Raw genomic sequence first — 121,896 nt, forward strand, 5'->3', positions numbered from 1 at the left:
ACAATTATCCTTTATACCAATACTACCTCCATTGTCCTTACAAGTTTTCTGTCTGATATATATATTTCTGTATGATGTACAGTAGGCCAGTACAAACACTGATTGACATGTAGTGGGCATTTTCCTCAAGTTTCTGTGTTACTTGAAAGGTTCTTCTTAAATGCCTGGACAACTGTTTGTGTGGGATGCTAGAAAACATTCAGAACAAAAAAGACCTTTCTATGATGCAGCTGTCTGTATGGGTGTTGTCTCACAAAGTTTATTTCGACCTGAGCACAGAGTGTTGGATGAGATTGTGAAATCCTTTCTCAAACTTGACCTTGCGTCAAGCCTGAGTATGGGCAAGAGGTCTGCACAATGGTGGAGGAGCATGCCACATGCTTCACAGGCTTCTGATGCAGTTGTCGCCAACACAGAGTCAAGATCTCCATGCACCATGGACGTGATGCGATGAGTTGCGGCAAGGGTCATGTGATCGAAGGGATCTTCGTGTACCTGGCAGACGGTAGGAATTCCCAAATGTTTGAACTGCTAGTTTTGCGTTAAGCTCTCGTCCTGTTGAGTTTGTGGTTGTTCCAGCAGAGGGAGCCCTTGCTTGATGGTAGGCAGACCTGTCTCAAGTGCAGCTCTCAAGACAAATATATACCCTTGGGATATTGCTATTAAGAATCAGAGCACAACTTCGCGCAAACTTTGCTTTTCCAGCTTAGAAAGGATACAGATGATGATGAAATTGGTGTTTTTAGATTGCACCCTGTACAAGATTAGGAAAAGTTGCAATGTGAATTACAGATACTATACTTTGCAGCAGGTAAGTCTTTGTGTGAGTTGAATAGTGGTCGAAGTTGGATTGTCAAGGGTCTGTTGACAGAGGGTACACAGACATGATGGTGTTTTCAGAGACTAAGAATCTCAAACAAGCTCAACACAAGAATGCTGGACTATTGCCAATATAAGATTACTTCTCATTAAAGAGTGACACATCAAATGGATAACATGGTCACGTTCAGTCTGTGTCTAATGTGTTCTAATTGTCCTTGATTAGATGATTTTGGTCATATCTTCCTTGCAAACTTCTTATTTTATGATGTTTTCTGACAACATGACACAAGCGTGTTATGTTTTCTTTGAGGAGAAAACAATTTGAACAACAGGAATTTTACCTCAGAACAGCCTGACATTTAGTTAACCAAGATTTTCCAAGATTTTTTCAAGATGGAAACATGACTGAAAAAAGACCAAAAGGTTGTTATGATAGTCTTCATTGTTTGAATATATGAATTCAATATCTTTCTTTATACCCATAGATCAAAAGTAATCATGATATTTTTTACTTATTATCTCATTAAAATGAAAACTTTCACTTTTAAAGTTATATGTCATATCATTTTATATGTTTAAAGTTTTAAGTTTTTATACACTTACACTAACTTGTTAATTGTAAAATCAAAAGTAATCATGATCTTTTTTACTTATTATCTCATTAAAATGAAAACTTTCACTTTTAAAGTTATGTGTCATATCATTTTATATGTTTTAAGTTTTTATACACTTACACTAACTTGTTAATTGTAAAACACTGGCACTGAAAATTTAATGTATTTGGGACATAATGATAGAATATGCTACATGAAGTGTAACAGATCTGATGTTTGCAAGTGGAACAGACATGAATAACTGATGACAGAGTGACAGATGTGACCAATAGCAGGTGTCCTACACAGTGATGTGATGTGATCACTAGATAGCAGGGACTTAATAGTCTGGCTACAGCAGGCTTTCATTAGATATTGCTATACTGCTGTATGTATGTTACTGTTTGGCATGGAGGTGAACCAGTAGGGATAGACTTTGATACCAGCTGGGTCTTCCAGCTCCAAAGGTGTGTTGTGATGACAGTTGTGATGTTGTGCTTTGAGCTAGTGGATGGAGTTGTGCATCATTTTCATTGTATTTGGAGTGTAGTCAATATGTGGTGTGTACAGGAAAAGTCCAGCAAGGTTTGTTGTCCAGTTTGCTTTCAGGAAATATTCCATTAATTGTAAAATGATGCAATGAATTGAAATGAATTATTTTGGAGCAGATTCATGTATCATTTGCCTCAGTGAGAGAATGCTGCTACTGGTGTATGTATTCTACAGTGTCTCTTGATGCTTCCATGATTAAGTTCATGTCTGTATATTCACAATGTCAACAAGTACAGCTATGTACAACTTGAATGATGGTGGTCTTGATGTGAGCATTTCATTTTTTGAACAATGTGCATACAGAATGTATGTATCTTGGGAATGATATAGGATGCAGGCCTATCATATATCAGTGGGTCATTTTACAGGCATAATCACTATCTTGATTTAGATACCAATAGTGCTACATGAAGAATACAGTACTTAACAGGATTCAAAACAATAAACAAAATGGAGGGGAGAAATGAAAATCCCAAGTCTCCTGACTCATTGGAAACATTGCTGGCACCAGGTGGTTCAGCTGTGTGCATACTTAGTGCAGGAAGTTTGAGGTCACTAGAGATATGGCCCTAGAACAATTCATTTTTAATTATTGTTCCTACTTAATGCAGTGTTTGTAATTGTGCATGAAAGTCAAGCCATATTCAGGATAGTCCTAATCATGAAAGTTTTAAGATTCAGGGATTTCCTTAATTCAAATAGACAGCTCAAAGTTTACTGTGTATGACTACTTTAAAAGGTAATGCTTCAAACTTTGTGCATCTGTTCAAATAGCCAAAGACAAGATTGTGTCATGGCATGTTTAATGAACAAAAGTCAGTGTCTTTGCCAACTAACAACATATAACCAATAATCAGTCAGACTGGCTTAATGAGTGAGACTGCTCAAGGAGAAATGTAAAGAAAATCATGAAAACAGATTAATTGTCCTTGAAAATAATCCTGACTCGTGCATATGTGATCATGGTGATAACTATGATGCATTGATGGCCTGGTCAACTCATGCTGCCAGTAAGTGTGTTGAAGAGTTTTCCTCTCTTCAGTAAGAGAATTGCTGAGTTCCTGTGGAGTTACCAGGAAACAGGGCATCGTGAGTGGGCAATCTGCAACTCATTCCAAATGTTTTTGATATGTTTGATGTGTGTTGTCAAGGTTGGGCGCTTCATGGGGACAGAGGTCTCCTGGCATAAATGACCCTGACACATGCATTTAAGTCCATCAGATTGAAGTCCATTTAGTTTGTATACACACACAGTTTTTCGTGTACACCGTCAAATGGTATCACTGTCTTGCACACCTGTCATCATGTTATCTTTTGCAGTGTAGGACAGGAAGAGTGATTGTTCCATTGATTCCAAACTAAATTGTGTTTGAACTCCTTCCACAGCTGTGGAATTATGAAATATTTCTCCTTTTCAACACCATACTTTGGCATACTGAAGTTTGGGCAGGATCTCAAACATCAGTGAAAAGTACTGGAGCACAACCAGTGATAACTTTGGAGCTGCATAGAGGTTTTGAGTAGAAATGTAAATGCCACGGGGAGCAGGTCAAAAGGGCCGCATGACAAAAGGGCCCCAAAACAGAAAAATTCAAAAGGGCCGCAAGAAAGTCAAAAGAGCCGCAAACCCCTAGTCAAAAGGGCCGCATCAAAAGTCAAAAGGGCCTTAGACCCCTGGTCAAAAGGGCCCCATATAGAAAAATAATAATATCTTTATTTCTACTTGATGATGGGGCCAGAACAAGCCCTGCAATGTTGTACCAAACATTAAAAAGAAGATGAAACCCTGAAAATTCTCTATGTTCATCAAATAGCATCTTCAAAAATGCCAATCAAACAACTTTTGGTCATCAAACAAGGTCTTTGCGCTCAGAGGATAATGTGTAAAAATAATAATGTGTCCATCAGAATGCATTCACTTTCTGCAATCCTCAGTAGCAGATGTTGATGTTCTGAAATAATAGTATTCATTTGATATCATATTTGAAGTTGTTTTGAACACTGCAAAATACACCTAACAGTACCTTAATTGCATTTGTAACCAAACTTCCTGATTCCATCAGAATACATTCAAACACAGGTTGATGGCACACATAGCCATTAACATTTTCCAGTATAGATGAGTATGTGATGTTTTCTAATCTTGAAATGTGATACCATTTCTAGTGTTAGACATTAACATAATGAGTATTTTGTTGCTCAGGGATGTAGACAGATTTATCAAGGATATTAAATTAATTAGAGCAGGGAATTGGGAATTATTATTTTTATTAAAATGTCTTCTTTTTTTTTAAAGTCATTGGTTTCTAAAATTCAGAGTATTGTAAAGCTGTAAGAGTATTCACTGCAGCACTGGTAAATAATAATGAAAAGCTATGCATTAAAACCTCTTCCGGATGTTTCGGTCCTGTTATCAGTGAAAACCATAAAATGACTTAACAAAGTATTATGTATCTACATTAACATGAATTGGAAAATTTTTTTTACAAATCCATCCAATTTGAATAGATAGAAATGAGATTAACAGACGAACTAGGTAAGTTAACCTCTGTGATGACAAATTGTGTTTGACACTGAATGATCATGACACCTGCCCTCTAACATCTTCATGACAAGGCACTTGACAGGGATCAGACCATTTCATTTTGCAGCTGTCCAGGTGACAGACTGATTGATCATACATTCTTCGGGAAATAGATCGTTTCAGTTGTAACATTGCTAACATTTTTATTGATAAAGTGACTGTAATAGAATAAGAGGTCACATTGAAACATTTGGCCAGTTCAGGTGATTATATTGTCTGGTTATTTGTCAGGACCACTTTATTTGTGCCTTGTAGGAATATAGTCTCTGACTGCTCTTGATAATTAGGGAATAGAATATATACTGCTGCAGATGAAGAACATAGTTTTCAGGAAATCAAAGTTGACAAGGTGGCTTTTAAACCTGTTTAGCATGTTTTATGTTGAAGATACATTTTTCACAAATATCAAAGAATAACAATGAAGTGTATGTTCAATAGTTCATGTCTGCTCTTACTGAAGGATCTTCAGTCAGGCTTTGAATTCTTCAGATGGCTTTTTATGGGCAGATGTGTGTTGCAGTCTGTTTTACGTTGGCTTGTAATCAATCTTATACTATTCTTTTAATCAGTATGTTTGACATAACTAACATTGAACATTATATTATGTATATTATGTAAATTGGATTGGGATCTCGTCATGCATGTCACGTATGATGTTATAGCAATTAGTTCAGTAATTACCTGTATGGTTATGTGTCATTGTCACCAAGGTTATATGATTATATGGTCTGGTTATTTGTCAGGACCACTTTATTTGTGCCTTGTTGGAATATAGTCTCTGTCTGCTCTTGATAATTAGGGAATAGAAAAAATACTGCTGCAGATGAAGAACATAGTTTTCAGGAAATCAAAGTTGACAAGGTGGCTTTTAAACCTGTTTAGCATATTTTATGTTGAAGATACATTTTTCACAAATATCAAAGAATTACAATGAAGTGTATGTTCAATAGTTCATGTCTGCTCTTACTAAAGGACCTTCAGTCAGGCTTTGAATTCTTCAGATGGCTTTTTATGGGCAGATGTGTGTTGCAGTCTGTTTAAGTTGGCTTGTAATCAATCTTATACTATTCTTTTAATCAGTATGTTTGACATAACTAACACTGTACATTATATTATGTATATTATGTAAATTGGATTGGGATCTCGTCATGCATGTCACTTATGATGTTATAGCAATTAGTTCAGTAATTACATGTATGGTTATGTGTCATTGTCACCAAGACAAGCACTGGGTATGATGCTTGACACATGAAATTGCCAGTGCAAGTTTGATGCTTCTGTGATGATAAACAGATGGTTAAAGATGTACATGAGAGCATTTGAAAATGTCATGACAATCCCATTGATTTTCACCAGGTCAATGTCTCACATACACCATGATGCTAGACATTAAATACACAGTGTTCTGTAGGAAATGTCTGTAGGAAATGTCCTCAGCAAGCATTGTTGATTGTCTCCATTAGATATGGTATCTAAATAGCTAGTAAAACAAACATAAATCATTGACTTCAAGTCTTTGAGATTTTCATATGATTAATCAGAAATAATTTCTATTATCTGTCTTTCTTTCCCTACAGACTCACTTTCATGTTATGACCTCTTAAAGGATAATTTTAGAATGTTTAGATGACTTAATCCCATTGAAGGAATCTTGTATGTTCTCATCACAAGCATGATGGAGAGTTTAGATGGCATGAACTGACACATGGCATGTGAAGTGAATTACCATGATGTTACACTGACACTATAGGCCTTTCTTGTGCTCTACTTTGATGCTGCATCACAGCTACCGGTACATCATAGCCATCAGTCAGATGGTGCTGACCCCATCCATGTCAGGTGTTCAATCTCCTGACCGCTATCATCAACCATAACAATGTGAGCTTTACCTTCTGAACTGCCTGTTACTTCAGAATTGTTTAATGGTCTTAGGACCTTTGGGGTTTGATCCTGTGTATTATTTGAGTCTAAGTTCCCACTAGATATGCTTGATTCTGAACACAGTAAATGTTTTTAAAACCTTTTAAAACTTTGCAGCTTTCATCATTTTGGTAATACCTCTAGTAGTTGTACTTGCAGAGTTTATCTGGCATGCAGTAACAGACAGTAACACTCATATGTATTTCAATGTAGGATGGCTTTAGAAATGTAGATGAAACTCATAACCATGTCTCTGTTAGTATTCAACATATGTTTCATGTTAATGTGAAATATTTAATCAATATGTAACAAGAATCCCTGTTATCATCATTGCTGTGATCAGGAGTACAACAGTACTTGTGACATGACTAATGGGGACATCATATGATTTGAATACAACTTCACTAGAATGTAATTTTTACCAGAATATGTTATTTTCTGAATCTGCTAAACTGCCTTTTATTTAAGAAGCTGTGTTAAAACATAATGGTCCTAGGATCTTGGAGGTTTGATCCCACATGGTATTTTAGTGTAGGTACCCACCTAATGTTTAGCTTCTTTCAATAGGGTTATGACAAGGAACCTTGACATCTGTGCTCACGGGTGTTGGGGTAGACTAGTGGTTAAAGCATTTGCTCGTCACTCCGTAAGCCCAGGTGGATTCCACACATAGATTCAATGTGTGAAGTCAATTTCTGGTGTCCCCCGCCATGACATTGCTGGAATATTTCTAAAAGTGGCATCAAATCCAACTAACTCATTTACTCACTTTGTGCTCAGTTTCAAACACTGACAAGTATTAGTGTTTTCTAAGTTAGCAGTATGACATGTTGGTTTATGGTACAACTCATCCTTACACATGCAATAAGAGTGATCTTCACTTTATTTTGTTTGTTATGTATTGTATTTGATAAAAGTTTATGCCACTGCATGGCCAGTTCAGTGTTAGCAAGTAAGGATGGGATTGGATCTGTTTGGTTAAAGTAAGAAATGCAACTAATATGACAAGAAACAACTGTATTATTTATAAGATTATTTAATGTGTTGGCCTTCAATTACTTTTCATCATCAGGGAGAACAGGCATGTGTGCTTTGCATGTGTTTTTGATGGGTGCTACTAGTGGAAAAGATGTGCTCTTCTTTTATCATCACAATTTGGTACTATTTCACAACCTTTTGCATATACTGCTGGAATCATACATTGGACTCTACTTATAGCAAAGATTTTCTTATGGTTATAAGACAGTTTTTGTTCCCCTACTACATTATGTAAATGCATTTAACTACTGAGCTAAGTGTTGCTATAAGAACAGAAAAAGTAGATAAGACCATTCTTGATACCATCATTCAATATTACCGGTATGTCCATACAGATGTTTGTTTAGGTAAAATTTTCTATATATGTTACGTTACATATTCAACATGTTCATTATATTGATATCCTTGCAATTACCATGTATACAGCCTATTCTAGGTATTCTATATTAATCTTCACAAATCCCTGCGCTACATTTGGGCACCTTTGAATTGATGTTCAGGAAACATGAATAAATTAAACCTTTTATCTCACTTACCATCCATAGGAGGAATTGCAGAATAATTGATTACTTTTATGATGAATACATATACTCAATGTTAATTTCTGCCCTGTGCCACTTGTATTGAAAATATATACTGTACTTTAATCAGAACACCGAATCAGGTTTACTCTGAAGACATGTGTGCATGTAGGGCCTTGTGTAAATATCACAAGCGATTTCTCTAGTGCAGAGATTTATTGATATTTGAAATCTATCTGTGCCTCTATCAGTAAAGGCTGGTGTTTGATAGCCCTGTTATCTTCATATGATGATAAATGATAGTAAGTTGAAAGCCACTTGGTAGAGGATATGTTGGGAGATATTAGTGGCCAAACTTTGCTCTACCTCAAGCTACAACGATTTAGCTTCACATCAGGAAGAAGTTTCAGAATGTACAGGTATTCATGAAGCATTTTTGTAACACCAATTATATGCTCCTCAATCACTCACGAGTTGAGTAGTAGTTTGTGGAGAGTGATGTCTAACATAGTATATTGCAAAGCTTTATGGTGTTTTTGTCCTGGAGATACATTAGAGCAGTCTGATGGTTAGAGTGTCCCCTTGTCATGCTGGGTTGTAGGATGTAAGTTGTTGATGCCCATTACTTAATCCATGTAAAAGTGAGTGGTTTGTGTGCATGTATTTGTTTATAGACCTGTCCCATGATAAGCACCGTCATGTCAACCAGTAGTCATGTTTTCATGTACTGCTGTATGTGCTGTGCTATGTATACTATCATGTTCCCCAGATATACATGTTGTATTAGTTGCCTCATGCACAAGTGAGACATTGTACACAGGGTTATCATTACCTGCTAGACTGATATATGTGATACAATTTTATGTTTTAAAATGTGTCCAGGCAAGAGGCTTACAGAATTGCCAGTTGACCTTAGAGCCCAATTTCTATTGATTCTAAGTCAGTTCCATTTTCATTTTGTGATTTTTATTGGATTCATATATATTTTTCAGTCTTTAATCTGAAACAGCATTTGAAGGAAATTGTCTTTAAGAAGATTTCAGGGTGGAGCTTAATGTTATGAGGAATACTGCTGAAGCAAATGATTTTGATATTGCTTTGTACGATTTGATTAAATTGTGTTCTATTCCAAATAGAAAGTTCTTTCATTTAGTATCGTTACAGAAATCATTGTTGTTTATTTTGCTGTTGTCTGGAGCATGTATATACTGTAGGCATGCCCCATATAAAAACTTAAGTACATTTCAATGTATCCATACATGACACTTCCAATATTTCCAGTAAGCAGTAGCTGTAAATTCAAAGTGATAATGGTGATCTTTTGATTTTCTTAGTTATATAGCCAAACATTTCAACAGAATCAAGGTCTGGTTGAAAATAACTCATTATAAGGCACACAAAAATGTCCATTTCCGGTTACCTGACCGACCCTATCCTAACCCCCCGACCCTAAATCTTTTTTTAACCAAGTCAAAATCATGACTGTGCATTTCAACTCATCATTTCCATCCAAATCGAGTATGATATTTTCATGTTTTTCAGTGTACGTAGGGCTAAAATGGATTACATTGAATTGGCATAATTGTCACTGACAAACCTGCAAATAAATAACATGAATAATTATTTGATATAGAAATCTTCCAATGTTTCATCACAAGGCAATGTAACAACATGATATGGTATCCTTGAAGACCTTCTCAGGTGCCCACCTGGTGCTACTATAACATTTTAAAAATTTAAATAAAAAGAAGATAAAATCGACCCACCTACCGGTACCCTATTTTTAAAAAGCATGTAATAGGATATGGACATATATATAGTTTTGGGCCCAGTGCAGAGTAAATAGTTCTTTTTTAAACTGAATTATGTCATTGCATCCCTATGACATGGTTAAACTCTCTCAACTATTTGTTGTATGTTTTGTAGGCTGCCATGATTTAATGTTGATGTACTGGGTTTGAGACAGCAATCACACATTCAGTAAGAACACATTGATTAAATGTTCTTTCAGTAATTGTAGCAATGTTTGTCATGTCATGGTACGTCATGTGAGACATGGTAGGAAAGATGCAGTATTAGGTCAGATATGACGTTGAGTGTGTCACAGATCTAAGTAGTTTGTCAAATTGATATAAAGTCAAAAAGTAACAACACTTGATAGTATATGTAAATACTGGTTTGATTTATGATGCAAAGGTCAATTATACTAAATATTGAATGTAAATTTTCTTTTGGTTTACATCCTGGCTAGAAATATAAAAATTTCTTGCCAATAAATAACCTTTGTGATATTCACACTGATACCCAGTTCATGGTCTGTTCAAATTTAATTGCTCATAAACTGATCAAGATCCAACTGAAACAAAGACCTCTGATGCAGGATATATTAATATTTGACATCAGTTGAGAAATAATGTATACATTCAACACTCATACTATCCAGAGATACTTATATCTTGAAAAAATGTAGTTATTGTTATTTGTGATATTGCCGTATTAATTCAATGATTTTTTATAGCTTCATTGTTAAGCAATGCTCATTTGCTCACTTGTAGCTTATCTGTGCTAAAGACACATTTGGAGTGGAAATGAAGAAAGTACATTTAGGTTTGTTAGAATTCCTGTAACATATTTATTGCGTAATTTCTGGGCTCAAGTGAGGAAGATTACAACTTGAGAAGCTTTGAATAAATTTACTGAATTTAATTTTTGTCAATAGATTGGCATCTCATTCATCAACTGCTGACTTCATGTGTTGAAGCACTCTTAGTGAATTATTGATTTCAAAGTCCAATTGTGGATGAAGCTTTATTGTACATAATCAATGTGATTACCATGAAATTGTTGACTGATGAAATGAATAATATACTCCCATGAAGTACCTTTTTAGCATTATTTTTCACCGATTTATCGACTAAATAATGAAATAGGAGAATATAAATCAGTTGCAATACAGCAGCAGTATTAATAAACTACTGTGAGGTGGGTATGGCCGGGGATATATTAGGTAATGTGGACAAGTGATGTACATGACTGATTGATGTGTGTTGATGGGTCAGTGACGTGGGCTGGACTACAGTATGACAGTGTGGTCATTGTGGACAGCTCAGACTCTCTTCTCCACACACAGTTTGCTTGTTACCGCAAGCCTCACACTCTTTGTTGTGTGCAGCTATTGAGAAGAAGGATTATGTGTAGGTACCGAGGACTTTGTCTGCCACAGGCATGTTGTGCTGAGAGTTGTTGCTCCATGTATAGACATTGCAATTGCTGAAGTGGTGATAAGTAATATACACTGGATGGAGGAGTTGGCGCATAAAGTGGATTGTTTGGTGGAAAATATGGTGAGGTATGTTTGTGTATTGAGACAACTGCTTGTGTGTTTGTAAAGCCGCTGGTCTGAATATGGTGTCAGGTTCACAAAGGTGAAGTGGTGGCAACTGTTTGAACAGTCAAGCTCAAATTATCCATCTTTAGAGCAAGATGAGAAGTTAATCTGTTATGTTTCAAGTTCAGCTAACTGAGGTCTCTTTATTGAATTATATATTTTGTGTTTGACAACATGTAAATAATTCCAAGAGAGAAAATCAAGATTATGATGATTTAGTGAGATATCTTTACAACCCAGTAGAAGCCTTACTAGCATTATAGTCTGTCATAGGTGCCTTACCTTGAAACAAACATTTTGGTGGTCCCCAGAACTCGGTTGAGTACCTCTGTGACAGAGACAAGTGTCACAGAGGGAAGTTACCCCAGAAGTCAAAGGCAAGTGTTGAATGTTTCAGAGACTTCTTGTTCATCCTTTACAGGGAATGATAAAAATCAGCAGAATCTTTTTAGGCTGGATTTATCTTACGCTGAGATTGTTGTTGAACCTGCAAGACAGTGTTGGAGACCCCTTCCAGAGGAATAGGTGAAGGACATAAATGACAATTAATTAAGAATTGCATGTTTCATTATTTCAACACAATGCCCTATTAAGAGGGCAGAAAACTTAAGTCTTACAATTGGCAGTTGGTAACATTAGACTGCTAGTCTCTTGTTGTAAGGACAATACAAACTTCTTTTTCAGCAATTGTATCCTGGACCTCAAGTTGAAAATTCCATTTGTTAGGGCCTAAGTTGGCTGCCTCGAACTTTGCTATCTGGAAACTACTGGACTATAGTGATCCCTGAATCAGAACACATCGGAAAAGTGCATCACTGTAGATATCAAAGTGCTCGACAGAGATTATCTAGTACATCTGTCCAAGTTTCAAATGGAATTAGTCAAGAAACTAATAACCTCCAGCTTACTAAATTGAACCATATATCTAGATTTACAGGATGCATTCTTGCATATTATCAATCAGATATGCTGGCTTCATTTTCTGAGCTTTAAAGTTGTATAGAATCAGAAGTACGAGTTCCTGGTTCTTGTGTTCCCAATCTCAATCACACCTTGACTATTAGCAAGGATTACTCTCTTATTGGGTTTGCTCATCTTTGTCTTGACTCCACCATTACATAGATGATTTTTTTCAAGCAGATCATGAGAATAATAAGCTGAATATTACCAACAAAGGAGCAAGATTCCTACTTCACAGAGGCATTGTGGCTCTTCCACCCGACAGCTTCATCAAAGCAAAAGGCATGATTTTGTAGGCTCTAAATCTACCCAACAGATCCTGCAGGTGGGGATGCAGGATGCAGACTCTAATTATGCCCAGTACAGTCTTGGGTAAACACTACAAGATCTCTTAACTTTGAACCATTGATACAACTTCCAAGGGCATAGTGCCTGATAGGCATTCTCCTGCATGTCACTGGTGTAATTTTCTACATATGCATTCAATTTGGGATGGGGAGTTCACACATATGGCACGGCATTTCAGGGAGATTGTTCAGAGGAGAGCAAGACTCTTCACATATATTGCCAGCAAATGAAAGTAAGTTTTTCTACCTGCCAAGACATGGAGCCTAAGACTACAGCAGTCTTCAGTGTTAGTGGACAACACGAATGTTTCACATTGTTTTGAATTGGCAGACTTGATAAACTGCAGAAATGAAGCCTGTCACATCTTTAATAAATGCAGTATCTTGGCAAATTGACTTTCAGGTATGAACAAAAAGTTCTGACAGAAATTCTCCATGTGGAAGTGTTTGCCATCTGCCTAAACCACAAACTTCTCTTTCATGCCAGTCTGGTCATCAAGTTTATCCACAAGTTTTGCTTATTCTTTCCTTTGTGGATCTCTCCTAGAAAGAGTTATCAAGAAGAATGATTGTGTCATTGTTCTTGGCCAAAGAAAGCTTAGATTATATCCACTATTGGTGGAACAACCTCTCAAACTGCCTGTTTGTTTTTTGTGTGTTTTTTTCAATTTTCTGACTCGATGTTGCCAAAATCAAATATTCTTGCAATATCCTTCATTGTTATCTTTGCATGGCACTAATTGTAGGAAATTCTCCCAGTGGTGCACAGCAAGGAGATTGGATCATTTGAGGGTTATAAGCTGATTTCCTATTTTTCCCTGTTTCAAATCTTTGGTTTTTATAGCGAAAGGACAGCCATTAGACAGAAATAATGGCTATGGTGTAATAGAGGTAGTAGTCTTAGAATTATACAATACAATAAGTGTTGATTTTGGTGTGAGTGAATGTTATTTTGTGTTGCAATCAGCATCATCACTGGGTGTAAATGGCAATCTGAAAACATTTAAGTAGACTACCTCTTCAATCCTCACCTTGTAATAGTATTTGCACAGTAAAAGTGAAACAACCCACTTCCAAGGATATACTTGTTTGTAGGGCTGTGTATTGGCAAATAAATTGTATTGCAATATATTGCAATTCTGGTACCCTAATTCCAATATGTATTGTTTGACAGTGAGTAACATTGATTGTACATGCAGAGTCTATTTCCACCTACTAAAGGCCTAGATATGAATGGTATGGTTGTGATAACAGGAATATTGAATTTAGATTTGAGTTTGAGGGACGGTATTTTCTTTATAATTTGTTTATAAGCAAAGTTTGTTGATTTGTCAATTAATTTCAATGGAAAACTTCAGTGTGAATGGAAGTCTGTGTAGACTATCACAAAAACCATAGAGCTAATCACTTAACTTCAAATACCTTCATGACCCAACATACAGTGTTCATGTCATCCAGGATCAAATCCGTGCATGGAACAATGAGAGCAGTCTATTTGTTTGGCCATCAACGCCCTTCAGCATACCCCATTCCAAAAGCAGTGATGGGCCTTACTAGCCTACTGTAATTGTGACATAAAACTACACCAATTAACTCACTCATATGTGATGTGAAATTGGATTTCAGGGTTATCACAATTATGTAGCGATATGTTCTGTGTCTGATTGTCTGTGTTGCTGCTTGTACTGGTGCAGACTAATACAGTCTTAAAGTACCAGCCCACTGAGTTACTACTCTTTGGTTTAACACCCCACTCAGACATCTTATACTGATTCTGAGCCATCCAGTCCTTGTTTAATGCCCTTAATGGTGAGTGCCATGCAGACTAACAAGAAGTGAGAGCTTTAAATGTCTTTTGATGTGATGTAACCAGGAGACTGAACCACCGACCTTCAGATCTCTGGGCAGATGCTTACTATGTATGACAAATGCATAATACATTTAAAAAATAAATTGGGAGATCTTTGAAGTGGCATGTCTTTTGCTTACAATATTTACCAAACAATTTTATCTACTATGTCTTCTCAGGAGGACAAGTATGGATTTACTGTGACCTATCCTGTTTATCACTACTCTTCCTGCATTTATCAGGCTGATTAGCAGCTCTTCAATTTGTCTCTGTCTCTACTCCAGGAAATAGTCCCCACCAATACATTGATCTGCCCAGTAAGCAGTTGGTGATACATTAGTCTATGAAAGTTGATGGATCTGTGTTGATACAGGGATTACATACAGAAGTCAATTAATGAAACATGTATCTCCAAACTAATCGCAGAAAAATATTTGATCATTTGCACAAGTAGGTTAAAATTATATTTGTTTTTGTAATATCTCATTTGTACTTTCCTTTATAATGCTTCTGTTTAGGAAAGTTATGTGTTTAATAAATTGACTCCTCTGTGTCCTATCTGTATCAACACAGATCCACCAACTGTCAGATACTAATGCATTATATATACTAAGCAGCAAAACGGATACCTGTAAACTCATTTAATGTTTTGATTGTATATTTTTGACAATATCTCCGACTTTACCTGAGCAAGGACATTTCTTCCCAAACTCAGAATGGAACCCAGCAAATGGTCTCAAAAACGCAACCTGATCTCGGAGATGGTACGGTGTTCTCCTTGTTTTTCATGCAACTCATGCTGCACGTGCTGTTCACAAGGACCAGCCCTACAAAATGCACCCCCAAACCTGGTTGAAACAGTCACATTACAACGTCAGCAGGATGCCGTGACTCATGACTACTCAGAGGAACCAGGTGCTAGGAAGACTTGAAGCTGGCCACACTGCACAAGCCGTTGCCAGTCACTTCCAGGTCAACGATTGGACCATCTACAGGCTGCAGGAACGTTTCCGGGCGACCAACACCACAAATGATGCCCCCGTACTGGCAGACCAAGGGTGACCACAAGACGACAAGACCGCCATGTTGTGCGACAGCATGTACAGAATCCCTTCGTGCAGGCATCCGAAACAGCACGCCAGACAGTGGGAACACACGGAAGACCAATCAGTACTGATACAGTACGTCGACCTCTTAACAGCGGGAACCTCCATTGCCGTAGGCCTTACCGTGGACCTATCCTCATCCCTCGTCATCGGCGTGAATGTCTACAGTTTGCCCTACAACACCAAAACTGGCAATACAGGCAATTGAGAACTGTTCTGTTCACAGATGAGAGTCTGTACTGCTTATCAACTGCAGATGGCAGAACAAGAATATGGTGACGACGTGGCCAGTGTTACTCAGACCAATGTGTTATAGAAAGAGACTCATGGGGAGGTGCAAGCATCATGATATGGGGTGGAATAGGCCTGAACCAGAGAGTGGGTCCTGTGGTGTTCCAGAACCTTGGTCCAGGGAGAGGAGGCGGCATCACAGCAGTGCGCTACATCAACCAAGCTCTCAGACCCCACGTCATACCACATTTGGCACATCACCGGAACAAGATTTTCCAGCATGATAACGCCCGGGCCCATACTGCCAGAGCTACACGGGACTTCCTACAGCACAAAGGGCGGTGGGGTAGCCTGGGTTAAAGCGTTGGCTTGTCACGCTGAAGACCGGGTTCGAATCCCCACATGGGTACAATGAGTGAAGCCCATTTCTGGTGTCCCCCGCCGTGATGTTGCTGGAATATTGCTAAAAGCGGCGTAAAACCAAACTCAGTCAGTCAGTCAGTCCTACAGCACAACGGTTTCAACATTATGCAGTGGCTAGCCCTTAGTCCTGATTTAAACCCAATTGAACATCTTTGGGATGAAATTCAGAGGAGACTGAATAATGTCATACCAAGGCCGAACACAGCCGATTTATTGTGCCAGGCCTTTCTCAGAGTGTGGTTCCAGGTGCCTATAGCCTTCATCAATTGATTGGTGCACTCCATGCATAGACGCTGTGCTGCAGTTATTGCCACTCGTGGTGGTCACACTAGATACTGAAGTCAATACTGACGTTTTTTTTGCTGCTGAGTATATGTTGCAATATGACTGAAGTAATGCTGATGTGGCATAAAATCTCAACTCAACCACTTACTCACTAATGCATTATATGAGTGTTATTTATGAGTTCTGATCCTTTCATTAATGCTTAATTCTAAATGTAACATATGCGTAAGTAATGTTTTGTGCCTTATAATTATTTGATAGAATTGTTATATAATAATTTTTAAGATTGTAATCAAGGTTTGCCTTCAGTGTTAAAAGTGCATTGATGAGTATTGGCTTAATACTTGACATGATTAAGAAAAAACTATTTCTGTTATTTTAAAGTCATAATCCAATGTGGGATTCTGTAAAGATCAGAATCTAGGTAGATACAAGTTGTATCATGTGTGTAGACAATTTAGTGTTCAAGGTCATGTGAGATATACAGTTCATGCAGTGTATGTGTGTGCTGTTATTATGGTAATCACACATTGTTTTGGGACTTTCCAAACATACAATACTGTTTGAACAAACAGTGTGAAAAATATCCAGTGTGTGTCAGTTATTCAAAGGTATTCTCCCTGACCTGACATAAAGAAGAAAGATCGGCCTATTTGGACACTTGCCATGTACAGGGAGTCAGTTCAATCTCCACACTAATATTTATTACATGTTCATATGAGAAAAAGGGATATTATACAACTTATGCGACCTAATAGGAAATTTGAACATGTTTTGAGATGGCACAGAAATTCTTACACCTGTCACTTGAAAACTGTTGCTCAAGCTCTAAAGCTGTTAGAAGATTCTGAATGCATTGAATTCATATGCATGTTCTGCCTCAAAATCTATTCAAGGTATTATACCTGTTGTATGGCTGTACCACAGTGGTACTGCTACTTTAATTCAAATCATTATCATTTCCTCAATATTTCCTATACCAAGAAAACAAGGTAAACAATTAAGACCTGAATTTTTTCTGAGAAGTCACAAGTTACTGCATGAGATATAAACATTACAACTCTGATTGTGATTTTAAGACATTGTTGAAAGCTATATAATATTTGTATTTATCTTTTATTTGATAAGAAGATAACGAGCGAGATAGTGTTGTTTTGATAAAGTAAAAACTCCAGTAATCGGAACCCCAACTTTCCCTCTATCTAAAGGCTGGTCGTGACATTGCAGTCATGTTTGTTAACGCCTCTCATGCTACACAGTTAGTCATGGGTGACCAAGCCCTAATTAATTAATCATGCTTATGTTATCTGCTCTAAGGCACACATTATTGACCCTTTGATATCGGATTATGTTGGAAAGACTGTGGTTTGCTGGCGTTTTGTACTTCCGAACTCAATCCCAGAAATGGATATTTCAGCTTTTCAGAATGTGGTCAGTTGGAATTGATTTATCCAAGGTGAAACTAAGGTAGGGTAATAGTAACAGCATGTTAAGAAATCTGTTATTTTGATCACATCGTTCATCAACACTTATGTTTGTAACTTTATTTTGAAAATAAGAGTAATTGTTGCAGACGTTCATTATTTGTTTTGCTATGGCTAGTAGTTGTGTTTAAATATTCTTAGTCCATCAGAACTAAGTTTTGATGAAAATATTTACAAATCTTATACTATGTATTCAGGAATGTAAATGTGTCTAATTAGCTGCTATCTGTCAGAAGGAGATGTGTGCTAATGACCCAATTCATAGACATCTGGCTTAAATGCATCTCAGATATTTGCGCAGGATAAGACACATTATATATCATTCTCTTGTATGACACACCTGTGGAAATTTAAAGCATGAGATGTTCTATTTCTTCTAAGCCAGTATTTTCTATCATTTACCGTAATGCTGCTTAAGCAATGAATTGTTGAAAAGTTGATTTAGCTTCCTTTTTTCTCAATCATAGCAACACTTTTCCTCATAAGCAGGGCAGCTGTAGGATTGAGAATAATACATCTATTGTTATTGTTTTGTATGTGTTTAGCAACACATCAGCTTCAATATAAATCTCATTTCATAATGCTATTTTTGTAGGTGAATTCTTTATTTGAACACACCCAGTATTGATGAATAAGCTTTCAGCCTACAACTTGATGCTAAATGAATGCTAACACAAGCTCTCTAGAAATATGGTAGAATCGACAAGAAAAGCCTTCAGTAAATGAACAGATAAACATGTGCATGTCCCTCATTATTGGTATTGAAGAGGGATTCTTACTCATCTTACTAGGGATAACTCATAATGTATATTGGCTGTATAGGCTACCCTTTTGAGCTAGTAATCTAAGGTCTCAGCTGAAAATCGAGGGTCTGGGCTAGTAGCCATGTCTTTGAATAGCTGTATTGTCAAGTTGGGTTGAATGTTAATGGCACAGAATGTGTATGAAAGATACAGCTTTCACGGATATCATGTATATTGAAAATATATAACACTCTAAATATAATATAACACATTATAATTTCACTATTAATATACTAATCTGATTGGGGTCACCAAGCAGATTCATGTATATAGTAGAAATATAACAGTTGGATGAACACCTGGTGTCATTGTTTGATATTGATTAATAAACACATGCTCTGTCATCGTATCTCTTGGGGTCAGTCACTGGATTGTCTGGTCCAGACAGTTGTTTACAGACCGTGTTATACAGCTGTAACTGAATTCAGCTTCCAACAAGAACCTAATCAAGATCTAGTCAGGATTGTACAATCGACTCCGCTTTTAACAGAGATTTCTTATGGGTGTGGAAAGGGTTTTATTGAGGACAGTGTCTTGTTTGATGAAGTCTTTGCTAGAGTGATATTTGTAATTTTAATTTTGATGAAAGTTGTGTATGTTTGCTAGTTTGAGGATTCCTCTATAAGTAAACCAGCCTGTTGAAATATTTACTTCTTTAGTGAGTTCTTCATTAGGGTGGAAGGTCTGAAGTAATTTGAAGAAGTCTCTCTGATGTCTAGTTTGATGAATTCTCTGTTAGTGTTCTAGTATGAAGTACTTACTAGTTTTTGGAATTCTCTATGAGGAGACTGGTCTGATGAATTATGTACTACTTTGATGAATCCTCTGTTTGGGTACTAGTATGAAGTATTTTTTTTATTTTGAGGAAGTTCCTAATAGTATATTTTTTAAAAGAAATATTTACTACTTTATGAATTCTGAAGTACTAGTTTGGAATGTTTACTAGTTTGAGGAAGTCTGTATAAGTATATTGATCTAATGAAACATTTGATAGAGTATTCATGAATTGCTACTTATTTGATGTTGTATTTATAATCTCAGACTTGCAGACACAGACCTTTTCTGCCTAAATGTGTAACCTTGTCCACAGAGCTCTAGTTCAGCAGACTCATTCAGTGCATAGCTGGCTATATCCAGCAGCCTGTCCCACAGTGGGACGATCAGATTGAGGCAAACTACAGTTGGACAACTACATCGCCTAGGCAGGTACTTTCCTGGCAGGTCTCTATCAATCAATTGTTCCCTGGATTGGGCAGGTGCCCAAGGCTGTAATCAGCTCATCATTAATTAATTAGCCTTTGTAAGGGATGTGATGGTTTGCTGTCGCAAGCTTTGATCGTGATGGTGGATTTACTGCTGTTTAGCTGTTCAGCTGTCTGAATGCTTGGATATTACTGTTTCAAGGTATGTTACTTTTGTTTTGTAGTTGGTTATAGTTGTAGTTGATGTCAGTGTGATATTGATGACAACTACAGGTTGAATATAGTGGAATTTCAGTGTACTAACTTTTGTGCCTAGTGTTTGTTGTTTATTCAGTGTTTCATGAACATTAAGCTTTGTTGAATGTTTGATATTTCAAGTTCAGATTTGATTGGACATTTTGAAAGTAGGCTTGGGACATAGGCTTCAGTTGATAGTGTATGGTACCTGAAAAGCACAAAATTTGTACAACCAGATCTTTTGTAGTTTAAATGTAGCTAAGAATTTTTAAGAGTTATTGTTAAAAAGGATTTAATGTACACGAGGAAAGGTAATCTGTAATTCAAATTTGAATTTGATCACTCTCAACTGATGTAAAATGTTTTCCTTATTGAAAGTAGGTCGCAACACAGGTGATAAGATGTAATAAATCTTTGTGCCATGAGCTATGATAACGACACTTCAAAAAATCATTGACAAATGGGTGTAGTTTAATTATGTGGTAAAACTGTTACAATGGCAAAGTGTGTTGTTTTCATTTATTGTGACCCAATTTGATATATTATAATACAAAACATCCTGTGTTGATCTTGTCAATCTACTGCACTGACCTGAGTTAAATAACCCTATGTGACCTTGACTTAAGTTTCTCTTTGTGTAGTCTATCAGTTAACAATATCAAGGGTTATTATATACATGCACTACACACAGGCTGTTTCATGTCGTGTGTTGTGTGGGCTCTCACTTGTAGGTTATATTGTGTACAAGATCAGTGTGAAATACTTATGTCTATGGTTTATATGGTGTACAATGACAGCACAAATGCAGGTTCCTCACCTTTGTGGATTACACTGTTTATGAAATAAGTGTAAACTGCTGGTTAACGCATGTCATTTGGTTACTCATGTGAATGAACCCCCCTTAAGTAATTAAGGTTAAGATAAGGTTATTGGTCAGTGACTATTAATGTCATGATGTCCGTCCTTAGGTTCAATGTTTGTAATACAGAGAAAACCACCCTATATGTATATATTTGGTGGAAGGGCTTGCAAATTATCATATATGATTGTTTCACTTAAGCACTAAGCTGTTTATAGTGTCCAGGTATTTGCAATGGAACTTAGGTTGTGTTGTATTTTCAATATTGTGACCATCAGGCCTCTCCTGCCTGTAATAACAATGATAACATATGTCCTTTACAGTAACCCTCAACTCAATGGGTCACTTCAGCCATGCAGTCACGTTGTGTTCCAGCTGCATGCTAGTTGTGTTTGTTAACTGGTTATGCCTAATCATCTTTTTGATGAAAACATAGATATATATTTGATATTTTCAGGATATATGTTGTAGTCTCCCTTATAGCTGTGGTTGTGTAAGTTTCATAAAAGTGCCTCCATATTGGCAAAGGCATAATAAGTCTTGCAGGATAACTCATAAGTGGAACATTTTACTCATGTGACTGAAGTCATCCAATGTGTTTTGTTTACATATACTTTCTGTGAACACTGTAGAAAAATATGACAAACTCATAAATAATTTCAGTTTGTCTGTTGCAGCCATTGACATCACCTGTTGTTTTCATACCAGTGTGTGGCATCAGCATTAGGTACTAGCTTAACATCAGTGCTTCTTGCTGTGCAGGTTGATCAGAAGTGTACAGAAACAAATGATTTCTTTTCTACTGTAATAAGCACTCAAGTATCACTTGGCAGTTCAGTGAGATGAATCCAGTATAATGACACCTGACATGTTAAACATAGTTCTTTAAGTTGTGTAGATGGCTATGTATGTGCTACTTGTAATTCCTGTAGGTATTGTTTTCATGAGGAATGTGTTGGTGGTGTCAATACATTACATTGAATATTGGATACATAATTGTGACATCAATAAATATGATAGCCTTTTAGGATGAATGAGATGAATGAGGAAATTGTTGTGCATTGATTATTTGATAATTATAGTGGCTAGTACATTTTTGTAACTAGTTTGAAGACCTGGCAGAGTTAAATTCATTTCAAAGTCCAAATGTTCAGATTAAATCAATGAATGATGCTTCAAGTCAGTATAGGAGAATAGGAGTCTTTTGAGCAGACTGATAAACATTACAGTGTACTGTTATTGTTGAAGTAACAATATGATATGCTATGTAGCATCATTGTATGAAGCCACTCAATGTCATACATCCATTTGCAGGGGTTGTATTATTGCAATTGATGAAGAAAATGAAAATAAGATCAGATTATGTTATAATATTATTCAAAAACTTGTGCCCAACATGCTATATAATTTTGAATTTGTTGTGTTAAAATCATCTGGTTTGAAAGAATATACCTTGGTGAGCTTGACCATAAGGCCGCACCTATATATAATTATATTGGGGAATTCATGAATGTAAATTTGCTTGTGTTTATAATATTATTCAAAATTTCTTGTGTTTATTTAGTGTGAGGTATATCTTAATTTGATATACCATGAGTGCCATGAACAGAGTTACTGCTATGTAAAGATGCAGTTAACTTGTCTATATACACAAACTTATGCTGTTGTTCTCTGTAGACTGTTTACATTCATTACATTATGATTATGTCCAGCCATTATCATGGTCTGTTCAGTTAAGACAACCTTGGCCCTTGTTATGAGAGTGGTCAGGTACGGACTTGGATAAATGTGAGCACCAGGGCAGGCATATGTTACTCATGTATTTACTTGATCTATATGACTGTGTTAGGTGAACATAGGTTGATGTCATGAGATGGACCACAGAAGTAAGTATTTAGTTTGGTAATTATAAACAATTGTATTGGTAATTTTTTAATGTTTAAGTTTAGTTTTTTTTCAGGTGAGAAATGTTGTCTGGGCTTTTTATGATAAGAGTAATATTGATAGGTTGTTGTACAATGGTGCTTCCAGAATTACCATGACAATGTCATAGAAGACAAACTGATGGGAAGCCTTTTCAAATAATAATCACAGATGTACCAGTACATTATGTGAAAATGTTGACTATGATAGACCTGGCTCTCAGCTTGTTAGTTCCTTTTATAAATCTAATGTAACAGCAACAGTGCCATATTGAGCATTGCCAAATAGAATCATACATACTTTGTCATCTCAGAAAACTGGATTTTGAAGGTTCCATGGATTAGAACTAGTTCCTGAAAACATACATGAAGGCAGTGACACTGACAACCAGGTACTTGAAACACAATTTATGGAAACAGACATTGTGAATAAGATATTGTCTGGTAAATGAAATACACAGGATTGAGAGATAGCCGTAATACTGTAAGTCTGTAATTAAGCTCTTGTCTGTGCCATGGGTATCATGGGATTACAGCATTCCTTCTTGTGACAGCAAAATTTCAACTATGAAATTTCTAAAGGTTCTGTACAGATTATGAGATTTCAGTGTAACTGTTAGTGACATTAGCACTACACATAACTCCAGGACTTTGGACTTGTCTTATACCTGTACAAACACAGTGCATTTAGCTTTTGCTGTTCTTGTACTTCATCATGGATGAATAACAGACACTAGAGTCCTCAAGGGATGAAACAAGGTGCAATTATTCAGTTGAAACTAAGGTGAAAATAGTCTATAGGAGAGCAGTTGCCAGGAGATTGTGTTAGGTAGATATAATGCTACTGCAAGCCAGTTGTAGGTCCTAGGTAGGATATGCTTTGTCTGGAATGTGTGTACAGTGTTACAATCCACAAATGTTGAATGGTGTTACGCAAACCGTAAATCCATAAATACTGTCACTGAGTACTACAAACAGAGTTTCCTATGTCAGATGTTGAAATATGTATAACCAGTGATCCATCACCTTGAATATAAGGCATGTTAAAAAGTTACATATTTCTTTTTGACCTTTAATTCATCATTATCATTAGTCAAACTGCCATGGAATACATGAGCCTTAATGCTAGACCCCATGTATGATTGCTATAAAGGACGTCTTTTGGTTTGGTCATGTATTACAGTTCATTATCTACTTCAAGGTGCAACAGTTGTATATTTGTCATATTTCCTAGTCTTCATTGTGAAAAGGAAAATATAGAATATGTAAAGACAATACTTTCATTCCATTATTTAGTGTTCCTATTTGGCAATGTGTTCATCACAATGTTTCTCAAGAGCATGCATACAGTTTTTCTTTTAAAAACCTTTACTATGTCCAGTTTGTTCTGTGTTTCATAATAAAGACTGGGGAAATTGACTTGTTGTTGAAAGGAGTGAGAAGTTATCCTCAGTATGTAAAACAAATCCCTGTTCAGAATGTCACATGTTGGTGTAACGTGTCTCCAGTGGATTTTACCATTGACCAGGTGTGAGAGAATTCTGTTCCGGTGAGATATTGACCCTGCCCCTGACGGAGACTGACCACCCCTACCAACTACTAACACACAGTTCATGCTCAGCTAAATACCAAACATTGAGGCTAAATTTATGTGGTGTGTGTGTACCAGTAATTTCTTCATTTTATCATGCTGGTCAACCACAAAACAATTTCCAACTGATAGCAAACATTGGGACTCTAATGTCAAAATATTTGGATTGAACATGACCATGTTTGAAATTTCTTCCAAAATAATGTTTTTAGTAGTAGTTTGATTTGTAAAATGGATGCTAGCATTAAGGTAACAGCTTGTAAATATGTCTGGAATGTATTTTGATCATTAGAGAAAATCTTGGGTTGTTGGCCAGGGTGTTAACTTGGTTATTCTTCTCCAAAGATACAAAGATCTCTGTACCATCCAGATCAAAAATGTCTAAAACACATTTTTGTATAATGGACTGATATTCAGCACATGTCAGTATATATATATATTTCCCATATGGGAATTTAACAGTTCTGAATTCATGTTGATATATATCCATTGTACATATATATATATATCAGAATAACTAATGAGATGGCTTGGTCAAGGTGACTTTTCCTTTACAGAACCAGTATAGAGGAAGAGCCTTTAATGCCTCATTTTACATTATTAGGATGGATGCAGTGTTATGATATGACATAAAATACCACTGAATGACGGAAATAAATCCCTATTTTAAAGAAGATATCAGGTAGTTTGACAGGCAAGGGTACTTATCCAAAATATCTATCCCTTTGCATGTATGGAATATTAAAAATGTATCATATATATGCAAAACTAATCTGATTGAAAATGCATATCGGGGACAAATCGATATTGTATCATTTCATTGCTGAAATATATGAAAATGCAGTACAAATTAATTATGATAACATCAGAGGAAAATAAGAATTGAAAGTATGTGTTGCTAGATAACCATGAAATTGACTTCCCAAACATTTGGTAACCATGTCTGACATGTCTCTCACAGGTCTTCCTGAAATGGCATCCTTGTCAGACATGTTCCTGTATAATACTGAACATTTGTTCTTGTTCTTGTGGTCTCCAGATACAGGAAAACATTGTCCTATTGACACCCGTAATGTTATAACATAGGTTGAACCTGTTCAAGTGTGCATGTTGACTTGAGTTGAAGCAGTGGAGATTTGTGCCATTACTATGCTTGATTTTGTGATTGAACAATATTGACAAATGTTTGGCTGTGGCCTTTACCTGGGCAATATTTCAGTTATGATTGCTCAGTACCGCTCTACAATGCAGTGTTTGCTCTCACTCTTGCCACAGGTGGAATGACATCAGATGTATTCTCACAAGTATTATAGTGCTTCAGCCCATTTCTGAGTTCATGAAAGGCAGGTTATGAATCAACCTGTGAGATACAGTCTATTCTGAACAAGGTAAACAAAGCACTGACAGCATTAACACATCCCGATGGCTTAACCTATGAAGAAATGTGACAAATTGAAGTACCATGTCAAAGCAAATATTTTGTCAACAGTTATTCTTTTCAAAAAGATTTTTCATTGTTGAAGTGCATGGTGTCCTGGTGACAAGAAGGAAAGACTGTTCTTTTGTGTTCTGAAAACAAATCATGTTGATTTTTTCATAGAAAGGACATTATTCATAGAATTTCAACTGTTTGTCATTTTTTTTATAATTTGAATTACAATATCCTTATGCAGTCATCACATCATGAGTTGTGGTAAAGGTAGCATTTTTTGCTAATCTGTAAAGGATATTTATGCATCTAGAATGTCAGCTATTTGGCCAATATTACTGATACAAAAGGACTGGGATTAAGTTGACAAATGCAAACATGGTTCTCATCAGTATTGTCTTGATGGCACTGTGTAGCATTTATTAAGCAAACAGGAAAATATTTATTTCTCCAGGTTGTTTAGACCAAATAACCTGGACATTGATATCATAATGAGGCAATAATGTCTTGACATATATTAAGAAAACAGGGAAACATGATTCATCATTGAAGTTTGAGCAAGGATTGTAACATCTTGTAAACATTCTCAACTCACACAGGCATTGTATACATGTTGTTTAAATATCTTACGCTTTAGCCTGCTATATTGTCGCAACATGCAGTGGCGTAGTCAGTATGCTGCGTGACTATTGTTGTGACACACAGTATAACTGTTAATTTCATTTTCAGTGTATCAAATGTAAAAGTATTGATAGTTTACTTTCACTATATCAGGTACAGATGATATGTAAGCATTGATACAAATTTGATGCAGAAGAACTGGTATCACATACGTTGCTCTTATTGAAATCGACAGAATATAATATCAGCTAAAGAATGGAACTCTCTGTAGTAGTTGACAACCATGTGTTGTCTGCATAAAGAACATTAGTAATGCTGAAAGTATGACAACTGAGGTCTGACAATTTGCCATGAAATTATAACCAGGTTACATTTGGCACCATTCAGTCACCTCCAGGAGACATTACTGAGTTGAACATCAATCACTCTGTTCATCAAAGAATCATACATGTATGTGACACATGTTACAAGGTATTATTATGTGTATTATATGGACAAATATGAGGAAGTTTAGACTGCTGAGGTCATGTGTAGATCTGTTAAACCTGCTAACAAAGACTGCCACAGACTGTCGTTTTCCAGCTGAGGTTACTGGTTGTGTCATCCCCTTGTTTAAGCTGACAAAATACCCACCTTTGTTTGCCACAAATGACCTTAAGCCCCTTGTCAGCTCATTTAGGGTCAAGGTCAACTCAGAGAGCACACACTGTCATACATTCACTGAAGCATCATATGAAGGTGATGTTGAAGGTGTATAATTTTTTATTTCCTTCCACTCTACAAGAGAACCAGTACACAAATTTTAAGGTGTTAAACGGAGGAAAAAATATGATTGTTGGTGTACTTGATTCATACCCGATTCATGTATGACAGTCTGCATTGTATAAAGCCTCACTTTTCATAGAACACTATTGTTGATGACAGTGTCATATGACATTTTCTCAAATAGTGATAGCTTCAGTTTGGATATTAGATAAACTGATGGCTTTATCTTCATGAACATATATACATTATGTGATTTTGTAGCTGTTCCAAGCAAAGTATTAGTGCCCTCACATGTCAAATGCATACCTGGAAACATTGCTTTATATACTGGAAGCAATTTCTGCTCTGATACCTTATAAAATGCTTGTACCAGTAACTGTTTACAAAATTGTCAGTGGAAATGTTCATAGATAGGACAGATGCTCTGATTTTTTACCAGCTTCTGGAGTCATTGCTGTAATGGTGCAGTTTGTGATTGTATGTCCTTTAAATTCTTTCCAATTTATTTGGACTGTTCGTTGATCTTCTTGTTACATATATGAATACCATAAGGTAGTAAAAGTTTTAATCAATTTTCTCATTATTCATATGTTGTTTACCTAAGCAAATCTGAATCTTATCAGTACACTTACACATATTGCTAAGGGTTATCCTGAGCACCTGTGAGGTTTTGCAGTCATGACAATATTCTGAAGTGTGGTCATAATCTGAAGTGTTGTGGGTATTGTTTAATGGAAAATGCTCTTTGACTTCATAACTGTTGCAATATCAGTTTATTCACTATTAAAACTATACTTTATCAAATGAACTGTATAAGATTTGAACCAACTATTGCTGACGTAAAGACCATGATAAGTGGGCCTATATACCTGACTACGCTGTGCATGGGTTGATATGGTAGATAACAGCTCTGTACATACATACACTGTAGCACAGTCATTCGGGACATAACTGTGTGCTTGTAGAAGTGTTATCAGTGAAGAAAGAGACCGGAGATACCATAAACAATTGTACATAATTCAACATTTATCTCATCTCAGATTTTGTTGATCATTGAAACTATGGGAAGAATTTTATCTGAAGATTTTGAGATCAGTGTTGGTCCAATGGAAATACCTGGTATGTATAGTATTTCTTTGTCATTAGTTAAGGCAACAATCGAATTTGCCTTATTATGCCACAGATAATGATGATTCTGAGAATATAGATAGATGTCAACAGAACACTGTCAAGTTAATAATTGTGAAGGTTACTGACATGTTAGAGCATGGGTTAGCTTGAGTTAGGTGAGTGAGTTAATGCTGTTTAATGGGGTAGTCAGCAATACTCCAGCTACATCACATTAGCCAGTAAGTCTTGGCTGTATAAGTGAGTTCGGTAAAGACTCCTTCTGTTAACATTAGCTCAATTATGTGACGCCTTTGGTTATTGTCGAAGAAAAGGCCCTGATTATGGAAAAACTACATTGGTTCTACATATGACTACTGGTTTGATCACCGCCTCCATGGTGTAGTGGTTAGAGCGTCCGCCCAGAGAGCGGAAGGTGGCGGGTTCGATCCCCGACCGCGTCATACCAAAAGACGTTAAAATATGGTACTTGTTGGTCCCTGCCTGTTCGCTCGGCATTAATGGGTACAACAAGGACTGGTCGGCTCGGAGTCAGTATAATGTGTCTGAGTGGGGTATTCATGCTTCACTGCGGCATGGTATCTCAGTGAGCTAGCACTATAAAACCAGCTTCAGTCTGGGCTAGTACAAGCAGCCGCACATACCCATACACATGCATGTACGTCGTCATATGAGTGAAATATTCTCAAGCACGAAGTTAAACCTAATTTCACCTCACCTCACTGGTTTGATCCCGATTCTGAAGCACTGTGTCATATATGATGTAAGTTAGGTTAAAGTACCAATAGTTCATGTGGTATTGATTGGGTAGTTGTTGCATAAGATGTGTGATGGTAGCTGTGAAGTGCAAATGAGATAGGTGTACATGTAATTTACAGTGGAAAACCATGTGCCACTCTCATAAGTGAATATGAATGATAGAAATTGGAAACATATTCTTTAAGTCATATTCTACAATAATGTCTGTTGTGGATGTGGAACAGCTATTGTTTCCACATTTGAAATAAAGGATGGTCTGACCTGCCCCAACACTGCTACATGTAGCATGCATCTCTTAAATAACTTAGCGAGCCCATTACCTTTGATATGTGACATTAATCAGGCTTGTGTGAGCCCATGCTGAAAGCTACATGTGACCTGCCATCACTGACCAGCTACAAAAGTTAATTCACTTTTCCTGGGCTGTACGACTCTCTTTAACAAGAACGTAGACTGGTCTGAATAGTGTTAGCCTTCTGACCGTAAGTAATGTTAATGTTTTTGTTAGTCCAGTCATCCATTGCTACATGTTTCAAGTAGACCATTGGTTTCTTTGAGGTTGGTTAACTGTGTCTTTCTGATGTAGAATCTAATTTGATTAGTTGTAAATTAAGACATATTTGATTGTTTATATGGTTTTTTTTTAACTTTGTTAAAAGCATCTTTAATTATTTAGTTTCCTTTCATGATTATTTAAAATTCCTTTAACTCATGGATTAATTATGTGGACTTTTGTATAGTGAAACAGTTTTACTTACCAGTATAAATGCTAACTTTATATAAGAGGACACTTTTATAACAATTCAGGGTTTATTCAGTTAGTATGTTGCAATTATAACATATACTAGCCACATAAAGAAACTGTGCATTGTCAAAATATTATCCCAGTTGATAAGTACGATAACAATGTCAAAAGTACATATAAACTTTAATGGAGGGATCATGAGACCATAACAAGTTGGGAGAATTTCAATTGAAAAGTCAATCACAATGACGTCACTAGCACCATGTCACAAGCTCAATAACGGGTATGTCCACCATCGGCATTGAGAACAGCAGTGCATCGACGACGCATAGAGCCTATCAAACGTGCAAGGAAGGCTTGTGGGATGTCACGCCAGAGTCTCTCAAGTTCTGTTGCAAGGTCAAGGACGTTATCTGGCGGATGAGGAAGACGGTGTAGACGTTGATCCATCTCGTCCCAAACATGCTCTATCGGGGAGAGATCCGGTGAATTTGCAGGCCAAGGCAGTAAGTCAACGCTGTGGTGTTGCAAGAAATCCATAGCAACCCTTGCTGTATGAGGGCGACCATTGTCCTGTTGGAATGTTAACCCAGGGCCATGACGTTGCAGAAAAAGAATTGCCACAGGTCGAAGAATCTGATCCCTGTAGCCCACACCAGTTAAGTTGCCCTGAACAATCACCAAAGGAGTTCTTTGGCGTGCTGTTATTCCACCCCAAATCATCACGGAACCACCATCAAAGCGATTCCTCTCCAAGACACAGGCCTGTGCATAACGTTCTCCCACACGTCTATAGACATGTTGACGTCCATCACTATGGGAAATGTTAAACCTGGACTCATCTGTAAAAACAACATTTCTCCACCAAAACAAGGGTCTGCGGACATAATATTGGCACCACATTCGGTGAGCTTGTCGATGCCGTTGTGTCAGGATAGGCCGTATGGCGGGACGTCGTCTGATCCCGTGATGACGTAAACGTTGTCAAACTGTGTTGGAGTGGATACGGCGAAGTCCTGGGATGGTTCGGGCAGTCATCACTGCAGTCTGAAACCTGTGGCAAAGATGGGTCACCCTTATCCATCTGTCCTGTCTTGGCGTTGTTACACGTGGACGTCCAGAACGTGGCTGATCGATGGCGTCATTTGTGTTCTGGTAGCGTCTCACCAGTGCAGAAATGGTGTTCGGTGGCAGTGGAAATGTGCAGCCACTTGTCGTTGAGACATTCCCCACGGACCATCCCAATGGCCTCATGACGTTGTGCAGACAAGAGCCTTGGCATGCTATGCGTTTCAATAGCCGTTTAATTTTTTGAACGATCACAAGGGCAGGGGTTGAGCTTTCCAAAGTGACAGTATTGTGTAGCATTCATTTGCTCTGTTTCTCTTTCCCGGAATGCACGTGCAACAACGTATTACACGTCTCAAGGATGACCCCACTGACGTCACAGAACGTGGCACGTGCATGCATGTTGGATACATGTCACTAATCTCTGAGTTTAAATCCTTATGTGTCTACACAGGTTTGATAAATTTAGATTTTAAATTTTTGTATGCACAGTTTCTTTATGTGCCTAGTATACAAGAATTATGAAGTTACGAAATAAAACCATGTAAGGTATTTTTTATCGACCTTTTGATATTCAGCTCATGCCAATATGTTTCTCTTGAACACTGTAATATTAGAAGCATGATTAGAACGTTGGCAACGTTAGAATAATATTTTTGTAATCTGAGTCATCTATGCTCAACCAGTTATGACAATATGGGTTAGAAAAACATTAATTTTGTACCTAGCCAAGCATTTGCGGACTATTTCCTCACAGATGAATTAGCTATGATAAGCTGCAGACCAATGACAGTGATCTGGACATCAGTTACAACAACATGGGTTTCATCATCTTATGATACATTCATAACTGTGCTCTATGTTATTATATGATGTGGTTCTTATGCACATATTCAATTATTTTGTCAGTTTCTTGACAGGAATTTATATCTTGGAATCCTTAAAACATGTTTAATACTGAATATGAAAGTGCTTTATTTGCACATCGGGAGCACAGATGTCCCATTCTCTCTGAATTAATGTTCATACACTTGAACTAGACCTTAAAACCTGGTATTTACACTCTCATTTAGTGAGGATTTCCCTGTGTAATAGGTAGGAATCTGGCATTGGTCTGCTGTGCTGAAAACATTGACACTGGTACATGGTCTACATATATCATGAACATTTAAAGCAAGTAAGCCAGTACAAGAAAGATGTAGGAAAACAACACAAGCTGAACTGTTTTCCCTTTCCCATAATGAACCCAGATAAACAGATTACGTGTTTTGACATGGTCTTACAATGTTGACATGTTTACAATCAGCAGTTGGCAAAGGTACTGAAGCAATATGGTGGAGGGAGGCCTCTTTTGGTAGTCCTTAAACAGTTTGTTTACTGTTCCAGGTTTACCATATGCTTGAAATGATCGATTTTGGGGGTGTTAATATGGACACCTTAATTGTATTTTGCATATCTGATATTTCATATGATCCGTAAGTCAATGCTTTCTTCTTGATACTATAACTAAATGTCACTAAAATACTACAAACATTTCCCAGTTTGCATCTGAAGTACAGGGAAATTGAGCCTTGGAATGGGTTACAAAACTGATAATGGTAGCATCCTCTTCGCCTTTGAGATGATGTATTAATCAAACAGTTGCTGTTCGTCATGTGTGCTGACCACTCCTGTGTCCAGGTGGGCCTGTGACATAAGCCATCTTACCAACAGTCCCCACCTCCATCAGCAATCTCAGACCTGTGATGTAGGTGTAATGTAGGAGGTATGTTGTATGTTCAAACAGGCTGTTCCTTTTGTGTACCTCCAGATCACTGATCACACACATCAGTGTCAGAAAACTGCCCAGCCATAGTTTATGTACAGCGGGGCAGTCAGATATACATCACTCACTCTGTAGTTTGAACAGCTGAATATTTGCTAATGGCCTCTGGCTATGTGATGTGATTCAGTTGGGAATATTGTCAGAAAACATGGAATAGGTAACATTTTGAATTTTCATTTTGGATGATTTAGTTTTTGCTGGAATGTTGTTTTATAACTTGATCGAATAATATTATTTTAAATTTACGATTGGAAAGAATACTGTTATAAGCATAATTACATTCATGGATGTCAAACCCAAGGGGAGGTCTTTGTAGATGCATGTGGGATTATCTGTATATTTAGGGTGGGATTATCTGTATATTTAGGGTGCTTATATGTTGATTATTCTGATCCAAGACAAAAGTTTCTATTTTACACTGTACAGTACACAAGTACTATCTGCTGTCAGATTGTAATACATTATCAATTTACACATCATGAATCTTAAGCACCTAATACATTAACACCTTACAACAGTATACTTGACATAGTATTAACAGGTTTGTTCATAGTGCACCACAAACTCTATATTATTATCCTGTCAAGTTAAATATAAAGATATTGGGAACGTTCATACTTAAGGTTGGTTATGGTATTGGAAGCTGCTGAATATATTTGGTATCACTGCTTAAATATAGTGACATATTTGTCTTGTGGGGCACTGCCTATGATTTGTTTTTCTTGAATAATAGTCATGAGGAAACAAGCTAAGATATTGATGTCTTTTTTTTTCACAGTGAATAATTTCTGTTCACTAGAAAATGAAATAGTATATTCATTCACCTTCCTGGCAAGCTAACAAGTTACTAAATTACTATCTTGCAAAAATTTTGTCATTCATTGTGAAGGTACAGTATTTATACAATTGTGAATTTGAACCATTTTTTTAAAAGTGAATTGGTGGATGAGTGAGTAATATATTTATTATATAATTACATGTTATAGGCAACTATTACTGGAATACTTTGCTCATTTCTTCCAAGGATAAGAGTGTTTGTTAATCTGGTAGGTAGTGTGTTTACATTTTACTCCTAGGACATATTCATACAGTGGGTACAGTTCTCAAAGCTCATTGTTGTAAACACTACATAATCATTTCATTTTTTGGTTAATTTTAGTAAATAAATTATTTTTGATATGTCTCTGTCTGAAACGTAAAACAGATTATGTCCTTAGAGATTTTTCTGTGTTACATCTTCTTTTGAAACGTTGTACTCAAGAATAAAAAGAAGATGTAACCCAGAAAAATCTCTATGTTCATCAAATAGCATCTTCTAAAATGCCAATCAAGCAGATTATGTCCCTTCATCCAGTCTAGCTGGTAGTAGAGGAGACAGTGTGACCTTTGAGAGTATGCTGTATGGCATCTGACAGAGAGCAGAATACACTGACTGTTACTATGGACTTGCTCACCTGTGATCAACAACACTTCCACATCACTGTTAGTTCAACTTATTGCAGCCAATTAGTCATCCACATAAACATTTACCTTCATGAGGGGAACCTGTCAACTACCTGCATAGGATGAAGTCTTGTTTAATTGAACTGGTATATGCTATGTGTTGAGACATGTAGCATGGCTTGTTCTGTCATGGTCACAGTTTATGTCTGAGTCAGAAGGGATATCTAACAGAAGAACCGTTTGCATTGATGAATAACGGTAGTCAAAAAGTACATCTTTGGGGCATAGTTCCAAAACTACATTGAATAGTCTCCAGAATTAAGCATGAAAGTCAAAGAGTCCTTGACTTAACCCAAATGTTTCAAGTCATAGATTTGCTGGTTTCACATACAACAGGAACGAATGTCAACAACTGTGAGTGTACAAGTTTTGTATAACATTTCCTGGACAGATGTCACCTAAAGTATCATTGTATTGGTATTTCCCTGTGCAACATTGCCTTCAACATCATAGAGTTGGACATCTGCCAAATTTTGTATGTATATGTTTACATGATTACAATGAGTCATTTTGTTTTGGGGAATATTTTTCCTGAATTTCCTGGGGCATTGTACATTAAATAACAATTGTTCATAAGTTTGGACTTTCAGTTTGTTTATTGTTGGTTTTATTCATTTCAGGTGTAAACATGTAGTAAAAACTGGATACCTATGTTACTGTGTGTGCTGAAGATGTCAGAATGTGAAGATACCAGTCGGAAGCGACACGTGGCAGTGACTGTGACAACATTGACAGCAGTGACAGTAACAGCATAATGGGAGAATACTCCAACTACTCCACATACTCCCACTCTGAGGATAACCCCTTCACCCCAGATAGTCAGACGGGTACAGTCTACATCAGAATAGCTATACCGGAACTTAAAATTCAGGTAGGTATATCGTCAGCCATTGCAGTTCCTGGAGATTTATGGAATCATAGCAGCTTGAGAACTAATTTCAAAACATGTCTCTAGATGCTTTTGGTTTAGGTATTTTCTGTGTTTGCGACCATATAAACCTGGAAAATTTGATGTAAGATTTTTGGACAAAACCAAATGTTTTCTCAATGACTTCTATATTAATGCTGTATGTACAAGTGTGCAGTCTGGCCTTAAAGCAGCAACAAAACTGACTGGCTTAGTCAGTTCTTACAGGAGTTAGTGAGTTTGGTTTTACGCCGCTTTTAGCAATATTCCAGCAATATCACGGCAGGGGGCACCAGAAATGGGCTTCACACATTGTACCCATGTGGGGAATTGAACCCGGGTCTTCACCGTGACGAGAGAATGCTTTAACCACTAGACTACCCCACCGCCCCAGTTCTTACAGGAAGTGAAACAGTTCTGTGCCAAATATCAATTGCTTGAAAACATCTCTGGTAACATTCATCATTAGGAAAGACATCACTATATATTGAAAAAAGAAACATAGTGGTAATTACTGGATGGATATACATTTAAGGAAAAAATCATTATCTTATCACTGGTGCCAGGTGTCTCAATGTGTCATGAAGAAAGCTGCTGCTTAAACAACTGATTCTGATTTGGTGTAGTAGAACCTGTAGACAAATTTGTAGGTAAATCTTTGTGTATTGTATATGTATGTACCTTCTCAGTAGGAAAGGGGCGAGAGCGTAGCCTAGTGGCCAAAGCATTCGCTTGTCACGCCGAAGACCAGGGTTTGATTCCCAACATGGGTACAATGTGTGAAGATCATTTCTGGTGTCCCCTGCTGTGATATTGCTGGAATATTGCTAAAAGCAGCATGAAACTATATGGACAGTATTTTTTCCTATCTGACATATTTATTTGACACATATATACAAAGATGTGTTAGACTGCATGAAGAGTTAACTGATATACTGGTATATTTCATCCATGTTTTAGAAAATATATTTCTGCATTAATATAAAATAGTTTCTATGATCATATACATATCATGACTTAATTCATGTCATAAAAAAAGAGGTCTTTGGGAAAATGCATACAAGACTAAAGCTAGGTTTCCATGTGTATGTATTGTCTGCGTATTGCGTGATGTGTAGTGCATAGTGTCCAATTCCATGTGTACGTGTATAAAGGCCATGTGATGCGTGGAATCAAGACTTTCTTTTTCCTTTGCAACTTGTGTGTGCAATGAAAAAGATGTGACATTGGGAAAACCCCTTGGGAATCCCTACTTTCGGCCTCCGTATAGCTGCGTGATGCATATTCTGACACTTTTTGAGCGTATGCAAAATCACGGACTACACATGTGAGAACGGCTATTACTATTTAGTATAAAGTGTTGTTTACGCACTACGTGCACATGGAAACCCTGCTTAACGCTGCCAATAACTACTGTGAAAAATTAACAAAACCTTAAACTTCAAAACCAGTAAAATTACATATTTCGGATTTTTTATTGGTCAGTTGTTTGCCTTCGTCTGCTGACAACATCTGATCATAGCAGAGTCTGCTACATTCATGGAATATGGTTTTGACACACATGACATGATGTGATTTGGATTGTTTAAAATTGCTTGAACTTACACCCCTGCATTGTTTATAGAATCAAACACTGAAGTCACTGTCAATGTTTGGTAAATCATCTATGGGAGGGCTAACACAAATGACTGTGTTTTCATTTTCCCCAAAGTCAGAAGTATAAGCACATGTGATATAAGCTGATGACATAAGTGCACATGGAAAAGAATCAAATATTCTCCATTGTTGGAAAGAAAGCATGGAATATAGGCCAGAGATTGGTAGAGGTCACATCAATAAGAGGTTTTAAAGTTCTGATATATGTTAGGCTGGATTATGAAGAAAAGGGTTGGAATATGGCCAGAAAGTTCAAACTCTGACCTGTGTACCATACCAACTGTTAAAGCTGAAGAAAGGAAATTACTTCTTTAGGTAGAAGAAAGCTCTTTTGAGAACTCAACATGAAAGGAAATTATACTTGTCTATTGTATCATTATGTAAAGACTTTGAAATATTTGCCAATTTCAGTATAAGAGAGTTTGAAGACAAAAAGTGAAAATAGGATATAATTTAGTTATAGTTTTCTCTCTTTTATTATATGGGTTATAAACCCATGAAGGTACTGTGTATTTTGCTAAACAGGGGAGATATATTAGTAATGTTGAACCCTAGTACATTCATGATATGTGAATTCAGAACCATAATGGTTTTGAGGTTGTTTTATAGCATTTGCTTTATGTTTGGGAACTGCAAAACTGCACAGTGAGGCAATAAGAGAGCACTTCTAGAAGTTTCTACTGCATGTAGGTAACCTTGTGATGGAACATGACAGTGACACACAGATTGAACTGGGGTTTAAATGTACCAAATGTGTCTAGACTCTACCTGTTCAAGCACCTAAACTTCTGCAAGGTGGTAGAGGACAGTGAGGCAAGAACAAGAGTACTTTATCACACACACTGATGACACCAGACTTCAGATTGGTTTGTCCAAATAGCACATCGGATGTGAAAGCTTCTGTTTCTTCTGCACATGTGCACATATAACTCCCAAGTCACCATCAGCTAAAAGCTGAAAACAATATTGAAACAATATTAAATGTCAAATCATAAAAGGCAGAAATGCCAGGAGACAGTTATTGAGGGAAGAAAGTCATATTAGAGTAAAAATGAAGGTGGAAAAAGGCTCATCCATACACAAAATAGCCCTTGACAGAAAGAATTGATGGTATGCTGTATTGTTTATATTACACAGGAGGGTTTGTGACGTGTTCTGCTGCTAACAGTGTACACGTTCCAGTGCCATACTCATGATACCAGTATTACATCACTTTCCCTGCAGACACTCAGATTGGTGTGGCAGTGGTGGCTAAGTTATAACTCCTAATTTGTTGTTTGTCCTCTCTTGCCTCTGTTCCTCCACAAAACAGTAACCTTCATATCCACACCATCACCATTCATAACCAATACATTTCAGCTTCACTACCATTTTTTTGATGTTAACCTGTACAATCATGCCAATATGTATCCGTCATGAAATATGAACATAAATGCATAGAAAGTAATGAATTACTGAAATGTCAAACCTTTAAGGTTTCACAAAATCATAATGATGTCCCATGGACTTTTATAGTAACATTATATGTTGTTTTAAAATAACTAAGGTCTCAACAGCTATTACCTATGTGCACAGTCTGGCCTTAAAACAGCAATAAAAACAAACAGTTGACAGCTTAACCAGTTGCTATAAGATCAACCGTAGTTCTGCACCAATGTCAAGTATGAGAAAATATCTCTGGTCACATTCAGATTAAGTCATGTTAAGGACAGCACTGGATGTTTAAGAACATGGAAAGTTTGACTTCTTGGGTGGATGTACATTTAAAAACCTTACATATCTTACACAAAATCATCTAGTCTACACTGAAGGCTCTCTACGAGTACTGCTAGTTACACATCTGATTTTGATTTGGTGTAGTAGAACATTGACGTTTTTCAAATGGTCTGTGGAATAGTTGTAATAAGACTGATTGTAATGTAAACGTACATTTACTCAGTATGGAAAATCATTTAATAATAATAATTTTGAGTCCATTTATATGGCACCAACTCCATACACTATGTGTATGCTCATAGCACTACAAATATACTGCAATATTTGAGTCCACTTGCACTGAATAAATGCGATCTCTGGCATCATATTCAGTTGAGTATTTTGTAATGAATGGACTAATTTATGTTAATGTTACATGACATAAATATATATACTGGACTTTGACTGCTGAATTTTGATGGTTTGTTGGAACAATGAAACATCAGCAGATTTGGATGTTGCTGTTTTTGTGGTCTATGACTGCTTTCATGGTGCTTGGCGGTGCTTAATGTCATTGTTAAAAGTTATTACAGAATTTTTCTTACAACGCCAGACTTTGTTTACTTCAGTTGAAATACCAGAGCCTCTGTAGAGAGCAGTTTTGTAAATAAATATACTTTACATGAATATTACCAATGTACATACAGATGAAATTAACATCAATGTAAGATCAATGGTTACATAAGATGAAAATTCCAGAACTGAAACTATTCCTAGAAATAGAGATAGTTTTTTATCATGTCTCTCTGATTAGAATAATTAAAATATCATACTCTGCTTCATTTAGAAAAAAAACATGATGAAAACCCATGTTTTCTGTGTTACAGAAATGCCTGCAGTTCCAGCTGGATGATTCTGTGTATCAAGCCAAACAGAGGATACTAGCAGCCTTTTCCAAGGTGGGCATTCACACAATTATTAGATAGTTTGGTGTCCGCCCGGGAAAGCCACATTTGAAAAATACCAATTGCCTCTAAAGCCACATTTAAAGTACAAACCTCGGTGCCGAGAATCGCCGCGAAAGTCACATTGAGTGAGGAAATCAATACCGTTTTTTCAAATAAGCGTCACCCATTGATCACAATGGATTAAAATTGTTTTAGTGACTTAACAAAAATTTATTTGTATTCTTTTTTTATGTCTTGATGTAAACTACTTTATTGTATCGAATCAGTAGAGAAGTTTGGACAAGAATTTTGCTTGCCCCTCCCATAAGTTATAATGCTTAAAAGAAATAATTGACTGTATAATCATAAGTAATTCGTAAAAGGGGTTTGAGTATACCTACGTGAGACAGCTAGTTTGCGTGATCTGGACTTTTCTCCTCGAACAATTCAGCTGTATTGCTAGATTTTACATAATGAATATTACACATTATTTACGGTAACATGGATTAGATAATAGCCCATTGCCGGGAGAGCCACACCATTTTCAACTCTGTATTTCTTAAATGTGGCTTTCCCGGGCTGTAACCGATAGTTCAGCATGGAGAGCAGAAGGTTGATGGTTTGACCTCCTGGGTAATTCATACCAAATGACTTTATAGATGGTACTTGTTGTTAACCTTCCTGGCTCTGAGCATTATGAGGACAAAATACGAAGTGGCTGGCTCAGACAGACAGAGAGAGAGAGAGTGGTGAGGGAGAAGGCCAGGCATATATGTGGCTACGGGATGAGAAACACAGTTTTCCTCATCTTCTGGGAGAATATTTGTTCAATATAGATATATCAAAAAGTGAAATTATTTGGCATCTCTCCACAGTATCCTTTTCTGAAATAATCACATGATCATCTAAACAACTACACCACTTTTCCTCTGAGTTTTTTAATCAAATACTATGGATTTAGATAGTTAATTGACCGAAGACCTATATTTCAAGGAAGGTGGATGGACATATGTATAGATAGCACCGTGCTATAGATGGAGCCCATGCTTGTGGTTTCCCCAGATAGTGAGTGACATCAATGTTTCAACTGACGTCTGCGTAATTGATAAGATAAACTTTAGGAAGTGGACCTGAAAAGTGATATCATACATCTATATTAACATCCTCAGTCAATGATGATAAACTCAAGTAGGTCAGGTGTTGACGTTATTGTGAAGGTCAGTTTATGATACATAAGAAGTGAATGATGTTTAATGCTATAGTCTGCAATATATATGTAAGTGATCAAATCCTGGCCAGACAAAATGTTAATATCAAGAAGAGAATGATGACATCAGCTAGTCTTATTGTATCTATTCCTCGATTGGCATGTTAGTCACCTTTTCTTGGAGACCTATTATGCCCAGATCTCCTTCAAGCACTAAAGACAATCAGCACAGAAACAGCTGTTATTTACAGCATGAGGCATATTTTCAATATGTATTCTCAGATTTACGGAGGGTCAGATCAATGAAGTTATCACTGTGGGTCTCAGATCATTTTAACTGATGGGTGATAACTGTGAGACTATAAGAAATGAAGTAGGGACAGTTACAGTTTATGGTGAGACACATGTAGTGGGGACTGCGTGACTGAGACAACTGTAGTGTTGGCAGAGGCTTAGACAACTGTAGTGTTGGCCGAGGCTGGAATATCTGTAGTGGGGACTGCTTGACTGAGACAACTGTAGTGGTGGCAGAGGCTTAGACAACTGTAGTGGTGGCAGAGGCTGGAACATCTGTAGTGGGAACTGCTTGACTGAGACAACTGTAGTGGTGGCAGAGGCTTAGACAACTGTAGTGGGGACTGCTTGACTGAGACAACTGTAGTGGTGGCAGAGGCTAAGACAACTGTAGTGTTGGCAGAGGCTTAGACAACTGTAGTGGTGGCTGAGGCGGAAACATCTGTAGTGGGGACTGCTTGACTGAGACATCTGTAGTGGTGGCAGAGGCTTAGACAACTGTAGTGGTGGCTGAGGCTGGAATATCTGTAGTGGGGACTGCTTGACTGAGACATCTGTAGTGGTGGCAGAGGCTTAGACAACTGTAGTGGTGGCTGAGGCTGGAATATCTGTAGTGGGGACTGCTTGACTGAGACAACTGTAGTGGTGGCAGAGGCTGGAATATCTGTAGTGGGGACTGCTTGACTGAGACAACTGTAGTGGTGGCAGAGGCTTAGACAACTGTAGTGGTGGCAGAGGCTTAGACAACTGTAGTGGTAGCAGAGGCTTAGACAATTGTAGTGTTGGCTGAGGCTGGATTATCTGTAGTGGGGACTGCTTGACTGAGACAACTGTAGTGGTGGCAGAGGCTTAGACAACTGTAGTGGTGGCAGAGGCTGGAATATCTGTAGTGATAGCAGAGGCTGGAACATCTGTAGTGGGGACTGCTTGACTGAGACAACTGTAGTGGTGGCAGAGGCTTAGACAACTGTAGTGGTGGCTGAGACTAGAATATCCGTAGTGGGGACTGCTTGACTGAGACAACTGTAGTGTTGGCAGAGGCTTAGACAACTGTAGTGGTGGCAGAGGCTGGAATATCTGTAGTGGGGCAGAGGCTTGAGCAACTGTAGTTGGGGCTGTTAGACAGAGTCAACTGTAGGAGGATTAAGGTTGAGGCAACTGATAGTGTGGATAGTGTATGGTGAAAAGAGTTGAGGTAACTGTAGTGGGTCCTGAGACAATTGTAGTAAGGGCTAAGGCTCAGACAACTGTTTGATTGGAAAAAATGAGTGATTGCATACTGTGCTTAAAAAACTGTAGTTGGAATAGTATGAAGAACGAGACAACTGTAGTAGAGGCTGTGAGGTTCATGGCATTTCAACTAAGAACTGTTGTATCAAAAACATACCATATTTAGAAAAGCTGTGACATCTATTGAAAGGTTTGTGAGGTGGAAAACAGCTACATGCAGAGATGTGAGAGGCTTGTGAGCTGGTGATATACCTTCTGATTTATCATGGTGACTGCATTATAGGATCTGCGAGACTCCATCAACTATGGGCTGTACCTGCCCCCCACCAATGGCCGTGCAGGGAAGTTCCTGGATGAGGAGAGACTACTGCAGGAGTACCCACTGCAGGGACCCATTGGATTCCTTGAGGTATGCCATGTTTTGTCATTGCAAAAAATTTAATACACTCTTATTTTGGATAACTTTGATGGTCTTTTGATAGCTTGAATGGTCTTATTATGTTATATTCTGTATAAAATACATGTGTTTCCATTTTTCCAAAGGAGTCTGAATTGTATGCATAATGTTTATGATGATATGCATGATAGGTCTAAATATGAGGGGCAGTAGGGTAGCCTAGTGGTTAAGGCGTTCACTCATCACACCGAATACCCAGGTTCAATTCCCCACATGGGTACAATGTGTGAAGCCCATTTCTGGTGTCCCTGTCGTGATATTGCTGCAATATTGCTAAAAGCGGGGTAAAACTAAACTCACTCACTCACTCACTCACTCTAAATATGATTGCTTGATAAGTCTGAATATGACTGCATATTATGCACGAGAAATTGACAACTTAGCACTGTGTATAAAGTCTACAGAAGACATTGTTATTAACTTAAATAAAACATTTTAAATATTGAAATTATAAGACATTAGTGTCCGAAAAGTTAAGGACTGCTGAGAAGGGTATGTGTGTTTGTTTATGATCCCTGGTATATTGCTCATGAACTGTGATCTTTTGGATGTAGAAAAGAAAGAGAAGTAGAAGAAGAAAGATAGTTTGTTCAGATGTCATGTGACTGTAAATACCGGTACCTGAGTGTCACTTCAAATGTAATGAGCATGATTAGTTTTCTATCTTTTTTACCACAAACAACTTTTGCAGCTTTGACAGAATAAGAGTGAGTTGATGTTTGCTAATGTTTTTCATTCTAATGGCTGAAATATATATCAAATGTTAGAACAAATCCGTGTTATTCACAGGTTCTATTTGACCCACTCAGCAATAACTGTCAACTCTCTTTATCCTGCAAAACCTTGGCGGTGTACATTGTTCATGAGATTTTGTCAAGAAACAATCACATTCTTGTCACTATATTGTGTTGGTGCAGTTTTAGAGAGTCTCTCCAGTTGCCTGTCGAGAATGAATTGTAAAATTTCGCTTACACGTTAGACAAATGGAAATTTTAGATATATTAATCAGTTGCAGATTTTTAAAAGAAAAACCATGAAAGAAGAGGCAGAAATCAAGAATCAATATTGCCCCCTGTTGTTGTTGTTGATAAAGGCTTTGACAAATTAAGTTAACTTCCTAACCTATTTGCAGTTTTTTTTAGTTCAACAGTCTTAGCACGGATCAATGGAGCAAACGTTCAACACATTTGTTGACTTCTGTCATTGGGTTTAAACTCATAGTACTCAAACTCTTTTAGGATGGAATAATATTTTTGAAATATGAGAAAAAAGGACAATCTATTGAGATACTGCAATCTAGCAGGCCAATATAATTATTTTGTGCAAACAAAATCTTTGGTAATGCTCTGTTTATAGTCCTGGGTCCTGTTCCTCAAAGCAATCGTAGCGCTATGACCGTCGTAAGTCTATGTTAAAGTATGGGAGTTACGATCATCTCAGTGCTACGATCGCTTTGTGGAACGGGACACAGGTCTTCAAGAAAACATAAGCTAATGAAAAATGTTTACCCTTTTTTCTCAAAGTATATCATCATGTTGATCTTGGTTTATTATTTTTCTAGACAATTTGTTATAATATCATCAGAATTGTTAAATCATTCTATTGTATGTCAGAAATAAGCCACACAGAGTACTATGTGTTCCTTAGCAACAACCATTCATTTGATTAGGTTTACCTGGCCTGAGGACATAAACTCTCTCTAGTAATAGTAGCAGAAATTAAATGTAAAAGTTTAAATTTGCATAGTTGGTAATCTTTACATCTGTCACTACATATACATATGAGTCACAATTTCAGGGAAAATAAGGCATTTGCTTACTCCATGTTTAGGGTAAACTTTGGTTTTCTCTTTTTGATACTTTGTGTTATGTGTTAATATTTGGGGAAGCACTAGAACGAACCAGGCTGAGTTTCATGCAGGTGTGACTAACGGATGATAGTTACATAATACTGGAGTCCACTCCTCCCCTGCACATCTGGTTAGACGTTTCGAGTCATAGTGTAACACAGACGTGATAATTGAAAACTTTCAAGTGTAAACAAGTGTGCTTGGGCAGTGTTTTAACCTGACAGAACAATAAGTTTGTAGTGTTGTTCAGTGTGCTGCAGTGTAGGAGTGTCCTAGTCAGTTGACATGATGTTGCATTTTTGCATGTAAATACCATTGAGTCGGTATGAAGCCCATGGATTTAGCAAAATCTGTTGATGTAAAAGCTATACCAACCAATATATTTTCCTGTTAAGACCCTTCCTTATAATTGTTGTGATTGTGTCAAAGGCTTTCATTAGCTACAAAATGGTGAGTGAGGCCCATTCTAGTTTTTCATTGCTGTAAATGCAGCCTCTCATGAAAGGAATTGCATAATAGTAGAATCTCAAGAAAACCTGAGCCAACTTAGCAAATTGTTTGTTTTTTTTAAATATGCAGGGGTCTGTAGAAAATGGACAAATTGAGGAACATGCAATGTGCAGGTACTAGCAGAAATAGGAGTTGAACCCAATAGTCATCCAGAGAGATATAAGTACAACACTACAGAAGGATGTCACTTTCTATGCAACTGTGAAGAGGTGGGCAGTGGAGTTTAAGCATTACAGGGTGGGCCTTGAAAACAACCCCAGTCCTGTAAGGCCTGCCACACAAGTAACACTAGAACTGATCTAGATAATCAATGATATGATGAAGACCATTGTAAAATGACTGAGTGTCATATTGCTAATTCAGTTGGCATTTCCCTGGTTGAAGTACATTCCATTTTCACAGAAACTCTGGCAATGAAGAAGGTATCCCCTTCTTACAGCTTAGCAAAAATGCACCAGGCACACCACATCTCATGATAATCTGGCTCTGTTTGAAGCTGATCCCAGACAGGTTCTTGAAGTGGTTTGTAACTAATGATGAAACCTATTTCCCTGTATTACCTATGCAGTAATATCTTTCAGGCATTGATGCTGAACTGATCTGAAGATGCCAATAATCTGTAGAGACATGTATCCATTAGCCATGCAAGGATATAGCTTGGTTTCAAATCCCAGAAATCCCATGTAACCACCTGACAGACACCCTCCTGGTTTCATTAAATTCACCTGTATTGATTTGACCTTTTTCTGAAGTAGTGTTCTCTGGCTTGAATATGGGTGACCACCAGGACACAATGACCTGGCTGTGTTACTGCCACATGTACTCTGTGGTTGATCTATCTAATGCTTAGATAGTGCATACCACTGGACATACTTTCCATACAGCAGAAGACCACATTCACTGATGATCATTTCTTCTCCCATTACCCCCCTTTGTTTCTTCACTCACTCCCTTTGTACCCACCTTCTTCAACCCTCTACCTGTTGTAGCCCCCATATTTTTGTGTGTGACCCCCTTGGAATGTACAGAGTCAACATGAAGCAATTACATCTTGAGTTGTCTACTGAAGAATTCAAATCACTGTGTAAGTAAGGTAATTTGAGCAAGTATTGAAACGATTTCCACCAGTCTCTTTATCCTTTCCTTTCGTATTACACAGGTGAACATAATTCATGACAAATGAGGGTAAATAGTAAAGTAATTAACTTGTGAGAGGTCAGGTAACAGGGCCCAAATAGCAGTCAATGTCAGGTGTACCTGAATGAAAACTTAGAAGACAAGTCTTTTGTTCAATAAAAGTTCAAACAACTACTGACTACTTTGTTTGATTTCTGTGTCAATTAACTTCTGTCATATTATAAACTGGCACTTGCATTAATACGTTCTTCAAGGCAGAATAAAGATGAAGATTTGTCAAATTTGTAAACATGAAAATGGACATATTTTGTTGATACCTATTATAACTCTACAAAACAATGTGAAATATTTCATTATTGTGATCAGTTTAAATGACAGCTAATGTGTGTATGCTCTGTTTTTCATTACAGAGCTTACTTGTCATATGATTCAAAAGTTTTTGTTGCAATCAAGTACAAACACAAACTGCATTATTCAAGTATTTTATTATTACACACTATCAGAATAAGTGTAGTTTACATTAAGGAAATGAAAATAATTTGCACAAGAGACATTGTCAACATGATCTCGAGGTTAAAAGCTGAGAGTTGTCAGCAGCTATTACTCACTGTTTGATTCTTCAGCATCTGTTGAAATGCTCATGAGAAACCTTGCTTCACACCATCAAAAAAGTAAGTGAAACCTTGATCCATAGGGATACTAGAATTACTTCAAAAGAACAGAGATTTCCCTTCTTTCTTGAATGATGTGAAGCTTGCACTAAATAACCATACTGTATTTGCAGATGTGTTACAGGTAATGTTTCAGAATCTGGACAACTAGAACATTTCTATTTCTGGTTCCTTGAAAGGTTTACATCACTACATTTTTGTTATGTCCAAGTTGGGATAATTTTGTCCTATATTATCTTTTGACTAATTTGGCACCTGCTTGGAACAGAAAATTTCACAATCTGAAAACAAAATATTTTATAGGTATAACTTTTGTTTTGGAAAACTGTAAGGTTTATTAACATGTAAGTGCTCAGAATCAGCTAATGTATCTTAGATATTCATTTATCCAGACAGTCGGAGTCTCAAACAGAAATGCCATTCCCGAAGTTGTTTGTAATCTAAATTCATTGTCTTGGCATACCTGGATTAACACATAGTTTGATACTTCACAGAACAAAGATATAAACAAGAGTCTCATCTTGTGTCAAAAACATTACAGAGGTTTTGTGATGCCTCAAGTTACAAGCATTGTCAAACACAAATCTGCAGGTCATCCATGCACAACTGGCAGTAAAGCCACCTCCATCTACAAGCATTTGTCAGGGAACGTGGCTGGATGTGTACTCAGAAGGTGCGCCATATTTGTCCCGACCTCTCTCTTTATCATCGCAGCTTTAGTTCTGTCGCTGTGGCGTTGTCGTCAGCATCACAGCATTGTACTACATTTTTGTCCTACCCACCATATCAGACTCACCATAACACACGCCCACAACTTCAACTACACATTGATTCTAACACTCCAGTTACTCAATTTGTTCACAAAAATTTTAAGTTTAATCTGTCCACCTGATTGTAGTAAAGCCACAAGTACTCTGTTACCTTGTGTGAACACTAAATTGTCTGATGAAGGACATTGTTCTTCTTCAGCTTTCATTACCTGAGGCTGTTACCAAAACTGTGATAATTACAGTAGTTGAAGAATCATTGTTACCACCAAGCCTGTTGGGATTTTTTTCTCTTTTGTTTTTTAAAAGTTTATAGCTGTTTTTTTTTAGGTTTTTCATTGGCTCTCTGCCTTTTTATGTGGAAAAAAAGTGACACAAGTGCTGATTTAACTTTGTTCTAAAAGAAGTACAATATTGTTTTCAGTGCCACAGCATTGAGTATAAAGGCCACAAACAAATATACATATAACAATGCATCAACCGTTCATTCCTTGGTATTGTATCTTGTCTGGACTTCCCCAAAAGATATCCAGACAGTTTATGCCTCTGAAATAGGACATACATAAAATCTTCTGTTCTGACAGAATCCTTCTTCATTTACCATTCTATTATGATTTTGGAGAATGCTCAAATCTCTTTTGTCATTGGTATCCAAAGTAAGGAATTATCAATAAGGAATGCTTTCTCATTTGAACCTCATGCTATTACATCTTCAGTTCTAAGTAACATTTAGAGTTGTCATTCAAAATGGAAAAAGAGTTAATCTATTTTCATATCCTATTTACTTGACCAAGGTATATCTGATGTCAGATGAACAGAAATATACCTCAAAGATGATGTATTTACTGGTTGTATAAGAAAAATAAACAGTGATTAATTAAGCTCAGCAAGCAGAAGTAGCCATTGTTAAGTCTACGATGTGAAGCTGAGATGGCAATATTGATGGACTGAATATACATGCACATGCTCCAGTAGCTGACCCAGTCCAGTTGGTAGCATTCACTAGTTTCACTTATTACACGGAGTATGTAAACTGACTAGGCAGGACTAAGCAAGTGACAGCCCGTGTTGAGTGAAACGTTTACAGTAACACAGTCAGATTTGTTGGTTGAACATTGAAGCTTAATTGTATTATCATTTTGACAATATAAAATCATTGTTGAAGCGAAAAGTGTTTCTTTAACATTGTTTACAGTTTGATATGAAGTTACTAACTGCAGATTTATGTCGTAAATCATTAAATAGAACCCTCATTTAGATTTTGTTATCAACTCCTTCATATACTGTTGTGAAAAATTAGTCTAGTTTGATTGGATACAGAAATCACAAACAATATGGTACATCACTACCTGAGAGTGATTCTTATAATATTGTCAGGATCATACAATGGACTCGGCCTTTAGTCAGAAACTTGTAATGATGGAAAGAGTTTTGTAGTTTTTATTTTATATAATATGTAGAAACATCTTAATGTGTCTTCAGATGTGTAGTCATAATTTCTATGGTTATTCTGCATACTTAGTCAAGTTTATGATTATTGTTCTGTTATCTAACAACACACTAACGTTTAATGTTTTTACATTTTCATGTTCCCCCAGACTCCACATGTCCACAAACATTATTAATGCTCTAAGGTTATGTTAGAAAGTCTATGAACTCTTTGTTTCTAATTGTATACACAATGTTAAAATTGTCTTGAATATAAGGTAAAGAAATATCCTCAGACCTGTGCAAGAAAGCAATTTTGTAAAAAATCTGGTTTAAGTTGTCTGACTTGTTAAAGTTATAAAGAGACATTGAAATGAAAGGTTTGATTGTTATATAGCATGGAAGAAACATTCTGAGAAATGTTTATAAATAACTTTAAGAGATCCTATAGAACTTTATCAAGATGACTGTTCACCATGAAAAGAGCCTCTGACAGAGATACAACAGCACTAATGATAACAATGCATAAATACTGCACATGCATGGTTTATTTATGCTTGTTTCCTTTCCCATGTAATTACACACAGCCACAACCATATAAAACTGAAACAAATAATGAAGGTATGTCCCTTAAGTTTCAGTATTTGCTGCAATTTTTACACCTTTTCTTTTTTAATTGGTCATGGACAGTATCAGTTTTGAGTTGCTTGTTGCAAGCTTATTATGAGGGACAGAATCACTGAGGATTGCGTTAAAGAGAGGGGAAAACATGGCTGTCATGTCACCACCAAGATAGCCAGTTTTTCAAAATTTCAGAAATAGCAAACATGTTTACTTTTCAATTTCATCACATTGCTGCTAAATGTGGTAAAGATCATCTGAATCTATAACATCCGGATTACACAAGATGTCAACAATATGAGTCCCAATGTCCCAATGCTATCCTCAACTCTAAACAAAGCAGTCCAAAGAACTGGTTGATAAAAAAAGTGAAAATGTAGAGTTACATCCTGTTCAAGGCTTAGATGGAACAATCTTGACTTGTTGACTTGAGAGCAAGTGTGAACGGTGGACCAGTGGCCCTTGTTTATAGGACCTATGAATGCCGAGGCGATGGCAGCCATTGATCCAAATTACTGGTGCTAAGCAGGACTGCAGGTGTTGACCCATGGATTTGTGGTGAAGGTTACCCAAATCTACACACTGAAAGAATCACATGGCAAATCAACTTGTTTGATGGTCTGTGTGAGATTGGGCCTGGACAGGAATTACTTGTCTTATCCACATTCTTAGCGTTTGTTTTGATTCATGCTGTCTGACAAATATATTTTGGTTTGGACTTTGAAGTTTGTTTTCAAAATGGTAAATGTGTTGAAATGTTTTTCAAGAGATTGATCCTGTTTTATTTGGATGTTTTGTTTATTTGTTTTGTTCCTTGTGTGAAATTGTATTAAAGTATTGAAGATTTTGTGAACTGAATATTGATAATTGTAATGGCATACTTTGGGTTAGGAAAGAGTGTTATACATGTTTTACATTCTTTGTTGAACTATCTGAATTTTTAACAAACCCAGCAAGCACAACAATGTTGAAAAATCAATGTTGAAAAAATGTTGTGTTTCAATGTTGAAATGACATTGATGTTTGGTTGGATTAGAATATTGTGATGGTGTTGAAATGTCCACTTTGATTCAACATAAGATATCAATGTTGAAAAAATGTTGTGCTTCAACTTTGAAATGACTTTGAGGTTGGTTGTATATGAAATTTGAAATGTCAAATTTAAATCAACATCAGATATTAATGTTGAATTTTGGTTGGATATTGGTTGCTCTATAGCAATGTGTGGTTCAAACAGTTCAGGTCAAGGGTTATCGTTAGTCAAGGGCATTTCAATTTCTCTGTCTTCGAGACCCATTGCATTTCCCATTCTGTGTTGAAATGTGGGGTTTGGGGGAGACCCTTATCACTGTTTGTCTGTCAGATACTGGTAGGATTATTTCTTTCCTCTGTCTGGAGTTAACAGCCCTTTTGAGTAGTTTCAGTTCTAGCAAAATCATGATATCTTTTCATTGTCCATGTCTATATGGAGTTAGGCCAGTAGGCATCTTTAGGGCAAGAGAAATGCTTGTCTGAACAAATGACATTATTTTTAAACTGCTCGAAAAGAAATTCAACTTTTGAGTAACATTGAAGTATTTAATGTAAACCTTCAAGCCATAGAGTCCCTCAGTTACGTTACGTCAGTGCAATCCAGGGTGTAGTCATATGAGGAAAAATATTTGTCTGCACCATTCTTTAAGTCTATAGTATGTATACATATGTACATATATACAAATAATTTTGAGTCATTATCATTTGGTGTAAGACATAGAATCAAGAGTCTCTCCCTCTATATGTAATAAAAACTGATTCAGCAAAGACATGTCTGAACAATTCCAAAGGCCAGTACTATGTAGCCAATACCTTTGTAACTTAATTGCAATCATTTATATGATGCTAATCTTAATTCTTAATCCTCATCACCACTGCAAGCTGTCATTTTCATTAAGTACAGCTATTTGTGTTCTGACATAAATTCCCAATGTCCAGCGGAACATCATTGTCTCTTCATCAGGCCATTATTGTCCATTTCTATGTATGTGTTTTCATTTACATTGTTATGTAGTCTTGTTATGCAAGCAGGATATGTTGCTCTAGGAGGCTCCCTGAGGTTGAGTTTATAATCTGTTCTCCTCATTTATGTCTGAGCCCAAAACTCTGCTCATGGCTGTCTTTGTCATCTATGTATTGTTTAACCAACTAAAGACATTTTGGACTCTTAATTCTGAGCTAGTTCCCCCAACAACATATATGCTTTGACATATATATTGGTTACATCCAACTTCAAAAATATGCAATTCTTATAAATCCTCTTCTCATATAGACACAAGTAGTTATCAAGATAACATTACCACTGGTCAGTATCCAGCGCTTCAACTTGTACCGCTTCTTACCTGTGATTGCTAGTGTCAACTAGATTAACTTAAAACGATAACACTTTGGTCATGTACATTCAGTTTAGTTGATATAAGCATATATTAAAATCAATGTTTTCGATCGTCCATGCTTTGACAAATTTGGTAAGAATATGTACAGGAAAGCTGCACATACATGAGTCTTAATGATTGGTTTTGAGCCCCAATCTGGCGTCACCGATCTCTACCCACACATGAAAATCTTGAAGGAAGGTTATGTTGAAGGGAGGCCCCCAAGACAACACCACACAGGACAATTGTGACTCCTACTCTTCCTTATCAAAGTCTTTCTTCCTCAGATTGACAGGTAACATAAGAAAGGCTAAAGGTAGCTGAAAAGATGGTAGAATTTCACTGACTTTTCATCCTCTTCTATCTACACCTACCATCTCAATGGAATTATTGGAGTATCTGTTCCTTATTTGAGTAACTGTCCAAGTTTGGCAGAAGATGATAAGAACCTCTCCTGGATTAATGGTTTTCTGCTCTATCAGTGGATGAAGAACAGATGGAGCAACAAAAGTACAAACTAGGAACCATCCCTGATCATCCCTTCTCCAGGAAATCAACATTCCACTGCCATGGTTGTCTGACCATCTCATACAGCCTACAATCTGTCACCAGCCAGATTTTGGAATAGACATCCCATTTACCTTACTCTGTCTAGATCCAAGACTCTCATCATCTATGCACAGTCTTCAAGAACGTAGGAACAATGAAGTGTCTTCTCAACCCAGTTTGGACCAAACATCCAGGAAGATGGTTAACTGTAGGACACTGGTAGAATACAAGCCAGTGGCCACACACCCTAAAATCCACTTTCAACATGCCACGATTTAAAAGTATTAAGTATCAGAAAAGGAATATTTTTCTAATTTACTGTATAGCAATATCTTACAGTTGTACTGTTATGAGGGTAGAACAGTTTTATGATAAAGTCTGGAAATCTTGTTGTTGAGTTTCTGCCTTAACAGTATAAACACTGATGTATTTTTGAATGCCCTAACAGAGGTATATCCTGTTGAACTCACATGGATATTTGTGGAGTTATATTTATCACAGTGTAACGCAATGACGGAGCTTTTCCCTCTAACTCACTTGAAATGAAGTCCAACATGACTTAGACTGGTTTTTAGTGTACACAAGATCTATTGCAATTGCCCCAAGCTAGTATTGCTTTGGCAGTTTGACATGTCTTATGATCTGGGTCTCGTTTCTCAAAGCGATCGTAGCGCTAAGATGATCATAACTTCCATACTTTAACATAGACTTACGACTGTCATAGCGCTACGATTGCTTTGAGGAATGGGACACTCATGTGTTAACTATTTTTCAATATGGGCAGTGTCATGCTGTTCAATCTACCAGAAAAAGTGCCATACTTACCTGTGTGTTTCAATCTGGGATGCTAGAATCATACATGTGTCATTAACTTCATTATGAAGAATGCTCTATTACTACTGGTGCTTTGTCAAACAAAAAGCAAAACTGCAACAACTACAACTACTAATACTACCTCTATTGGTGTAAGAGGCGAAACATGGAATAGAAGTCAGAATTGCTGACTTCTTTGATTGAGTGTCATTATTCCCAGATGGTATGGATCATTCTCACTAGGTTGTCTGGTCTGGATGTGAATGCTTGCAGACAAACCTGACAAAACTGGAACAGTGGAGTGTAGTATTATACACCAAACAATCTACTACTACAGTTATTCTATTCACTTTCAATAAACATGTAGCATTTGCACCTTAGTATTACTGACACAATAGCCAACCATATTAGTGCCTCTCCACAAAGACATAAATTGTGAGATACAAGGCAATCCTATCATGTACTCAGATAATGCTCTTTTAGTTTCTGAGTTACATACCTAGGCACTAATTATTTCATATTTTTAAGAAAGTAATTTTCATTAATGGCCAAAGGATTCACTGTTTTTGTGAACTGGTGTTGTCATCAGTGATGCATGTCTTTGTTGACTTCTCTTGGTTTTGGGGAGGTATGGTATAAGTAAGAATTGCTCACCATTTTTTTTACCTTAAAGGAGAATACTGGAATCTTGCAGTAACTGACTTGGTTAATGCAAAAGTAATATATTTTATTTTGATCCAGTGTGGAGATCCAAAAAAGCATCTACTGTACCCTAAAGAAAAAAAACATAATATATAAAAACGTCAAATGATAAAGTACCTGTTTCATTCATTGTTTTTCATTTTGATGGCATCAGACTCGCTATTTGTCAGCATTATGTGCCATGAGAGTTGTTATGTATTCTCATTGGCTAACATGATGTCATTCTGAGGTTATTACCGAGCACCATAACTATTTCCATAAGCTAAAACTAGGGAAATATACATTGTCCTGACTAGTATTTTATAATTCACCAGTTTTCAGGACATAAAGTATCTCGTCGCTTATATTAGCTTGACCAGGCTGGGATCTTGTATGGAGACTTGATAATTTATTAATGAGAACTAGGATCCTAATTTTTTTCAGTGAAACAATTCCTTGCAACAATGTAATTTTTGTAGCAAACAATTTCTATTTTCCCCCTTCTGAAGCATAATTCTTTTTTTTAAAACCTCTTCTGGGACAGTCAATTTGGTTGGGTTTCTTTTAAAATCCCAGGCACCATGCAGTCACCCATTTAACACCACAGGAACTGTAATCTTATTTTAAAAACTACTGTTAGCTATGATTTTCTCAATTCAGTTCTTCTCTCATGGCTCACTCAAAAAAGATTTTCATTCTGTGGATTCTGAAGCAGTACAAGATGTTCTTCATGTCTTTCTTTACATGAATGTTAGACTGTATCAGTACGAGCCTATTTTAATCTTGCAAGACAAACTTCCAGTGAAGATGAAGAAGAAGAATCAAGCAAAACGGAAGCACCACTTGATGTCAAAATAATTATTAAATTAGACGACATCATTTATCAGGAATATTGTTTGTCCACAAAATGTGATACAGTTCCAACTAGCACATCCAGACCCATGATAAATGACCAATCCCAAGTAAAATATATTTTTTTAAATACAGCTGGATTCTAAGGTTTTAATGACATTTTTTGAGAGAAACAGTAGTTTGTGAAATAGAGCTGGATATAAGGTTGAATGAAAATCTTTGAGAAAACCATGAAAGAAGATTTGAATTGAATTGAAAAAATCATAGTTGACAGTAGTTCCTGAAATACAGCTGGATATAAGGTTGAGTGAAAATCTTTGACATAACCAATAGAGAACAATGAATATTAAATGAACCCTTAAGTCTCTTAATTAATTTAAGTAAAGCATGATGATTAACAAGTGTGCCAGATCCCACTTTATGGACATATCATTGAAGTATAGATCAGCATGAAGAACGAAAAGTTGGTAACTCTAAAGCCCTGTTGAAAAAATAAAACCTTCTTCAGTATTCTTATACAAGCAGAACAACTGTACTGTAAGATGGTGCTGAATTGTAATTACGTGAAAATAATCATGGGGCTGAATTGTAATTACACATTATCCGCAAAAGATGGAAGATGTCAGTGTGAGTCTTGTGTTACAATACAGTTGAACTACCAGTACTTGCACTACTTGCAGTGGACATAAATCCAGTTTGTTGAAATATTTTTTCCTCCAGATATTTAATTGCCAAGCAATACCAAATTTCAAGCAATAGCTACCGTACAGAATTGTTTGAATGCTAACAGTTTTTGTTGTTTTTCAGTTCAAGTACAAACGGAGAGTTTACAAGGTGATGCAGATTAACCCTCGCAAGCTCAAGCAGCTGCATACAAAGGTAACTTCTTTTGTTAATCTAATTATTGAGAATTATACTTATACCAGATTCACCATACAGTCACTGCATGTTGGTTATACAGACAGACCGTCATTTTATTAAAGTGTCACATGATATGTTACAGGTAAAACAATATTTCATATGTCTAGATAACACATATCACCCAGCCATAACATTGGCTTACGAGACACTACTAAAATAAATTAACTAAAAAAATTTACAATATACAATATTGCATTAATGTGTAATCCCCAATGATTATTTTCACCTAATTACAATTCAGCACCATCTTACAGTACAGTTGTTCTGCTTGTATAAGAATACTGTGAAACAAACTTCTCTCCCTGGCATAATTTTTCCGTTGGCATACCCAAACTTTGAGTCAATCATTTCCCCTTAAAGTAATTATTGAACGTGTATATCAAATTAAGTGGATTGTAAATAATGATTTCCATACCATTGAAAAAAACTAGCAGTTTAGGATATTATTACCCCTGCTGCTGGGGTACGATGAATGTAGTCGTCCAGGCCACACATAATAAGCAAGGTGGAGTATGTGCTATTCTGTACTGGAATCCCATTGCAATGTGGCCCTATAAAGAAACATGAAGGTTTTTCTCTGGTCAAAATGATATCAAAGGTGAATAAATGGGGTCTTTTCCAGGTACACATTGGCTGCATTATACATCTGAAGAATAACTCACTGTATCAAGATCTTCCTTATCACTGCTATTTCACCAATGATACATTCACTTTGTTGAGCTGCTTGTTATGGTGTAAGAATTCATGGTGTGAAAAAGTATTGAGATAATGTGATATTATTAAGACCATGCAGCAGCAGCTGGTATACCCTGCAGCCGACCCTGTGTCTATAAGTATTTGGCACAGACAGTGTATGTGAATTCCTCATTGGTGTGCATGTGTCATGCACTATCTGCAGATTGATCTGCAGTTTAGTGAATCTATCCGGCTGTCTCATGTAACTGTTCAGATTGTTCTAGTGCCAAGGGAGTTAATCATGGGCATTTCCAGGGATCAGTTACTGTATTCAACCCAGCCTTGTTGTCCTCTGCCGCAACGCGATATCTCATGAACTATTGTACCCAATGTCTTCAAATTTGGTGACAGCCTACATTGGGGGATTACACAGACACCAGTCGATTTGGGTGACCTTGACCTTATCTTCAAGGTCACCACGACACTTTGACCACTTTGCAAACTCTTGTTTACGCGATATCTCATGGACTGTTGTACCCAGTGTCTTCAAATTTGTTGACAGCCTACATTGGGGGATTACGCAGACACCAGTCGATTTGGCTGACCTTGACCTTATTTTCAAGGTCACAACGACACTTTGACCACTTTGCAAACTGTTGTTAACGTGATATCTCATGGACTGTTGTACCCAGTGTCTTCAAATTTGGTGACAGCCTACATTGGGGGATTACACAGACACCAGTCGATTTGGGTGACCTTGACCTTATCTTCAAGGTCACCATGACACTTAGAACACTTTTCAAACTCTTGTTAACACGATATCCCATGGACTGTTGTACCCAGTGTCTTCAAATTTAGTGACAGCCTACATTGGGGGATTATGCAGACACCAGTTGATTTGGGTGACCTTGACCTTATCTTCAAGGTCACCACGACACTTTGCACACTTTGAACGCGATATCTCATGGACTGTTGTACCCATTGTCTTCAAATTTGGTGACAGCCTACATTGGGGGATTACACAGACACCAGTCGATTTGGGTGACCTTGACCTTATCTTCAAGGTCACCATGACACTTTAGAACACTTTTCAAACTCTTGTTAACACGATATCTCATGGACTGTTGTACCCAATGTCTTCAAATGTGGTGACAGTCTGCATTGGGGGATTACGCAGACACTGCTTTATTTAGGTGACCTTGACCTTACCTTCAAGGTCACCACGACACTTTGTCCGCTTTTCAAACTTATTTAAACGCTGATATCTCATAAAACATTGCATCCAATGTTTTCAATTATGTTGACAGCCTACATTTGGTGATTATGCAGACACCAGTCATTTCAGGCATCTTTTATGTGACCAAAAAATAAAAAGTAGTAAATATAGATATTCCATTCTTTAGCGGAAGGGGACATTGCCATATCAGTGGCAAACACTTGTCTTGTGTTTGGGAGCAAGAGATAAACAAAGTAAATATATTGATTCCAGTTCTAGCTTCTTGCTGCCAATGTCTTCATTGGAGACAGCACCTGACCAATAATATATGGAAAAATTGCATGTCACTGCTAAATCTTCATTTTAAGATATTGTAACCATTTTTGCATGACATAACATTTTGTAGAATGTCATCATAGCTAATTTTCTTGAGTGTCCAATAGTATCAATTAAATACCACTATATAATGTTGTCTGCTGATTAAAGATTAAGATGATTGCTGAAAGATGATTAAAGACAATAATTACTAGTACTTGGTCAATCATTTCACAACATTATTATCTGAACAGGTGGCTAGAACATTTGTCAGATGCTTTTCCAGATAAGTCATTTTAAGAAAACAGAAAACTACATGCTATTGTGTTTTGGGAAAATGGGATTGGTGTTTAATGTACCTACTTATTTGGTGATTTACCTTTTGTATGACATAGAACAGAGATCAGAAATCTGCAGTGTTCATTATTCAGGCTGTATCTGTACTTACTATACTTTTCATCTCTAAGAAGCACATCATGCAAATCAGTGGTAAAGTTACTTAGTTAAGATGGTATTGGGTGTATCAGGATTTAATAAGAACAAACACAGAGTGGGTAAAGTATGACTTGTGTGCCTTGTAGCAGAGATATTCGTTTCGTGTTATAATTGGTGTTGTTTGTAGGCTCCTTTTCATAACCTCAAAAAGAGTAAGAACATGTTTGGTGAGTAAATAAGGGTGAGCGACCTGAGCCGGAGATCTTGTTGTGTGTGGGATGTGTAGGTATCATAGTGAGCACGTAGGTCATGCTTTTCCCACTCTGTGTTTGTTCTGTAAACACTCAGTATAGAGCTGTACTGTCATAGGGGAACGGTAGATCTTGTAAGAAAAGTGACATTTATTTGTACCTATTTTGTTGAAATTACAAGCAATTTGATTGAGTGGGCGCATTAGGTGAGGGGATTATCCATCATGATAACACCTTACACTGCAAACACTTGAGATACAAGTAGGAGGATGTAGATATTGCCGAAAGAGGCTCATGTCTTTACAAAACTGTGCCCATATTACAAAATGTACCTGCATTTGATTGAATAAATAAGGCAGCGGGGGATAAACAGAGATTTTTTGCCACAGACATATGGATATAAGTAAATGTTCTTGAGTGTTTTTTGGTTTATTTTTAATTTTTGAGTATTCCGTTTTTGATATAATTTGACATGTTTTTGTGAAGTTGTATCATGTTCGGATTAAATTTATCATACAGTGTGTTTAGAGTTGCTCATTGCTCATTTCCTCCCACATCACAATGGTGTAAGACCGACCTGACTGACTCGTGTTTTGCTTCAGCAGAATTTGCAGTGCTTAAACAACAATGGCGTGATGCAAAGGAGTTTATTGATCTTTCTTCTCATTAACTATCATGAGTGTATATTTGTTACACTGTATGACTTGGGTGTTTGTTATTATATTCATATTGTGTGGATGGTTGATGTCGTTGAGCATAGGGTTCCCTACTCCTTGTCTGGTGTCAGTTATTTGCATGACAATACATTATGGCTGGAATATTTTGACTCTTGACATTAAAATGGATTCACTCATTCACCCTCTTGTCAAATCATGGCGACAGCTTCTATGCTTTTTGTACTGTTTCCTTTTTGTGTCTGGAAATGTCAGAATTTTGTCTTAAAGCTGCATGCATGATGCTTAAAACCATGTTTATCCTACATGGACTAATGAACAAGGATCATTAATTAAATTATTTCATCAAAAAGCAAGTGTCAAGGGACATGTCCGTCAAAAATCCATTGTTTTTTCCAAAGTGTTGCAATGAGGAGTCAGTGGTGTTAATATTTACCTGTGTACTCCAGGTGTTGTCCGAGCTGTAGTTGTGATCTATACGACCTCGTCAGAGTTTAACTTGGGAGTGATAAAAAGTAGGAAGATCCATGAAATCAGTTAAGTGCATCTCTTGGAAGGACGATTTTTCTGAAATATCCTAAAAGGGGAATGTTCTGTCAATGAAACAAATATTTTGTTTTGTCCATGAGAGAAAGGGGCATGCATGGCTTTTAGTCATCACATAGGACCTATTTGATAATATGACCAGTTGGTTAAGTAAGTTTGGTTTCCATAAAGTACTTCGCATGGAAGATAATTGGTTCATAGTCTCTTGACCTTGTGCTGTTGAATTGAAGTTGGGCCTTTGGTGGTAGACTGTTTGACCTCATCGATTTCAATCAGACTCACAATTTAATGACCAACCTCTTGTTTCTTTTCAAAAGTGAACATTACTAATTGTATTGTAAAGACATTTATAATGATATAAACCTAATGATTATACAAAGGCTATAACACTACAGATTCAAAGGATAGCATACAGCTCATGAAGTCCATGAAGGAATCTGAAGTGAGACAATAGTGCAGGAGGGATGTGTTGGATGGATGGTTTCATGTTGATGTGTCAGGATAGTTTCCTTGGTGATTTGAAGTTCACTTGGTTACACAGATGCTTAGCACTTCAACAAGTTAAACTCATTTCCTCTTTCTGTGTTTCAGAGTAATCTAAAGCATTTTATCGAGCTAGTGAAGAAGGGAGACTTGGATAAGATCAACAAACTGACCAGTAAAGGCCTTGACCCCAACTTCCACGACCATGAGACTGGAGGTGAGTTGGGGATGTCATACTTGTGGATGGTCATTATACAGCTTATTCAACATGAGTGCACTGCAACATTTTACTTGGCAAGACAGATGTATTGAAAAGTATTGGTAAATTTCATAACGTCACAACAAATTGATTAGTTTTCTTTGTAACCTTAGCATCATTTTTACCCTTATATATTTCTTGATCATTTACAAGTTATGGCCATTGGCTAAAAATAGATTCAATAACATAGACCATGAAATATATAAGGTCTGCACATGTATTAAACTTAGATATATTGAAACTAGCCTGTGTAAAAATAGGGTTCCAATCCGGATACAGTTTTAATGCAAAGTATGCAAATAAAGGACAATGTGTTTGTTATCATCCCTGTAATTAAACTTGTGGTAAGTCATTGGAGGACAAATGCAGATCTGATTCTGCTTCTACACCAACTAAACCGGCTGACATCTCTGATACTGTTACATCACCTGCACACACATGTCTACTTCCTGAACCTATTCATACTCTGAATGCAGATGTAATCACTTGGACCCACTTGCCAAAGTGATCTTAGCATCATGACTGTTGTAGGCCAGTGTTAAGGTATGAGAGTCAGAGTATAACACTTTGTGTAAGTGGGTCTTTGTCAAAGTGTTCACAAGCATCATTTGATGATGCATGTTGTTTGTCTTTTCAGAAACTCCCCTAACCCTCTCCATTGCTCTGAGTAAGGAGAAGTCCCGTGAGATGATGATAATACTGGTGTCAGGTGGGGCACACCTTGACTTCCGTAACAAACTGGGTCTCACTCCCCTACACAAGGCTGCTGGACTGGGTAGCCTGGAGAACGTTAAGGTACTTGCTAGAGTTCATATGATTATTATGTATATAAATATATGTAATACATCTGGCTTGACAGTTACTGTTAATCATTTGTTGAAATACAGGGGTTAATATGGCACAGACTACTGTTATCCTGTTATACTTCTGGAAAAGATATAGAAAAACCAGCACTCTGGGATGAAGATAAAACTGTGATGTAACAAAGTTACCTTGCAGCCTACCATATCAGACAAACAACCAAATTGATCTTGTTTATGAACTTTCAATTCTAACCAAAGTTGATCACATGAACATTACTTAAGACCTATATCTAATTGCTAAGAAATTTGGATTGCATGTTTTTCAAAACTACCAAAGTCAACTAAAACATTTTAAGAGGTTCATTGCTGAAAAAAAAGATGAAAGAAAGGCACGCTTTGATTTTTCCTTTGAAATAGAAATCAAAGAATTACTTCCCTTCTACTCTGAGGTTTTTGGTGACTGACATTTAACATATTCTATGGGAAGAATAAAAGAATATTTTTTTTCAACTCTGCACTTGTGAAATGTTTGGTCTACGGATGAGTAAACCAAGTAATAAAAACCTCACCAAAAATGTATGGTAATGTAGTGATGAATTGTTGTAATACTGTCAGACTCTCCTGGACCTGGGGGCCTCACCTAACTACAAGGATCTACGTGGTCTCACTCCTCTCTACTATGCTGTGTGTAATGAAACCAACCCTCTGTGTACAGAGATGCTCCTGCATGAAAGAGCTTTCATTGGATTGCAAGATGAGCAGGGCTGGTTTGAGATACACCAGGTGGGACATTAGTGTTAAGCCAAACAAGTACAATACTATCAGAACCCTGTATCACTCACAAGCTGTATTCAGCAAACATCCCCTTATTTACATGTAGGATATCTGATTAATTATGAAACACATGTTATAATCGGTATAGTTTTCAAATGAACTCCCTGGATAATGAAAGACTGTCGGCTTTCTTATCTGTTAGTAGGTATCAGGATTCTTCACAGGATTTTTATCTGAGTATTGTCAGAATTTCCAAACACAATTTCCCTCCATCAACTCTTAATATTGTTATGATATATAATGATAGTATGATTAATATTGAACTGTCTTGAAGCAGTTAATTTCTGAAAAGTCATTGTTTTCATTTGTCAGCCAGAACTGTAAATCTGAATGAAAACCTGTTTTGTTTTTTCCTGCATGATAGCCACATTAACTTCATGTATTATCCCATGTTTTCTACCATGCTGAATGTTCCATGTTGCTATGTTCCAGGCCTGTAAGTACGGCCATGTGCAGCATTTGGAACATCTGCTGTACTATGGGGCAGACATGGATGTTCAGAATGCTAGTGGGAACACTCCTCTACATGTGTGTGCTGTTTTCAACCAGGTAGGAAATACTAGGAATTCTCATCTTAAATAGAACTAACAACATAGTCTGCAATTTTAACCACTTGTCAGAGCGTGAGTCAATTAAAATTTCTTGAGGCCTAGTTCATCTGATACTAGTAAATAAAGTAATACTAACATCTACTTAGGATAATGCCAAAGACTATTTGCCTCTAGGCACTACTGCATGGATCAATCATAGATATTCAGTTCTTTAACTGACATTGAAAGAGATATGGAAGGACTAGTCTCTTGCAGATGGCTTCTGATGTGCAGATGTTCTGGTGTCAGGGCTTAGTCAAACAGTGGCACTGAAAGTGGATTTTATGAGGGCTTCACATTCAGTGGATGTTATTTTCTTCCATGTTTCGAATTTGTACATGTGTTATTTTTGTAGACAAAGTGAGAGCATGAATATGGCTTTTCACTGCTTTTAGCAATATTCCAGCTATAGAATTCCAGAAATTAGTTCCACACATTGTACCCATGTCGGGAATCAAGCCCAGGTCTTTTGTCTTTTGTGTGATATGTGAATGCTTTAACCACAAGGCTACCTCAGCGCCCCCTTTCAGACTAAGAATTTGTATAATTTCTAAATGTCAAGGAACTGTACAAATGTTGATAAGTTTTCATATTTGGAGGTTTTATTACTTGGAGTAAGTTCGTTGGGGTTTTATTCCTCTTTATACAATATTTCAGCAAATCGCAGTATGTCAGATTTTTGTGGAAGAAAAACCCAGGGTGACTTAAGTAATGAGTTGTTCTAACTTATGTTTTACACTGAGCTTGATTTTGGTGCCTATTTATCAAATGACACAGCAGAAGGTGGTAGGTGAAAGTTGCACTGCCTACACCCCTGATGAGGTGTAGGTCATATGACATTGCAAATGTTATGAGGTTAAGAATGATTACAAATTTTTATGGATATACAACTTCTTTTATTCTGTGAAGGCAACGTTTCGACATAGATTCTAATGTCGTTGTCAAGCAAGTGATACATGAGAAATGAATAGAGACTATATACATGAGTTGTTATTACAATAGATTGGGGATGAGTTGTTTGTACAGTAAATGAGGTTGTACAACGCTTGTATAGGAGATTGAGTAAGTTGATTGGAAGCCAGTTAGGTGACATACAAGGATTGAATTAGAGCTTATACAAGCTTCTTGGCTTCAACAGTCAGTGATTGTTTCCCATTCAAATAGACTCACTCCTGTCTGAGAATATGCCTCCACTGTTGCCAGGAATCGTGTGCACGGGTGTTGCTGTTTCGGGGCTGCAGCAAGGAGATCCTCAACTACAACAACCAGACAGCGTTCCAGATTGCCATCATTGCCAACAACATTGACCTTGCCGAGATCATCAAGAATAATAAACCAGAGGATGCTGGTCTGTTTTATATCAGACCTTATTTGATGTCACCTAAATATTATGTTGCTTATTGCCCACACTGAATAATTATATTGGCCTTTTGTTATACCTATATTTGTTACAACACAATTTATCTTTAACATAGCATGCAAGAAAGCAAGGCTATTTTATAGTGTTCCTTGAAGGCTTCTTTTTCATCTGGTATGATTTTGTGAACAATGCAAAAATTGATCTGTTATGTGTTCCTTTAATGACATCCTTAATAAACACACTTACATCAGTCCATCACCAAGATGAACCGATGTAGCTGAGAATAAATACACTAGAAATAGAATTGTATCATTACATGATGTTTCTAATAAGTAGTAATTTATTGTTGGATATTTGTTATGGCAAATGTTAATGGTGTACTAGGACACCTTCAACGAAAGGAAGGAACAGAACCAGACATTCACTGGATCATCTTCCTCTGACACTGACAACCAACAGGAGCATTCAAGAAGGTTGCCACGCAGATTTCCACATAGATCTCCACGCAGATCTCCACACAGGACTCCACGGAGGTCTCCACGCAGATCGCCACGCAGGAAAGAATCACAGTGGCAACCATCTCCTGAACGAGAAACCTCTAAATCCAAAGATGACGGAGGAATTATATTTTCCGACACAGAAATTTAATCCTGGATGGCAAATGGACTAGAACTTGCATCACCCTCTAAAGAAGATAATGAAGCATTTACATACAAGATGTACAACGAGGACTTTGACACACTAACTCTTCCACCCATCCATCCGGTCGCAGATGTACCAGGGAATCTCAGCACAGCTTTCAAGAAAGCAACGAAATTCCAGAGTCAGAGCGTCCCACCATTCAACGCTAAGAAGTTCTCTCTTCACCATATGGATCCCTTTAAGAAGGCATCAGAAATAGACGAGAACTACAAGATCATCAACGACTCCCGAACCAGGACTTACAAAGTTGAAGACAAGAAGTTGGCACAACTTGACACAACTACCAGACGTACATTCTTTGGACTAGCCAGGTCAAGAGCTGTTAATGAAACTCTCATCGCCAAGTTTAGAAACTCGACCTCGGAAGAAGATAGAATGATCTATTCAGCATTACTAACACAGAAGAAAGATCATCAGTTCATGTCTGAACATCTGACCTCTACATCAGCAGGATTGACACTATTAAGAAGACAAGGACTATTATCTTCTTGTACGTGGAGTGAACGCTTCACCAAGTCACTATACAGAGCGCCGTGGTCAGCACCATCTATCTTCGCAGGGGAAATTGAGGACGTGGCTAAGGAAGTCACCAAAGAATCAAGGGAGGTCATGATGATCAAGTCCATCGGCACACTTGCTAGTGTTATCCGTCAGACCTCACAACGCTATTACAGAAAGTCGAAGTTCACAGGAATACAAAGAGACAGAGAAAAGAAATACGGCAACTCCAGAGGAGGCAAGGATTCTTTTCGTTGCATCCAGAGGTAACCCGGGAAGAGGCAGGCAGGGCATCCAGAGGTAACAGAAACTCTAGACGCTGAGTCTTCCACCCCCAGCCGTTCCCATACAACCTTCAACAGTGGGTGGACGTGTACAACGCTACTGGAAGAATTGGGGAATTCTTCAGGACGACTATGTATCCCAGATCCTACGCAGAGGATACAAGATACAACTACAAGCAGTACCACCATTGACAAGCAACTCTCTGGGCCACAACTACGCTGCGGACCAGAGGGAGAACTTACTTGACGCCATCACAACTCTACTCGAGGGTCAAGTTACAACAGATGATATCTCAAGCACTACTCTCTCCATTACCACTACGAGATTGGCAGAGCCTACTCGGTCTCCTCACGTCAGCACAAGACATGACACGCAGAGGACGACTGCAATTGCGCCCACTACAAGTGTTTCTGAACGCTCATCTAAACAATCCGGACTCCTTCGGACTACCGGACGGATGGAAGCCATATCTCCTATGGTGGACGCGAAGGTCGAATGTTTGCGGATGAACCTACTTATCAGAGCCGGAGTACAACACTCATCTCTATGTAGATGCATCACTCCAAGGATGGGGAGCCCACCTTGACAACAAAGTGGCAGCAGGAAAATGGTTGAGCCAGGAGCAAAGTCTACACATCAACATGCTCGAAATGAAAGCAGTCGTAAACACCTTACTACACTGGTCCAGCATACTAAGGAACGCACAACTGATGATCCATACGGACAACTCCACAGTGGCGTTCTACATCAACAAACAAGGATCAACAAGATCAAGGAATCTACTAGATCTCAGCTTTCATCTGTTCAGCATAATAGACAACTTGAACATCAATGGGAAAGCATGTCACATTCCCAGAGCCAAGAATGTGATAGCAGATGCCCTATCTCGACCAACACAACCATCCCCGATGGAATAGATAATACACCCAGAAGCATTCAGAAACATATCCTCAAGTGGCGGAATATCTTTGTCAAGACAAACAAGACGATACAAAGGTTCAACACTATCTACATACCTAGCGGCCCTCAGTACAGTTATCACTATGAAGACATGTGTGAAACTGACCAAAGTACCAGAGATACTAGCTCTACTATGCTCCTTTAAGTTGGTAACCAACAAAAGAAATTCAAAGCACCTGCTTGGGAGCTCAACGTAGTTTTACAGTATCTCACCAGTGATGCTTATGAACCACTAGGAAGGACATCCTATGAGATTTTAACGCATAAAACTATGTTCCTGGTCGCCTTGGCAACAGCAGCTCGGATGTCAGAAATACATGCTCTGGACTTTGAACGAATACGTTTCGATGCACATCACAACATCATACATCTGGGATTGAGATGGGACTTCATAGCAAAGAACCATTTGCCAGGTCAACCAGACAGGCAATTCCACATCCCAGCACTTCCGTCAGTCCTTGGACCACAGGATACTCAGGATCTATCCTTATGTCCAGTCAGAGCATTACAAATCTATCTACAAAGGCCTAAGATAAGGAGACGAAAATTCAAGCGCCTTTTCATCCCTTTATCGGCGGAGACATCTACAGAAGTCTCACGTACAACAATATCAATATGGATGAGAGCCGTCATATTGAGAGCCTATAAAGCAGCAGGACTTGAGCCACCACGAGCCTCTTATCCTCATGAAGTAAGAGCACTGGCGTCGACACTTGCTCTACACGGAAATTGCTCAATCTCGACAATAATAGAGGGCTGCTATTGGAAGTTGGAAACGGTGTTTGCCAACCTCTACCTCAGAGACATGGCTACCGAGGATGTCTCCGGTATCCACCAGTTTGGGCCTCTTGTTGTAGCACAACAATTGACGGTTCCTCAAAGACGCTGAGATGATGGCCTTTATCACATGACTTGTAAAAGCCAACACTCAGAGAGTTGAAGCTTAGAGTCCATGCGCACGTCTAAAGACAGGCTAGCATGAGTGACAGACCCTATACTTGTAAGGACTTACTCGTATATGAAGAAGGGTCACTTCTCCAATTGATGCGGGAATCAATTATGGAGTCGTATAAATCCACTTTTACTGTCAGGAGAAGCGGTTCCAGAAAATCTGACATATTGTGGTCCCCCCAAAGTCATCAGAGGAAGCTGGAAGGAAGGATCAGTATATACTTTAAGAAGTTCCCACAGGGGGGTATGCAGGACGTAAATCAGCATGGAATCCAGAGTGGCTTGACCCACCACCTGTTCCGTTGGATTCTACAAGCAATTAAGCATGAGTCGGGATAAGGGAAAATATGTAATTTTTGGATTTAAATTGATATTTAATACTTATCCTTACTCATGAGGTAAGCCCTCCCAACCTCCCCTTATGGCACTCTGGATTTCCTGTAATCCAGGTGTCGGGCGCTTAATCAGGAGAGAGTGAGGGACAGGTCCAAACATGTGACATGGTTTTCCCGCCAAAAGAGTCACAAGGGAGATAACACTGGGTGAGTGATTTTACGTCCGCTTTTTTTAAGGGAGCTTCAAAAGGGGATTCCACTATCATTCGCAAGAAGAAAGAGATAAGCAATTAAGCATGAGTCAGGATAAGTATAAAATATCAATTTTAATCCAAAAATTACATATTTGAATGAAAACCTGTTTTGTTTCTTCCTGCATGATAGCTGCATTAGCTTCCTGTATTATTCCATTCTGTATACCATGCTGAATGCCATGCTGAATGCCATGCTGCTATGTTCCAGGCCTGTAAGTACGGCCATGTGCAGCATTTGGAACATCTGCTGTACTATGGGGCAGACATGGATGTTCAGAATGCCAGCGGGAACACTCCTCTACATGTGTGTGCTGTTTTCAACCAGGTGGGAAATACTAGGAATTCTCATCTTAAATAGAACTAACAACATAGTCTGCAATTTTAACCACTAGTCAGAGCGTGAGTCAACTAAAATTTCTTGAGGCCTAGTTCATCTGATACTGGTAAATAAAAAAATACTAACATCAATTTAGGATAATGCCAAAGACTATTTGCCTCTAGGCACTACTGCATGGATCAATCATAGATATTCAGTTCTTTAACTGACATTGAAAGAGATATGGAAGGACTAGTCTCTTGCAGCTGGCTTCTGATGTGCAGATGTTCTGCTGTCAGGGCTAATTCAAACAGTGGCACTGAAAGTGGATTTTATGAGGGCTTCACATTCAGTGGATGTTATTTTCTTCCATGTTTAGAATTTGTACATGTGTTTTTTTGTAGACAAAGTGAGAGCATGAATATGGCTTTTCACTGCTTTTAGCAATATTCCAGCGATAGAATTCCAGAAATTAGTTCCACACATTGTACCCATGTGGGGAATCAAGCCCAGGTCTTTTGTGTGATATGTGAATGCTTTAACCACAAGGCTACCTCAGAGCCCCCTTTCAGGCTAAGAATTTGTATAATTTCTAAATGTCAAGGAACTGTACAAATGTTGATAAGTTTTCATATTTGGAGGTTTAATTACTTGGAGTAAGTTGGTTGGGGTTTTATAACTCCTTGTACAATATTTCAGAAAATGCAGTATGTCAGATTTTTGTGGAAGAAAAACCCAGGGTGACTTAAGTTATGAGTTGTTTCTAACTTATGTTTTACACTGAGCTTGATTTTGGTGCGCATTTATCAAACGACACAGCAGAAGGTGGTAGGTGAAAGTTGCACTGCCTACACCCCTGATGAGGTGTAGGCCATATGACGTTGCAAATGTTGTGAGGTTAAGAATGATTACAATTTTTATGGATATACAACTTCTTTTATTCTGTGAAGGCAACGTTTCGACATAGATTCTAATGTCGTTGTCAAGCAAGTGATACATGAGAAGCAAATAGAGAGACTATTTACATGAGTTGTTATTACAATAGATTGGGGATGAGTTGTTTGTACAGTAAATGAGGTTGTACAACGCTTGTATAGGAGATTGAGTAAGTTGATTGGAAGCCAGTTAGGTGACATACAAGGATTGAATTAGAGCTTATACAAGCTTCTTGGCTTCAACAGTCAGTGATTGTTTCCCATTCAAATAGACTCACTCCTGTCTGAGAACATGCCTCCACTGTTGCCAGGAATCGTGTGCACGGGTGTTGCTGTTTCGGGGCTGCAGCAAGGAGATCCTCAACTACAACAACCAGACAGCATTCCAGATTGCCATCATTGCCAACAACATTGACCTTGCCGAGATCATCAAGAATAATAAACCAGAGGATGCTGGTCTGTTTTATATCAGACCTAATTTGACGTCCCCTAAATATTATGTTGCTTATTCCCCACACTGAATATTTATATTGGCCTTTTGTTATACCTATATTTGTTATAACACAATTTATCTGTATTTAAGACTTAACATAGCATGCAAGAAAGCAAGGCTATTTTAGTGTGTGCTTTTAAGGCTTCTTTTTCATCTGGTATGATTTTGTGAACAATGCAAAAATTGATCTGTTATGTGTTCCTTTAATGACATCCTTAATAAACACACTTACATCAGTCCATCACCAAGATGAACCGATGTAGCTGAGAATAACACACTAGAAATAGAATTGTATCATTACATGATGTTTCTAATAAGTAGTAATTTGTTGTTGGATATTTGTTATGGCAAATGTTAATGGGAGAAATACAATATCATTCTTTAAGCTATGACATCACTAAATTGTAACCTTGTTATGTGATGTCATAGATCTATGTCGTCAATGGAATGTTGCTGCATGTTAGAAATTGAGAGAAAAACATAAATGCAAATCTTATAATTACTTCTTTACAAACTAATCTGCAAAAATTATGACAATATTTTTCAGATGAACATTTTATTCCATGTGTAGTTACAACTTTTAAATGAGATCATACTATTGGTTTTACTTGGTGCAAAAGTGTTAACACAATGTGTGTTTTCCTTATGTGCCTCTGTAGCAAAGCATGAAAATCCAGTTAACTAGTACTTCCAGGGCAATAAAATGCACTTTGTCTCTGTTCCTTTTTTTTTTGGGGGGTGGGGGAACTAAGATTAAAGTATTTTAAAAAACAATACCAATGTTAGAAAAAGTTACATACTTTTAGTACTGATTATTAACATACTTAAATCATGCCCTTCAATACAGAAGTCATAATGATACCTACATGTTATGCTGCCAGTTCGTTTTCTATCATCAAGATTTCTGTTTACAGTGCCATTTCGTGAGGTGCCCAAATACAGTGATAGGAGGAAAGGGTCCACCATGACACCAAGTATGCGAGCCATACATCGGAGTCGGAGTGATCCTCGTCTCAACATCAGTGTCATTGAAGAACAAATGATGAGACAGGGAATGTCCAATCAGAGCTTGCCACATATGACAGACACCTACTCCAATGGTTCATACCCTCCGTCTCGGGAATATAATTCAGACTCGCCACGATCTCTCAGTATCTCCAGCACTGGTTCAGGGCCAGGTGGGTACCAGCCTCTTTGTAGACAGTATTCTTGAAGTGTGTTGCTCAAGCTTGGTCCTTCCACTCTGAAATCTCATCGTGTTGAGTGTTGTGTGTCATGCCACTACAGAATAGTTTGCTATCTTTGGTTTATACATGGACATGTAATTGCAAAGTACCCGGAAGATAATGAAATGGTCAAACATTCATAAATAATAAGTTTATTCCTATACATGAGGAAATGCATTTGACTACATACATGTTCATGTTTAAGCTATAGCTGTAGCTATGTTGTTAATTTATAACCTAGGCTGTTGTTTCTGCTTTTTGGTATTAATTGCATTACTGAGGCCGAAAAGGCTTCACCTTATGCTCAGGTGATTAAAACATGTTCAATGTTCCTATCAGTGAGTGAGTGAGTATGGTTTTACCCTGCCTTTAGCAATATACCAGCAATATCACAGTGGGGGACACCAGAAAAGGGCTTTACACATTTTATCCATGTCGGGAAATGAACCCAGGTCTTCAGTGTTCCTATCAACCTTAGTCTCAGTTATAGAAGGTAATACGTTCACTAAGTAAGGAGTGCATATCAAAATGTATCTAAGTACCACAAACAATTTCATAAATCGTGTCTGTTGATGTTCAAGCAATAACAGTACCATATATCCACCAGCAAAATCATAATGTGCTGTCAGTCTCAGCCTATATACAAATGACCCTGTGTAAGTATCCCATCAGCCAGGAATACTGTGTACCATGGTCAGGCAGAAGGGGTCCAATTTCATTAAGCTCTTCTGTATATTAGCAATGGTATACCTTGGCCTCCACTGATGACATTTGATATTGTTAGTTGTGCAGTTACCATGCTTCCAAGCCTTACTTTGTGCTAGCTTTGTACAAATACGCCTTATCCCCACTCTAGCTTGGCATAGGAAGAAACAGCTGAGATTTTACAAGTATTCTGGTAAGATGTAGTCTTAGAAATATATATATATATATATATATAACCTGGTGGATTTTGATAAGGTTGTGCTCAGGAAGTTCTTTCTTGTATTTGTCCACTGCAATATGGGTAATTTAACATATGCTTGTATGGATATAAGTGGTATGTGTTTGGTGTCTGTTTCGTGGAAGGTATTTAACTTGCTTGTCCTTTTCAGAGGATTCTAATGTAAAATATTAGAGGGAAGTATGGTGTCATACTTTAACACTGTAACAACTGCAGATATTTTGAGTTCAAGAATGGTGGTTCAATTTGACAAAAAAAAAAGCCACAGCCTAAGCATATCTGTGCTTGAACAAATACTTTAAAAAGATTGTTTTTAATTCTAGAACAAATAATGTTTTCTTTTTCAGGCAAAGTATGCTTTAAGTGTCAAAACATCTTATCTAACCTTATGGCAGTTTCAGAAAATTATTTATGCACTAGTGTGTTCTTTTAATGTGTTTTTTTGAGGTTTGTAAAAGATAGGAATTGTGTTAAGTCTAACTGAAGTCTTCAACTAATCCTCTTGTTATTTGCTAGTTAATGTTTCATCCTTTCCCTCTTTAAGAGATACCAATCACTGCCACAGGCATTTACACCATACTGACAGACATATGTACTCCAACATAGCATACTTACTGATCGTCTCAAAACTTCAGGATCTATGGCTGGATTCAAAAGACTGCTGTAATACTATCTACAATGTGTCAGATTAAGTCTGTGTATGCTGTTGTTGTGCTAAAAATGTAACATGAACACAAAGTCATGATTGATTGTTGAGCCATTCAACCATCCACGTCTTGTAGAAATCTGTTGTGTTGTGACGATCCCTTACATGGTTTTAGCCTTCATTGATCATCAGTCATGTTTTCACATCAAACTATGTTACTAGAAGTCTAATACTCATTATATCCATATGTAAAATACTGCCAGATTTTCATCCTGATTTGTTTGTATTACCGATGTCAATACCAGAACTGATAAAAGTTTCATCACTTTCTAATTTGTGAAATTACTGAATGTTTACAGATATTGAAGTCAAGTAGCTGGCTCTTATCATTAGAGCCTTTGACCATGGAGCCCATTTATCTGGTCAGCTGAAATTTTATTCAGCATTTTGTGTTTGAAAGATATATGAATAGAATATAAATCTTTACATATTGCTGGAAATGTAAATGATATTATGCACCAGCAGAGTTTAATGTGAATATAATCAGTCAGTCAGTCCCAATGCATGGATGAAAAACTAGCATGTCATTTATTTTGCTTTGTGCTTGTCTATAGTTTATTGAGTTTGTACTGGAGATGCTGCTATAGAGATTTTATGTAGCTTCAACTGCCTCCTTCTGCAGGTGTCATGCCATCATCTCGATATGAATACGAAAGAATGCGCCTCTATCCGGCTATCCCAAGTCGCTTTGTTGTCTGTGTAAAAAAATACCAACCAATACACACAGCAGAGTTGAAGCTTAGGAAAGGAGATATTATACAAGGTCTATCAGGGCTTTGTTTTATGCATGATCAACAATTTATGCACCCTCTTTCTTTACTGATTCTCTAATTCACATTATCCTTATCTATTTCAAGTTTGAGCATGTACATAACTAACATTTGCAGTTAATTCCATATTCAGTCAAAGAGGATTATGGTTTATTCGGTTGTTTATTTTGGGGTTCAAATTCTTCCAAACCTGTTCCTTGGAATGATGCTGATCTTTTAATTTGCTATTTGCATTGTTTTTCTCAGGTACTTCTAAGTTGACCAATACCTGAGTCAGTAGACAAATATACATGAGTGCAATTTGGAATTTGAATTCATAATCCTCTTTTAAGATATGTTCACTGATGTGATCAAAACTAACAGAGAAATTGTGTTCCAAACCTATGTTCACATTTCAGTTAACATGTCAGAAATTGATATGTAGGCATTTTTTTTCACTGCTCTAACCCCTTTACATGTGCCAGATATATGAAGGAGCCATTCTTATCATGACAGACATTTTGTGTGTCCTTAGATGCTTACTTGAATCACCAAAGACTTTCTCTGTATGCATGGTGAATCCAATGAGGAGCCTGTGATAAATCATTTTGTTAAGATGATAAGGAACATAATCTTCCCTTTCAGATGTTTCTAGTCTGTAATATCTATCTCATTTTCAGATCTCTATAGATAGAATTTACTATGATCTCTCATGCAATGGTTTGGATTTCGGTATTCAAGCTGTAGAGTTACCTCCCCTTCTGTGTTTCAGACTGGAATCCTGTTTCTAAAGTTGCTCACTGCCTGAGAGATTATAGTAAACATTTCCTCTGTTACCATGATTCTGGCTTGTTCTAGCATCCTCTGTCTCATGCATATTGCTAGCATGACAGCAATGTAATCTTTATAGACTGACCTAGACTAATCTGAGATTAACATCACCATTATAAAGACTCATGGTTACGCATTGCATTGGATGTTATATTTAGCTTGAATGTTAATTTCTTTCTTTTCCACGACGTCGTTAAAGATATTTAATAACTTTAAGCATAATATCCATTGGGGGAAAGACAACATGTGACAATTGTTTTGTTCACATTTCAAAATTTTAACACCCTAAGCTTATGAAAATGAAAATACAAACTTCAACTGATATTTCTGGTTTATGTTCTACCTCTCAATTTCCTATAGCTAATTGGTACTCAGGATGTCATTAACATTTTTATGGGCAGTTATTTTCTTAATTATTTCAGCACCTACTATTTAATGTTTTTGTTTTGCTGAATTTGTAAATAGTCCTGAACTAAGGAACCCATAGAGAACAACAGTTTTTGTGACTTAAGTCATTATCAGAAATGAGGTATGTCATGATCACAACAATAAACAACTTGTCATATTTCAATAATGACATACCACATGCAGCAGTTACCGGTAGTTCAAAGATTAATTTTGTTAACACCGTTCAAAGTATATTTGAGATGTCACTTAAGCAATTAAGAGTATTAACAATCCAACTCAGTGTAATGTACTGTGGTTAAGCATGAATTTGTTTGATAATGATGAGCATTTGTCTTTCAGTGTTAAGTGTTGGGGATCAGGGATATTATGAAGGCCGAACTGATGGGGGAAAAGAGGGATGGTTCCCAGGGAGCAACGTGAAGGACATCACTTTACGTAGAGGTATGATAGGATTGTTCTATAATAGTAACTGTATCTGTACATGCTAGAGTTTGAGCCTCATAGTAGTAATTTGTACAGATGTGGCCAGTTATTGCTAAGTTGTAAGTCAGGGCCCTGTGTCACAAAGCGATCATGACACTATGACTGTGAACATACTTTATCATAGACTTGAGTCATAGCACTATGATCACTTTGTGAAACGTCTGTACAGTATTATTACCAACATCAATCTTGCAACAATCGCTTCTTGTGTAGAGTTAAGTACATCTTTAGACGTCAAACAGGATAACAGTCAGTTTCAAACCTTACTTCTGTGTTACAATGCAAGTGCATTGTAAAATTCAGTCTTGAAATTTTGAAATTTTGCCTGACATTTTTTATTTATTGTGACATAATTATTGCCAACTGCTTGAATGATGCAGACAAAGTAAATGAAGTAAAATCTCTTTGATGCAAAATAGTTCTTGATTTTCATTATGTTCAATAGTCTGGTAAATCATTTTCAAGTTTGTTTTCAATGTGTTTTGAAATGCATGAAATGTTTATCAAAACTAATTATTTGTATACTTGCAGCTGGTTCAATGGGTGACCTACTCAACAGTGATACTGTTACTCTCAATAGAAACACACTGGCGGCTCTCATCAATGCAGATGACCCGTAAGTACATAGTTATCTCCCTTGAATCATTTTTTCAGTGACTGCATTTCTGTTTGTCTATTGTTCTCATTCAACAATGGTGTCTTCTTCTGAGTGCTGAAACCCACAATTGTCTTTTGTATATATTTGAAATTATATCAGGGTTTATTAAGGACATAAATCTATTATTTGTTTGTTATGTGAGTGAATGCTCTGAGTTCTCAGGGTGGGGGAGGAAGTTGGGGGGACTCATCAGGTCTCTTGTCTGTTGCAGTTTCTGAATTTGGGGACCCTTTGTCAGTAGATTTTTGTGTAGTCAGTAAACATGTCCAAAAATCTGAAATGGAAGATCATCTCTGTGCGATTGCAGATTATCAGTCTGTTTAAGAAACATTGAGACAATGGGTTCTGCTTTTGTTGCTCTGCTGTAATTTGTGTTTTGTAAATACTAAACACTGATCAGTTGGGTTTGTTCCATCAAGAGATGCAATCATATTCAACTTTTATGAGATATTAGCTTGATTATGGTAAACATTCATGTTTTAGTATGCACACAGCAGATTTTCATGAACCTCTTTTATTCTTTTGAACATTTAAAACATTTCACTCATCTTATATTGACAAAATGCATTTTTAGTTGTTGTATTAAGAGTCAAATGGAATTGAATTAATAATATCCTCTAAAGTCTTTTGAATAAAGTGGAAAGATTTAAAAATGTAGATTCACATTTGGTTGACTGTGTGTGCATTTTTCCTCTGGAGAGTATTTGCAGCCTAGAAACCTGTGATATCTCTCTGTGTATGTCAAAACTTGCCTATGTTGTGTGGGCCTTGGGTGAATACACACTGTTTCAGCATACAGCAACTCCAGGTTTTACACTATCATCAAACATATCATCAGCATTCTGGTTATAGTTTCTACAAGTTTACTTGCCAGAAGGCTGATATATGATTTTGCTTTTCAGAATTTCAAGCTTAGCCATATGTCCTTTTCTGCAGTGAATCAGAGTTCATTTATCACTGAGGATAGATCATGACATGTGATCCTAGGTCAAGGCAATGAGAAACATTAATGATATCAATCAGTGAATGTCTTAACAATCTACATTGAAGAATTAATAAGATTGATGTGAGGTACATACCCTTTAAATGTTGACCAGCCAACAGTTTGATTAAACTCCTCATTTAACAACATGCAGGTTTTGGTTGTGTAGAATATTCCCAGACATGTACATTAAATCACGTTAATGCAGAAATTCTGCAATGTTTCTTTTAGTTATGATAGTAATTACCAGCTATCAGTGTTTGAAATTGCTGCTGATGTTGTGTGACTGTATAGTCTTAAGTGTACAGTTAAAATAGATATAACAATACATTGTACATGTCTGCCTGCAGTAATCTACAGTAGTGACTGACATGCTCTGACCTGTTCAGTGTGTGAAGCAGTGAAGATAGGATTACAGATTTCTAGACCTCACAACTGTTATTTAATCTTGACTATGTGAATTAGAGACATTCGACTTGTATATACAATAGGTTGTAAGGCGCAGAATAATACAAGATCTTTGTAGTTACTACAGGTACTGAATATGATACCTTGTAAATGATTCTGAAAGATAGTTCTGAACTACTGAGTAGCAATACAACTGCAATAATCTTGAGTGTGACATTAAACACCATTTCACCTTGCCTTATTCTGTTCAATGTGAAGTGGGAATAGGGCAGATTTTATTCCCCACAAAATAAGCAACGAAAAAATCACGTCTATAATTTGAAAAGGAAAAACAGAAACAAAACTGTTCTTTATACCAATAAATATACCCTTTAAGTATACACTCTACACATTCGCAGAAAGAGTGAATGCTAACACAAAAGGAGTTTTCTTAATAATGGGAGTTGCTTCTAATTTATTAATGCAAACTTCTGACTTAAGTATTCTGGATGTCTTCAACCTGTAACAATGTTTCAACTTATGATGTTTAGCTGTTTAAGGTATAAATACAGAGCATGAAAAGCTTGAGATTCACAAAAACATGTACAAACTGTATAGTGACAAGTATTTGTGTGAGCTGAAGACAAGCCAAGAACAGGGCCCTTATTCTCGAAACGTTCATAGCCCTAAGAATTCGTAACTTTGATCGTAACCGATGTGTTTAAGAATAGGCTTAAGAAGTTCGTAGGGCTACGAACGTTTCGAGAATAGCTAGCCAGCTTCTTACATCTGTTCAGAAAGTAAATGATATTTATTGCAGGAGACCTAGGACAAATACTTGATTCACTTTGGTTTACTTCCAAGATGCCAGTTATATGCCACCATCCCTTCTTCCCACCATCTCCATCCTAATCAGATATATCTCTCCCTAACAGTGATATCAGTCCCTACCCCATCTCCTTGTTGAAGTTGAAGGGCCACACCACTAGGCAACAATTTGTGGAATGTGTGATAATCTGTCTCCAGTTGACTGAGTGTGTAGATTTGTTTGTGGGTCAGCATGTTGTGACCTGTCATCATTAACACTGTGATCAAGACTGCTTGTACTGTTGTCATGGTATGCTTCTCTGGCTACAATATGCTGAAACTTAATAAACAGAATGCAAGAAAACAAGACATATAAACAGTGGTAATAATGTTATGAAGAGTTCCCTGTTTCCTCGTTCTTAGTAGGAGTGTTGCTGTGGTGAAGGGGCTTATGTAACATTTATCACACCTAGATAACTGCCATATTGGTTATATAACGTAAACACAAGTTGACATGCTGAGTAGATATTTTAAGGTGAAGGACCAGGTTGGTTATGGCACCTACTTGGGAAACCACAATTTTGGGACAAACTAAGAATAGTGTTATGGAGGTTATTTTCAGTTTTGAAGGGCTGGGCAAAAGTCATTTTCTTGGCAAATGCAAAGTTTGTCAAATTTAGAACACATCCTAAAATAATTTAGAACCATTCATATCTTGAACATTGCACAAAAATAGATATTTGAGACACTAACATGAAAGGAAGGTGTGGGAATATATGTGTACGAGTGTAATGATTACAGAAAGAAACACCATTTAGATAAGAAAAGGGATCATCTTTCAGACTGACAGCCTAGAAATGCTGAATACATATCTGTACTGTATTTGTATTGCAAACACTGTGAGTAGTGTGTGGCCAGCTACCACGGTGGTTATTTTGATGAGGGAGGTATCTGTGTATCATTAAGAAGGGGATAGAGGTCATGACCGGAGATGCAAGGCTGTACCTGATAACACTGGAGGGTGGAGACCGACTAGATTAAATTATTATGCTGCCATACATGGAAAGATTTTGGCCAGATAATGTGGCCTTGTTAATGAATTAAATACAGAAATGGGTTGGGTTAGTATTTTATGCTGTCACATTTAATGAATATTGTAGGATGATAGGGTAATAACTGTTCGACACATTTCTGCAACTTATTCACATACATTAACACACAAAGGCATGCCCATAAATGTACACTTAACATTAAGTGAGGTGAATTCTGCCAGAGTAACAGACATTTAAGATAATGGTCACAGTAATAGAAATACCAGGATAACAATAAGGACGAAACAAATGGATGTAAACTCTTGTTTTATTGTCAGGCAAAGTTTTGGTGTCAGTGTTCAATATCAGTAAACTACTCAGAATATTTTCAGCAAATATAATGCCTGGAAAAACACAGTTTTAAATGGAAAATTGCGGTGAGTCAAATCAGTTGTACAAATCGTGAAACAGAAATCGTTGTCCTGTGGGTTAGGCAAGTCATGTTTGCTTGTCACACTGAAGATTCAGGTTTGATACAAGAGTAAACCCGTTTGTGTTGTCCCCACTGTAAAGTTGCATGAAACCATTATTTACTCTGTCATTCATGTATGCCTTATGTTATGATTTGAATTAAACAAATCTGAAGCAGTGCAACATTCAGCTTGTTCACTTACATACAGACTAGAATGATAAAATGCTTCATGTGCAGCTGTGTACAGACGGTAGATGTTGTTATAGCAGCAGACTGGATGAAGACTCATACATCAACTGTCACACTACTTCACCTGGTCATAGGGTCGTACGGTCATACAGCTGATCAGATCACACTGATCATTGGGAGTGCCATGTTCATGTATTTCTCTTTTAGTGATCTTAAGTGATGCTTATAGGACTGGGAAAGAGCTATCAATCTTTTTTTGTTTTTTTTTCAGAAATCCTAAACTTTTTTAGTAGGCATCAGTATTTCAACTTTTAATCTTCAAACATACAAGGGGTACGAGATGAGAGACAGATGATGTTTAAATCCCAAAATAATTTTACGTGAATAGGAGATGACAATCTGTACATTGTGTTCTTCATACAGTCAAACACTGATTTTTTTAACTAATAAAAATTAAAATTATAAGCTTGCTCTCTGCATATTCCTGTTTAAGCCACAGGTTTTCAATTGTGTCGAACCTCGGATAACTGGAAGTATAAACGTAGGTCCCTTCAATGTAAATACATTGGTATTTGACTGTAAATATGGTCAAAGGTGCCCTTTACCATTGATGCATAAAACAAATCACCATGCTGGACATGTCTTTTTTGACAGCTTTGTCAAAATATTTGATTCCAAATGCTTTATGCTCAAGTATTTCAGTTATACAGAAGAAGTACAGTTGATTTCTAATACACTATAGAGTGCTGAAACTCTTTGGGTATAAGAGGAAAAGTATTACCCTCACAAGTACATTGAATATGTAGGTAATGGATTGTGAAAAGCAATAAGGTTGGTCAAGTATTTGCAAGACAGTGTCCACTTGACACAGAGTGATTACTACACTAAGCCAAAGGCCCAGTACAGGCAGACAGGCTGTGTCAGCTATGTGTACCTGGCTGTGATAAATGAGAAACTTCTAGGGTATCCCATCTCTACATACATACGTCACAGTCACTAAAAGGCTTTTTATGCTTCTTGATGCTTGAAACGTTTCTCTAATTTTATTGTTGGGTTCTAGACAATCTAGTCCACACACTGACTATAGAGTTTTAATAGGCTCACAAACATAGCAGTATTGCTTTCTGTATCATGGATGAGAACTGTGGGAAGTGTATTAAGGTTGCAATCATCTCTGGAAGTTCATGCTTACTGCTCAATATTGTTCATGCTGTGAATTGAACCACCAACATTTATGTTTCCGATTATTGATAGGGAAGCTGTTGCAGTCCCTGATAATATAATGGCAGTAAAGTTCTTAATTGGATCGGTGAAGGACTGTGAAATTTGATGTTGAACTGTGTGTGTTCACTTGACCTCCCAACCCTTTTACTGTCTTCTCCTGGAGATATGTGAACACAGGTGTTGGGAACTATAAGGATTATATTGTGTTTGGATCATGGTATGCGCATTATACATTCTGAGCATCTCAAGAATAGAGGAATACTTTTATTTCATTCAATAAGTCCCCTTCTTGTTGTTTGTTTCACCACATAACATTCCTGGGAGTAAATGATTAACAATATAGTTGCTCATAACTAGAACTTTTATATTATATATATATATTATTGAACTAACAGCTACTGACTGAGATAAGATGACAGGTGAAAGTAGTCAAACATTTACTTAAGCTTGGGCAGAAAATATAAAGATATTCGTGAAGGTTTGGCTATGAATATTAAGGTTCAGTTATAAGTACCAAATACCAGTTGTTATATAAATAACAACTTACCATATATGATATCTGTAATAGATGTCTAGTTTAAATGCTACTAGAGATATTCATCTACATCACCTTGTACCATTTGGAAAGAAAGAGAAGTATATCAATTGGGTATTTTACCTGAATATTGACACAGATTTTAGTTTAAGTGGTCAGTGTGTATGAGATGCATGGAGTATCATACTGATGTGGATATATTGTGTTTTATGTAGTTAAATGTAGGAAATAGGAAAACTGGAGTTTGATTGAATGGAACTAGTGACTTGCACAGATGAATGACATGACATGATGACTGGCTGGATAAGATAAGATTGATGGAGTGAAATGAAACAAGAAATGTAATGGTGTTTGTAATTGAGAAGGTAAATAATTTTGTCTAGTGATGTTTAATTGCAAATTTGACGTTGTTACTGACAAAGTTGTCTTCTCTTGTTTGCTCACACGAAGTGATATAATGTCATATCTTACCCCTGAAAAAAGTTTCACGAAAGTATATCCTGTAGAAAAGCCGACCCCTTTCTACAGTCTGCTGGTTTTTTCCACCTCAAAATTTGGCTTATCTCTGGTAATATGAGGTAGATAATTAATGTAAAATGGGAAAGTGAAAGTTATGAAGTGGATAGGGAAATGAAGTGCATAAGAATGACTGAACATTATGAAAATGAACGTTTGACAATACTGACTGACTGAGCTTGGTTTTACGCCGCTTTTAGCAATATTCCAGCAACATCACGGCCGGGGACACCAGAAATGGGCTTCACACATTGTGCCCATGTGGGGATTCGAACCCGGGTCTTCGGCGTGACGAGCCAACGCTTTAACCATTAGGCTACTCCACCGGCCCGTTTGACAATATGACATATCATGTTTATTATACAGGTTCATATCCATGAAAGTAATTCAATATTTTTGACAGCTTTTAGCATGGTTTGCAACGTTTGTATGTATCAAATCACAAATATTATTATACCAGTTGAACATTTGTCTAAAATAATTACATATTTTGAAAACAATGTGAAAGTATCCTTTCTTTATGCTGCAGCACGGCTGTGTAGCACTTGTGTTTGTCCAGAGGAGGATGGTGTGCTAGCAAGTAAATAGCATAGTCCATGTAGTGTGTACCAAGCATAGGGGGGAAGGGAAGGTGGGGGGTCAGGTCTTTCTGCAATCAAGTCAAGTTGTTCACCTGTCACTATGATAGGAATGCTTTTGATTTGAGGACTTGTTGCCATGGTAACTTGTAATGATAATCTGAGAAAAGAAGGGATCTTTGTCAAACATGATAAAATAATGTTGTTGAAGAAGGTTCTATGGAGAAAGGAGATTCAATATTTGTAACAATGATCGGATTTGGGGTAGTTGATATAAGGTGTTTGTTGGTGTAGAGCTAAATTGTGAGGGCTGGAAGAAAGAAGGTCAGTCACGTATATACCTCATAAGTCCTGACTGTGACCAGAATATATCAATGGTAATATTGTGGGAATTGTCTGCAGCATTGTGACAAATTTGACTCACGTCACATCGAGAAGAGGGCTAGTTGTTCCTTGTTTTCAGTGTCATACAAGACATTTATTTCTGTGGTGACAACTGGTTACTTATTCTCATCTTGAAAATGATATAACCCTGGATTAGTGACTTCTTTAGCCTGATATTCTGTCTTACTTAACACATGTATCTTGACTATATGTGAAGTTTCTCAGATTATGAAGAGAAATGTTCAGGAATTTGAGTTACTTTCGTGATTTTAACATGTTTAGGGATTTCACTTCACATCATTATCTCACTTCGCACATCATCAAACAAAGGCTCTGATTCAATTGGTATTTGTTATATGGGTCTTATTATGTACAGTATACACCAGACAATACTCTATATACAACAGTCTGCTCAAGATGTATGTGCCTTGAGATATACACCTTGACTGACTGACTGAGTTTGGTTTTACGCCGCTTTTAGCAACATTCCAGCAACATCACGGCAGGGGGACACCAGAAATGGGCTTCACACATTGTTCCCATATACACCTTGAACTCAGATTGAACTCTGTTGGAAGTGTTGCTGTTTCACTTTATATACCTCTACGTTTTGTCTAAGGAAATACTGTCTCTCTTCTGTTTCATTTTTTGGAAAATCAAGTGTACTTTTTACAGAAACAATGAACACAGATCCAGGGGTGAAAATAACTTTAAAATTGCTAGTGTACTCCGGTATGGTGTAAAATCACTTGCCCTGATAATTTTTCCACTATACTGTCCATTTTCTTGTTGATTTTTTAAATAAACAACAAAATTAATATTGGAAAGTCAACTGGACACCGGTACAGTGTGATATACAAATTTGCTTGCCCGACAGAAAAAAGCACTGGACTCGGACGTCGAGCAATTGGTTATTTCACCCCTGAGATCCCTACAAATTGTCTATTCAGACATTATTCCATTCCCAAGGTATGAGTTGTTCACAATGTCCTTTCATCTTTTATAATCACACCTTATGATGTTATTTCACAAAACCAGTTGGGTTCAGATTAGATCTCTCCTGATGTCATAATGACATGAGCTAAATTGTAATACAAGCTGTTCATTAAAACACATGACTCATGAGTGGCTGTGAAAATGTTTTGCCATCACAGATGTGTGCAGGTTATATCCTTAGTTGAGGCCCTGTGCCTCAACAAGTGTTTATCTCCACCACCCTAATTAGACTGTTAAATGTGTTAGTACCTAGACAGTAAGTGGAACCAGCCCAATTTGTTGGGAAGTCCCATTCTGAGGTTGTAAGTGTCACGCTTCATGCTAAACCCAAGGACCAACCAGAGAGTAACATCAAAAGAAGGTCACTTCATGTTGACCAGTTGTATTTGACAAGAGCCTTCTCTGTGCTGCCTGATTTCTTGTGTTTGTGGAGGGATCCGCGTTAATTTGCTGCTATGCCATGTCCAGTATCTATCTGCTCCTGGTAGCTAGGGTGGGCCATCCTCTTCAACGTCCTAACAGTATAACTGCCTGAAAACATAATGGTTGAGGTCAGGACTTCAATCTAAGATCAGACCTCTTTGTTGGCTGTTGCTGATTAATTTAAATAAATATTAGTTCTGTGGTCTTTCATTCAAACATTTCAGACAGAAAATTCAAAACCCAGAAACATATATTTTGAGATTAGTTGAAATTTGATTCAGTTTGTATTTTAATGAACATTAAGATAACATATGTTTTATACACGTAATTCCAACATGTTGTTGCTGATCCTGTTGCTTACCTAACCCTAATAGTACATTGTTTTCTATAACAAATGTCTTATCAAATATCCTTCTGGATTCCAAACTAGCATTAGTCATGTAGTTTTGAAACAAATGAATATTCAAAATGATCCTATGTGAGCATATGAGGTCTTTTTGGACATGCATGTAGCTTTTCTTTTCATAACCAGCGTCGTTAGATTGGTACATATTATCAAACATATTAGTTGCTTCAAAACTACTTTATCACAGCAGCATTTCAAGAATTAGTTAAATTTTCAGACATTCTTTCTTATCCAGCTTCCTCAATGCCCTCTGTCTTCCATTTGTTTTTGTTCCAACTTCCCTGCCTCACAGCTTTTGAAATAAAACAAATATGCCAGGCTGTCATTAGAACCCAGACATTTTCTAGGCTGCAGGCACTGAGCACTCTTCAGGTCAAAGCCTTAATTTGAAAATATAGAACAGAAGTGATACATTTTTAATGTTAAATGGTTGACATTTGGACAACCAATGGCTTGTTTGAATGAGATTGAAAAGCTGTCTGATGGGTTGTCTAAAGACTGGCTATATGAAATGTCCGTGGGAAATGATTTGCAAGCTGCAAAGCATGTTGAGGAACTATTTGTACCTATTTGTCGTGAAATATTTATGAAAAAAAAGAAAAATAATTTGACAAAAAGGTAGCTACCTATATTTACTGCAGCCCCTAAGGACCTGTACAGATTTGGAAATAAGAGTCTAACACAATATCTAAGGCTTACAGGCAGGCTTCTACAAGAAAAAACTGACTTGGCCATCCCCTACCCTGAATGTCCATTGACGGATGATATGATGTTGTGCTGGTTGTCCCATGCTGTTGGTCAGGATCTGTTTGGGATGAAGCTCATAAGATATATTTTGAGAAGAATCTAACCATGGAAACTCCAACAGTAAACAGTCATTTCTTTCTGAAATTTTCTTGTGTCATAGTTCAGAATTACTCTGGTTTGACTGAGATGAATAGACATAACAACAGTGCTGTAGTGATTCAGTATGGATTTAATAATCCCAGACAAATAACAATATGCTGAAAATAGCCCAAGCTACACTCAAGGGGAGCAAATTCTGTACTGATTTAGTGATATTAAGACAGATCATGATAGTGACTTCCAAAAGGAAGCTTTAGGGCAGATTGTTCAGGGAATTTATCATGTGCATGAAATCTGAAAGGGTGGCCTAAGTTTGCATGTTGCTGTGCAGAGTCGTAACCCATATCTGTACCAGTATCTGCTGGTAGGAGGTAGAATATTCTCACTGATAATGATGCTGATTCTGTGAGCATCATACACATGCTCATTAGATTTGCTTAAGTGATAAATGTCACATACTTTAGAACTTGGCCTCACACATTAAGCTGCTTTGATATAAAAAACTGAGCAAAGCTTCCTGAAACCCTGCTTACTTGCTCACTCGCTCACTTTTCGCCTATATGAAGTAATTTGTAAGTTAAATAGGAATGATGAACATTGGGTATAACAGATGCAATGCAACTTCTTCTCTTGATCAGTGCCCATCACCATATCATAACAGGTAGCGGTAGTGAGTGTTGTAAGGGTTTGTAGACCCCCCCAGACTCTGAGCAAACTGACCACACCACCACCATACATTGATGTCGTCCTGAACACTGCAGCAACACACTGTAACCTTCTTGACCAGTCTGATGCCACCAGCTGGACTGTTATAAACTTCTTCATACACTGCAGGTACAGAGATAGTAATATATGGATACCAATAGCGGCAAGTGATAATGAATGATAAGATAAGTTAATGCTCCAAATTTATCAATAAATTCATTCTCTTCCTTCTTGACATAAGTGAGATTTCCCTACATTTTCTGTCTCCCTTCTGTGACAATTCTGTTGATTATCTGTCCAAGATGGTCGATAGAACATGTGTGATGTTGGTCCAGACAATAATCAGCCGAGTGTTGAAACATAAGCACAAAGCAAGCACTTCCTTCTTGTTTTACTGTGCAAGTGACATGTGCTGTTCACGACACCATCACTCACCCGTACACATAAAAGACATGGCTGTTCTATTGATTACTTGCAGTTATCCTGTAAGGGACCATCTATTTAGTATGACATGTTTTGGGCTTTGAAGGACATGTTCATGCGATTTATACTTTATCTACCTAAACAAGATTATCAGAACTTAATTATTTCTGAAGGCAATACATTCTTTTACACTATGTTCAGTATGACAGCTAAATCATATACACGAACACGCTTCAATCGGACATAATCCACCATCAAATATTTAGTTAAGTCCTGTTGATAAGCAAATCTTGAGATGCAATTACCCAGATGGTTGATGACTGAACAGCCCATGCTGTTGGTGGATGATCATACAGTAATACAGGAGTGATTCTTTGTTTCCATCCTATTTTGATCATCCCTTACAAGCATAAGATATTACAGCCTCTTCTGCCCCAGGAATTTACTTCTTTGCATTTTGAAAGGCCTTTGTATGATGTGACATTGTTGTTGTGAAATCATCCAGGGTGTGATGGATTCACTCACACACACAACTCGTTCATGTGCCTTCCATACTGGCATGACAGTCAGTTTTGTTAACAAGTGAGTGAGTGAGTGAACATGGTTTTAACCACTTTTAGCAATATTCCAGTAATAATACAGCGGGGGACACTCAACTTTCATTATGTATTATGTTGATTACAAAGATTATGTTTCATTGTTAATATCATCTGGAATAACATCATAACAATAGTTTTGAGGAATACTGGAAGTATATTTCAAACAATTAAGATCATCATTAGAACATATGGAAAAATTTCAACAATTTGGATCAACAAATTACCATCCTTGCTTTAGAAGAGATTCATTTTATCAATCTATTAAAAGACAGAATAAGTTGCTCCTCTTACAATATCGTTTGACTCTACATACATACTGCCTTCCATATCAAGTTTTCAATTTGAAAAAAAGGTATATTTGGAATAAAAGATTTAATTGTCAAATACCTTGCAGTTATTGATAAATAGTGTATGTGGACTGTATTAAATATTAGCATTAATCAATCTTTTGTTAGATAATTGTTGCAATGGATACAGCTGTTTTGTCAATAATACACACAATGACAAGGTAATGATTCACATTGTATTTGTTTACATGGAGATCCTATTGATCTGACTTCTTCAGGTGATTTATGAAGAACATGAATCTTTGTGACAATGAAATAAAGTCACATTTAATTTAAATAATGATGATGAATTCATGTATCTTCAGATAAACTCAACCAAACCCAGACCAAATGTGGCTTCACGTCTGTGTTGTTGGCGTACCTGTGTCTTAATATTGATTTGGGCTAGCCCCAGCCGAGGAATACCTTTATATGTAACTATAAATAGTTGAGTGAATCACCACGCATGATAATAAGCTATCAGTGAGCATGCTTGACATACTTATTGGGTGGACAGAGGTGTGTTGTGTGTTTGCCATGGCAGTCCAACACAACATCACAGACAATTAAACTGCAAATTGATACAATTTTTACACCTTGGCCATGTTTGGGAATTCAGTTTCTCTTTGTCTTTAATCTCTGAAAAAAAATGTCATGATCTGTCTCGCCCTGCATGACCATGAATAGGAGTGAATTTCTGTAGATGACCCAGAACACACACAACTTTTCCAAGTGATGGTGTACAGGTGTACATAAACAAGTATAATATAATATCATATTTTGCCAGTCAAGTGGACCTGGTTAGGATTGATATAAATGTAATGTATGATCCATTCTGAGGAGAATATTTGGGGAAGATTTGTTTGTGTGTTATTGTTAATTTTAAAATTTTACATTTAGGAATGTCTGGGGTTTTTTTCTTATAAAGGTTGCTTACAGGTTTCTGTGTTTGAAAGAACAGGTATTACTTTGTCCTCCATTATGTCTACCCATTATGAATAATAAATAGGATTTAATTCTGAGTCAGCCGGTGTTCATAAAATATATAAAGGGTCTTGTGTAATATCCCGAAGTGAATATGACCTGGTTTTAGGCGTGACCATGAAGTGTTTTGTTGAAAATGAATCCAGCTGTCATAGACTCATGGCGCTTTCATTGTGGAAGCCCGTCCCCTGATGAGTAATGTCAATACTACGATCAAAGGCCCCACACAATGTAAGCTTTTCAGGATTGCCCAAATAAAATATATGCAGGAAATTCAGTGAGAATCTCTCATTATAATACAAGTCGTTAACCCGTGCGTGTGTGTTTTGTTGAGGACAGCAGGATTTACCTGGGTAGAAGTGACATCTGCCGGCAACTACTTGCTAGTGATTGGTGTCATAGGGAAACTAGTGTATTGATTAGTCAGGAATCTGCTGCTCTAGAAAGTGTGCTGTTGGAGACAGACATTGTCACATTGAGATGGACTACTGAGATGAAGAACAAAGAGAGTTGTGTTTAAACTACTGCTTACACCTTTTGTTTTGTCTGGAGATTATACCGACCTGCTTTGTGGGATTAATGGCCAAGGCTAATCAGTTACTATGACCCAACGGGCAATTAAGAAGCTGCACACAATGGGTGAGGAGAAACAAGTGAGTGTGTCTCAGGACAGCAACAAATCAAATAGCCAGTTTCCAGTCAACAAGTATATGGCTTTGCCCGATGGAGTGAAACATGAGGTGGGAGCCCCAGGCAGTCGTGACACCTCATTTCACCTGGCCACTCTACCACGACACAGGTACAAGCATCAGAGTCAGACCGGCCTCCAGCCAGTTAAAGCTATACACACACTGGAGAATGGTGTGGTGTATGGGGCACACAAGTCTGTGAATGATCTGCATCCCAACCCTAGGGCTGCAGTGTATATTACACCAAGTCCACGGGACACAACAGAGGCTGACAGCTTTCTCAGACCAGGTGACCACAGAGACAGGGTAAATACACCAGCATCAAAAGCAGGAGCAAGGGTTGGGGCATCGTCAACCCGCCTTAGTGTGCCCACAGAAGCCTGGACTGAAGGGGGCTCACTCAGTCGACTTTATCAAAAGCGGGCACAGTCCACACCCCCTCAGGTGTTTCAAAGAACTGATAAATCAGGGAACGGAGTTGTACCTGGTCAGCACTCCCCGGTCCACAGTCATACAGTCATACACAACAGTGTACATGGCCAGCTATCTCCACACACTGTTTATGACTCCACACAGACAAATATCACCTCAAGAGGGACAGTGGTTTGGCCTGTGAGGAGTTCTGGCATAGAGCGGATTCCAGCGGCAGGTGAAACAGGTCGTGAGGTGGCCTCTGCCGCACTCACTTCGGCCACACATTATAACAGTCTCCCTGTAAGGACTAAGATAAACAGTGGATCAAGACACTCACATCCCCATATTGGGAATACCAAGGATACTGGTACTTTTGTGACTTCTGAAACTAACAGTGATATTATCATGATGGGGAATTACTACGACCCTCAGGAGTTATACGGGACACAAAATCGAACTTCAAATCTGTTGAAGTCAAAAGCTAAATTTTCGAGTATGCCATCATTGTTTGGTTCAAGGGACTTGGATAAAAAAGCCATGAAAAGGGAAAAGAAAAGAATAAAAGAGGAAGAAAAACGATTAAAAAAGGAAGAAAAAAAGAGGAGAAAAATGGAGAAAAAATATGCTACTGTGAACCCAAACATGATGCCTAGGAATTGGAATTATGTGCAAAAACCTATTGAGGATGTGTATATGAGACCTAAGCTTCGATTAAGGGCAGTGCCTATAGATTTTGAGGATGGTCCCTCGAGCCAACCCCCTACAGTTCCACCTCCCCCAACCCCAAACATTGGACTACGAAGGAAATATTTACATTCCAGTGCTCCCGACTTGTTGCGTTTAGAACAAGTATATGGTTCCTTATCAAGGGAAAGAAAGATATACACAACTTCTATACCAGTTTATCAACAAAGGTGGGTTCTGATGCATTGAATATTTCAATTCTTATAACTTAAAATAATTATCATCAACTGATTACAATAATGTTTATGATATAACTAAAGGACAAACATTGCCTGCGATGTGAGTATCCATAATCATGAACATTATGAAATCCAGTCTTCTGTAACCCACGTAAATTCCTGTGGTTTCCCATAAACACATGGGCTGGGTATTGTGATGTTTACTTCAGTGACTCATGGCTGCATACAATATATCTCTCATCTCAGGATATTTGTCAATCCAGGCCCACTGAGATACTACTTGATAAAAGCTATTCTGTTTCAGCGTGACCACAACATAGTTTAAAACTGTAGACTTGTTGGTATGGAAACTCCAGAGAGAGGGATTGTGTGGAGATTGTGTGTAATGTTGTAGGGACATCCTGTTTGTCAGTGAATGTATGCTACTTCTCAATAACTGTTCACAGTTTCTCCATTCAGTTTACAGATAATTTATGATTGGCATTCCAAATTCTTGGTCACACAATCATCCAGGCATAACATGACTTGTGGAATGTTGATATGTCAATACCAAAGTATATTGTGTGTCTCTTTGTAGTCTGATATTGATTATCTTAGATGGTTTCTAACATCATTGGATTTGATCAATTTCAAATATAGATGTACTCAACTGTTGTGTTTGGGGAATTATGGGTCACCATGGAGATAAGAGATACTTCTGTTTGAATTTACAAGCTTTTTCAAAGAATTAGATTATTGTATTTTCCGCTTGCATTTGTTCGAATATTGTTCGAAATTAAAAATTCATTACAGATGATCAGTAGTGAGTTTATTGTCATAGAAACAGTTTCATTGTTCCCAGCCAAGGTCACATGAAGTCAGTAGACCTTATGTATTATTGTTTTGACTTTATATTGACAGTTTGACCTGTACTGTATTGTGTCGGTATGTAAGTATTGACAGTCCATGAAGTGTGGAACAGCCTGCAGATAGCACACATTATGAGGCAACAGATGGGGATTTATTCCCCGTGTGTAGTAACAATACTATACATCAATAACACATGTTCTCACCTCAACACATATGCTGGCTTATCATACACAAATAAACTTCTTACATATTCATGTACATGCTACTAGTATATATTGTATTGATTTCTTCCAATGGATTGAAACTTATTGAAAGATTTAATAATTTTCATATGATGGCCAGTGATGGGTAATTCAGAGTTTTGTCATGGATTGGTCTGGAACTCTGTGTGTGAATTGTGTATCAAAACAACAAAATGATGCAGTTTTAGTATCTTTTATCATAAGTTCAGTTTTATATCTGCTATATATTTTTAGGATTAAATTTTTTATTTTCTGATTCCCTGTTACAATCTCGACAGTACAGCCAGGGCACTGTAAAGTCTGGTACAAGCTGGTAATGGAATACAGGAATTATTTTCGCTCACCACACACTCAAAGAATTTTTCATCAAATTACAATAAATTGTTTGGGTTCAACATCATAAAAAAATGAAGGACATTATCATGAAGAAATAACTTAAAATTTGCAATAGCATGGTATAGCATCCAGTTTTTATACAACTTATCTTCTTCACTTTTACTAAAGGCTATATTTTTTCAATGACATACCTGTCATGTATAAAGTGTCTGAAATGTTGATGTTGATACCTGCTATTAATATTAAAAATATATAAATCACTGCCTATAGGAAAGTTTTGAGTCAAGTTGGGTTAACTGAGTGAACTTTTGTTATTATTTTATTGATGACTGAAACAAAATTTCAAGCAGGTAGTGAAAAGTATTTCTCTTCCAGAGTTAGGATAAAGTTTAGAGTTTGTGTGAATACTTTTCTTTTCGTCAAAGTTTGACAACAAAAATGTGCAGGAATGGGGTAGTGCTTTATTCAGAACAAAAAGTTGAGTCTGAAATGTCACTGCAGTGTAAGTACAGGAGATGTGTTATACTCGAGACCCTCTGCGTATATGCCACTCTGTACTGTAGAGAGAGAGAGAAGGTTAGCAGGCTTGTTGTGTGTGCCCAGGTGCTGATCACAGTGCTGGTGGTGGTGGTGGAGATTTAAAATGCTTCCAGACAGACTCACCCGACAGCCAAAGCGCTACAGACAACATTACCTTTCAAAACTGGTCAGATTTGGGTAGGAATCTGCTTAATATTTATGTTAAAACTACAGTCGTTTTTTTTTTCACTGATGTTATGCTGCTGTTGGATGTAGGATATCGTAAGAATTTTGGTTCTCTTACTCTTCTTGTTGGAAATATCTTTCTATGATATCTTTTGTTCAGATAGGTTTGATTGGTTTGGAGAGCAAGTCTTTTTTCAATCCAAAGCAATCATTGTCTAGGATTTCATACACTCAGTGAAATAAATACTTCTGTATGATATTGCTTTTAGCTCTTTTCTTGGTTTTATAAGATGTATCGCCACATGAAAGAAATGAATAATTCTTTACAAAGGGCATAATAGGAAGTTCATTTGATCTTGATTGTGTTTGAAAAGAAAGCCTTCAACTGTTGAGAAAAGTAAAAAATAGTAATTTTTTTCCGTCTTAAGGAAACAAGCCTGGTTATTGATGTTTTCAAAAGGCGCAAATATTTTGCTTGAGGGTGAAGCTTGTATCAGAAATAATGATTGGGACTGTTATAACCTAGATGTTATAAAACTCAGTGAAGCAGAAAGACATTCATGAAATATACCTAATGTGAATTCGAAGTGATAGCACTTCAGATGTAGGTCAAATATCAACAATTGACAATACCAATAATTTTAATGTCACATGCCTTTATGCTTGATATTGCTTGGAGGCCTTTCATCTGGAAGGAATGATAATAACAGGTCTCTGGCTATGAAGTGCATACTGTATACTTAAATGTACAGACAATTATTCTTTGTTGGAATATTTCATATTGACATTTAGGTAGTATATGTCTGTTCAATATTGATATTGAATTGGAATAAGTAACTGTGTTTGAATCAACTTAGTACTCAGAATATCTTAACTTGTTTAGGTAAATAAGAGAAATCAGATTATTAAAATAGTGTCATAACAAAGTAAGATACTTTATGGATAACAACTTCTTTTTTGATATATGATGCGTCGTTTCAGCATAGATGCTTATACTCTTGCAATGGTATAAGAATTTATACTGAAGCGTCGCATCATATATAATAAAGAAGTTGTTATCCATAAAGTATCTTACTTTCTTATTACTCATCAGCTTCAAAAATGCCAATCAAACAGAAGAAGCAGACCACATTGTGTTTTTTATGAATTACATTGTGTTAATGTAAACTCATATAATTTGACATTGCTTGAGGCAAACCACACACTTAACAGCTGTTGACATAAGGGCTATATTTTCATGAATGTTAACATACTTTCATCATCTGGTTATCCCTTTTTCTTATAGACATGTCATGTAGAGAACAAAGCTTGCATGTATCTTGAAAACAGTGAAGGTCCCCGAGGCCTGAGGGGGCTGCCCTAGCAATTGCTCTACTGCCTCAGGGTTGGGTTCACCTGCATACAGAAGAACTGATTCATTACACAGATTATATCATCTGGCTGTAAATAACTGAAATTGTTTTCACCCACTTACACCTGTCCATTTATATGTTGAGTTTATGAATGATGAAGAATTCCATTAGCAAGATGTTACTAAACATGTCAAACTGTTATCATTTATGATGTAATTTTATATCAGTACTGTCTTGAAACACTGATAACTCAACATATATCTGATAGTGCTCAGGATCTAATGTTAAGGCATATTGTTCACTCTATTTGGTCATTATTCAATCATGTATCTCTGCTTGCATTATGGACAATGCTAACTTTATAGAAGTCAAATTATTAGATATTCTCTCAAGATGGGAAGGGAAATGATGAACAACTGTGTCAAAGTTAGTCTGTTGCATGTTGTGTTAAATGTATTCTTAAGGTGATAGAGAAGTGCACTTGGTATCTCAAGTCAATGTGTCAACTTAAAGTGTTTCCTTGTGACAGTTTACTTCCTTTTCGGTGAGGCCCAGATCAACATCATATTCTAATCAGCAATAATGCCACCATGAGATTATGTTATCAGTACCTGTTTATACTGAAAAAGGTATGGTTTCCTTTTTTGCTATGTTTGAACCAGGTAAATTATCATGAATGTTATAAGCAATTTAGTGTTTTGTTGAATATTTGGAATAATGAAGAATGTGTTTTCATTATTCATTAGTTTTATGTATTCCTCAACATGGACTTGTATGGATGCTTTTCTGTATTGTTATTGAAAGTTTCATGTTCCACATACATAATTTACTAAAATGGTAAGTGATATGTTACTAAAAGGACATTGCTAAAAAAGCGAGTTTTGAGAAACATGCCAAGATACATTTCCATGCATGTAGTCCAGTAACAAGTTATGTAATGACACCTACACTGAACTCATCATACAAAGTCCATGCTGTTTTTGTGCAATGATTGCATTCTTGTTTATAAATATAGTATTGTTTGATGGATGGTTACTTAAACTCTTAATGCAATCAGTATCAATAATATATGTGACGCTTTAAGTGATAGGATTACAAGGTTGTTAAAATGTGTAAACAAGTTCTTGTTAGGTAATTCAAGCACCTATTGTGTAAAGTGTAATGTGAGTACTGAGAGAGATGCATGTCCTTGTATTGTATACTCTTATGAATAATTACACAACACGATGGGGTTAAGCTGATATGATACAGCACCTTTGAGGTAAGGAGAGTTGGTATTATCAATCTGAACAGTTTGGTATTGATATTACCTGACTTCTGATAGTTTAGATATTGGACATCAGTTATCTGATATGTTTAGATACATCTGTTCAGTTATATAGTCTTATTGTATTAATATCATTTTTATATACAGTTCTCTTTTATCATTTGTTGTGATATTTAAGATGTAGAGCAGTAAATGAATTTTCATATCAAATGTTTTGTTAAGCCATGGTTGTGAAATTATCAATAAATATTCAGAAGATTTAAATGTGATTTATTGGGTTGACAAGTAAATGTTTAGTAAGGTACTTCATTTTAACCAATCAGAAGTTTCACTTAAAATATTAATTGGTTAGACTGGCTTCCTTGGAAGTGTTCCAGATAGGAAATTGCACAGCATTAACAAATTAAATTTGATTTTACTTAACTCATGTTAACATACCGTGGATGTTTTTCATATTCAGTGTCTTGTGAATATTTGATATATTGTTTAAGGATATGATTTTGGATACCATAATTAGATGTTTAGTAAAAGGATATTTATGTCAATCTCATCTTGTACTGTGGTTTCTGTGCCTGTACAGATTTTTCCTGTGAACCTTTGGTTATGCAGTGAACTTTTCTGATAGAAAAAGACTGTATGTTGAGTCATTGAAATTTAATCTCACTGAGCCAAACTGATCTAGACAATATCGTTTCAGATGTAGATGGCAATCTTTATGTTTTGGAATGTGTAGGGCTATCAGTGTAATCAGAAGTGATTTAACAAAACACAATTGTCAGTTAGAACCCATAGGTGGCCACCCTGATAGCATCTAAGTATGATTAATCAAAATGATATATGAGTAAGCAGAGGTGTTACTGAGTGCACCCACTGATCTGGCATGGAATGTGTAGTCTGTGAATACTTTTAATACTTCTTGATCAGACCTTTGTTTGTCTCTCGTCTGCTGTATGGGACAGCCTACCTGATGCTGTGAAATGTGGCCAGTGGATCAACTGGGATGTATGACCTTGTGACTTGGCAGGATAGGCAGGGGACACTTAGGTCAAATGGTTGTTGCATTCATACATCTCTGTAAAGTGAAATGGTGGTTGAAATTACTGTATCTGTTTCATTAGCAGGTGAAAAGCCAAAAAGATTTGTATATTATTAGTATCAGGGCAGCTTGGTCCATCAGAAGGCCTACAGTGCAAAGCCAAGAAGAATTGTCCGAATGATAATCTACCCACACCATACACCCTTCACCAATATTGGTGTAACACCAACTACTGGGTGGAAGGGCAAACGTTCTGTATGTCTGTCCTCCCAACTTGAGGCTGTACCGATACATCCACACATAGCCAGAGTCTACTTTGTGATTTGCAAAATACAGACTCAACTCCTTCAATTCTCATATTTCTAAGCTGAATCAGGTTCATGTGCTCCAACAATAAAAAATTAGGATCAGCATATGCCTCTAGGCTGTGTCTGTTGGAAGTAAGAATGTAGAGTCTATTAAAGCCTATACTCCCTTATAGCAATAAGCAGGGTTTGTGGACTACAAGGACAATTTGAGAGTCTATCTATGTCTCCCCAAGCACGAAACCAGAGGGCCCAAGGGTATACCCTCATGGAAAGTCTAAAGGGTCAATAGGTTGGAACTTGGCCAAACTACGTACTTAGATCTTGAGTAGAAAGCTGTGTTTGATGGATAGGTCAATAAATACTTTATGGTGGCATGCATGATATAGGTGGATTGTAGACCCACATGGTACCTGTTCCTTAAGCAAATAGTACAACAGAATGGGTCGTAGAGAATAAACCAGTTGAATGATGATGACTGCCAGACTTTCATTCAAGTCATCTGGCGTTAAATTGTGTGCAAGTCACTTGTGTAATGTGGCGTTTAAGTATACCCCCAGTAAATCAAGCCAGTTTGACAGAAACATGCTGCTAGGGCATATAATGATGAGATAAGTCACATTAAGGGTTTACATATATTGACATCAGAATTGCATAAATGACGTGTTATGTCAGTTACTTTACTGGTAATGATGTAAGAAATCATTAGGGATGTTATTGACATCACTTAGAGATTTTTAATTGATTTGAACTCTAAGAATTTCTCATGGAAGAGATGTGTTTAAAGTTTGTTATGAGACTTTAAATGTAGTGACAAGGAATACATGTACCCTTGGGCAAGGAATAAAATTGAGTTATTATGCAAGCTCTAGCTGCTAGCCCTGAAGCCAGTTTGCCTCAGTTATATGCTTCTGAGGCCAGAAGGATAATATTCAATTTTCCTTAGGGACAGTCAGATATATTGATACAATGTATGCTAGCAGTGTTTTGGCTCATTAACCTATTACACCCAGAGAGTTGTATTAGTTAATTGTTAAATCATTGCTGTCTCTCATTTCTTCTTTAAACCCCTATCCACTGAATATAAGTTGACTTATATTTTTAGCTTCATTGATAATCAGGGAAGATACAACACTTTGATTAGGCAGGCAGGCATTAATGAATTGTGTCAATTATCCTGATTAATGTCATCTGAATAATGTCCGGCGTCAGGAAAAGGAAGTCTGTCATTCTGGGAAGTATTGATATCAACTGTTTCAGAAAATCAATCTGAAATTTGTTCCCAGATAATATTATCAATGGCAGTATTTGCACTGGATATCAAGGAAGCCTTCCTTCTTTGCTAACTGCTTGGCTTACTGAACAGATATGATTAATGACATCTCAGATGATAGCTCAGAATATAGAACATGAATGTGTAACCTTTACCAGCCATCTCAAGGGGACACTTACATTAGTAATCAGGATACATCTGAAAATTAATTTGACATCCAGGGTAAAAAAAAAAAGTAAAACCAGACCCACCCAGTCATAAAATCTAGATATAAAGCAGTAAATATTTGAATAACTTTTGATATTAAACAATTATATCCCTTAATTACCAAATAAAATATATCCAGATTTTTTTTACCAAAATCTAAAAGATAACAAGGTGAAGAAGATTACCCTCATGGCAAAACATGGTGAAATTGAATGAAAATACAAGAAACGCAACCTTACGATGTAGTAACACATCTCTGTCCATGCATACTATCTGATAGGAGGACCTACCTCTTGTAAGACACTGATAATCTGTAATATCATCAGAAGACAAACCTATGTTCCATGACAAGTTATATATGATTATAATCACTTCACAGGAACTCACATAAACATGATTTTCAGTTTTGAGCCTCACCATGCAAAGGTGTGACAGTAAACATGAACTACACAACTATGAAATGATTAAGTTCAACTTTTAAGTCGAGCAGTTGTAAATGTTTTACTAGTATTATGTCAGCTTTGAGCATGCAATGTGCATGGATAAACGCGCAATATAAATGGACTATTATTATTATTATTATTATATAGTATATATTTTAACTCCTGCACACATTCTTTAAGTTTTATCTCGTGATATATATGTCTTTTGGAAATATCAGAAAGTCTGATATCTTGGTGTTCATATTGTGAGTTAAGCTTCGAGGGGATACCAAACTCAAGGCAGGGCAGTTTGCCTGACAGTATGATCAATCAAACATTTTAGTAGCTACTGGCCAAACAATTTCATTTTTGAAACATCTGAAGTTTGTTTTGCCTGAGGATGAAGTCATTTGGTAACAGCTTCTAGTTGTGGGATGTTGTGTTGATAACTTATATCTTGGAGCAGGATTCTATGCAACGTTTTTCTCTGTAAATGGACTCTAGTCAGGATGTAAGGTTGGGGGTCATGTATGTGTTTCTTCTCTAACATTTCTCACATAACCCATATGTTACAATTTACCTATGTACGCACTTCTTCATTGACAATAATTGATGATTAGCTTGATTTGTAGTCTAATGTTCCCTGTTTCCAATAACAATGATCTTAAGTATATCATATGTAAATGCTCTCATTACATTATTGCTATTATGTTAATGCAAGTATTTATTAATGTGTTTTTTTTTTCATGTTGAATAATGAATCTTCTATCAAGTAATATGGACAGCTGTTAAACAAGTTTTCAGCAACTACTTGCCAAAAGTATATGTCCAAACGCTTGGGCCAGCTTCTGTGGTCCACTTTAGTGTCTACTCCGTGTAGAGTTTTCTCAGTCTGTCTGTCCTGGCAGCTCCACCAATCACATGCCCATGTTGTGTCACATGATCAGTCACATTCAGATGGAAACATTTAGAATGATTAGTCCAGTTTCAGAGAACATTGATTGAATAATTCACAGCGTATCTGTGTTCTAGACCAATATAATCATTATGACCATCATACCCTGTTTAATATTTCTGAGAATCCCACACAGTCTGTTGGTTGGTTTAATATGCTGTTGTTGTCATGGCTGCTTAAATGCCATTCTTTGTTCACTGTAATTGAAAATGCTGTGAAAGTGCTTTTTATGAAGCAAATCTGATTCATGTAGAACAAAAAAATAGATCACATGGGAACAAATTGCATTAGTGTAGCTTATTGAACTTTCACTGGTTTCTCGCTTCATGACACTTAAGATAAAATATGTCATGGCTTATACTTCTTACCAAAATAACCCATCTTGTATTGTTGGCTGAATGATTTCAACACCAGATGCAGTATATTTCATTAGTTATTTATAGTCTGCACAATCATAATTACCCATGATAGTATTCATTTCAGACAAAATCATTTATTTGTATTCTTATAAAGATATAATAATATTCACAATAAGATAAGAGCATTACTCATTCTGCACTGTAATCTTTTAAACAAACATTTCTTTTTCTGGCAAGACACCAGCAAAAGTCATATGTCCCAGTTGACCCAATATGAAAGATAAGCCAGTCAGGTATATATGACACAAGTAGAAATGTAGTCCTGGAAATCTCCATGTGTGAGGACACCAGGACATTATGGGCAACACTGGCTCAGTATTTCAGAGGTCCCCAAGGAGAGTTGGGTACAAGGTGCAGGCTACCCTCATCACCTACAACCCTTTGGCTTCATCCTCGAAGTAGGCTTCTAGATTGGTGTACTTGTACATGGCCTACAAATGGCCAGTTACTTGTTTGCCAGACCTGATATTACTGTATGTGTCTAGTTATGTACCTACAAATTACCCATGACAAGAACTGAGATGTGTCCATATTTTAATTGTTAATATCACAGTGGTATTAGCTATATATAAGTGTGACAGACAATATGAATAATCAATATATTGACACATTTTCCAGGACTAGACACAATGAGTTAAATTGTTCCATTACCAGAAAATACACCATTAGTAAATTGTGTCTTGGTTGATTAAAAATGTCAACCATTTTGCAGAGAAGAATAGTTTCGCCCACACTGTGGCTGGGCTGGGAAAATGTCAACTGTTCTCTTTTCATTGATATTGGCAGGTTGTAAGGTGTAGGAGAGTGTAAGCTTAGGTTTGGACATTCATTCACTCAGTAGGCTGTCAAATAATAAATGGATCTCTAATATAGTACTGTCATGTTTCATTAATATATGTAATAAATTGCTTCTGTCAGGTGATATTTTTTGTCAGTAAGATTAGCGGACAAATGTTTTCTTGAACTCCACAGGAGGTGATGTTGCACTCATAAATATGGTTGGATGTTAAAGCCACAATTCATACCTTCAGATCAAGCAACTATGGGGTTTTCATCAAAGTGGATTCAGAGATCAGATGTGATATATGTATCCCTTATTGACACATGACCTGGTCACTTATACTGAAAGGGTTAAACAAAGGATTGCCTTATATGATCCTGTATCTATAAATAGTATTTACCTACACATATCTTCTTTCTACATAACTATCTGCTGACATACATAGGTAGTTGTGAGAAAAGGAGATTAAGTCAAGATATATGGGGCAGGGGTGAGAGTGTATTCACAGCTAAATAATTCAACACTGAAGTAAAGAAGAGAGAAAAAGTGAATGCTAATTCAACTTGCATCCCAGTCCATAAATCTCATTTCTACCCCAAATCACAATATCGGCAGCAGGATTGATTCAGTCATCAGATTTACCATATGTGGAAAACTCCATTGTTTAATAATGAACACTTGAACTTTGAGTGTGGTGGATAAACAGGTATGAGTAGGATGATGCAGTATGGTGATACAAGCATCATCATCCAGACATGCCAGGGAGCACTCCCCTCTTATTTGCTTCGGTCAACACACATGACAAAACATCTAACTAATTATGCTGTCTCAGGAGTCACATGATGATGGTAGTTTGTAGGTTAAGATGTGTACTGGGAATAACCTGACACTTGATGGGTGTGTTAGTAAACTGATTTGCCTAACAATGTGGAAGTTTCTTGTCAGTCCTCCTACTCACATGTTGAGAAGTTGAATTTAATGACACAAATGTTGCAATATTGATGAAAAAAATGAAATTATTTCACAGCACCTATAACCACTAACACCTGTTTGTGTTCATTTCCTTGTCAGTGTTTCAAAGTTGTGTAACAAAATGATCTTATCTCATAATCCATGAGACATCCTTGTGGCTTTCACATGATCATCATCAACTGCAATAGGGTCCGTTTTCAAACTGAAACTACATCCTGTTTAATACCCTTGTAATAGTGTTCCTGTTTGTCCATGTGAGGCAGTAGTGTTCTTTCACTGAACACTTAATGGGGTATCAATAACCAATATCATTGTTTTTGTGCCTGAGTGTGGCTGAGTTTGAGGGCAATGTATGTTGACCGTTTTTTGGCAGAAATGGGTACTTTTGTAGTTCTCAGTCATGGATTTATTCCTGCAAGACCCAGGTCTATCCTAAGAGCTTTGACAAAGACTTCATATGCACATTTGGTGTGATCATACAAGGTGTAACTGTAAAGCTGTGATATGATAATAACCACCCAAGAAACTTTCCACTTGTTCTCAAGCTTCTTCTCAAGCTTTATATAAGATCAAAGTAACTGAAATGTAATGATGATAATATGATTAGATGAAGATGTTTGTTTATCCTACATTTTATGCTGTTTGTTGTTTGTTTCAGTGAGTATGCCCCGAAGAGAGTGGTGCTACACAAAGGCCCTGAAGGCTTCGGCTTTGTGCTGCGAGGTGCAAGGTGTAAGTATGATATGCATCTTGTTCTTTCTATCTCCACTGTTATCTTGTCCAACTGGAGCACATTATGTGCATGCAGCAGCAAATGAATAATTCTATGACACAGTTTCCTGAACATTTAGTACCATATTACACAGTATTACAACCATGAAGTACCAGTGTCTCACCATTTGATACCATATGACACATTATTGCTAACATGGGCTAAAACACACAGTCACAACCAAGTTGTATCATATCACAATCATGGACATGTGGTCAAAGCTATGTCTTACCAAAATACATGTACTAATAGCATAACCATGAATTAGAAACATCAGTATTTCGATAGCAGCATTACTTTCATAAAACAATATTGAAAGTCCTTAACTTCCAAATTGGAAAATTTGTTTAATGTAGATCAGACCAAAGAATTAAGATGAAACTAAGAATACATAAAATCATCCTTGTCAAGAAGTAAATGCAATTTCTTAACCTTAATTTGAGTATTTAAACAATCTAGTACAGTGTCATGTAGTAGTAGTGTTGTGTGAGTAGTTGGAACCATAATTACTTGAAGGTGAACCTGACTACACATAGAGCTGATTCCAACCTCTTTTACTGAGCCTATGTTGTACAAGTATATTATGGGACGACAACAATGTTTCACTTGAATTGTATACACAGGATGTATCGACTTCTAAGCTGAATATTGTTTGTTTCTGGAACAGAATAATGTTTTATGTTTGTAAGAGAGGCATTACCTAACACGTAGGTTATTGAGGTCATGTTTGAGCTCACAGAACCCATAGTGTTGTGTCAAGAACCATGTTGGAATTGTGTTGAAAGTTTCACATATATCTGAATAACTGAGGAAGTGTTTCTTGCACTTGACTGATTGTTGAAATCAATTCATAAGTTTCATCATCAGATAAACTGCTTTTTTAGACTTTCAAAGCAATTACAGTGTCTTCACCTGTTTTTTGTTCCATCAGTATACATTTTCCAATGCTGACTTCAGCATAGTGATTTTAAAGCAGAATATGTAATGTACCAAGTGACTTTAGAGCCAACTGAAATTTGTATTTGATGGTTATATTGTATGACCTAACAGAATGTGTGTTACTGTACCTCCAAGGTGGGGAGCTCATACTATCAACCACAAGTTTGAATTATCTTCTGCGTAAAAGTCAGGAAGGTGAGGTGAGGTGAAAATGGGTTTAACGTCGTGCTTGAGAATATTTCACTCATATGACGACTAAAAGTCAGGAAGGGCTAAGACCAGTTGTTCTGTGCTTTAACACAGATTTATTTTGTTTGTTGAACCATTTTCTTGCTTTTTGGAATAACTAATTTCTTTGTTAATTATCATACAAGACTTTGAAATTTCTTCTTAAACATGTTCTATATCAATATCATAAAGGATATTTTCTCTGATGCTACACTAAATGTTAACTGATGATATATTGTATCAGATTTTTCTTCCAGACAATTCATGAATTTTCAAAACATTCAAGATCATCCAATTTCGAATTAAAAAAATTGAATTTTGCTTGATGTGTTCATGTTGTATAGTGCAGGTTATTTTTTCCTGGCCAGCTGATGTCCACATCTGTGTGTGTGTGTGTGTCATGTATGGAGCTGTTACAGATGTGGTCTTGGCAGTGTTTGAAGTTTTGTTTAGCTGTATTTGTCCATCAGTTTAGCGTATTTGTCCTCCCTTTGTTAACTCACCACAGCCCTATTACACACGCATACTGCTCCAACTGGATGCAACAGGAATGTTACTGCCTTGTAGTTTGCCTTCTTAGTACTGCTACAGTAATGTAGACTAGCTTACTTATATTGGTAACCAATTTGACTTGTACTTGGTGACAGTGCTAAAACATGCTGGTCATGTGGCCACAAGTTAGAAATTTGACACTTGATATTTGGGGGGGGATTCTGTGTTAATATTTGCCCGCAGAGAGAACCTAGAACATAAGGGGTCTGTCAAGGACTTCTGTTATTGGTCTGCAAACAAAGAAATAGCAGCAATAATTTCTTGGGAACATTCTTCATAAATCATACTTTTCCTGTGTTTTCAGTGAATATCTCAGACGAAGGGTTCTGGTGTATCAACAAAATTGTTAGTATTTTCAACTGTTGACCACATGAAAATGTCCCCAACGTGTTTGCAATCTTAATGCAAATTGACATGTATAAATTGGTAGCAGAATTTGTTTGGCCAAACTTGATATCAAATAAATTAAAAAATTAACAATTTTGGACTGGAATGGCGAAGTGTTTTGATTTTGTACAATAGGCTAAGATAGTTATTATTTATAGCTCATACTGTTGCATGTATAAATCCGAACTGATGTCTTTTGGGTATAAATGATTTGAATATTTTTGATGGAAGCAAGCACCTGTTGTAAATGTGTTTACAGAGGTGAGATTGAGATACTGGGAGTATGAGGAGCTCCTACTGTAGGGCTGTTCAGGGGAATGTTGGCTGCGGAATACCATCTGTGTTGCACACAAACAACACAGGTTGTCACACAACAAACAACAATAAAGCTCATTGTTACATCATTTTGTTTAAAAGCAGGACGGGCACTCCACAGGAACCTGTGAATAGAGCAACATCCAAAGCCTACATTGCATAGCAAAATTTGTTCCTTTTTACATCAATCTAGGCGGATCATTAATTTATTGCGCTTTTGATGTTATTTCCTTTCAACATGTCCTTGATGAAAGTCAAACAATGAGGAAAAGGTTTCGAAGGCAAATTATCTTCTTCACATATTTTTTCAATTCAGTTAGTAGGGTGTATGTATTTGCTTTGGTCAGGAGTATTCCCATTCCAAGCTGTAATGATATAATTATAGACTGTAGGTGTTTAATGGCAGGGCAGCAGAACATATTACAGATACATTGTAGTTTACGTACAAACTCTGAAGTCTGTACACTTCTTGGATGTTATATGCTGAACCTGACAAATAGTTTGACAATATCAAATGAAAAATTTAGATGATTAAGACTCTTTGTCATATTTTGATTCTTTGAAAGAATTGTTTTCTGGAGAATTTACTGGTTGTCATAGTAATAGAAGTATGTAGGCGTTATTGTGTGATATCATCAATGAGTAAATACTGCTAATGTAGACTGCTTTGCCCCAGGTGACACATGTCTCATTCTCACATATTTTCATATTTTTTATAGGGGTAACATTTTCAAGGAATCTTTATAAAAGCAAAGAAAATAGCAAATTTCTTTCACTTATTTCTGATTGAAGTGATATATCATTGTTGTTGTTTTTGATTGACTCAAAATGCAGTGTGAATATTCATGTGTAATAAACTGTGTATTAATGATGAAGCTTTGCTCATCATAAGAAAAACCTCACATGTACCTGCAAAATAATGATAGTTATACATGTGTTGGTGTGTGTTTGGAAAAGGGTTCTATTCTGTAAGTAGGCTAGGTTACTACTTAAGACATGAAGATGATACTGGTTTCCGGTCTGTACACAGAGATTGGATATAAATGAATAAATGAAATATTCATTCCTAACTTCCTATGATTTTTAAACTTTCACACAGTGTAAACATAGTAGGACATGAATGACTTTGAGAATACAATAAAGATAAATACCTCAACCACTGCCTCTGGCTCAACAAGGTGAAAGTGTTCACTTAAGCATGAAGCGTTTGTATGATTCATTGAAAATGCAAACTACAGGGGCAAAGTGCACCTCATTAAATAGTGATAATTTCTATAAACATTTGAAAATCTTCATGATCTCATTTCATGCCCTCAACACATCGAATAAAGGACCAGCTCTGCATTCAGGAACTTGTATCAATGTCCAGATCCTTCACCTTGATTTAGGTCTCATCTGTTCACTTTAGAAAGGACTTTTTCAGATTGCAAATTCAGGTTTTGGTTTTAAACTATTGTGATATTGCCATTGAATAACATATTCATAACATCTGTGTTTTGTACTGGAATGGCCACAGTCTGTGGCGATGTTTCAAGTCTGGTTAGTCTTTAGAGCTTGAACCTTGGAAAGGACAATTTTGGGCTTATGATAGCAGTTGCCTAGTGAGAGAAAACAAAGAAAAAGAAAGCTTTCTGGAAACAACGAGATTTTGAAAATGCTTCAGATTTAGGGGATGATGCTGGCCTCAGGAAGAGGGTGTTCTCTTCAGCTCAACAAAACCTGGACTAGACATGTATTTGATAAGGTGAAATTATGTGTAAGACCCTGAAGACCACTTGTTCCTTCTCACACCTGCTTTAGCCTTCACAAAGACTCAAGATCACTGACATTTCAGAGAAGAAAACCCAAAGTGCCCTTGTAAACTAGTTCATTAAGGATTGCTTTGATATTTGCACTATATATGGCAGAATACATGTATTGCATCTGTTATGCAAAAATGTGACATTGTTGCTATGTTTGTTCTCTCACTGATAGCTGTTTGTTTTCATTGCATATAGTATACTGTTTGATCTATTTCTTGCCAGAAAGATTCTGAGCAGTTTGACTTTTTATGTTGCTAGTAATTTGTTGGAATGATAACAGAACTTGTCAGATTGACCAAATCTCTCAAAACATTTTGCCTTCCAAATTCCATCTGCTGTGAATATTTGAAAAGATTAGGGACTTGCAAATCTGGCTGTTGTCTCTGTTATGTTGACGTTGTGAAGTCCCAGATGAACATTTGTCCATAACATGAGCACACCATAAAGGAAGACTCACTGGGTTTTCAGTGATGCTAAGTTCTTCCTTTGTTGTTAAAGCTGATGTCTGGAGGGAGGTCTGAAGGTCTACTAAATATTGCTTATAAAGGGACAGAGTCTTTCAACACTGTTTCATTTCACTCATCTAATGTAATTGAAAGTGTTTAAAGAAAAGGTGTATTGAAAACATTCAAATATGTGAAAATAGAATAAGAAGTAATTTTAAATGCTTCATGAATAGTAAAAAGTAATGTTGTGTGGATTTATTGACCCAAATGTGAAATCTGACGAGATATTTTGGGTATATATCCTGTTTTTGTAACTTCAGACTTTTTGAACATTAAAGTGTGCTATTAGCTTGAGACTGTATGATATGCAATCAATAGTTTCTACATGTTTTTCTCCCTACTGTCCTGACTTCAAATTCAAATGTTTTGGTCTACTTCTCTGATATTAACTTGTTCAGGTATTATTGTGTTGTTTTGTTTGGACTAATTATGTCTGTGATGTAATAAATGCTTTGTATGCACATTTTTACAATGTTTAATAAAAATATTTTTTAGTATCCACAAATCCCAATAACTTATAAAAAATCTCTTTCCAATCTGTTCAAAAAAGTTCATTTTAGATGAATGTCTGTCAAACAAATGTTAACCCCAAGATATTTCTAGACTGGCCACTTTCAATGTCTGAGTGCCATTTTTCACATCAAAGCTAATTACAAGCAAAGAAGTTGTTGAGCTCTAAAATGCATCCTACCTTTCATGAGTCCTATTATCGGAACAGTGTGCTTGTGCCATGTTTAGGAAATCCTGATTAATCATAAACATGGATGAGGTATTCCATTTGTTTTAAGAAAGGCTTCCACCAAGAAGTGAATAAGCCAAACATGGATCTGGTGGAAGCGGTTAAACGTAGGCTCAATGTGGAATTACCATGTACCAGTGAGCGGAAAGTTGCTATTACCAGACACTTGGCATCCTAATGTGAAAAAATTGTTTAAATTGTGTTGAAGGTATATATGGAATCCAAGGACATTCTGTTGTGGAACCAAGCCATGTTCAGATAGGAAGTATTTTTGTTGTAGAAATACATCTGTCTTTTTCTCCATTGTTGCTGTAGCACCAATACCTGTTGAAGGCCATTTTGTTATTTTGCTAGACATTTTATATGTAGTGTTATATGCTTCTACATCAATTTATAGGTGAGTCTAGTGGTTAGTGTGTTCCCTCTGCATGCTTAACATAGAGCTACTATATACTGAGGTTGTTTCTGTGTATAACATTCTGTTATAGCTACTACAAATTAGTCAGTTTGCAATGGATTTAGTTAAAAGGACAATGATGATCCAAACAGGCTTTGAAATACAGCTGCTGTAACAAACACGATACAGACCTGACCATACAGAAATACACTTGTACCACACACATTTGCAAAACCATGTTGCACCAGACTTCAGAGATCACTTAATTATATCCTGTTTGCTGAAATTCTGTAGGACACCACTGAACTGATGCTTCTGTTGCCTTGTGTGATTTGACAGTTGTATACAGTAATTAAGATAATGTGATGTCCGTAGTGTCAATAAACAGAAATGTTCTTCTTATAGGTAGTAAACAAATGTCCAGCATTTAGAGGACAACTTAAATACATTTCTTTACATTTCCCATGCGGTAATCAATAATGTTGTTGATTGTTTCAGCCCAGACACAATCTGGGACATTGGACTTCCAGCCTACTCCCGAATTTCCTGCTCTGCAGTACCTGGACAGTGTGGATCAAGGTAGCCAAGCAGACAGAGTGGGCCTCAAAGCTGGGGATTTCTTACTGGAGGTGAGATTTGTACCTTTAATATATACCAAATATTGACTTAAGATGCACAATTGACTTAACCTGGAGAAAATGTGATCATCGACTTCTTTAAGTATGTCATGTAGAATCTCAGACTGAAGGACATTCATTCATAGGTTTATTTCACACCTTTCTGCAACTTCCTAAATAATAGAAGTTTGTTGAAGGCATGTGTAATATTTGGCATTTGTTTGCTTTATTGAGCTTCTAATGCATATATGTCAACACGTCTTTCCTTTAAACATTGTCGTCAAACACAGAAGGTTCGTGTGTTTTTATAACGTCATGTTTTAATTTGGCCGTACATGTGCCTGCGTTGTTCTGTCTGCCACACTCGACATGTACGTTTGAACAGTTTGGACAGTCTTTATTGTGGCTTTGAACTGCTGTATGCTTCTGTTGATTTGTTGAATGATCCAAGACCTGTTACAAAGCATATTCTGTATGATGTTATGTGCTGATATTCCATCTATCCTATTTGACAATGGAGTGCCATGTAAGGTCTGCCTGACACTCAAGTTTAAATCTTCAAGTCACAAACAACAGATACCATGGATAGTTACACCATTGTATGCCTGACATTCACAGACTGTTCTTGTCATTACTACCAGTATTCAATAATGTTCATATGCCATGGAGTTCCTGGAATCCTATGTTTTGAAAATAAGTTTTGTACAAAAGATTCCTTGCTTATTGCTTGTAAACTGACTTAATCATAATCCATATACATGTATTAACACTACAATCAACTGGAAATGGCAAATGATAGTTTTATCAGACACCTGTTATATCTGTTTATTTGAAGTGTACCTCAAGTGAAAATATAGTCCAGCTCAGGGAACTTTTCAGATATGAGTGTCACTGTTTCAAGGGAACTGTGTGTTGCATCATTTGTTCTCTGAACCTAGCTGTGAAACAGTATGCATGGTCTATTGTGAAACTATGGAACTTTACATTTTCAGTGGAACATTGGCAGTCTGTGTACATACTGCTTAGTTTGTCTAAAGCCTGGTATTATGAAAAACCTGTGACCAAAAGTCAACAATTTTATAACCACAGCCCAATTTTTTTGTACTTCAGTTTACATTAGGCTGTCAAGTGACACTGTTTAAGCTGTCCTTAATCCTTGGAGTAGCTCCTTTGTACATAATGAAATATGCTTTCACTTATTTGTAGAGTCAGGAGAACCAAGAAAAGCATGTGTTGTCAACAGTTTTCTTCATTTCTGCCACAGTATATTTACTTCAAATGAATTTCAACACTGTCAACAAATTTTCATGTCAAGTGGAGTTGTTAGGGTGAATGTTTCATTTTGACTAATGATTTCTCTGCTGTTGCCAATATCCTGTAATGACACAAAGGCCTGCTATTGTCCTGATTGTCAGGTTTTAGGAAGTGATTACTTCCTGGAAAATATCAGGTATTTTCTGTGTGTTGATGTGGACTGTCAGGGTTATTGTGGAGGTTGACAGCTGGTGTGTGATGGTATCATGTCAGGCACACATTCATAGTTGATGGCTTCTGTTGGTTTCTTGTCACAGCTTTCTTCCACAATACAAAGACATTTTGTTTGTCTCATTATGGGAACAAAAACAGTTTCCTAAGGTAATTCTTAGTCTGCGTCAAAGAAGATGTCTTTCTTCCCATTGTCACATAGTGTGAGGATCATCCATTTTCCTGTGGATCATTGTTCTAATGCTCTTGAAGACAAATGTACAACTGTTTGTGTTTATTCCCATGATGGAGAACCATTTTGCAGAATGATTGAAGGAATGCAAATTACACAGCTCTATCAGGTTGTTAGAGTCGAGTGAACCCATGCTTGGTGTTATTAATGACCCATGTTGAATTGTACATTTACTAACAATCAGTCCTGATTTTAGTGACATGTTGATACTTGGCAACCAATTCTGCCATGGAATGGAATCCCTTTTGGAGATTTTAGAAGCCATTATGTCAGTAGCTGCTTATGTTAAGCCTAAAGTGTATTACTTAATACTTCAGTATTAACTATCCCAAATTGTATGGAAACACTTGATACTTGCGCTTGCTTGTCACTTTTTATAGGATTGCCATGTGAAAAGCAGCTGGATACATACAGTAATTCAGTATGCCCAGTAGGCAGAAACCTGTAAGCTGACTGCTCCAAATGCTGACAGTCAAGGAGAATTTGGGGTTCAAAACTGAATTCTTCAAACAGAAGTGTAATATCTGTTACGCAAATCTTACAAACATACCCAATCATTCTCTGCTATAACTATGTCATCATGTACCTCTACTCCTCTAATGCTCATGACAAAAGTTAATCACATGGCTATTGATCTCACTGAAAGCTATTTTTCTCTGCCACTCATCACTCTTTGATGTGAGGAGATAGACAGTAGTGCGTCACTGTCCACTACAATCTCAATACCACTGTTGACCTTTGTCTTAAACCCTCATGGGGGAATCAAGTCTGATAATAAAGTTATCAATCACCAGATAAACTGGCATAAATCATAACAATCCCCAAGTACTGAGAGTCATGTAGTCATTTTGTATCAACTATTCCGGTGCTCTGTGTCACCGGACTTCAACATCCTCTCTACATCAACACTGTCATCAATCAGGATGAAGATTTATGAATGATGACTGACTTGTTTCTGTGGTGTTGAGTATCAGGATTTCTATGAATCATTGGTTCTGTCCTTATCCTCTGGAACAGCTTATAATGTGGATCTGCATGCAAATTATTCCATATATTCTGGTCTGTCTGGGATTGTATTTACAGACTGCAGACGTCTTGGATATTGCAAAGTCATTTTAATCACTGCTATTCATCAGCTATCATTGACACTAATGTATCGCTCACACTTCCATTTCATGTTGTCTGTAACTTAATATAGATGTAGTGGAATCTGAAAATTTGTTCTTTGCTTTCAAGCTAGCTGAATGTCAGTGTTTTGAATTGTCCATGGGGAAAATGTTCAGCTTGACTGTGACAAAGAGTTTTATATGGTTGTTTTGGTTTGGGTTAAAATTGGCACAGTGAAAAAGACTATGATTCCATGAGATTAAGCAAATCTGACACTGGTCATTGTTGTGATACTTTTATTATTCATCTGCAGGATTTAAATTTAATAGTATCAGCGTATAACTCATTGTATTATAGACCATATTGTCATACTCAGCCTTGCAAGTAAAGAAACACTCCTGACAGCTGCAGAGACTTTGTCTGACGACTTTTGACTGTCAGACTCCACTCGATCTCCTTAACCATCTCCACTGTGAATGTGTTTTCTTGGGTTTGAGGAGGTTGGGTGAGCCCGTTTAAAGGCTTTTGGGGTTGAGAATGTAAACGTCTGATTTAGTGACTACTGCCATGGGGCTATGTCTGCTGCATGTAACACTGTGAAGAAGAATTTAGCATGACTTTGTCAACATCTTGGAATAGGTTTACGGTGTTGGCTTTGTCAATGAGATCTCAACACTGGCAGACAAAAGATTGGCTAACTTTGCTCCATGTGGATGCTGAAAGAAAAATGTATTCGGAATGAGTCAATATTTGCATAAAAGGGTATATGCAATTATTCCATTTGTGTACAAAATTCAAAGAAACATAATTCAGATTGTATTTTGATCATGAACATGAGCAAGATTTAAGCGAATTAAAGTCAACTATTTGTATTCGACTTTTTTATCTCGTATTATGTTGTATTTTACTGAAGAAAACTGTTTCTTGATAGTTTAATTTGGGTTCAGAATTCAAGTGTCTCAGAGATAAACACAGCCACTTGTCTGTTCATCTAAAACTAATGAAAATTCAGAGCAACTAGTTGTTTTCTCCCCCTGTCTAGTTGTTTCATATAAGCCACTAGTTCAAATGAGATGTGGACTGGTGTGATCTGCCCCTGGTGACCTGAGTGATAGTTTGTTCTTTCAACAGTGATTCATTGTAATTTCATGGTGCATGAAACTTCAGGACAGGTGAAATCTTCTTGCTGTTTAATTATACTCACATTATAGCTTCATGACTTGCTGTGAAAGAAGTTGGCAGTTGAATAGGCAGACACTTAATTCAACGTATTGTGAACCTATGACTTGGCACAGCTGAATGGTGTCTCCAGTTATTACTCCAGACGAATATTCATGTTTGGTCACTACTAATTCTGATTCCCTTGACAAACCACCCAGAATAACACATTTGTAATGACTATGCAGAAACTTAAACCAGCGCACACACATCTTTTAGTTGTTCAAGTCTTTCCATATCCATGTCTTTTAGTTTTAGCTGTAGTAATCAGGGTGTTTGTGGCAGATAAACCCACACTTTTGTATCATGCTTGCTTAGGTCCTGATAAGTATAGCTTTCCCAATGCAGGAGGTATATAAAGGTGGCAACCATTGAGCTGTCATGAGGTAGCAGTGATAAGATAGTTGGTTAGACAAATATTGACTTTGCTATGGCTCTCTTCCAAGAGAATGTTAGTCACAATGTATTATAAGTGCTTTTAGCTTACTCTCAGGTTGTGATAATTTGAATGTTAAAGTTCAAAATGTTTTTGTTTTTTTATCATTTTCATTTTCAAGCTAAGAATATATGATTATGAAACAAGTTTTAAAAACAGTCCAAAGGAAAATCTCAGTAAAAAATAAGATGACATTTGCTTTCATTTTGTAGAAATGGAACAAAGATTGGTGAAAATATGCAACTAGAAAACAAATGTGTTAGCTTTGATTTCAGGGAATCTTCTTTCACACACCAGCTTGCCTCTAATTAACTGAAGAAAATATAATCTGATCATGCTTTTACATGTGTCATGAAACAGTCATAAGACAATATTGACTTTTCATCATAAGGTAATTCATTGGCTGGTATGTTAAGTGGTGAACTCCTTTGCATTCATCCAAGCATAAAGAAGTGCTCTAAGATGACATGTTTGGGTCACTCCACGTTAAGCAGACCTTCCTGTTTTTTAGCCTTAGGTCAATACACACAGCTACAGCATTGAGATTGACATTCCCCAACCATACCAGTGGCCATTTGAGGTCCCACTATTTACGCCCACCGCCATGTTTGATTTGATATTGCCTGTGGTCATCACCAAACACATGCAGCCCCTACCATCAAGAACTGCTTGATGCTTGTCTGTTGACATCCATATTGTCTGGTCACATCATAACACAGGATGTGTGCAATATTGGGTAACACATCTCACTCTGAATGCCACCATGCCATCACTCACACAACCCTAAGTGACCAGTCATGCCATTACCTTAGGATACGTTTTTGAAGAGATTGTGACTTGGATTAATTTATCCCCATTTCAGTTTAATTGCTAAAATAGATGTTTGCATGAACGGTTGATGGTGTATTGAACGCTCATCTTCTTTGGATTCAGTCATCTGTGAACATAGTCCCATACTGCATTAAATATTAAATTAAGTTGAGTGAGTACGCATAACTGAGTAATTGATTCTATGCCTGAGTGTTCAATACACACACATAACTGAGGTATTGTTGTTTTCGTCTCACTGGAGTGTGAGGAAGTCCCATCAGTACACATTTAGATCACAGTTGCTAAATCTAGATGAAGTCTTGCTGATAGCAAGTTTATTCTATATGATACAATTTATGACAAAGACTTTCTTCCTTAGGGTTAAGCACATATGTATTGGTAGATTTCATACTCACACTTGATCAGTTAGGACTTTATGTAAACAATGTGCGAAAATCTCTTTAATATGGAACGTGTATAGAATGTTATGAAGATATGCATTTGATTTTAGAAAGAAGTAAAAGAAATGTTTACACAATTTAAAAAAATCAAAATTGAAGCTATATGTTACATACTCAGTTCAAATGCATGTTCAACATTCATACTGAAAATAAGGAAATATTTTTATGTGTCTTTTGCAAGAAACATGTGTTGTATAATTATGGTATTGTTTATTGTGATAGAATCCCAGCTTGTTTTAAAATGAACATTAAATTACAATCTGTATTTCATTATGAAAGGCAATAGTTTCCTGTTATTGTCATTTAAACTGTGGTCTTCTTGTCAACAGATCAATGGAGAGAACGTTGTTCGTGCCTCACATGAACGAGTTGTACAGCTGATTCGCACAGCACGCTCCACCCTGGCTATGACAGTGGTGACAGTTCGGCCTCTTGACCGAAACAGTGATTGGTTTGTACACCAAGATGGTGTCATGACACTTCCAAACCGCAAGAGACAAGGTATGTACATTACAATTACTGGAATTGCACAAGAAATGAATGTGAATTTGATACAATTAATGTTTTTTATTGCTTCTCTGGAATTGATATTGTTTATCAAGATATGCACCTGTGTTATATTGTTGCAGCTCCTGCTCCTCCTCGCCGAGATCCACAAACATCTTTGTCCTACAGTAAAGCTACGTCTAAGTCAATGGCAGAGGGACTTGCAGAAATAGGTAATCATGATTCATGTGGTTTGATTTTAGCTTCATTAGTATCTTCTTATGAATCACATGGAATTAAATATCTCATGCATAAAGCCAGTCTGATCAAGCTTTCATGTAGGTGTAAATGAATTCATCAAATATGTTTATGGACTCATTGTCTGATGATAAATGTGTATGAATTTTGTTGTTGTTATTTCAGAAAAACTTGACCAGACTCTAGCAGAGTATGATGGCAATCAGTATGCTCGGCGCTCTTCAATGCCCAATGACGGTGGATCAGAACCTAAAACAGCATCAGTGCGTGCATCTCATTCAGCTAAGAGGATGTCTGTGGTTGATCTGGACAGCATTTTGGTCAGCGAGAAGACAGAACATGGCAAGACAAAGAACAAGGATTATGTGAGTCCATCAGAACTGCGGATTATGAAGTACCATAAGAAACAGAATGGAACCATCAGCAACATGGAAAGATCCAAGAGCACACCGGATCTTGCTGGTGAGATGGTGTTAACTAAGCCAGAGGCTATCTATGCCAAGTCAGGTGTTGCAATTGGCTCTGGAGCAGTTGGACAAGAAAGACCTGGCCCAGGAGCAACCTGGAGCAAGTCTCATGTCTCTCCTGTAGTAGTGAAAACCTCTGAACCTTCAAGTCTGAGGGGACCAATATACATGACTCCATCTGTGAAGAGGCCAGTAGCCTACATTGATCCAAAAGTACTCCAAGCTGCTGTCAGTAGTGGAAGTGCATCCAAGCTAAATCTTAGTCAGGATGAGCCTCCATACTCAGTTCCTCAGATTCCAAGTCGTCAACCCACACCAAAACGCCCTGCTCCACCGCCTCCTCCAATGAAGGCAGAAGTTGTCTCAATCAGTACCACATATGCCAATGTCTCAGAGGACATCCAGAAAACAAAGGCTCGAGATTCTCCATATGAATCAAGTTTTCGACCTGGCACTTTGGCAAGGCTGACGAAACACCCACAGGTAACAACAGCTTCTCTAGAACAGGCCAAACTGAAGGCTCACCAGAGAAGTGCCAGTGCTGGAAATATTGCTGTACCACCAGATGCAGAGAATGAGACAGACAAACCTGGTGTGTCTTTTGCAGAAGATAAGGTTTATGAGAGTGCAGCAAGTTTCATGCAAAAACATCCTAATGCTACTTTGCTTGTGACAGCAGATGTGCACAAAGGGCAGAAGAAGGAAAAGAACTTCTATGAAGCAGAACCTGAACCTGACTATGATGTTGAGAGTGATGAGGAAAAAGCTGAGTCAGTGTCCTCGAGTTCTAGCACGAAAGTTCAAGGGACTTTCAGTCGACAGTCTAGTGCATCGTCTCATAAATCTACAGGGTCCAGAAATGCTAGTGAGAATAAAACTGTGATTTCAGTAGGAGGAGAAGCATCACAGAAAAATTCTCCTCAGAACAAACGTTACACAATTCATTCAGACATTCCGTCTTCTACTGCTCCATTCTCAAATGATCCCTCCAGTGGAACAACCAAACTGGTGATTCCTCCTCGTCCTCAGCAGCCAGCACCCTTGCCACCCTCAGTGCCTTCCAGTACCAATAGTTCTCGGCGCTCCTCAGTCCAGTCCAATATGAGTGGAGATCGGGATACTTCCTCAGATAAAATCAATATTATGCCACCACCACCACCACCACTAACTTCTATTGTAGTTCAAACAAGTCAGCCAGTTACAACAGTCACTTCCTACACCACTCCACCCCCTCAAACAGCTCCCCCACCCTCCTCCTCCACCAGTAGCTGCTGCACCACCACCTCCCCTCCTCCACCCCCACCTCCTGCTTCTAACCCACCCCCTCTTCCATCCTCTACACCTCCTCAGCTACGTCCAGCAGCTCAAAAACCAGTTCCTCAAGGTCCACCTATTGTACCAACAGATGACATCATGGCTGCTGTTGCTAAGAGACAAGCAAGGATGCAGTCAGATGGACCACTCATGGCACCAGATAGGCCAGTCCCTGCAGCTGTTGCTCAGAAGTCAAAACTTGAAATGAATCATGAAGCCCTGAAGGCTGCAGTAGCCAAACGTAAAAGTCTGTTGTCCCAAGTTGATGATTCTACCGTAGTGGAAACGATTGAATCAAAATTACAGAAAACAAAGAAGCTTCAGTCTGCCAAATATTTCTTCTCAAGTGACACCATTAATAGGAAAGATATGAAAGCAACATCACCAGAAATGGCTGAGGAGAAACATTCTGTGAATCCTTCAAAAGTACCTTTAGGGAATACCAATACATTAAAAAGTAAAAAGACAGTTGCTGCACCACCACCTCCAGTTACAAAACCAGCAACAGAGACAAATGCTAAATCCACACAGCTGCCAAAAAAGGTGCCTAGCAAAACTGTTACAGCTAAGGAAACTCCAGCCAGTGTACCTAATGCAACTAAATCAGACTCTGAATCACCTCAGCCTAGTGATTTCTTGGCTCTGGCAGAGAAACGTAGGCAGGAGTGGCTACAGAAGAAATCAAATGGCACAGATACAGGAACCCTAAAAAAGAATACCACAACTAAAAATGCTACACCCACAAACTCTAACACAAACAACATTGAAGTGATTCCACTGAAAAGCTCATCTGTTGAGGAAGATTCTAAAGTGTCCATCCGGGATAGGATTGCTAAGCTTGAGAAAGCCCGTCTGAATTTGAATGGAACAATGAAATCTGGGGGAAATGTTGAGTTGGGTGGTGTCACTGAAGATCACTCTCACACTGAAGCTGGTCTTACGCTTAGCAGAAATAAGAAGGAGAAAGGTCTTCAGAATGGATCTAATTGTGGCTATGTAGCCCCACCAACTGAATTTGAGGATGGTGGGAACAAACCCCCGACCAATGCCCATGGTGTCATTCAAATTGACATCATCCCACCGCCTCCTATTTTTGCCAATGAGAGCAGTACGGATGAGAGTGGTCATGCTAATAATGAACAGTTTGGGTCAGCATTTGGTCATGATGATGCAGCAAGTCTGGTCTCATCAGTTTCCACTCTGAGCACTCTATCCAGTGAACAAGGTGAAGCGGGATCTCCACCAGCAAAGCATACTCAACAGTATGATGATATTATCCCTCCACCACCACCGCCACCAGGATTTGATGACTCAGGTGAACAAATGTATGATGAAATACAAGGTGAGGAATGTATTCCCCCTCCACCACAATTTGGCAACTCAGAAAGTGGCAAACCAAAATCGCTCCGACCATTCCAGACAAAGGCTGTTGAATCCTGGCTGTGTACGGATGTCATGGATTGGCTTGACAGTGTCAGTATGAGCCAGTATAGGTCAAGTTTTGCAAAGAACTGCATTGATGGACCCAAGCTACTAGGTCTGGGTAGAAATGACTACATTGAACTTGGTGTTGTTCAGGTTGGACACAGAATGAACCTAGAGCGATCGATCAAAAAAGTAGCTATGAGGAAGACAGCACTGTGATTGTGTTTGACTGTGAAAATATTGTTATTCAGACATGGAAATAATTGTGAAGTTTGTGAGACAATGATACAGACATGTTGTTATGGAAAAAAGTGAAGTGTTTAGTGCTCAAGTCTTTCATACTGAAAGTTTAACAGGCATTACATGTGAATAGAACATTTATATTGTGTGATGAGACTGTTCAGTGTGAGCAGTATATCTTATACATTCCTGGAACTATTGACTGGACCAACTTTGTGATGCAGTTCATGGATATAACCTGCATGACATGGAAAAACTGCACCCAGTGTACATATCACAAGATATTATCAGTGCCCTAGTCACATTGTGTTTACACACTTATCCCAACCGTTATTTATACTCCAAATTTTCTCATGCAATATACTCATTGTCTGTCTGCCTTTGTACTTCTTATCATATCAGTGTGGACTTTCTACCACCTGCCTGCTTCTGCCAGACGGTGTTGGGATTGTCTAGCATGCATTGCCCAGTTCTTCATTTGGATCAACTTTGCTTTTAGTTTTGTTCTGTTTTGTTTGTTTGCTAAGTTCTAAGATGGAAATGCTTTAGAATCTGGTTTGACTTGTAATATTTTCTGGCTGTTTGATGTTTTGGAAGTGATGCTGGCCAATGATGTTGCCTTGCATGTATCAGTTGTCAAGACCAACATAGGCAACATATCTGTTTATCTGTATCATAACTGTATCAGGAAATGTATCTTCTTTGTGAACTAAAAATATATATTAACTGAGAAGCAGCGAGATCACCAGTTTTCAAGGTTGTAGGTACAGTTGATATCCTATGCAAGCAGTTTTCTGTTGACATATATAAAAACAGGTAAACATGTGGCATATAACTGCATCTTGAGATATTTTTTTTGAGAAATTAAAATTAAGATGAGGCAGGTACAGCCTGGTAGTCAGAGGGGTACCAGTAAACTTGGAGCAATGGTAGCCTAATAATGGACTGACACCACTTGCTGTTCCTGTATAACTTCTTGTTAGATGAAACTTAATATCTACATTTTCATCAATTTAGGATGCATGCCATTTTAAATCATCGAAACCACTACACTATACTACACAGAGTTAACATATGCACATTGATATCAGTCTAAATTCACTACTGTTTCTGATGTCTTTGTGCCAAATATTTTGAGGGCGTTAGGGACTGTATTTTATCACATTTACTTGCCAGTGTTGTTGCATCTTGGCATGTGCAGTTGTTGTAATACATGGCTCCTGAACTGATACCTTTGTGATCTTATCATGGGTTACACATTAACATGAGATTATTACTTATCACTGGTACTAATTACTACTATGATAATATGTTTGTGTCCTATTATCCAAACAGGTAAACCTTATCCAGATACGGTGATTGCTAGTTGATGTCAAAAGATGTATTTTGTTTGAAATAAAGCAGAATTGTCACCTATCTATTTTATGGAGTGTAAACAGATTTAGCTGTTATGTAGATAAACATGTTGATATGGGATTGTGTATGCACCTATGCTAGTCTTTCATATGCTATATTTATCAAAGTCCAGATCTGTATATTTGATAGTATTCACAACTCTCTAAATATTTTTTTAAGATAATGACGGTTCCCCAAAACTTTTTTGTACAAAGGGGGGTAACTCCTGTATTCACTTATAGTGTAAAATTCGATAAACACTGTATATGCTCTGAAAGGCTCCTCACTTAAATAAATTGGACCAGAATATGGTTGTGTAGCTGATTTGTGATCGGTCAAGTAAATGAAATGTAATTAAACATTTAACACTTCGACTGTTGATAAAAATGATACATTTGATTATTCCAACTTAACCACAATAACCTTAATTGATGATTTGACAAATAATTTTATGCATGCACTTGTTAACCATTGCAGTTAATGCTGATTTACAATTACAGTAATATTTCCTGTTTTCTTGTTTGTGTAGATTGAAACTATAAAACTGTGTGGACTAACTTTATTTTAGGGAGCAGTGTGCCTGAAAATTGTACAATGTATATAAACACTGAAATGACCTTCACCTTGTAGCCTGTACAGAAAACAGACTTATCACATTAGTGTTTTCCAGTTGGTTCACAGCAAATCAATAATTGTCTTTTCTATTATTTATATACTTGAACATTACAATTGTGAAGGATTGTTATCTTAGTGGCCATATGTAAGAAACAAATGTTAAATAAACTCTTCCACGTTGCTACAGACTTGGTTTTTGTCCATATGATAGCATTTCAACAATATTGCAGGGATATCCACTGTATTGTGATATGGTTTCATTCTTACAAATTCTGATGTGAAATGATCCTTCATTTACTGCCAATGAACAAACAATTATGTGTATCAAAACAGCCTCTTTTAAGAAATATGCATGATCTCTATTTATAGTTCATGTTTCCAAAAGACAGATACAGTAAT

The 121,896-nt window shown here is 37.1% G+C and overlaps 1 protein-coding gene and 2 long non-coding RNA genes across 3 annotated transcripts; 1 reads left to right on the forward strand and 2 right to left on the reverse strand.

Annotated features, from left to right (window-relative positions):
• The first annotated feature begins 20,091 nt into the window (after window positions 1-20,091).
• On the forward strand, window positions 20,092-121,678 carry LOC124289198. The gene is made up of 24 exons (XM_046725804.1): window positions 20,092-20,310; window positions 35,181-35,431; window positions 39,706-39,777; window positions 42,780-42,905; window positions 56,047-56,118; window positions 60,864-60,972; window positions 61,652-61,809; window positions 62,433-62,600; window positions 63,084-63,200; window positions 64,445-64,589; window positions 65,272-66,039; window positions 66,164-66,360; window positions 68,795-68,911; window positions 70,149-70,293; window positions 71,245-71,508; window positions 75,533-75,634; window positions 76,208-76,292; window positions 80,251-80,381; window positions 89,745-91,164; window positions 102,953-103,026; window positions 109,430-109,560; window positions 115,627-115,798; window positions 115,927-116,016; window positions 116,207-121,678. The coding sequence occupies exons 2-24, from the start codon at window positions 35,315-35,317 to the stop codon at window positions 119,464-119,466; spliced, it is 8,040 nt and encodes a 2,679-aa protein (XP_046581760.1). The 5' UTR covers window positions 20,092-20,310; window positions 35,181-35,314; the 3' UTR covers window positions 119,467-121,678.
• LOC124289210 lies at window positions 83,777-84,084 on the reverse strand. Its single transcript, XR_006901627.1, has 2 exons — window positions 83,989-84,084; window positions 83,777-83,880 (listed from the first exon to the last, which is right to left on the reverse strand). It is a non-coding gene; the product is annotated as an uncharacterized LOC124289210 (long non-coding RNA).
• LOC124289209 lies at window positions 112,654-113,898 on the reverse strand. Its single transcript, XR_006901626.1, has 2 exons — window positions 113,577-113,898; window positions 112,654-113,088 (listed from the first exon to the last, which is right to left on the reverse strand). It is a non-coding gene; the product is annotated as an uncharacterized LOC124289209 (long non-coding RNA).
• Window positions 121,679-121,896: the final 218 nt, after the last annotated feature.

The sequence above is a fragment of the Haliotis rubra genome, unplaced genomic scaffold (assembly GCF_003918875.1).
Source record: "Haliotis rubra isolate DU_JTF1 unplaced genomic scaffold, ASM391887v1 Scf436, whole genome shotgun sequence".
Taxonomy (NCBI): Eukaryota; Metazoa; Mollusca; class Gastropoda; order Lepetellida; family Haliotidae; genus Haliotis; species Haliotis rubra.

Excerpts from the sequence above, each read along its gene's own strand:
- LOC124289198 (XM_046725804.1), top strand. The coding sequence starts at position 35,315 with ATGGGAGAATACTCCAACTACTCCACATACTCCCACTCTGAGGATAAC. Across the intron at positions 64,590-65,271 it reads TAATAAACCAGAGGATGCTG|AACTTGCATCACCCTCTAAA; the intron begins GTCTGTTTTATA and ends CAAATGGACTAG. Across the intron at positions 71,509-75,532 it reads CAGCACTGGTTCAGGGCCAG|TGTTAAGTGTTGGGGATCAG; the intron begins GTGGGTACCAGC and ends TTTGTCTTTCAG.